Source organism: Mustela nivalis (genome assembly GCF_964662115.1).
Source record: "Mustela nivalis genome assembly, chromosome: 6".
Lineage (NCBI taxonomy): Eukaryota > Metazoa > Chordata > Mammalia > Carnivora > Mustelidae > Mustela > Mustela nivalis.
The window spans coordinates 155,239,135-155,371,794 of NC_139025.1; the positions used below are offsets into that span (position 1 = coordinate 155,239,135).

At 60.5% G+C, this 132,660-nt stretch overlaps 1 protein-coding gene and 3 long non-coding RNA genes across 8 annotated transcripts in view; 2 read left to right on the forward strand and 2 right to left on the reverse strand.

The window, feature by feature from the left end:
- Window positions 1-20,041: 20,041 nt before the first annotated feature.
- LOC309868193 lies at window positions 20,042-24,174 on the reverse strand. The gene is made up of 3 exons (XR_014313570.1): window positions 23,435-24,174; window positions 21,883-22,482; window positions 20,042-21,504 (listed from the first exon to the last, which is right to left on the reverse strand). It is a non-coding gene; the product is annotated as an uncharacterized lncRNA (long non-coding RNA).
- Window positions 24,175-30,960: 6,786 nt separating this feature from the next.
- Window positions 30,961-119,335, forward strand: RASGRF1 (Ras protein specific guanine nucleotide releasing factor 1). Of its 5 annotated transcripts, XM_082734327.1 has the most exons (30): window positions 30,962-31,658; window positions 49,548-49,654; window positions 55,160-55,307; window positions 62,261-62,353; window positions 64,553-64,806; window positions 71,908-71,987; window positions 73,668-73,861; window positions 74,292-74,401; window positions 77,150-77,268; window positions 78,953-79,113; window positions 82,004-82,067; window positions 83,711-83,847; window positions 85,752-85,834; window positions 91,879-92,127; window positions 92,783-92,839; window positions 94,525-94,617; window positions 94,760-95,133; window positions 96,156-96,281; window positions 97,536-97,706; window positions 97,946-98,052; window positions 98,460-98,572; window positions 99,952-100,012; window positions 102,822-102,925; window positions 104,456-104,540; window positions 107,450-107,647; window positions 111,222-111,301; window positions 116,000-116,117; window positions 116,507-116,575; window positions 118,003-118,813; window positions 118,846-119,335. In XM_082734327.1, the coding sequence occupies exons 1-29, from the start codon at window positions 31,383-31,385 to the stop codon at window positions 118,093-118,095; spliced, it is 3,924 nt and encodes a 1,307-aa protein (XP_082590453.1). In that variant the 5' UTR covers window positions 30,962-31,382; the 3' UTR covers window positions 118,096-118,813; window positions 118,846-119,335. The 5 variants fall into 5 exon arrangements, with proteins under 5 accessions (XP_082590456.1, XP_082590453.1, XP_082590455.1 ...); XM_082734329.1 differs by lacking the exon at window positions 94,525-94,617 and having other exon boundaries at window positions 30,963-31,658; XM_082734328.1 differs by lacking the exon at window positions 92,783-92,839 and having other exon boundaries at window positions 30,963-31,658.
- A 3,470-nt stretch (window positions 119,336-122,805) lies between these two features.
- LOC309866562 lies at window positions 122,806-126,609 on the reverse strand. Its single transcript, XR_014312747.1, has 3 exons — window positions 126,479-126,609; window positions 123,747-123,822; window positions 122,806-123,280 (listed from the first exon to the last, which is right to left on the reverse strand). It is a non-coding gene; the product is annotated as an uncharacterized lncRNA (long non-coding RNA).
- Window positions 126,610-128,316: 1,707 nt separating this feature from the next.
- The window catches only part of LOC309866561, a 5,834-nt gene continuing 1,490 nt past the window's right edge, over window positions 128,317-132,660 (forward strand). The window contains exons 1-3 of the long non-coding RNA XR_014312746.1: window positions 128,317-128,816; window positions 129,658-130,101; window positions 130,368-130,618. This is a non-coding gene — a long non-coding RNA (uncharacterized lncRNA). The remainder of the gene's footprint in view (window positions 128,817-129,657; window positions 130,102-130,367; window positions 130,619-132,660) is intronic.

Genomic DNA, 132,660 nt, shown 5'->3' on the forward strand with positions numbered 1-132,660 from the left:
TCTCGGTGTCTGCATACGCGAAAAGCTGCCTCATCCCGTCGGTGCCTAGACTAAAAAGATGAGGCGTCACAGCGTCTAGAACAGTGCCTGGTGCTTACTAGGTGCTCAGCAGACCGCAGCTGACGCAGCTGCGGGCCACGCTGTCCCGGGTGGCAGGCCGCGTGGCCACAGGCACCTGTGGGCTCACACCACCCACACCTCGCAGGACAGAGAGGGCCTTTGCCAGGAGCTGAAACACCTCGGCGAGGACTCTGTCGGCCCGATACGGGGCAGGCGCTCACCTCTGAAACAATCACGAGGTCGGGAACTTGCTCACTCGTCATGGTGCTGGCCTGGCCCACGCACCCCAGTTCTGCGGCCGGATAATACCAGCCACCACGGTTCGGAATAAGAAACTCATCAAAACAACGGCATTTGAGGCAGAGATGATTTCCCAAAGACAAAGAGGACTTACTCTCCCCAGAGGAAGGATCTGGAACCACGGTGGAGTCGGCTACATGCCAGCCCCGAACACCCACCGCGTGTACACACACGGGCACCCACTTCTTCCCACACACGTCACTTCTCAGTGCCCAACACCGTGGGACGGTCCTGCATGCACGAAATACACACACACACGTCTGTCGGCTCCGGGCGCGGCCCCTGAGAACCACACAACCCGGGGTTACGGGATACACTGAACCACCGCGAACACACGCCGTGTGCAGAGCCAGGGGCTGATGGTGCAGACACACGCGCGTGCACACCTGCTGGAAAAAGTGCACACGTGGAGATCAGCAAACGGTGTCCCTTGAGGAGTGTGAGCCAGCGCCGCTCCCTGAGGGTCATGGAGACTCCATTCTCCCGTCCGGGCGCCCCAACGTCTGCAAACTCCCCTTGTCCGTTATTCCCCACGGCCAGGTGCTCGGGGGGCTTGGGGGACGGCTCCCGTTCTGAAGCATGTGTTGCCCTAAAGCCTGCGTCCTGTTGGCATAACTAAGCGGTCCTTGAAGTTTCCTTCGGGTTTGAGCAAACACAGACATACTTTGCCAGTTCTAAAGTATTAGACCACATAAACTCATTGAAAATGCTGATATTCAGCCTGGAAAAAATATGTTCTGGCGTGTTCTTTGAGCAGGAAATCCCACAATAGAAACCCTGCCGAGTTATGGTCTTTGAACTCAAACCCCTCTCTTGTCATTTCTGTTAGTTAGAAAGAATCCCTCTAGAAATTCTGGACTCAATTCTGACTCAACTTTGGGTACATAGAGCTTTCCTGCATCCTCATACTGAATCCGAGTTTCTTTGGAAATTTTTACAGAACGACTTGATTTAAGAACACTTGAAAATGACACAGTGAAAACGTTTTCTGGGATCTCCAAACCTCAGTTCCTTCATAGCCACATGCGAGCTGAGAAACCCACCCATTCTCCAAAAGTTCAGTGGGGACTAGACACCTACTTTTTGTACCATACAAGGTGACCGAGGGGCACAATCATAATTACATTATCAGACACTCTTGCCTCCATAGTTCCGAGTCAACGTCAGCAAGCATTCTGCTTGAAAACCGAAGAAATGCCAGTGTACCGACGCCAGGGCTCTGTCCGAGACCGCAGCTGGGAATTGATTCACGCCTACAGACCAGTCTCCTCACCCATGCTTCTCGTGGGGGGGCCTGTATAGAACAAAGAAATGTGCTGCTTACGACGTAAATTCGCCATGCTTGCGTGGCATGGGTGCGCGCGGCTGGACGGAACAGGCTGGCAGTTACCCGGTTCTTCTGGTCAGCACGGACCACTGTGTGCATCAGGACTCCAGGCTGACGGCACAGCAAAGGGGTTCCTAGAGTCAGGGCGTCCTGCCCTCTGAGTGGTTGAGAAAGCCAAGACTTGAGTCTAAGGTTCTCAGATCGGGGACCAAAGCCACACCACAGAACTCTTCTTCTGCTGCCCCCACGTGCCGCCACCCCTGAGGCCCCCTCACGCCAACAGTCAGATGCCTGGACGGCACCTGCCTCCGCAGACGGGGTACACCAGAGGCTTCTCCCCAGCTTGCTCTCTCACATCAGAGCCTCAGGAGACATATCTGGTAGGTAGGTATGTGGTCATGTGCCCGTGTCCTACAGCCAAGCTAGCTGGAAAGTGGGTCCCCAAGGTCCTTCCTCAGGGAAGCATGGGACTTGGAAGTCTGAAATTTCTCTGAACTCACAGTGTTCTAAGCACCCATAGATGTGGCCAGTGTCTCCGAGAATCATCAGAGGACATTTTCCAGCCAAGAAATCCACATGTGGAAACTTACACTACGTAGGGCCCAAGTTCCAGATCTGCGGGAGGGACAGAGCTCGGCTCCCGCGTCCGGCAGACTGGCTGGTGGGTAAATGTGATTGGGACTAAGAACGTGCCTCAGCCTTCTTCCCCCACAAGTCTCATCAAGTCTTCCCCGAATGACCACTGTTGGATGGACGCCCTCGGCTCAGAAGGATGCTCTGCTCTCTACACGACGACAAGGAGACCCCTGCTCCCGGCAGGGAATGTGGGACTTTCCTTGGCATTCTGAGTGCCCTGTTTCCCCCTGGCACACCAGGTTGGTTGTTCTCAATGTGACCGGTTGCTGGACTTGGGATCTGCAGGTTCGGGTTAATGGGGCAATTCAGAGGCCCCTTTCTTTGGGCCCCTGCTTCCTGCAGTTCAGGAGGTGTGGGGCTACAGTAAAGCCTTGATCTGGATTCCCGGGCTTCATCGGATGAACTACATTGTCCTTAGGTCCCGGACCGCTCACCCCCGCACCCCCCAAGACGGCGGCAAAAGAGCGAGCAAGACTCTCCTGGGAGACTCTGGCCGTCCCGGGCACCGCGGAAGCCGCTGCGAGGGGGACGCCGTCTCTGCCCTGTCCCACCCGGCTACCAGCGCCCCCGCAGCCCTGCACCGAAAGTACGCGGAGCTGGGGTTGATAACAGGGAACATTTGCCAACCCTCCTACAGAGATCAGACTCAATAAGAAAGAAGGATGTTGTTTGAAAAAGAGTGGGTCTGCATTTGCATACCGAGATCCTGAAGGCTCCCCGAGAGCTTCTGATCCAAATCTGATACGGAGGTTGGAAGAGAACAGGCCAGATTCTGATTCCTCCCCCCACAGCGCGACACCATCGGGCAAGGCAAAATGACGCCGAGCCAGTCTGACGGCGGACGCCGGGGGCCTGGACCACACGATCCTGTTTTTCTCTGGGTCTCTGAAACTAACTTCAAAGCGCACGTTCAGTACAAGCCGCAACCTCCTGCCTTTCCTCGTCCGCTTCTGGGCCCCTCGGCACTCACCGCCCCGGCACGGAGCAGCCGGCTTCCAGCATCGTTTCTCGATGTATCCCTTTACGGCGGGTGGAATCCCGCGGCGCTGGGTGAAGAAGGGGCTGTCCGGAGCGCCTCCCCCTCCGCCCTTCCCCAGCGTCCTGCGATACTTCCTCCTTCCTCTGGGCTACGACCTGAGCCGGCCACTAGCACCCACGGCACCCCCTTCCTTCCTCCTCGGGCCTCGGAGATCAGAGATTGACAAACGCAGTCAGCTCCCGGCTTTTGCCGAGGGGGGCCTGGAGCGCTCCCCATCCCTCAGGGGGCACGGCGGAGCACGGCCCCAGCTTCCTCGTAGTGAGAAGAACCAAGCACTCGGGGGCTCCGGAGTGAGCTCCTGCCGTACGGTCTTGAAAACCAGTCGCTTCTCAGAAGAAAGACTAGTCGGGGGAGAAGGGAAGGTTTAAAATTCCCCCGCAGCATTACAGCTTCTCCGAGTTCCTTTCGTTCTAGTAAGAGCTTCAGACTACTTACTTCTCCTGCTTGGTGATGAATTCGATCCTTTATGCTCAAAACATCCCGCGCCCCCTCTGGTCCGTGGGCAGGCGGGTACCTCGGGGTCTGGCCAGGAGGATGCCAGCCCAGACGCTCCCTGCTGCCCTGAGGGCCCGGGGCCGGGCTAGAGCGGCTTTTTTAAGCTTCATTTTGACCGTAACTCTCACTTCTAGTGGGACTTAAATCCCAGCAGCATGGACTAGTGTCCCTGTTTCTGGAACCTTCTCTGTCTTCCTTCTGAATGCCTGTGACAGGGCAGCTTGGGTCTCGATGGCCCCTTGGTAAGGACCGCACTGGTCAGCACTGGTTTGAGTTTCTGGAGCCATCGTGTTTCCCACAGGCTGGGAAAATGTACTTCCACCAGGGGACATTCAGAAAGTGGGAAGTGGGACTCCGAGATTAGGTTTCGTTTCAAAGATTCAAAATGACTTTGTTCCGTGTGTATAGAGTCAGAATGGGCCGGCATCGCCTTCCAGAAGGGCTCCTTCCGCAGATTCTGAGTCACAGTCCAGGCAGGGGAAGGCAACGGGGCTTGGAGATCCGTCAGGAAGAATTCCTGGGAGACTCGGGGGGTTCTGTCTGGACCCGTCTCCCAGGTTCTCTCAGGCCGTAGACGGTTCCAGGCCACCTGCACACGGGTTTTCTGGAAGAGACTCTGCCAGGGACACAGACCCACGGCTGCGACGCACGGAGGCACGGACCGCACACTCCTGGGGCGTCGTCCACACAGGACCTCCCCCGACTTGCGGCAGGCCCCCGTGCCCTAACCTGTGGGAAGTGTTGTTCAATTGGGTCTAAGCGGAGTCTGGAAAATCGAGTGATTTTTGGTTTTTCTGAAATGGCAAAAAAAAAAAAAAAAAAAAAGCAAACGAACAAACAAACAAACAAAAAAACCCTACAACATTATCCGGTCAGAAACTCCTGCGTCCCTCAGGGCGGACGTCAGAAGACCCCTTCCAGGGCTGATCCCAAACGGGAGCCTCGTCTCCTCGGGCAGACAGCAAGCGACGGGAGAACGCCACACGCTCTCCTTCTCCGGCTCTGACCCCGCGCCCCTTCCTCTGGGCGCTGAACAAAGTCTCCTCCCGACACCCTCCGCGAGCGCTGCCGTCAAACGTGGGCTTCGGGGGGCGCTGGGGAAGCGCTGTAAACCAGGAAACCGCCCCACCGAGGTGGAAGAGAAAGAACATCTTATTATCGGGTAAGCATTAAAGCAGACTGTGGTACGCATCTCGGGCAACCCGCCCAGGGTTGCAGACCCAGGAAGGAGCTGCACGCTGCACGAGCCCCGACGGCGTCCCTGTCCTCGAGAAAAACGCGAGCCAGGCCTCCGGAACAAAGGACAGAGACTGGGACGCGGGCCACCAACTGTACCAGCCAACGGGCTTCACCCGAAGGGAAGACGAACGGTTCGCGTCCTAGGGCCCGGGATGGTTTTACAACGTGGAGGCTCCTGCTGTTCCCCAGAAACCGGGACCGGAGAGCACCGCCTGCCCAGACCATGACCTCTCAGAGACCATGACCTCCGGGTTCTCCACCAAGACAGGCCTGGACCCTGAAGCTAGCAAGTAGGCGTATCTCGCTTCCAGAAAAGTTCTGCAAACACGTCAAAGAGGCAGAGAAGCAACCTACAAGTCTTCCGAAGCGAAAGCTCCCAGAAACGGGAAGGGGAGAGATTCTCCTCCTGTGTTGAGAACCGAGTCTCCTGGTTTCGGTGTGTACTGACGGACCCCTCCATGGGCACGAGGAAACAACAGGCAACACTTTCTTTTTAAATAAGTAGATTCTGAGGTGCTGCTAGGTGGGGAGGGCAGGGATAAGTCCTTAAAGCGGCAGCCGAGGGGCGTGGAAGCCCCCACTGCTGGCGACGTCCGGCGTTTCATGCGGACGGTTCGCCGATGTTCGAGTAGCTTCAAAAGTCAGCGACTGCGTCACCACCGGCAGTTGCCATGGAAGCCGAATTGGTGTTGCCTGATGCGGTGGGTGACGGACGGTCGGGAGCTCGGGTGCGGGAAGCGCGTCTCTGTGGGAGCGGCTCGCTGCCAGGCCATGTGCGGGCAGAGCTCGGCCGAGCCGACCGTGTGGAAACGGGGTGTGAAAGTCAGGTGGACGCAACCCAGCTCTGGTGGAGCTCTGACCAGCCGAGAGCCGGAAAACAGAGAAACGTTGAAAATTAGGGGGGCTTGGGCATCTCCTCGCTCACGAGTCCTTACGGAGGGCCGGGCTGGGGTCAGCCCAGGCTGGCACAGAGAGGAGTGGTCACCGTGCACTGCGCAGTTTCGGTGACTGCGCCCACACCACCTGCCCCAAGCCTTCCCTGCGCCGGGGCGCCATTTTGTGCGAGAGCATGGAGGTTGTGGGGTCAGAGGAGGACATCCGAGGTCATGCCAGAGCAGGATCTAGGCTCTCAGCAACCCTGTGGGAGACGCTGTCAGATCCAAACACACTGGCTTCCCTGGAGGAGCGGGTGGTGGGTGTCCAGCGAGAGGAGGGACTGGAAGAAGCGTTACTGGTAAGTTTGGGTCCACCTTATCTGGTGAGATCCCAAGCAGGGGGAAGGCTGGCGGGTGAGGACCGAGTCCGTTTCACTTACACTCTCCCTCCAGGCCCTGGAACAGGGCTGTCCCTGAGACCCCACGTCCGTGTGCTGCACCGCCCACAGCGTCCCCGCTCAGCCTCACGTTGCAAGAATTCATTCAACAACCACTCAACAACTTTTCTCTGGAGGGACCTTCTGAGCGTCCGGCGCTTACGTCTGGGGAGACCGGGATCTGGAGGCGTGCTGCCCTGTCTCCCACTGCCCGCGCTGGGCGGCCTGTGGTCACGAACACACGCACTGGACGGGCCCCCTGATCTGTCCAGCTTTCTTCCCGGAATCCCGCCGAGTTCACTATTCACCTTCAAAGTCTGATCTCCCAGCTTTGCAGGGACCCCAATGAGGACATTTCATCACAGAGGGGCCCTGGGAGGCAGCCGCGCCGGCCGGCGTTCTGAGATCGGATCGCTCGCTGGCCGGGGGCGTCAGGGATCCGAAGGCCGTGGTAGGTGCCGTGGTGGGAGTCCCTGCCGCAGCGTCTCGGAGCAACACAGAGGAAATAGGACGCACGCTTCAGCGCTGGCTCTGGGGCCCAGAAATGATACTGCTAGTAGCGTCCGCAGAAGCCGTGAGCAAAACAACAGCTTCTGACCAGCCTGGAATCAGCCCAGGGCATGGGGTTAAAGCCAGAGGCGTCCCTGAGACACTAGAAAGGCCATAGCTCCAAAAGCAAGAGCGCCCGGTGTGCTGAGAATCACGCACCAGCACAGAGCCGAGCGTGCCGCCCGTTGGGGACCCTGCGGCTCCTACTTCCAACCCCAGCGCTCCCTGCCCGGGGGCTCCCTCCGGCCCCACGAGCCTGCTCAGTGCCCTCTCTAGGCACAGATGGAGCAGAAGCCCCTGGGCCCTTGCCCCCCTCCATAGGCAGCTCCGAGGGTGGCCCACGTGCCCCCAGAGGTCCCCTGGAGCCGCCCCCTTTCTATAACACCCTGTGTTGGCTTCCTCCCTCCGTCTGCCTCACTTCCCCATCCCCCACAGTACATCCCGGAGTCATCTCCCAGACAAGCCATCTGCACCCGAATCCCAGGCCAGGGCCAGCTCCTAGGACAAGCCCCTCGAAGACACCGGTAGGACACGTTTCTCTGCCTCCTGGTCCGTGGGCGTGAGGAGGGTGGCAGCCCAAGTGCCATTCTGTGTCCCCGACGGAGGCGTTCTGCACCTGGGAAGCAGCCTCCCACGGGGTGGGAGCTTACAACCAAGGAAGCCCAGCTTTCGTAAGGGCGTCCCTGGGAGCCACGGTGACAGGGACTGAGCCGGCTTCCCAGACCCTTGTCTTGTAGGTCCCGGCAGCACTGTCCACCGACGGCTCGTGGGCTCGGGGTGCAGATAGCATCCTGGAGTCTGGCCCCCAGTTTTGGGGGTGGGTCCCAGAGCCCGCACCTTAGCTGAGACTTCCCAGGTCGTTGCGCTGTTTCCTGAGGCCGGCTCCTTCCGGCTGATGGGTACGCAGGAAGCCCCCTGTCGTGTGCCGCCGTCAGCCATCTTCTTCCACGCACGGGGTCCCTCGCCTCAAGGCCGCGGTAGTGATAGGAGCAGTGCAGACGGAGCGCGGGCAGCCAAGGCAAGCAGCCTTTGCAGGAGCCAGGAATGCAACAGAACAGACTGCTGCCTCATTAGGAGGGAAGAGGGTCTCCCTTAATCAGCTGTGACCGCCTGGCGGGCAGCTGCCCTCACGCAGGGGTGCCTTACCGGGGGCTCCCTCAGCCCTGCCTCTATCCTCACTGATCTGTGGCAACTCTCGAAGCACTGACGACACTCACGAGTCACCACCTGTGTCCTAAATATGTTCCCCAGCTTTACTTCACTTTTAAGCTCATTTTTGATGGGTTTGCAGATACGGAAGTACCTAACTTCTGGTTTCGGTGAAATCCATCCATACTTTCCTTTACGGTCTTTGCCCCTGTGCTTCTAAAACGTTTCTCCATCTGAGGTTAAACGCAAGCTTCCCCAGTGGTCTCCAGTCTGCTGGTGACTCTCTCGCTCTGTAAAACTTTCAGGCCGTTCGTGTATTTGGTGTGAGGGAGGGATCTGGCCCCCCCGGCAATGAGGGAGCTGTCCTGCCGGCCTGGGGTGCTGCCTTCCCGATCCTGCGTCGCTGGTTTGAGACGCCGCTGCCTCTAGCACTCGGCTCTCTGGGCTCCTGGTCCGTGTTGACATTTTCTCTTCCGTCCCAGTCCTCCATCAACTCCAGCGCCGGAACTAAACTCTTTCAGTTGTCATAGCATAACGCACGTTAGTACCTGCTTGGGAACGCTCCCTTCTTTGCTAACCATCCCTAAAATGTTCCTGTTTTCCTACATCCTTCGACGGGAGGCTTCCTTGGGAGTCAGAGGGAGCTGTCCTGCAGCATCACAGAGGACAGAGGACAGAGGACAGGCTTCCAGGTTCCAGGACCAGCGGGAAGAATCTGAGGGTTAAGACCCGAGGGGACTGTGGTCCAAGCACACACGGCTTGTCTTGGTCTAGGACCGGAGATGATCTCGTTGCCGCGGGGGCGGGGGTGGTCTGCCAGCCATCAGACAAACAGACTCTGACCCAGAGGGAGGGTCTCCGCGTGCACACTGAGAAGCACCGACAAAACCACGCCTGAGGTTCCTCAGTCTGCCAGCAACACGGAGGGCTCGGGAGGCCCTGGACAGCGGGGTCTGCCTACGTCTGTACGGCCGGCTCACTGAGGTGACCAGGGAACGTCCACAGGCTCCCGTGCAGGCCAGGCTCCCGGTGCGGAGCTGCCAGATCCGAACAGGCTCGTGGACCATGAACATCGGGGTCTGGAAAAAGAAGGCAAGACGACCCTGGAAAGCCCGTCCTCCAGAGCTGTCGGCCGTGTGGACAGGGAAGGGAATTTGGGCTGTCCGAGGTACAGCTTCCCACGGGGACGGCAAGCAGGAGAGAGCCAGTGTCCATAGACACATCCAACCTCCTCCCTCTCAAGCAGGAGTTACAGCTGAGAAGAGCAGCAGTGACTGCCGATCGGCGGGTGTGAACAGGGCCGGGCAGCCGCAGACAACGACCCATGGATCTCTGGGCCCCACGACTCAGCCCCTCCCCCCCCCCACAAATCGTAACCCTGCTCGGCTGCAGCAGCACACCGTACAAACCTCGGGGGCGTTTCCCAGATGTGTGTGTTTAAGTGGGTCCAACAGATTCACTTCACTTTTTTTTTTTTAAGATTTTATTTATTTGACAGAGAAAGAGAGAGAACAAGCAGGGGGAGCAGCCGAGGGAGAAGCAGGCTCCCCCCAATGCGGGGCTCAATCCCAGGACCCTGAGATCATGATCTGACCTGAAGACAGAGGCTTCACCCACTGAGCCCCCCAGGCACCCCCAGATTCTATTTTTTTTTAATGTGCTTTTTCATTTATGGGGTATGTTCTGATCAGAAAATAATTTGTTTCTGGGGCACCTGGGTGGCTCAGTGGGTTGAGCCTCTGCCTTCAGCTCAGGTCATGATCCCAGGGTCCTGGGATCGAGCCCCACATCGGGCTCTCTGCGCTGCAGGGAGCCTGCTTCCTCCTCTCTCTCTGCCTGCCTCTCTGCCTACTTGTGATCTCTGTCAGATAAATAAAGAAAAAATATTAAAAAAAAAAAAAAGAAAGAAAAGAAAAGAATTTGTTTCTGAAATTATCCCGTGTTTTCAAAGGTTCCGGGTTGACTGTTTGAGCTCTTAGAGCATTTTCATCATTAGAACAAAGAATTTAAGAATCTAAATTCAGCTTCATAAATCTTATTCACTGGACTTTTTTTTTTTTTTTTTTTTTTTTTTTTTTTTTTGCATGAAACTGAAAGGCCTGTGTGGACATATACCGTGGTTTGTGAACAAAATGACCAGACATTTTTCTCGTCGGGTCTGCAAGAGGTCAGGAGCAAGGACGTGCAGTATGGCATTGGGGACATCGGCCTGGGGTTGGAGGGCAACCAGGGGTCCGTCCCTGGCAGAGCTGACAGCAGTGGGAGAAGCCCACCCAGAATGTTCTACAGCAGTTACCATCAATAGGTTAAATAATGGTCTTCGAGGTATAAAGATCGATCTTGAAACAGAGGGCCACGTGGAGAACCAGCAAGGAACGGTAGGACTTACGCCAACACCAATAACACCGATGACAAAATACACATCCACAAGATAGCCGCGTCCGTGGACCAGCCGACACAGAGGACAACGCTCAGGATACGCACGGGACGCTCTCCCCTGGGGAGGATGGTAACCAGCTCAGGGAACCCGGATCAAAAGGAAATAGAAGAATAAAAGACTATTTTAAAACACGTTTCCCGTTTTTCTTTTATGAGGACTTCGTATTTAAATTGTGGTTTTTTTCCTCTTCTAAATCAGGAAGAAAGCCTTACACCCACAGTACTCTGGAGAGAGATGAATATTCACCATCTAACTTCTGAAATTGACATTTATTTTGTGATTCAAGAAGAAAAGTTGGTGGGAACAAGTCCATAACTAGGGAATTCAGCCCAGGAAACTGGGAGAACAAATTAGGTTTTATTAATCGAATGTGAACGGGGTCTACTCGCCTGCTTGGGAGATTCCGTACCTGGCGATCTTAACTCGGAGGGGGAGAAATTTTAATTAGTGACTTTGCTTATTTTTATGGGTATTCGTCTTGTGCCCTGCAGCTGGGCTGCGCATTCACCACTGGACAGAAAAGCCTGTCGCCCAGACCTGACATTTCCACCGGCGATGACTTTCGCCCGCAGACGGCCATGGGACCCACCGAGAAACCCCGCGGGACGGCCAGTCTCCGGCAGCGCACGCTGCTTCTGCTGGTACGAGGCGTGGGGACTTGCACGCAGGGACTTGCACGCGGCCGTGTTTTCTGAGCCGCTTCTTCGCCGCGGAGACGAGAAGGTTGGCAGCACCCGTTGGCCTCCGACGAGGCCTCCCGGCTCCGAGCGGCTGGGGAGCGACCCTGAGCGGCCCACGGATTACTCGGCGTTCCCTGCGGCCTCCTGGGCCCGTCCACGGAGCTGGGCTCACCCTTCTTGCCCTTGGGGGAGGAGTCAGAAGTCCACAGCCCAGCGGGGAGCCAGCCACACTCGTTGCTGAGGCGTCCGGCGGCTCTGGTGGGGCACGGACCTCTCCGCCGCTCCCCGTCAAGCCCCGAAACAGAGGCGGCATGCCTTGCCCCGACTCCCCACTTCCTCCAGCTGGGTGTGGGGGTCTGGGACAGACACTTGAGGAGGCAAGGCCCGGGGCGCTGGCCGGGCCATCCAGGGCTGCGTCACACCCCAAACAGCGGCTTCAGGCAAGAACCATTTTCCTTGGCTGCCATCGCCGAGGGTCAAGAGCGCAGACAGGTGGCAGGTGGGGTCGTCCCTGTGTCCGGGCGCTGCCCCTGCCTCCCGCTGGGGACGGGGCTCCCGGGGAGGTCTGGGTAGGCCACGGTCACCCATCCACTGGCTCGGTGCCCCCCCAGTGTGGTCGGCCTCTCCCGCATGTGTCCCTCCAGCAGGTCGCCGTGGGGTTCTTTGCGGTCCGGTGACCGTGTCCTGAGAGCAGAAACCAAGGCACTTCACAAACCTCTGCTCTCAGCTCACTGGCTCAGGTCCCCTTGGCCAAAGCGAATCACAGGGCCGAGCTCAGAGTCGCTGTGGCAGTGACAGCAGGGGGACGTCCATCCTGAGAGGCACAGTTCCTTGGCAGCCACCAAAGGGACAGGCTAGCATGAGACGCAGTCACGGCTCTCACCGCCAGAGGACGCCACTGGGTTGTGGGGGGGAGGTTGTGGGCAGCCCGGGGACCCAGGCAGGGGGAGCCAGGGTGGCCCTGAGAAAGTCCGTGGCTGGATCGGCTCCAGGGGGCCCGGGACCACCGGCAGTGTGGCCGCTGCAGCCGAGAGACCGCGGTGACGAGAGGCCGCCAGAAGTGGGAGTGGATTAGGGTGTCCCGGACAAGCCCCTTAAAACCCTCCCATGAGCTCCCAAGGGGGGATGGCCCCCAGCCCCCCAGCCCCTTGAGTGGGGGGTTCGTGCCACGTCCGAAGCCTCCAGCAAGGCTGGCTGCTCACGTCGTGGTTCCCACCCCCCTCGGTCCAGCCTCCCTCCCGGAGAGCCGCAGACACCCAAACAGGACCTCCAGGTCTGCTTCCGAGGAAAACCAGGTTAGACGCTGCGGGGTCGGGGCCCTCGGAGGATGGCAAGTGTCCATCCCAGGACCTGACCCATGGTGCCCTGATCCTGGGTGCAAGCCCTGTCTCCCGGGGTGGCCGCCAGCCGTCCCTGTTCCCTGGGGCCAGCGTGCCATTCCTGTCCTGGGAGATGAAGCTGCTCTCTCCTGTCCTTGACGCCACGCTGGCCCCAGGGCTGGCTTGGGCCGGGAGAAACGTCCTGTTCTGACTCAAGTCCAGCCCTGAGCGAGCTCGTAGCTTCCCCTCCTCTACTTCTTGGAAACCAGTCTGGCTGGGGAGACCCAGCCAGTCCCCGAGGTCCTGCCAGCCCCGGGGGCCCCGGAGACGTCCAGGCGCAGATGCTCAGAGGGCAGTGACATCCAGACAGCTCCCTGAGTCTCTCCGGATAAGAACCAGGCCCTCCTCCAGCCCCTGGGCCAAGAGCTGTGTGCTGCTGTCCGAGGAGGTGCCCGCGTCAATGGTACGCGTGTGCGGCGTGGGGGCCGAGGGCTTGGAACAGGCTGTGCAGGCTCCGTGCCCCCTGGCCTCCCACCCACAGAGCAGGCCTCAGCCACGCCGGCCCAGGCTGCTGAGTCACCCGCCTCCATTCAGCTGACCTCCCTCCTGCCCCCGCCGTGCCACATCCAGCACCACCACCGGCCGCAGGGGAAGCCACTGCGTGGGGTTCGGCTCAGCGGCCTCGCTGGCTCCGGAGGGCGCCTGCATCCCCCGACACACAGACGCCGCCCCAAGGGCTGGAAGCCTGGCCACCCTCCCTCTGTCCCCAAGAGCTGTGGAGAGGGCGACCTGCCCTGCTCTGGATGCTGGGTGCAGTCAGAGCCATTGGGGGGCTTCTGGAGTCTGGCCAGCGGCTGGGAGGAGCCCGCCCGCCCTCTGTGGGATCCCGGGGTCTGGGAAGGGGGCAGTGGGAAGAACAGGGCTCACCGCCACCGGGCTGGTGGGCTGGGGGGACCCTGGGACGCCACCACCATCCCGCCGTCCCGGGGGCCACGCGCTCAGAAGAGGCTCGGGCAGACACATGGACGGACCGTGGTGATATTTGATGGGGCTCTGCTGACCTGAAGGTTCTAGCTCGGAGCGTCCTATCCCTGAGAGCCTTCTGCCGGCCGGTCAAACTCTGTCCGTCCTCTGTAGTCACCGTAGTCTGATTGTCGGCCGAGGCGGGCCTGGGCTCCTCCCGGCTCCCGAGGCCTCTCCCCGGAACCCTCCCTCCCCTGTGCACCCCGGCAGCAACCCTGGGGAGCCCCTGGCTCTCCCTCTGGAAGTCCCAGAACCGGCGGCTGAGGTCTGAGACTCCTGCCCCAGCCCCGTCCCCGCCCTCTCAGTGGACTCGGATTTGACAGCACGCTCCAAGCGTCCCCTTGACGTCAGCACCAGAATGGAAGTCCGTCTCCTGCTCCCTGGGTACAGCTCGGCCCGGCCTCCAGAACGCAGCCTCGGAGAGGCTCGCTGAGCATCGCTTCTAGTAACAGCAGCAGTCACAGGGGCCGGACGGCCAGCCCCTGCCTGCCTCCAGGTGAGCGGCAGACGGAGGCGTTTCGACACCCGGACGACAGGCGGGGCGACCCCTGGGTCCAGGCAGAAAGCAGTCGCCGCCCCGCCGGTGCCGCACTCCGGTGTATCACCTCAGACTCACAGACACTGTCCCTTACAGACGTTTACTGAGCGGGCCCCGTGCTCGCAGCCACTGTGCAGAGCGGAGATCACTGTGTCTGCTCTAGGAGAGGGAACAGAGCCTGGGCCGGATCCGAGGCACCCGAGCTCCCGGGCCTAGGGCTGGGGCGAACCCAGGTGTCCAGCTGCCCTGCCCCAGCTCTGCAGGCAGCACCACGTTGTCTCTGCTTTGGTCACAGGCACTTCCCGTCCCCGCCCCGCTTCTAGGCCTCCTTGGGTCCTAGCAGGCCCAGCGGGTGCCTGACCCCTTTGAGACCCAGGAAAGGCTGTGCCACGTGTCCCCAGGGCCCCTGCACTCTGTCTTCTGCATCCATGCCAACCCGGTCCCTTCTGTAATGCCTCCTTCTTGGTCTGGCCTTTTCCCTGGTGAGACATCAGCTGTCTGGAACCCTCAAGCTGGAGTCTGCCTGGGGCCTCAGGCAGACCTCTGTGTTCCCATCACCACGCCTCCAGTGTCCTGTCCTTCCGCCTCCCTGCTCCCAGAACGGTCTCCCGCATTGGGCACGACCTGCCCCGCCCTTGGAACGCAGGGGCTTAGACCACCCTTCTCTCCTGATTAGAATCAGAATGCCCCCTTTAGAATATCACCCCTTTCCCAAATATCCAGCCTGCAGGAGTAAAGGCAGGACTCATCACCGCGAGGGTGCTTGGCAAGAAATCACGGTCACCTAGACAGGTTCAAGAAGGGTTACCCCCACGCTGCAGAGGGGAGTCTGAGGCCCAGAGATGGAGGAAGCACAGGTCTGCCAGCCATTGGTGATTAGTACCTGAGATGGTTTATGGGAGATGATGCGATAAAAATGCGGGGCTACAGTCCTGTGGCTATAGCAGAGCTCACCTGTATTTTTCACCACTAGAAAAGGTATCCCTTCCTTGGACAGACCCCACTCTTCACCAGGGCAAAGGCTTGGCCAGCAGACTAGAGGCTAGATTTCAGGTCCCACTTGCCTCTTCAGCTAAGCACTTTTGTGCAGTGAAGCACCTGAGCAACTGTACATGGCAGCCCCGCACATAGAACTCTGAAATTATTTGCTTAAGTCTCTGCTTCTTCAACCAGACTTAAGGCTCCTTGAGAGCGGGAGTCCTGCTTTATTAATTTTTGTACCTCTCCCAGTTCTGGCAAAAAGCCTGGCAACAAAGGGGCTCACAGAAGCCTATTGAATTAGTGAACGCATCAATGCGTGAATGAGCGATTCTTTCTTCCCACTTCACTACTTTCCTGACATCTATTTGCTTCAGTGGCCCTACCTGGATACTGCTTAATTTTCTTGAAGCTGTAACGACTGCTGTGCCTCAGTTGTCCCCATCTGTGACCTGACAGCACTGACTTCTACGCACTATCCTCCTCACAGGGCCGCTGAAGCAGCCGCGTGCTCTTACCTCCCTGGAGAAAGGTACAAGCTTTGGCTGGGCTTTGTGGACGAGATCCCCACGGTCCCCGTAAATCCGCGTCTGCGCTCCTCTCTCCCGCACGCCCCGCTGGCTGGCTGGAGTTATTCTGGGCTTTTCCTCAGGTGTTGCGGGTAACGCAGACCTCACCGGTGACAAGCTGGCAGATCCACTTACAGAAAGCTGCTCCTGAAAGCTCCTAATGATGCCATGAAGAGACAGGAGGCAGGAACCGGCAGTATCTGGTCTTCGGTTTAAGGCATAAATATCTGAAAATGAGTGATTCCTTGGAGTCAGCCTCCCAGACGGAACACTTAGTGCCTGGTTACATAAAGAGCTCCCGGAGGCGGGAGGTCGGGGCGGCGCGGCAGCCAGGGGAGCGAGGCCCCGTGGGGGTGTGCGTGGGGGCAGGCATGGGGGTGCCCGGGGGACCGGAGTGGGCATGCCAACTTCCGCTCACTCCGCTGGGCACCTCCCTTGTGGCAGCACATCCCCAGGAGCTGCAGACACGGCTGGAAGGGAAAGTTGCAGAACCCAGAAGGAGAGGGACCTCCCTCCTCTCTCCGGAGAGCCAGCCAGCCGCGGCAGAGCTACCCCAGGGCAATGAGGACAGGCGCGGGTTTTCTCAAGTCTGGGCTCAGGACCCAAAGAGCTTGTTGTGCATGGAAAGGGGGCCTGGGAGGCCGGGCAGAGGCTCAGCGCCCCACTCCACCCCAGAGACAGGGAGCAGGGGCAGCAGGAGGGGCGCTGGGAACAGCTAGCCGCCTGCTCTCAGCCGCGGGGCGGGTCCTGACTTGCTGGGTGGACCGGTTTCTGTGCTGGGAAGATGCACCGTGCACGGTTTCAGGCACCAAGTAGAAGTTGGGAACGGGGTGCCAACAGCCGGCTCTCACAAGCCGGTACAACACAGCACAGCAGGGACACAGAAGCGTGCATCCCCTCTGTGCAGCACGTGGGGCGGAGAGGAGCGGGACCTTCCACTGGGCACCAGGACCGAAACCCAGCCTGCCGCAAATGGTCTCCGAGCCTGGCTTGGCGTGGAGGCAGAGAAGCCGCCCCCCACGCCGGGCATCAACCACTTGGGCTGCGGCATAAGGCTGCGGGAGTGACCATATGGGACAGAAGAAGACAATTTCTGCTGACGTTTCTGGCCGGTGCAAACCGTCCTTCTCACCCTAACCAGGGCTGCTCCAGGCAGTGACTCAGCCACAGTGACTGGGAGCTCATACCCATTTTTAATTTGGTTTACAAAAATAAAATCCTGGTTGTTCTTACACAAGCCTGCTGGGATGTGAATTCACAGCGCTGCAAAGAATGGGCGAGCCTCCTGATTTCCGGGGTGGGGGCGGGGGGGTCCTACCTGCAGGTTTCTCAGTCCACGAGAGACAATGACACGAGCATTCACATGCGCCCCACGGAGCATGATGCGGACCACGGGAAGGAGAGCGAGCACAGCACACGTTTCCGTGGCATCAGATCTGCAAAGAGTTCTCAGGCAGGAGAGCTGTCCCTGTCCTCGGGACCTCGCCAGGGTGGCCGCTGTCCCATTTCACAGATTTGGATGCGGAGGGTCAGAGAGGCCCAAGGCCATATGGTCCTTCCGTGCATTCTCCTGCGGCTCTTCTGTCTGCCACGCTCCGTGTTCTTGGCTTTACTGCCAAGAACTCTTCAAAAATAATTTCCGGGACGCCTGGGCGGTTCAGTCATTGAGCGTCTGCCTTCAGCTCAGGTCATGATCCCGGGGTCCTGGGATCAAGTCCCACGTCAGGCTGCCTGCTCAGGGCAGATCTGCTTGTCCCTCTCTCTGGGCCCTTCCTCTCTCCAACCCCGCTTGTGCTTGCTCTCTCAAATAAATAAATATAATTTTTTTAAAAAAGAAAATCATTTGCAACCAAGAAGTCTATTCCCAGCCAAATTATCAACAGAGGAATGGCAGATTAAAGGCACTTTCAGACATCCTGAACCTCAAATTTCTTATTTCCTTCACACCGTTTCTTTGGGTATCGAATGTAAAACAAGAAAGAAAAACGCAGGATCCGGAAAGTAGAAGTTCCACCCCAAACGGCATCCCTGCCGCGCACAAACACGGCCACACCCTCTGTCTCCCACCGCGTCGTTCTGTCACCGTGAGGATGCTCTGCTCACTCTCTATGGGGACCTTCCGGGACACGACTAAGCCCCGAACTGTTCTCATCCCAGCAGAGCGCCCGCGACGTCCGTCCGGGTCATCGGGTGAATGAACAGCCTGTTGCTCTCACCGGGACAGACCGCCACGGCGGGACCAGAGCACCGCTGGCGGGGTCACAGTCGCCGAGGGGCGTTCCGGTCGTTTCCTGTTTGGACTATGGCAAGAAAGCGGCTGTCAGCGTTTCTGGGCAGAGGTTTATGTGGACTAAGGTTTTCATTTCTCCGGGATGAATGTGCAGAAGTGTGCGTCTGGGTGGCGTGGCGAGCACACGCAGAATCTTGTAAGAAGCCGCCACCCTCTCCTCCCCAGGACCCGCACCACTCCCTGTTCCCACCCACAAGGCAGGAGCGAGCCTGGCTTTCCCCGTCCCAGACTCCATTTGGTCTTGTCACTGTTTGTTGTGGGAGCCGTGCTAATGCTGCAGGAGGGGAACTCTGCGGGAATCCACACCCCCCACATGCCCTCTTCAGCTCAATGTCCCCTCACAGTCCTTGTCCACTTCCCACTTGTGCTGTCCCTTGTCTCCTGTCGTAGACGTGAGTCCCTTCTCAGACACGTGATCTGCAGTTCTTCCCCACCCCGTTCGGGATTTGTCCTTTTCTCCTCTTGACAGAGTCATCTGTGACTTTGATGCCGTCCAAAGTATTGATTTTTCTGTAATAGATGGTCTTTTGGTTGCCAAACCTGAGAACTGTACGTCAAACCTGTGTCCTGTTTTCTCCTGAAAGTTTAACCCTTCTAGGGTGATTTTTTTCTACCTATGATCCATTCTTTTGAGTTCATCTTTTTGCACACGACATGAGGTTTAACTCAAAATCAGCATTTTTGCCTACGGCTACCGACGGCCCAGCACCTCGGCCAAAAGTGTCACCTGCTTCTGCTGTGTTGCTTCTGCACTTTTCTCAGAAGTCAGTCGACTGAACTCGTTTGGGTCCATTTCTAGATTCTTCTGTTCCGCTCGTCTATGTGGCTCTCCCTCCGCCAACATCACACACCCATACAATGTCTTAAAATGGGGGGGGGACTGGCTTCCCCACTTTCTTCTTCTTTGTAAAATCGTTTCGGGGATTCTGGGCCCCTCACGTTTCTGTGTGAATTTTACGGTGACCTTGTCTGCGCTGCAGAAAGCCTTGCTGGAATGCTGATAGGGACTGCACGACACCGGCCCATGCCAGGCCGCGCGCCCCACCCCACGGCCGCTGCTCTGAGAGTCTAGATCCCCATCTGCGGCCTCTGCTGTGCTAAGTGTACAATCCTTTGCGGATCTTGCGAGACTTGTAATGAACGGACGGTTACCCAAAGCTAACTTTCTAGGCTTATAGGCTTAGAGTTTGTTTTGGGGGACACCCAGACAGCAGGTAAAGCATTATTTCTGGGTGTATCTGCCCTGGTGTTTCTGGAAAAGAAGAGCACTTGAGTCAGTGGCCCAAGTGAAGGTGATCACGCTGACCAGCGGGGGTGGGGCACCTCCGGCCCACGGAGGGTCTAAGTGGGACACGAAGGTGGAGGAAGGGTGACTTTGTTCTCTGCCCAGGCCTGGCCCTCTACCTCCTCCTGCCTCGGACACCGATGCTCCTTCCTGGTCCTCGGGCCTTCGGATGCAGACCGGGACTTACACCACCCTCTGCCTGGTTCTCCAAACGAATATGCTCTACCCTCCCCCTCCTCTGGCCAGTGTAAATGGTACCATATTTTCAATTTTGTTCTCCACGTATTTAATGCTATTTTATAGAACTATAATTACTTCTTACAGGTTCGTCTTGGATCCTGGAATCTTCACGAACTTACTTCTTGCTTCTAGGATTATTTTTTCTTTATAGGTTCCTTGGGAATTTCTATGCAGACCCCCACGTTGTCTGCAAACGGGTGTGGTTTTCTGCCTCCCTTTCTGATCTGTGTGACTTTCACCTCCTTTTCTGGCCTTCCTGGGCTCTCCAGAACTTCCAGCACTATGTTGATTTGCTAAGAATTAACATCAGGGCTACACAATCTGTTCCAGAAAATAAGAGAGGACGCTATATGAGACCAATATTATCCTGATAACAAAATCAGACAATTACAAGTCAGAACAGGAAAACGACAGGTCAGTCTCCTTCGCGAATGTAGACGCGAAAATCGTTAATAAAATATGAACAGCTAGGGACCAGAAGTGTATAAAGAGAATGACACACCAGGACGAAATGGGGTGCCCCCAAGGACACAGGTCAGATCAATACGTGAAAGCCCATCATCGGTATTAGCAACCTACCGTGTTAATAATGCACCCTAGTGACAGACTCGGAGAAAAATCACATTTTATTGTCAGCCCATATGGAAAACTATTTGAAGACATTCTCGGCACTTCGGCACAGCATGACCGAATCCCTCTTAACCCAGGAACCAAGAGGAGCTTCCTCAACCGAATAAAGAACATCCGTGTAAACAACAAACCCACGGCTAACACTAGACTCCAACGGTGAAAGCCTGACTGCTTCCCCTGAGTTCAAGAACATGGCGAGAGCAGCTGTTATTGAAGCTCATGTACATTTGGGAATATTTTTTCCCGGTATGTAATCCCTGGGCTGGACCACCGGGAGAATCCAGAGGCAAACAGGAGAGTCAAAAGAAGGGAGTGGGTCCCTGAGACAGTGGACATGCGTCCCCCCCACCCCACTCCTGGCCCGTGAGCCCTCAAAGATGACACAACGGGAGTCCTGGGTCTGTCTAAGGGAAAGGCTGCCACCCCAGGAGCACTAGGCCTCTCTTCCAGGTGGGCTTTGGGAAGAGGCCTGCCTCCCGGAGTTGCACCCCGCCCAGCGTGAGGCCAGGGCAGCAGCACGGGGCTGACTCCATAGGGTCTCTGGGCAACCATCCAAGGAAGCTCAGGGCTCCCCACTCCGCCAAAGCAAAGCAGGGAGGGGTAAGCCAGACCAGCGTCTCCTGCCCGCGGTGGTACAGAGCTGCTGGGAGAAAGATCTGAAAACCCCAGGTACCGGGGATCGTGGTGTAAACCCGGCCAACAGCATCTCACCGCCGATGACCTCCCACCCTCGGGGTCCCCCACCGCCCAGCACTCACGCACGGCCCTGAAGAAAAGGGAAGTGGGTCTCCACGAACTGAAAAGGCCGAACCCCCTGGGCGTCCTGTCTGCCTCCCATCAGAATCAGGCTCAAACTAGACACGAAGTTTAGTTCCCGGAAAACACCTGCTTGTCGGTGAGCGTGGGCGGCCCGAGCGCCGGACAGCTGTGCGCACGGGAATGCCGGTCGGCCGCCACCTCTTGGCAGCCTGGTGGAGGGTGACCCAGAAGGAAACCTAGAAAGCTCGATTTTGAGATGTCAGATTCCTCCGATCCACTCAGGGGACCCTGGGAACGGAGGGAGGAGGAGGAGGAGGGCAGGGCAAAAACCCTCGGGCTGAAGGAAAGCTGTGGCGACGGGAAGACACATTCGAGGCTTCACAAGAACCCAGCGGCGTTCAGGGGCGGACCCCAGGGGCCCACAGACCTGGGACGACAGTGTTGGCCGCGCGAGGAGCACGAGGCTTCCCACCTCCTGCTCTCACACATCAGCACCCAGAAATGTGGGGTCCAGTCCTTCCCTTTAAATCAGAAAGTCCACACTTACGGTTAAAAGGCCGTGCTCCAGAACTCTTATCCACAAACGTCACGAGGATTCAGAGGGTTGGAAGAAGCAGAAACCAATGCTTCTTGCCTCCTGTCTGGACCTGTGACAGACTGAGTATGTGGTTAAGAACCTTCAGGCCCCAGGCGCCAGCGAATGTCCCCTCACTCCAGCAAATTAGAACCCCCTGGCAGATTCGACCTTCTTCCTCAACAGAGAGCAGCTGGCAGCTGGCGACCCAAGCTCCGTCTGTTTCCGCCCGGCTCTGGGCTCTGCCCTCAGCTCCCTGCACACCCAGTTCCCTCACTCAGGGCCTCGTGTCTGTCATCAGATGCTAGACAGAGCGTCCCACTGCCGGGCTCTGAAATCCTTCCCCAGGAGCTGAGGGCATTTTTCCCACCATATGCCACACCAACCAGGTTGGGGGCAGGGACGCAGCCGGGCAGCCACCGGCACCCGGCACCAGACCCTGAGCACATACCGAAGTGGCTGTGCATGGACACGTGAGCCATTCTGAGTTTGTCCCCCTTCCCAGACTCCGCTGGGCTCAGCAAGGAGAAGGGGCTCCCAGAGGGGACTAGACTTCGGCACTTGCTGTCTCCAGATCGGGCCGCACACGGCAGACCCAGAAGGCAGAGCCGTTCTGTGCACTTGCTTTCAGCTCTGCTAACGATGGTTCTTCTGGAGGCGAGTGCCAGAAAATCCAACTGGTCTAGAGGGAAAAAAAGGGAGGGGGGAGTTTGCTGGCTAATTTAACTGAAGAACAGATTCGGCTCCAGCTGGATGCATGTGGTTAAACAACACCATGCAAACCCAGTCTCTTCCCTTCCATCCACCATCTCTGCTTTTCTCACGTGGGCTTCAGTCTCACTCATGGTGGCAAGACAGCTGCCGCTGCGCCGGGGCTCACATCACATGGTCTCAGCCTTCCGGGTACCTGGCTCAGGTCATATGACTATCCCTCGTCCACTCACAAAGGCCAGAGGGATGAAGCCTTCGGATTGGTCAGGCCTGGAGCTGGGGGTGAAGTCACTCTTCCTCCGAACCAGGTGGACCCAGACGTGGGGAAGTGTTGCTGCTGCTGTTACCAGAGGAGGAGATGCGCGGTAGGGGGCAAAGAGACGTCCCTTCGTCCACTCCGTTGGCCTTTGCTCAGCAGGAGGATGAAGCCCAGACCTGGAGCCCTGCCCTCTTAGTCTGCTGAAGCCGGCAGTGAATGTACCTGCTCTGCATGTGTCCCAGGCACAGCGTCCAGGATGCTGAGCCCTGCGTCCCCACGAGCAAACAGGGCAAGAGTTGCCGGTGGCCGCCCCCACCCCCCGTGAGCGGCCAGTGAAGACCCGACTGCCTGCCTCCCCACCACATCAGCACCAGAGCAAGGCCAGAGAGGCTGAGGACCCGCGGGCTGGACCAAGGGCAGCGTTGGAGGGAAAGGGTGCCCAGGACCCGTTTGAGCCCCTCAGAGGCTTCACCCCTGAGCCCTGGCCCCTTCAGCTCTGGCCAGGGACGCATCACCACTGTGGGACTCCAAAACGGTGGCCTTCCCTGGGCTCCCTGTTCCCCCCGACCTCGGAGTCTGAGCTCCCCGTGCAGGCGTGCTCTCACTGGAGGGCCGGCACGTGCGGCGGCTGCTGGACCACCTGCCCCTGCTCCCCCACACCCTCTCCCGCCGCCTTTCCCCACCTGCCTCTGCGTCCCCAAAGCTGACTTTAGGGACCTCACTGGCAGGCTCCCAGCCCTCGGCCTCCTGGCTGGGTTCACCCAATAGGAAGTAAAGCCGCAGATCCCGAGGGAGGGAGAAATGGGGTGTTGATTGCCCCGTTCTCACTCTGCCCCATCTCGGAGGCTGTCTGTGTCCCTGTACGGAAGGCTGTAGCCCCTGCCACCCGGCCCTGTCTCTGGCTCCAGCCCCGGCCCCTTCCCGCCAGTGTGGAAACAGCATCCCACTCACCGCTACTGGGCCCAGGACCTTGCCCCACCCCTTGTGGCTTCCCCGCACCCCGACCCCGCTGTGTAAATGGTATCTCACTGACCTCTCCTGCTACCCTGAACGCGCCATCTGCTTCCCCCCAGCATCCTGTCCGAGGGGCCGGAGGCGAATGAAGCCCAGGCGGCACCCTGAGCCTCAGAGAGAATCATGGCCCTAGGTGTCCCTGGAGGAGCGGGAGCAGCCCATGGCCCCGGGACGGGGGGAGGCAGGCACGGTCAGGGCCACGTGCGAAGTCGAGCAGGGAACCACTCAGGGCCAGCGTTTGGCTGAATGGGAAGCAGCTCAACGTCCGGCCTTCACCATAGCCCGCATGCTGGCTCCATGACCTTGGACTTCCGGCCTCCGGAACCACGAGGAGTGAGTGTTTGCTGTTGGTGACCAGCACCCAGTTGCTAGAAGAACAGCCTGAAGCCAGAGAGCCACCCTGGGCTGTTGGACAAGCGCAAACCAAGCCACTTCCCGAACCAGAGCCGCCGTCTTCAGGGTTCGCTTGTTCCGGAGTCGGTCTACACCAGCCAAGACCCTCAGCTGACCCGGGGGTTTGCGCAGCGCATCTGGGCTCCTTCCCAATGTGCTCGAGGAGCCGGGCCCAGCGTAAGCTCCGGAGGGCGCGCACACGCTGAGAAGTTGTTCACTAAGCCGCTGCCCACTGCAGGCACCTCAATCATGAGAAAAAACTCCTTCATTGATTTTCCTTTCTGACTGAAAAGAGCAAATCAGCCTGATGAGAATAGATTCATCTTAAAATCCCTCTGAATCCACTTTCTTCAAAGCCTCTCTCATTTCAGCCTCCACGAGAAGCCCGCCCCCGGAGAATCGATACCGGGCCTGGGAACGGTTCCTCACCTAGCGACTCAGGAAGCCCTCTCCCCCAGAACGTTCTGGAACTCTCTGTAACCGTGCCACGGGCGGGGGGCAGGGGGAGCTCTGGTAACAGCCGAAGGTCTGCCTTCTCCTGTAAACACCAGAGACTTTGACTGTGAGCGTCTCAGAAGTCTGCACGCGCCCCTGTCCGATCTGTTCACTGTAGTAACTTTTTGTTACGAAAAGTAAAAAAATATATAAGGATGGGGGAAAAAAGAAAAATATTGAGTTAAAATGAGATGCAGAGCACATATGCCTACTCCCTCCTACTCCCCTAAAATGACTCAAAAGATCAGATTAGCTGGGCCTGATTCCAGGGAAGGGGTGGTAAATCTTTGACTGATTTTTCATATTCTTGCCTGCTTATAAGTCAATTCTAGCTGTACAAATGTAACAAAATTGGATCCAGAGAGAATGGAGTGGCGAGAAAGGCGAGCCAAGACCCCAGAGACCTGAATTCTGCCTCTGGCTGGCCGTGACCCTCCTGGGGGACTCTGAGTGTGGCACTTCCCGGCGGCAAGATGAGGAGGTTGGACTGACGTCTTCCCGTTTCCGACCCGCTCTGCATCTGTTAGGGTCCAGGAAGCAGAGAGAACATTCAAATTGGATCCTTTGAGAGAGACGTATCATAAAGGGACGATTTCCAAGTGCCTGGGCTGGGAGTACGGAAGTCAGCAGTCCTGAGGCGCAAGGGAGGGCGTCCGGCCCCTGGGACCTAGAGACCCAGCCGGGCAGGGGAGAGGCGACAGCCCCCTCACTCGCTCTCCCTCCAGGGAAAGGTGTCTCTAGGGCCAAACGCAGGCAGAAGCCCTTGATGGAGCTGGGAGCAGGGACGGCGACGTCTGCCCCCAGCCCCCACCCCAGGGCATGGAGCTGGCAGAGAGGGTCTGGGACATGGCCGGCTCAGACTCCTACACAGGTGGCTGGGCTGTGGTCCTCTGTGCTCTGCTTCTGGTCACTCGCTGTCAACCCTATACTTAGCTCACTCACCCGTGAACCTTTCCCCTCTCAATTCTCCATGGGCCAGGAAGCCCAATACCCAAGTGCACTAGAAGGTGCAGGGCGGTGCTCACGCACACGCCGGTGTTGGAATGGGGATGGGAGGTGCAGCACCGGCCACCGGCGGCCCTTCTGGCCACTCAGAGGCCCTTCATGTTCGCTGCTGCTAGTTTAGCCCAGGGGACTAGACCGCACGGAAACACTGCAAATACTGGCTTCCTCAGCCCTGGTACTCATGACTGCAGGTCGCAGCTTCCATGCACGGCGGCCAGCAACCCCGAACACAGACGACCGGAATTAGGGATTCGTCCCTGCGGAATACGATCGAGTGAGCCGACCTGCTACACAGTCATCAGACTGAGCGTGCGCCCTCTTTCCTGGGACCCGTGCTAGTGACAAGACTGACCACATACAGGACACGAGAAAAACCGCAATGCATCTCAAATGTAGGAAGAGTACAAACCATGTATAATTATATGTCATATTTAACATATTTAAAACTTATGTATTTTATACAGTATATATATTATGTATAATATGTAGAAAAAATATATTCTATATATGTAACTATATAGCAATGCCATTGAATCTGGAAAACATCTGCACTTAAAGGAAAGGGCATAGTCTTAAATACTAACCAGAAGTAGTAAAAATGAATAAATTAAGCATTCAAGAAGTTGAAGGAAACAACAAACAGATCGAAAAAAAGCGGGAGAAAGAGTTTAGTAAAGACACAGGTGTGTGCGTTAACCAACTACAAAAATAGAGTTAACAAATAAATTTAAAGCTTTCACAACAAGAATCATGAAATTAAAACCCTTGCAAAGAAAGACAGATCATTTAAAAGAGAAAATCAGTACCTAAGAAAGGAAAACCACAGATGGAGATAAATCAGAAAACTTGGTAAGTCAGTGTTCAGTCTATATAACAAATTGGAAAATGTAAACAAATGATCTTGGAAATTATAAGTCACCAGGATTGACTCCAGAAGAGATAAACAAACAAAATAAAACAACGATAATGTAAAAAAAAAAAAAACAGGGTTAGATGGGAGGGGAGTTATCTACTGGGAAATGTATTCCAACTGTCCAACTGGCAAGCCCAGCACATAAATTAAAATTTTAAAAGCAGGAAGAATTACGGATAGTAGTGGCTTACAAAATACGTACAGGAGTGGTAATAGTTTTCTTATATACTAATCATGTCCAGCCTTTTAAAAATAGAAAATGATCATATTTTTATTGGAAACAACAAAATGTAATACCCAGAAATAAACTAAACAGGAAATGTATAAGAGAAATGTAAAGAAATGTATATAATTCTGTCAGAAAAATTTAAAGGACAAAATTTGGAGTGATGCACTCTTTTCTTGAATAAGAAGGCAAAATATCATAAGGTATTAATTATTCCTAAATTAATAAATATTTTCAATGTCATTCCAGTAAAAATCTCAATGAGACTTTTCTGGAACTAGATAAAATTAGTAATGAATTAGCCTCTTTCAGTCAGATATAATTGACATGTAATGAATTAATCTTGAAAAATGAATGCAAGCGTTATTTAGGAACATTTACAAATGTAAAGCCACAGGAATGGTCCTGTTCTACCAGGACTCAAAGTGGTTAGTAAAGCAGTAAGAAATAAAACCAGGTGTCACTGGTATAAGACAGACAAAACAACAGGACAAAAAAATAGCCTCTGAAATTGTCCCAAATATAGTTAAGTACACAGTGAGCGTACAACTTCACATCAGTGGTGGAATTTGGATTATGCAAATGAGTGCTTTGGGGACAACTTACCAGACATTTGGGAAATTAGGAAAAATTAATAAGGAACCAGATCCCAGCCTCACTCTCAAAAATAAACTCCAGGGCGCCTGGGTGGCTCAGTGGGTTAAAGCCTCTGCCTTCGCTCGGGTCATGAATAAAATCGTTTAAAATAAATAAATAAATAAACTCTAAAGTAAAATTATGTGTGGAATAGTGAAATATAAAAACCAAGACATTTTCTCTCTTTTTTTAAGATTTTATTTATTTACTTGACAGTCAGAGATTACAAGTAGGCAGAGAGGCAGGCAGAGAGTGAGAGAGAGGAGGAAGCAGGCTCCCCGCGGAGCAGAGAGCCCGACGCGGGGCTCGATCCCAGGACCCTGGGATCATGACCTGAGCCGAAGGCAGAGGCTCAACCCACTGAACCACCCAGGCACCCCCAAACCAAGAAATTTTCTTGAAGGAGCTGGGACACGGTTGGTTGGTGGGAAGGTGCAAGGAGAGTTCAAAGTCAGAAGCCATAAGGAAAAAGATTTATCTACAATCTGAACCATGATTGAAAGCAAGCAACAGACTGTGGAGATTATCTGCCACGTGCACGGTGGCGATCGCAAGTATCCCTCGTGTATGGAGCACGGTGACAATTCTACAAGAAAAATACTAACACGTCTGAAGAGAGGCGTTAACAAGAAACTCACGAGAGAAGGAATGCAAATGATCATAAACATTTAAAAAGTGTCTAACCTCTCAAGCAATCAAAGAAGTACAACTTAATACAAGAAGGGGATGTCATTTTGCCCTTTCCAAAGGGGGAATTCTCAAGAGGCAGAGACTGTGGAGCTCCAAGAGGGACAGGTGGCTGAAGTGGGGCAGCTCGTGCCCCCGCGACAGCCACGCAGAGTAAAACACCTCTCTGGAAATCCAGTATCCCCCGTACCCATGTTTCCCGCGCACACTCCTTAACCTAGAAACGCCCCTTTCAGGAATCCGGCCCGAGGGAGCAAAGTGCGTACATGAAGACGTTAAGCACAGTGTTATTCCCGAAAACCGTCACTGGGGAAACAGCCTAAATGCCCAACCATGAGAGAGTGACTCCTCAAATTCGTGGTCATACAAAGACACGGCCCCACACACCGCTAAGTGAAGGGAGCTGGGGGAGATTTCAAATAGCCTGCGCCACAAGAAGCCCATTGGGTAAACAGATGAGCGTTGAACTAGGGTTAGCATTGAACTAGATTAGACAGCAAAAATAGAGGGGGAGAGAGAGAGGAGCTACGCTTTTATTGTCTAGATTATGTTACTTTTTACAAAGAGCCTCATTACACTCACCCTCAGAATAATAGGGCTGTTTCCACTGGCTGGGAGGTCACGGTGCAAAGCCCTAGCGTCTGCCTGAGGAGGCAGGGTGGGCGGCGGCTGACGGAGCTGGCCCAGAAACCTCCGTTTCCAAAAACGCTTCTGACTCCACACTCTTAATTCTTCATTTTTTTAGGTGGTGAGAAGGGTATATATATTTTTAGTATAGTGTCCAAAGAGCAAATTCCCTGTAACACCTGCCGCCCCCCAGCACACACGGGCTTCCCGTATCCACAGTGCACGGCTGAGCAGCCCCCGCACACATGCCGTGTCCCCACCAGGACTTGCTACTTCTAAGGTGATCAAACCCACCAAAATACTCCTTAATTCTCCTCCTTGTCTCCTTATTTACAGACACCTGCTCCCCAAACTCAGGGGAAGACGGTCTTCCTCCGGCAGGAAAGGCACCTTGTGCTGGCCTGCGTTCCACACAGCAGAGACTGTGTTCTGTTCCTCACGGGGGCCCCGGGGGCCCAGCCCAAGGCCCCGCACAGACGAGAGGCCCAATGAACCCCAGGGGGACAGCTGCGTGTGAACGAATGAAGGAATGAACACATCCCATCTCTTCCCACCTCCCCAGCGCTCTAAATCCCACAAAGCCGGTCCGCAGAGGTGCAAGGCCACATCACAGGCATTTATGCCAAAGTGCCCTCAGACCCCGCTGGCAAGGAGAATCTGCTCCCGACCAACAAGACCCCAGGTGATACGCGGGTATGGACAGAGTCACGGGTTCTGTGGCACGCTCCGCATTCCCCAACTTTGCTGCACATGAAAATGGACATCCCACTCCAGCACTGCTGTGGGTGCTTGTCAAACGTCCCTGGATGATTCCCAGATGCAGTCCAGGTTCAAAAGGCAGGTACCATCATTGGTTTCTCTGTCATAGCAGCTGCCACCCGCCCAGCCTGGGCTCCTGCACATTGGAGAGGTCCTGCCACTGCTCCACCCCCCAAAAACCCAAGGACCACCCACTCAGCTGTACACATACCCTGGGGACACACCACCCAGCTCAAAACCCACCTCTGCCACTTCTGGGGAAGCCCCAACCCCTGCGCGCCTCCTCTTCCGCCACCTGCACAGTGGAGCTGCGGGGGTGGGGCTAGCTAGCCTCAGGCAGGGGTCTAGACAAGAGAGCCCCTGCCCCAGAGCGTTCTCTGCCTCTGTATCCGTCCCACGAAGAACCTCACTCCTGGAAACTGCTTCCATAAGGAGGGCCAAAGAGAAGGAAAGGTGGTCGCAGTGTAGGGTCCCCCTGGGGACAACCCCGGCCGAATGTAGAGGCTTAGCCATCTCGCCACTTTGTTTTCATTATACCCGAAGAACAATCAGCCTCGCTGGTTCTTTGCACTGAGGTGCCCCCCCCACCCCGCCCGGAGCCTGGGCACCGAGAGGACAGGCTAAGGTTAACACCGTTTCTCTCCAGCGCGCTCCCCGGGGAGGGACACAGGCCCACGCCACTGCGCCCGGACAGGGGCCGCTGCGAGCCCTCCCCCACCGCAGGGTGTCTTCTCCTCGTGGATTCCGCGGGCCTACCCAGGACTACGTGATTCCCTTCCCTTGCGCCACACCAGGGTGTGTGTGTGAGTGTGTGTGCGCGCGCGCGCGTGTGAGCGTGTGTGTGTGTGAGTGTGTGCGCGCGCGCGCCGGGGGAGGGAGCCTGCGGCTTCGCCGCTGAAACATGGTGTCGTTGCTTCCTTCCTCTCCCGGGCCGCGCGGCCGCCCTTCGCCGCTGCGCACAGGCTGGGCCAGGCTGGGCGCCACGCGGGGTCCCAGCGAGGCCGCTGCCCTCTGCGGCAGCCGGCGGTGCGCGCTCCCCGCTCCGGCGCCCAGGCTCGCGCGGAGGCCCGCGCGCCCTCCCGGTGCAGCATGCGGGCGCTGTGACGTTCTCGGATAAATGCCGCGCAACTGTGTAGGCGAATGGGAGCTAAAAATAAGAACGGAAAATCTATCATTAAGGTATCATTGCGCCAGAGCAGCTATTTGAAGGCTCCCGCGGTCCCTGGCGCCTGCGTTTGAAGCCCGCCTTTAGGCTTCGGGGGTATTTGCAGAAAACTCCCGGCAGCGGCTCGCCAGCCAGACCGCAGGGTGCAGGGGGTGGCGCGCGCAATTATGGCAACACTCGAAATAAAATAGAATGAAATAAAATAAGCGCTCACCTAACCCCTCCCCCATCTCACCCCCGGGGCGTCCTCGGGTCGCTGGGGAAGCCGCGGGGAGTGCGGCTGGACGCTGAAATGAATGTGACCCGGCGATTACGCAAAGAATAGGACCGAAAGCTGTTCCGGATCCATTTCGCCAACCGCCCTGCTCGGATTAGAAAAATAAAGTACCGGGAGGCCGCCTTTGGGAGAGCAAACGCCAACCGGGACTTCACCCCCGGTCTACAGTGCGCCGCGGTGGGGCGCAAAGACGCAGAGTCCCAGGGTGGCAAGCCTCCGGGGTGCCCCGGGGTTAAACGAACATTGATCTGATTTAGTTTTTAACACCCGAAGGGGAACATTGGACACCGGGGTAGAGGGGCAGGTCTCGTGTGTGTGCGTGTGCGCGTGTGTGCGTCCGGGGCGGGGGAGGGGGCGCCAAGGTGCAGCCTGCGCGCGGCTCTGCGCGGCGGCGGGCTGCGTGCGTGTCTCTGTCCGCGCTGCTGAAACCGGCTCTTCGAGGGATCGGCGTCACATGACTCCGCCTGCCCCTCGCCCGCGCGCAGCTCGCCAGTCCCTCAGTTTGCCCCGCGCCGGGGGAGGGTCGGCCGGTATCTCCTGAGCCCCGGGGCGCTGAGGAGCGGAGAAGAGGTTCCGGCGGGGAATGGTACATCTCGCTTCCAGAAGCCCCGGCTCCGCGCCAGATCCCGGAGTGTAGATATTTGGGGGGAGGGGAGAGCGACCAGGAGCGAGCGAGCGAGCGAGCGCCAGAGAGAGGCAGCGCGCCGCGCGCACGGAAGGGGGGCTGCCGGGTGCCGCGCGGAGAAGATGTAAGCGCGTGGGGTCTAGCTGGCCTCCGAGCACCATGCAGAAGGGGATCCGGCTGAACGATGGCCACGTCGCGTCCCTGGGACTGCTGGCGCGCAAGGACGGCACGCGCAAAGGCTACCTGAGCAAGCGGAGTTCGGACAACACAAAATGGCAAACCAAGTGGTTCGCGCTGCTGCAGAACCTGCTCTTCTACTTCGAGAGCGACTCGAGCTCGCGGCCCTCTGGGCTCTACCTGCTGGAGGGCTGCGTCTGCGACCGCGCGCCCTCCCCCAAGCCTGCGCTCTCCGGCAAGGAGCCGCTGGAGAAACAGGTGAGGCCAGCGCCGCGTCTGACCTCCCAGCTCCCCGGCCGCGGCCCCAGGCACCCCGAGCCCTCCGCCGGCAGATGCTGCCCGAACTTTGGTCCCTCCACTCTGGGCTCCCTCGGCGCGAGAGGAGGCTGGGCTCAAGCGGGCGGGTGACCCCGCCATGGGCAGAGGGGGCAGGGACTGCGGGCAGGAAGTAGGCGCCGGCTGCGGCTGCCCTTCACCGGGCGAGCTCCGTGGGAGGCAGGGACGCAGGGGCCGAGACGCGGAGGTGCCGAGAGCGACCCGGTGCGGGAAGAAAAGGGGCTCTGGGAGACCAGTCATGGGCTGGGAATGTGGACCCACATCCGGCCAAGCATGGTGCCTCCCACCCCGCGACCCTCTCGGCCTCAGACAGCCCTGATCGTCTGCGCCCGGCCGGGGCAGGGCGAGACGGAGGCGTCGGAGCGCGGGGCCCCCTGCCCCGCGGCGGCGGGGAGCGAGGAGAGGCTGCGCTAGGGCCGCAGGGGCCGGCGGGGTGCGGTGGAGCAGCGGCGGGCCCCCGGCGGGCCCCCATCCCCAGCACCAGACCGAAGCGTTCCAAGGACCCCTCTGGCGCGCGGAGGCCAGGGCCCGGGGCTGCTGCGGAGGCCGCGGGACAGACGGGCGCTGCTCTCCTCCCCCTCCCCCTGCGCCGCCGCCGCCGCCGCAGTCGCGGCCAACGCGCTGCCCTCGCGTTTCTGGAGCTGCAGGGCTCAGGGGCGGGCCTGGATCTGCCCCGGGGGCGCAGGCGGGGTTGGGGGGGGTGCCTCTGGCGTGGAGGGAAGGAGGAGCGACGGAGAGGGAGAGCGATGTTTAAGCTCGATGCGCTCCCCTAAGGCATCTGGTCAGTCCCCTTGCCTCCAGGAAAGGAAAGTCAAAGATAGTAGGTCCTAAAATGTCATGGCTGGAAGGGACCTGAGATCCATGGTGGTGGTGGAGGGGGCGAGCTGCAACTAGCTGGTTATTGTCTGAAGAAGGACGCTGAGACCCACAGAGATGGTACTGTCCAGTGTCATACCAGGCGGCCCCTTCGGATTTCCAAAAGACAGCTGAGATCTCAAAGCCCCTGCTGCATGCAGACTGGCGGGGTTGGAACTGGCCAGACTGGAAGCCCCGCTTGAAGTTGGCTACCTTGTTGTCAAGACCGGCCTGAGCCCAGCCTCTGCAGTCCACCTTTGCCTTTCCTGCTCTTGTCTGGTGGGTGCTGAGGGATGATTTCTGGGGACTGGCATATTTGGGGGTGGATCTCTGGGGATGCCAGGACACAGGGCAGGGAGAGGCTCCTTGCCGGCAAAGCCGAGCAAAGAGCAGGCAGGTCCTTCGGCTCAATCGGGAGAAGGACTGACCCGAGAGAGCCAGACCCCAACCAGGCCAGAGTTCTGCTTTCAGCCCCTGCCAAACCACCCTCGCCAGCCTTCCAGAACCTCGCCGACCTTTGCCAACCCAAGTCCACCTGCACCTCCTGGTGGCCCCAGCCCCAGCCCTCTTGGAGCCCCTCTACCCTCAGTCCCCAGCTCGAGCCCAGAGCTGAGTGCCCAGGGAAGGCAGGGAGAGAGGGAGGCAGGAAGCCAGGTTGCCGCGGGCTCACGGCACCTGTTCTCAGCCCTTCAGAAGCCAGAGCCGGGCCTGAGACTCCATCTCAGCCCCACGACCATTGGTCTCTCTCTGGGACCTTAGTAAACGCCCTCAACTTTTCTGAGCCTCTGTGTTGTCATCTACAGAATGGGGATAAAAACGCCCCCGAGATTTCCAGATCACAGTTAGATAACGTACGTGAAAGTGTGCCCAGGACGCACTCGAGTTGGGTCTCGGGAAGCTGTGGCTGATCTGAAGAGCCGGGAACAGAGGCCCCACAGAGAGCGTTTCAGCTGAAGGGAAGCTCGGGGAGACCCTACCGCCCATCCTCCCCAGTGCGCAGACAGACAGACAGAAGGCCAGAGAGGGGAAGTTTGCTGCCTGTGAGCAAAGTAAGTCAGGAGCAGCCTCAGACCAGGAATTCACCCGGAGTCTAAGAATTCCTGAAAAGGGGATCCTACGCTCATCTCAAATCAGTCCTGGCCCGAGTATCAAACCGCACCAGCAGCAGATTTTGGAAGGGACAGGACTGCAGAGCCCACCGGTGGTGTGCACACGTTCTCCCTGCCGACTCCCCAGAACTCCGGCGAGCCCCAGAGGAGAGCAGGGCAGGGCGGAAAGGAGCAGCGGCCGGCCGGATGCTGCCTGGCTCACGTGCCGATTTCATGAGAGACATCTGCTCTGTCTCGTGCCCGGACATAGACCTTCCTTCCATTTGAGTCCAGAGCCAGGGTCTGGCTAACGTGAAGTATGTCCTGCTTCCTCGGCCCATGCACATCTATAAGAATCTGTAACATGTCCCTTCTGTATCTTAGAGGAAAACTTGTTGTCCCGCAGCTGCTCAATATGTCTCATGGGGTTGGGTGCCCCCTGGCAGCCAGGCAGCCCAGACGTTAGAGCCATCCTGTCCCTGGGTCTGCCCTGCGTCTGGGCCCACAGGAAGCCTAAACTGGAGACGTGCTGGCCATGTGCCCTCGCTAGGAGGCCTTGAAGATGCTGGCAGGTCAGCTGCACAGGCCCGGATCTGGTGAAGACCTGCTTGGAGCCGGACGTCATTTTGTCCAGGTCTAAGCAGGCAGCTTCCCGGTGGAAAGGCCAGGGCCAGGAAACCCCGTCCAGCAGCAGGAGCATGTCAGGGACCGAGCACACAGTAGGTGCGCAGAGTGTGCTTGTAAGATGTTCGTTCCTCCCTTGGCGTGCTGAGGGTTGACAGGGCGCCAGCCCAGGACCCTGAGCCCCAGGCACGTGTTCACATGGCATCCTGATGCCCTCTCTCTGTGGGCCTCTGGTGAGTCTGACGGCACCTGGCACAGCCCCCTTCCTGGAGCCCCGAGCTGGGATCCCACGTTTCACGCAGGCAGACTGACCCAGCCTGCTCCTGTGCCCAGTGGCCGAAACCTTCTCGGGGCCGCCTCGGGCAGTGGCTGTCGTGAGACTCCTTCCTTCCTGGGCTCTCTCAGTCCGCAGCCGCCCTGCCTTCATCACAAAGCACGCCCTCCCGTTGCTCCAGCACATTCCACCCCTCAGCCAATCAGAGAAAGGCAAACCTGAACGGAGGGGGATAAGGTTTTGCTAAAACAGCACCCCTCCGACCGGAGCTGGGGACCCGGACTGCTGCACTTGTACCTCCCGGAGAGGCTCTGCCTGCCCGACGTGGCCCCCGCAGCAGCGAGGCCCCCAGGATTAACCGTTCCCTCCCCCAAACATTTCTAGAGCTGAAAGGAGGTTGAAGAGACGCAGTAATTATACCTTAATTGGGACAAGGAAATACCAGGTCACCGCCGGTCTGCTCGGTGACGGTGCTGGGAAGGCGGTTCCGGACCGCGCAGGCGCGAGGCCACGCTGAGATCTCACTGCCTTTTTCTGTGCGGTGAACATCGGGCTCTGGGGACCCGGGCTCTGCTAGGTCCTGTGGCTGCGGGGGGAAACAGAGCGATGTCCTCAGGGAGCTGCCAGGGGCTGGGTGGGGAGCCCTCCCCAGGGGTGCCCCTGCAGCTATGGCCAGTCACTGGGGAGTCTCCCTCCCCGCCCCTGCCTGGGCTCCCCACAGGGCTTGCCCAACACTTTCACGGGGTCCCACCTCCTGCACTCCCGTGCCCCCCTGTACAGCCCCCACTCAAAGGACCTTCCTCGGGCGGGCACACATCCAATCACCACAGCAAGCGTCTCAGAGTGACCATGGCTCCCACTGCCTTCAAGGAAAGAGGGGATCTGTCCTGGGGGACCCCCAGGAGCCATGTTCTGCCCTTCCGTGAGTCCTGACCCACTTTCCCATCCTGCTCTTCCTCGCCCTACACAGGCCTCTTTTTCCCTACCCCAGGGCCTTAGCACCTGCTCCCTCTCCCTGGAAGGACCTCCCACCCCATGCATGTCAGTGACCTTGTCCTCCCCACCCCCGAGGTCCCAGCCTTGGCCTCCCGCCCATGGACCTCAGGCTTTTTTTCCTCCACACTGTGGTCACAGTCTGTGATGACCATAAATTTCCAGGAGCAGGAGAGCAGTGAGGGGCACCAGCTGAGGTGGAGATATGGGGCAGTTGTAGCTGACCGTCGATGAGAGGGGTCGGAGCCCCGACGGGGTGAAGGAACCGGGTCTTTACGGCACAGACTTAGGTATCACCACAGGACCCGCCATCTGGCTGGGCAGGAGGGACTTCCACGTCCCTAGACCCATAAATACGGAGGAACAAAAAATGCGGTTTACCGAGCACCTACTGTGTGCCAAGCACCTGCTATGGGCCGGGCACCAGAGTGCCTGCTCTGCGTGAGCTCTCTCTTCAGTCCCCCCAGCAGCCCTGGGAGCTTGTCCCTGCTCACCCATTTTCGAGACCGCAACACTGAGGCTCAGCGCTGTCAGGTAACTTGCTCGAAGCTCCGGAGCGTGTGGGGACCGGCGGGCAGGTGACTGCAGAACCTGAGCCGTCCTCCACCGACCACTGGGCAGTTTGCGTGTGCCGTCCCCCGCCAAGAAAACAGAGCATCACAGCACCTCAAAGTCTGTCACTACAGCTCCAGCGACTTGTGTGAAGGAGCTCTGGTTTCTGCTTGGGTCGGAGCCTGGCAAGTCCGATCCCATGAACATAAAGGGAAGACCTAAAATACAGGCTTCTGTATTTTAGCATACTGTATCTGTACAGTCCGGTTTCCCCAAGATCCAGGGGCGAGCGCCTGTGTGCACGTGGCCAGGAACGGGACTCAGCCCCCCGCGTGTGTGCAGGAGCACTGGTGACGTCTGCACCCAAGGGGGCTGGACCGCTGCCTGCGCCCAGAGACCTCTGTGAGGGCACCTGTCGTGCCCTTGGACACCTCCACTGCCCACCCCCTCCCACGGAGGAGCTCACAGCCCTTCCAATGCGAAGCCCACTCGCCGAGGGGTGAGTTGCCCACCTCTAGCAGCAAGGGTTTCTGGCCACGCGGACAGGCTTTGGACCCCGGCCCTTCTTAGGTGGGGAAGGTTGTCAGGCTCCCCAAGCCTCAGCTGGCACGTCTGTGAGAGTGTAACAGAGCCTCCCCCGCATCCAAAGGGAGGCCCTTCTGACCCCAGCTTTCCCGTCTGTGCCTGGACTCCTGCTCGGCGGAGCTGTGGCACGGGTCCCGGGGGCCCTTGGCGGGTTCAGAGCTAGCCGACACCAGGCCCTGGCCCTGGACACTGGGATGGGGTGGTGACTCCTACTTCTGTTTCTGCGGGCTTTGGAAACGTCTTGACCCCAGCGTGCCTCTCTAGTCACTGGCGGCCACACCAGCCCCCAAATCTCTCAGGCCCACTCGCCGGTGTCCTCTCTCCCTGTGGCTACAGCGCAGGTGGCCGTCACCCCTCAGCGGGACTTAGGGGGTGGTCCCCTGCCATGCGTTTGTCAGGATAGGCTGGATTAAGCAGCAGCGACAACCAGGACCAGCATTAACACAGCGAGCGTGTTTCTTGTTCGTGTTCGACTAGCTGTGCGGGGGCGTGGGGATCGCTGGAGAGCCAGGCTGATGCAGATTCGTCCTGACACTGGCCTCCACGGTCACCCCAGCTGAGGGGAGGGGTGAGCACAACTCCCCGGTGACCCTGAGGCTCCCCCAGAAGTGGCCCACTCTGGCCACAGTCCAGTGGACAAGGCACGTCATGTGGCTGGCGTGCAGATGCCACGGGCGAGCACTGACCCTCTGATGCCCGGGGGCCCCGCCATCTCCCTGCATCCTCTGTGTCCTGCAGCCGCATGGCTGTGTGCCGTGAGACCTGTGTTAGAAGCCCGCCTGCCCGCCCAGCTCGAACACGCACAGAGCAACGGGGATACAGCAGGGCTCCTGCACGGGGGCCGTGGGGAGCCACGTGTGCCCACACGGGAAGGGGCAGGTCCAAGCCAGGCCTCCCGTTTCCTCGCACTCAGTGACTCTGTCATCCCTGGCCAGTGTCAGGACCAGCCGTCGGCCACCCGGTTTCCCCCAGAGCAGTGAGGACAAGTCCATCGAGGAGACAGCCTGGCTGGGAACAGACAGTGACTGCCCCAGGCGGCCCGCGCCACTGCCGAGGAAAGTCCAGGGTTCAAGGGAGTCCAGCAAGCGCAGCCCCGCCGGCCGCGGGGGCATCACGGAAGCTCCACCAGGGGGACACGCAGGACGGGGTATGGGAGTTGCAGGGGCCCCTGAAGCCTGTGGCCCCGCTGCAGGGCCTGGCCTTCCCCCGGAGCAGCATCTAGGCGGGTGTGTGACGGAAGCCAAAGGGCACCTGGGGCTGGCCTGGAGCTCGCTCCGCATTCAGCGAGCCTCTCGAGCGGTGAGGCCGGGTCGGAAGAGGTTCCCTCAGGAGCAGCCACGCGGGACCTCTGTGGCCGTGGACCCACGGGCTGGAGTAACTTACCCAAGACAGAGCCATGAGCCATGAGCCGTCATGTTATCTGTTTCAAACAATCTGTGCGGCGGACGCTACCCTCCCACTTTGTGAAGGAGAGAGCAGACGCTCAGGGGAGACGTCTCGAAGACCCCGAGGCCAGGTAATAAGTGACCCGTGTGAACCGAGGTCAGCGGTCTCCAGACCGAGGGGCGCCAGGTGAACTCCCCAGAACACAGGTTTTGTGGAATGTGGGTCGATCTTCCAGAAGCTGAAAACAGAAGGACTCTGTGGCAGAAAAAGCCCCGGGAAGGTTCCTGCATCGCAGGAAGGCTCAGAGCCTCCAGGTCTCCCTGAAGAGTCCGGGACAGGATGGTGGGAAGCCAGGCTCCGCCCCCCAGCTCCACGGCCTGAGCCTGAGAAGCAAAGTGTCACCTGTTCGTGGTTTTGCTACCGCCAGTGAATAAGCCAGGCCCTGTGACGCGGCGACAGACGTGTCCAGTCACCCGTCCAGCAAGCGGAGGCTGCCCTGTGCCCGGGCCAAGGCACAGTGCCAAGCCCCGGGGGCATTTCTCAGTTGGAGATCCCTGGGTCGAAAGGAAGGAGCTCGCTCAGAGCAGCTTAGCCACGGGGAGGACCGCCTCGGGACACCTGCAGCAGGAATGAAGGGAACACGTGCCGAACCCGTGTGCCCGGCCTCCGCGGCCAGGACCAGGAACCCGCTCTCTGCCCGCCCTCCTAGTCCGACGGTCCCCCGGCCCCGCCTCTCTCGGAGCCACGTCTGCGTCCTTCTCGGTCTTCTTTCTTGGTCTTAGCCTCCGCCACACCCAGCCCATGGCTCGCGCCTGTCCGTGTCACCGCTCCAAACACCTGGGGACCTGGGGCGTGACCCGGGGCACATGCCCACCGCTGCTGGGGCCGCTCTCTGGGAGAAGTACTTCTGCCGCGGGCACCGCTGGAGCATCAGAACCCGCTGGGGGCTCTTAAAAATCCTGGTGCCCGAAATCCATGCCTCGCCCCATTCCTCAGCCCCCGCGTTCTGCTCTCAGGGGTCTGAGGAGGGACGCGAGCACCGCAGCCGGGACTGAGCCTGCCGAGCTCCTGGGAAAGAGCGCAGAAGGTCACCAGAGAGCAAGCCCGTCATGGCTTTGCCCGGGAAGGGGCGGGGCCGTGGGAACACGTGGCCTCATGCCTAGGAGCGCAGGGGGAGCACGCAGGAGGTGAGCTAAGCTCCGGCTAGGAGGGGCGCCCAGCCTTCCTGGAGGCCCTGTGTTTGTCACTGAGCCGTAAGGGGGCCAGTGTCCAGCTCCGTGGGGACACAGGCCGGAGTCATGCAGAAGTCACTCGGGCAGAGAGTGAAGCGGGAAGAACATCACTTTCCATGACCGATACCAGCTGTGTGCTCCTGGTCCTGGCACCACCCCAGGGGCAGGGCGTGGTCCTGCTTGGGAGGCCGGTGCTCACAGGTCTCCTTTCTGGGTCCGTCCCCCGTAACCTGCTGGGGGCAGGTGAAGGTCGACATGAGCCGTTCTCGGGCTTGGCTGCCCCTCCGAGTCCCCAGGAGATGCATGGGTGCACCCAGACCGAGCCCATGAGAACGCGGGGTCCAGCCGTCGGTGAGACCCACGGGGACAGGGACACAGTGACCAGTGCTCTGTGGGAGCGGTCTGGCCTGGCCGCCCCGTGTGTGCTCCCGGACCCGTCCCGGGACTCCTGAGAGGCCCTCAAGTCAAGGCACACGGCCCGACCTCACGCGGGGGTAGGCACTGCTCTGTGCCGGGTGTCCGTCGCACCTCGGGGTCGATGCACGAGCCTTGCTCCCGTACCAAAGTCAGGTGTGGTCCACCGGTGGATTCTGCAGCTGCCGCTGCCATCCAGGGTCATTCCAGCAGCTCAGGGGGCCTCTTGGGATTCAGACAGAAACGGACTCCCAGAGGCAGCCCCAGATCTGTTTCTGAGTTCATCCTGCATCCCTGACATATCCTGTAGGATGTGAGTCCTGATCCCGCCCAGGACGCTGGGGGGCCACGGGTGTGGCTCTGTGTTGTCCCAGAGAGTTCCCAGGGGTCCCCATGGTGAATTTCGGAATCGAGCTGCTCTTCCGCCCAGGGAGCCATCCTGCACAACCACGTGGAGGCCCTGGTCATGTAGTCGTGGCAAGTGTGACTCAGGCCCTGTCCCGCAGTCCTGCGTGTTGTTCTGGTCCTGCGGACTCTGAGAAGCCTCGAGGGCATCCTCCATGGTTGGGCATCTTTCCGGGCGCACCCGAGATGTGGTCCAAATGTCATCATGTGACCCCAGGACATCCACTGTCCCGTCTGCAGCCGTGCCAGGGCCGTCACTTGCCCCTGCACAACCTGGTCATTCTGGGGAGGCCCAGGGGTGACTCAGCTTCCGAGGTGACCTGGGGTCTGTCTGACACTGTCTGAGGCTTTGGGACCATCTTGAGCTCTGGTGGGACCCAGAGTCACTATTCCGTCTGATGCTGGCTGTGGGTTTTTCGTATATGGCCTTTATTAGCTGGAGGTATGGTCCCTGGAGCCCTCCTTTCTTAAGAGTTTTATCATAAATGGATGTTGAATTTTGTCGAGGGCTTTTCTGCGTCTGTGGAGATGGTCATCTGATCTATATCCTCATTCTGTTGACATGACGTATGACATTGATGGGTCTGTGGATGTCGAACCATCCTTGCATGCCTGGAACAGATCCCACTCGGTCACGGTATATGATCCTTTCAACGCGTTCTTGACTTAGTTTGCTAATATTTTGTCGAGGATTTTTGTATGTAGGTTCATGGGAACATTGGCCTGAAATTTTCTCTCTTCTGGGCAAGAAAAGGCCCTGGGCCTTGGAGAGCAGGGCGGTCTGCAGGGCTGCCCAATGCCGTCCAATTCTCACGAGCATTCAGCGCAAACCGATCACGGTTTGGGCAGAACGCTCGTGAGAATTGGCCGGAAAACGCCCTGTGTAGTAACCTCGGGCGCCCCACTTCTGCAGGGCCGTCCCCCCGGGGAATGGCTGGGCATTGTGAGTGCCCGCTCCCGCACCCTGCCAAGAGGCACTCTGTGAGATGGAGTGTGGTGAGGACAAAGCTTGGGGATCCTCGGCCTGCGGGGTCCGGTTCCTGGCACTATACCATGGGTCCGGGCACATCACGAAGCCCGGGCTCGAACGCTCGCTCACATCCCCAGCCTTCTGCTTCCGGGGTCCTGTTCCTCGTGGCCTCCATATCGGGAACCGGGAGACTTGCCGCCACGCATCTCCCAACCACGCAGGCACCAACGGCGCCTCCCGGCACTTCGGACAACCCTCGGAATGAGTTAAACCTATGTGCCCAAAATAAGGTCATCCCCATCCTTGGGCGCCCCATCGTCCCAAAAGACAGAGGCCCACACCGGGCCGCCATCCATCCTTCAACTCTGCTCCTGGAACGCTCCACTGTGGGGGCGCCCCCGTGTGGGCCGCGTCGTTTCCGTGCGATTTTCGGGCGGCCGCAACATGCCGAGGTATGTTTTTGGTATCAGGGTAATGCTGGCCTGGGAAACTGAGTTTGGATTCACCCCTCTTCAGTGTTTTGCTCAGAGTTTGAGATGGACCGGTCTGAAATCTCTCTGTGTCCCGGAGCACCCACCAGGGAAGCGAGCTTGCCCTGGACATTTTGTGTCGGGAGGTTTGATTACTGAATCAATATCCTTACTGTGACTGGCCCGTTCAGATTTTCTATCTCTTCATGACTCGGTCTTGGAAGACTGCGTGTTTCTCGGCATTTATCCGGCGTTTCTAAGTCATCCTATTCGCCGGCGTATAATTGCACGCCGTGGTCTCTCGTGATCGCTTGTACTTCTTCGGTACCAGTTGTGACTTCTCTCTCATTCCTAGTTTTCTTGATTTGAGCCTCTCTCTTTTTTCTTACTGAGTCTAGTTAACGGTTTATCAATTTTATTTATCTTTTCAAACAACCATTTTCATGGATTTTTTTTCTGTTGCCTTTTTAGTCTGAATTTCCACTTACTTCTGCCGTGACCTTTACGGACTCCTTCCTTCCGCGGATGTTGGGCTGTGCTCATTGCTCTTTTTCTAGCTCTTTAGGTGCCAAGTTTCATTGTTTACTTGAGTTTGTCTTGTTTCTGGTCTCATTACGAATTTCCCTCCTGCGACTGCTTTTGCCGCACCCTCCAGATTTTGACATGTTGTATCTTCACTTTCATTCATCTCAGGGGTTTTTGTCCTCTTGGGTTTCCTCGTAGATCCACTTGTTCAGTAGTGTTTCATCTCGACGAATTTGTGGTTTTTTTCCTCCAGTTTTCTTTTGCAGCTGATTCCCAGCTTTGCCCCATTGTGGTGTCTGGAAAGATGCTCCGTGTGCGTTCAGTCTTCTTAAATTCACTGAGACGTGTCTCATGGCCTCACATATGTTCTCCCCCGGAGAATGTTCCGTGCGCACTTGACAAGAATGTGTTTTCCACTGGTTTGGGGCGGAATGTTCTGTGCAGAGCTGTCAAGTGCATTTGGTCTAACGTGTCCTTTATGGTCACTGTTGCCTTGTCGGTTTTCTGTCCAGAGGCGCTGCCTGCCAGTGCAGGTGGGGTGCTAGTGTCCCCTGAGCTCTTGTGTTGCTACAGGTTTCTCTTTCTAGGTCTTTAGTATTTACTTTCTATGTCTCGGTGCACTTCTGTTGGGGACATAAATATTTACAAACCTCCCTGCTGGATGAACCCCTTTGTCATCAGTAACGCCCACCTGTGTCTGCTATTGTGGACTTTATTTTGAAGACTTCGGTCTGATGTAAGTGCAGCTACGCCAGCTTTCTCTGGGTTTCCACCTGCACGAAGCATCTCTTCCCATCCCTTCACTTGCAGTCCGCGTGTTCTTATGCCTGTGTGTCCTGACCTCTTGCAGGCAGCATACAGACGGGTCTTGTTTTCTGCGTGAATCCATTCAGCCACTCTGTGTCTTCTGGATGGAGAATCTAGTCCGTTTACACTTAAAGGACTTATTGCCATTTTCTTCAGTGTTTTCCAGGTGTTTTGTATTTCCTCTGCTGCTTTTCTTGCTCTCTTCCCTTGTGCTTCGATGCCTTTCTTCAGTGTTACGTTTAGATTTCTATCTCACTTACACTTGTGTATCAGCTACAGGTTTTGATTTGTGGTTACCTTATGGCTCACACGCATCAGCCTACAGGCGCACCTCACGGCTGTCGGGGGGTCGGTCCTAGATCCCTACGATAGAGCGAATATCACAATAAAGCAAGTCAAATAAATGTTTTGGTTTCCCACGCATATTAAAGTCATATTTGCCCTATGGTGTTGTCTATTCAGTGTGTGATAGTATGATGTATACAAAAGCAGTGTACCTTCCAGATACTAAAAATACTTTATTGCTAAAAAATGCTAAGCACCATCTGAACCTGCAGCAAGTCAGAATTACTGATCACAGATCACCGTAACAAGTATAACAATAGTGAAAAGCTTGAAATATTGCAGGAATTACCAAAAGGTGACACAGAGACATGGGTGAGCAAATGCTATTGGAAAAATGGTTGATGTGGGGTTGTCACAAACCTTTACTTTGGAAAAATGCAATAGCTGTGTGCAGCAAAGCAATGCACAATAAAATGAGGTGTCTCTGTGTGTGTGTGTCTGTGTCTGTGTGTGTCTGTGTCTGCGTGTGTCTGTGTGTCTGTGTCTGTGTGTGTGTGTCTGTGTGTGTGCCGTAATCTGTTTGAAGTCAATAGCAAGTTAAGTTGGAACACATTCTGAAACTTTGCATTTCTTCTCGCTCTCCCCAGATCTTACGCTTTGATATCACATTTTACATCTTCTTATTTTGTGTATCCCTTAACTAATTGTTGTAGTCATAGTCATTTTTTTTTAAGATTTTATTTATTTATTTGAGAGAGAGAGACAGTGAGAGAGAGCATGAGCGAGGAGAAGGTCAGAGGGAGAAGCAGACTCCCCATGCAGCTGGGAGCCCGATGCGGGACTCGATCCTGGGACTCCGGGATCATGACCTGAGCCAAAGGCCGTCGTCCAACCAACTGAGCCACCCAGGCGTCCCGTCATAGTCATTTTTATTGCTTCTACCTTTAACTTTCCATCTGGCTTCATGAGGAATGAACCCCTTGCCTTTACAACATGTTTACCTTCACCAGTGAGATTCGTGTTGTCATTTGTACTCTTTCTTTTTTTTTTTTAAGATTTTATTTATTTATTTGACAGAGATCACAAGTAGGCAGAGAGGCAGGCAGAAAGGGAGGAGGAAGCAGGCTCCCCGCCAAGCAGAGAGCCCGATGCGGGACTCGATCCCAAGACCCTGGGATCATGACCTGAGCCAAAGGCAGAGGCTTAACCCACTGAGCCACCCAGGTGCCCCTCATCTGTGCTCTTGTTCCCAGTTAATGCCCTTTCTTTTCAGCTTCAGGAAGTCCCTTTAGTGGCTCTCATAGTCCTGCTCCATGGTGATGAACTCCCTTAGCTCCTGCTTGTCTGGAAAACTTTCTCTCCCCCTCCGTTCTGAACAATGACCCTCCCAGGTGGAGTAGTCTTGGTTGGAAGTTTTTTTTCCCCTTCAACACTTGAATATATCCTGCTGCTCCCTCTGGCCCACATAGTTTCTGCTGAAAACTCTTCGGATAGTTTTATGAGGATCCCTTGTACCTAAGCAGTTGTTTTCTCTGGATGCCTTGAAGGTCCCCCTTATCTTTAACTTTTGATGTTTCTAGTATGATGTGTCACGGTGTGGGTCTCCCTGAGTTTGTGTTATTTGGGACTCTCTAGGCTTCCCAGGCCTGGGTGTGTGTTCCCTTCCCCAGGTCAGGGCCATTCTCAGCCATTATTTCTTTAAATACATTTTCTGTGGCTTTCCGGGGGACAGAAGTTTTCTTCTCTTTCTGGCACCTTTATTATGCAAATGTTGTTTCCCTTAATGTTTTTCCATAGGCCTCTTGAGCGGTCTTTGGTTTTTTATTTTTTTTTTTATTTTTTTATTTTATTTATTTATTTGTAAGAAAGAGAGCGAGAGAGCGAGCACAGGCAGACAGAGTGGAAGGCAGAGTCAGAGGGAGAAGCAGGCTCCCTGTGGGGCAAGGAGCCCGATGTGGGACTCGATCCCAGGACGCTGGGATCATGACCTGAGCTGAAGGCAGCTGCCCAACCAACTGAGCCACCCAGGCGTCCCAGTCTTTGGTTTTTTAAATTCTTTATTCTTTTCACTGCTCTGTTTTAGAGTGTGCTCCCCTGCCCTGTCTTCAGCTGACCGACCCTTTCTTCCACTTCGTCAGCTCTGCTGTGGAAGCCCTTTATGCACTTTTTTTTTTTTTTCCAGTTCAGTTTTGTATTTTTCACTCTGTGATTTCTGTTTGGTACCTTCTCGTGTTTTCTCTCTGTCCATCTGTTCTTCTCCTGAGATCATTGAGCTGCTCTGTGACCTTGACTTTGAACTCTATATCAGGTAAATTACCTGTCTCGGTTTCATGAAGGTATTTTTCTAGAGTTTTATCTTGTTCTTTCATTGGGAGCATAAGCCTCTGTTTCCTTATTTTGCTTGGCTGTATTGGCTTCCATGTATCAGGTGAAACAGTTCTCTCCCCTCATCCTAACCCAGTGGCCACAGGAAGCCTGGGGGTGGCTTTCAGTATGCTGTCTGGGCAGCGCCCCGGGGAGGTTGTCTGCCATGAACTGTCTCTCCAACTGCTTCAGTACCTGTGGGACCCAGAACCACAAGCCCCTGACCACCAGAGCCAGATGTCCAAGGGATGTCCCTTGTGTGGACTGTGCACAGCTGACAGGGGCTGGGCCAGAGGATACCCAGAGCCTCCTGAAGGCTGTCGGGAGAGACGAGGAACCATCCCGAGCCTATCCAGAGCCCCGGGGAAAGACACAGAGCACACATTCTCTTCCTGACGGTGTCTCTCCCTCCCAGTGGGCAGGTGTAGAGGTGGGTAGATGGGTGGAGCCATGGATGGACAGGCAGGGGGATGGAGCTGTGGATGGACACACTGATTGTGCAGGTGCAGAGAGAGAGCGCATGGAACTCAGAAAGACCAAGAGCCCGGTGTGTCCGCCCACTACCCACTTCAAGGAGAAGGGGCCAAGCATCCCAGAGGAAGGGCCCCAACGACCCCAACGACCCCAGGCCGCACTGCTCAGACTCCACGTCCAGTGCCCTTTCTCTGACCAGGAGGCCACTTGCCCCTCTTAACAATGTGGCCCATTGCTGTGAAAAGAACCCTGGGTGACTGGGGAGCCCAGGCACAGCCCCTGCGGGGCCCACCTCACCTCTCCCACCACAGGCCCTCCGTGAGAGGGCAGTCACCCACTGTACAGGTGCCTGCACCCACACGGAACACTGGGCCACACCCACAGGGGACTGGCCGCCTTCCTGGGCCTGCCCTGCCGGTGGCTGACTGGGTCTTTCTGCGCGTGGGCCTGAGGACCCAACGTTTTCCTTCCATTTTCCTCAGGTCAAACTGCCTTTTCCTTAGCGTCTTCCAGGAGCCTGGAATTCACTCCTTTTCTCTGCATGTGGGGACTTCGTTCTTTCCCAGCGGATTTTACTTCCTCTCTCTGTTTCTGTGTCTCTGCTGCTCTCCTCTGTCTCCGTCTCTGTCTCCGTCTCTGTCTCTGTCTCTGTGTCTCTCCGTCCCCGTCTCTGTCTCTATCTCCGTGTCTCCCTTCCCTCACCCCCAGCCCCACACAGAGCAAAGCTTTGTGCATGTGGCCACCGTGGTCAGGATTCGCGTGACTCAGGAGGACAGGGAGGAAGTTTACTCTCCCTTCGGGGGCACTAGTCACTTGGCCCCGGGCTTAGGGAGACCAGGTGTTGGGGGAAGCGCACACACAGAGGAAGCCCGCTGTCCCCACGCCCTCTGAGGCCCCCACAGGGCAGTCTGGGCCATGGTTGGCCACAGAAGTCCTGCTGGGCCACGAGCCACCCACTGTTTCCTGGAGGGGACCTTGTGCACTGCTGAGCATCTGGCCTCTGCGTCCCTGTGGAAGGGAGGGAATCCGTGTGACTCCTGGGCAGGGAGGGGAGGCGGCATGCTCCCAGCAAGGCCAGGTGTGCGAAGAGCCCAGGCCCGAGCCTGGGACACACCCCCCAGTGTCCCCTCTAGTAGAAGCTCCCAAGTGGCCTTCCCAGCACACCCCTTGTCCTCTGCCCCGAGGATGCCCCGGCTTTCTTCCTCAGAGCTCCCTCCAGCACCACCAGTCTGCTTGCCAGGAGCCGCAGTGACATTTCCAGGTCATGCCCGCCCCCAGACCCCCACACCCACCCCACCACTAGCCTGTGTTCCTGGACTTCCAGACACCCATCACCGGCTGGGTGCTGTCTCCAAGAACAAGAGATGCAGGACACTCGTGAGGAGCCTGACCACGGCCACGGCCGCAGGCTCAGCCTGGAGCAGGGGTGTCGGAATAGGACACAGGCTGGGTAGAGGGACAGGTGGGCCAGCCTCGCGCTGGGGAGGTGGCTGGGCGGGAGCAGGGAGGGAGCCTCTGGGAGCCGATCCTGCCCTGAGGTGACCGAGGTCTCTGCTGGCGGAGGTCCCTGCGGGCGAGCTTCAAACCTGGAGGCTTCTAAGCCAGCTGCCTGTTGTTCCATTTCCTGCTGAGGTGGGATTGCAGTGGGGTTTCAGGGGGCCTGGGGGCCAGCAGCCTCGGGCTTCTCCACTATGCTGGCCTGGCCGACTGCGAAGCCCCTCACTCCCCACAGCTCAGAAGGGCCAGGCTCAGGGACCCGTGCCCACCCTGCCCCTCCGGGCATGGGCCGCTCTGCCCCCTGCCCCGCCCCTGGCAGCTTGGCAGGGAAGGAGATCCCTCGGCGGGCCCATCCAGCACCAGGACATCCTCCCTGGGGACCCCAGGCAACCCCCGGTGCAGCTGAGTGTCCCTGCTTCGGAGTTAGAACCCAGAGTCCCACCCGTCTGTAGGCTCCGTGGGCTTTCTTCCCACCCCAGTGCCAAGCCCTGGCTGGAGTGGACGGCAGGTGCCTGGGGAAGGTCTGCTTTGCAGCTGTGTGACCCTGGGCAAGTGGCACAACCTCTGTGCAAAACAGATCACACCTGCTCCACCTGCGGAAGGCGGGAACCAGTGAGCTCGTGGGAGATGAGTGCAGGAGTGTCCTTCATCTCTCGAGAGGTGGAACGTACTGGGGTACCTGCTGCGTCCAGGGCGGGGCGGCGGGCGCCCACCTGAGCCTTCTGAATTCAGTTATTTGAGGCTGTAGCTGACATTTCGTTCCACAGCCCCAGTTATCTGTTTCCTAGGAAACAAGTGAGAGACGCTGACTCTCCAACCGCACACACACACACACACACACACACACACACCCCGCACCCCGTGGCCGCCACCAAGACTAACAATTAACAGAAATACAGTAAATGTCAGCAGACGCTAAAAATAGTCTACGCGCCGCACCTCGGGGGCTGCTCCCTGCCGCCCGGCGCCGCGGGGGCAGGGACAGGGACAGCACCCCTCCACAATACACCGCCACACCGCGGCCCGGACACACCTCTGAGTGGCGGGCCTGCGGGTCTGTCTCTGCACCCCACCGCCTGCCTCTCTCCCACCTCCAGCAGGATGAGACCAGAGGTGTGCACGGACGCAGTCCTCCCAGCCCGTCCCCCTGGACACCACCACTGGGACCCTGCCCACCTCGTGTCTGGCACTTGTGTTCCCGCCGTCCAGTCCCTCACAGCCCGAACACACGGGGCACTCCGGACACCTGTGCTGCCCCCACTTTCCCTGTCCAGCGCACCTCAAACCTGGATGGACCCGCTCTGCGTCGGCGGGGCAGCCATCCTGCACTCCCGGGCTGACCCGACGGGCTTTCTCCGCCCCCACCGCCCTCTGCTCTCACCTCCCTCCCAGCGATGACCGCAGCAAACAGGTGTGCTCGCTGGGCTGCGGGCACCGTGCGGGGAGCTGAGCTGCCTTAACAGGGAGACTATAACAGATGCGTGTGTGCTGTCGGCTGCTCTGCTTCCCGGGAGCCAGCGGGGGTGGCGGGGGTGCTGGCCCCTGGCCCTGGGCTTGAGGCGGGTCCAAGTCACCTGCACCCCACGGCGGGGCTTCCGGGGGTGCTCCTCGGGGCCCTGTCTGTTCATGCTTTCACCCCAGGACCGGAGGAGGGCTTGGTACCTTTCTGGGAGCGGAACACAGGCACACGGCCCTCAGCGGGAACCCACGTCCCAGAGGCGGTCCCCCGTGGTGCTTTTGCCTTCCTCCCAGCACACCTGATGGTTTAAAACTGGCTTTGTTGCAATTTGTTGACAAATCAGGTTTTGCTTCCTTCCTATCCTAAGTATAGGCTCTGTTCCATGTACAAAGCCTGCCTTAGTCGAGTTTGAAAATGTTTACTGGAATGGCCTTCCCGGGCCCCAGAACGAGTCTGCACCTGGCTGGTGTGGCCGCGAGCGTCCGGCCCGAGAGCCGGACGGAGGGCCGCGCGGACACCCTGGTGACCAGAGCTGTCTTCTTCCCGGTGCAGCATTACTTCACCGTTAACTTCAGCCACGAGAACCAGAAAGCCCTGGAGCTGAGGACGGAGGATGCCAAGGATTGTGACGAGTGGGTGGCGGCCATCGCTCACGCCAGGTACGTCCTGCCCACCCCGCCGTCGCCTCCAAAGAGGCGGGACACAAGGGCCCTGCCCGGAGCAAACCGCGGCCCCGAGGGGGAGGGCGGGGACGGGAGGGAGGGAGGGAGAAGGCGAGTTGTAAGGACGGCTCTTGGCAGGGGTCCCCTCGGATCCCAGAGCTCTGGGTCTGTGCCACCCTCGGTGCCCCCGGGAGCAGGGAGACCGGAGGAGCAGCCTCCCGCCAGCTTCAGTGCACCGGCTCCTTCCTCTCCAGTAGGGGAGCTGAGCCCTCTTTGGTTGGGGTCAAGGATCTTATGGCTACCAAAGCCTAAGCCCGGGCTCCAAGCCAGCTGCAGCCACGGATCTGCTGCGTGACCATGAACAGCTCCTGCCTCTCCTCGGAGCCTGTTTCCTGTTCTACAGAAGGAAATCTCTCAACCTCCCTGAGCTCGGGGGTTCCACAGCTCCTCCTCATCCCCCGCAGGGCATGCCCTTCCCTGGAGGGGCCAGACAGAGAGAAAAACACAGGCCTCTCCACGTACGCTGCGGAGAAAACAGGGCCCCACCGTGGTTCAAGTCTTCCGGGTCGTGGGCTGGGGTGTGGCTCCCCAGCTGAAAACCCTTGACAGAATCAAGTCTCATCCAAGGGCAGGGACCCCCAGAGGCACCCCCTCTCAGCGGGTGATCTCTCCGGGTTAGTGCAGACTGCTGTGTCTCTGCGTCTCTCTGCTTGTTAAGTGTAAGGTCCTGAGAGCAGAGACCAAGTCCGATTCTTCGGGTCCCCGGGGCTTACAGGGGCATGAGCAGGTGGACCGGGAGAAATCAAGGGTGAACGACCGGACGAGGGTGGAGGCAAGGTTGGACGCCGAGCGGAAGGTGAAAGATGAATGTGTGGAGGGTAGATGGACGATAAGTGGACGGGTCTCGAGTACGTGTGATGGTGGATGGACAGTGATGACGCGTGGATGGTGTGTGTGTGAGTGGATGGATGGATGGATGGATGGACGGATGGACAGACGGACGGATGGGTGGGTGGATGGATACCAGGGCCCTTCTTTGAGCCCTGGAACAAACCAGCCGACCACAAGCCCTTTACAATGGCCATAGCACTAACTATGACCTCGAGGTCAGGCCATGTCCTTCCCTGTTCTCAGGGAGTATCCAGTCCAGCCGGTACTCACACGTGCACTTATAGAGTCAGGCTCTGACTGTGGTTCTGGGCAGAGAGGGGTGGATGCAGGTGTCCCCCAGGGACATCGTGTCCACTTAGGAAGACATTAGACGTGGTCGCAGCTAGCTCTTGCACACAAAGGCCCTGGTGGGTACAGGGCACCATGGGGGAGAGACACTACTTCCATCTGCAGGGAGATGAGGGAAGCTGGATATAGGGTGACGTCTGACCTGAGCCAGAGGACCAAGGGCGTAATGGGCTTAACTATGAGCGCTTTGGCCCCCAGCCCCAGTCCCACCCCCAAGGCGCCGATGTACGAGAGAGACCTGCAGGATTAATGAACAGACACAGTGTGGGTTTCGGAAGGTGAAGTGTAATCGGGTCATAATGGGTCTCGAACACCCAGCTGGGGAGTTGGACCTTTACTCTGTGAACAGCGGGAGCCATCAAAGCTTTTACACCAGGGGAGTAACGCCGTCAGAGCTACAGTTTTGCGTGGAAATTGTCAGCGTTGTGCAGGATCGGTTCACGGCGGAAGGACCCAGCCTCAAGAAGAGCCGGTGGGCCTCCGTCCCCCCACCAGGAGCCAAGAGCTGGGCTGTTCTGAGAACCACATGAGTCTGCTGACGGGGAGGGGCTTTCTACGTGTTGAAGCGATGCAGAATGCAGAGTTCTCATCGGTTGTACCTTCTGAGGACCAGGACTGCGCTGGTTTAGAACATATATTGATACCAAAATGTCTCAGAGACCGTGTGAGACCCTGGAGCCTCGCCTGGCGGAGGTGACGGAGACCCAGCGGAGGCCGGGCTGGGGTGGGGCCCCGTAAGGCACACACGCAGGCAGGCGCGGAAAGTGGCTCAACCACTTCAGAAAATTGTTAGACAGTTGCTTAAAAAACAGCCATTTAAAGATTGCTAGGCCGGCTCCATGACCAGCAATGTCAACCTTTCGGTGTTTATCTGAGAGAAGCAAAAACATCCACAACCGGTCCTGTGCACACAGCTCCGTGTATAGTAGTCCCCAGACTAGAAAGAGCCGAGGTGTCTGTCCGCAGACAGACAGACGTGCAGACAAGCCCCGGTACGTCCAGGCGACAATACCGCCCAGCACCGGAAAGGCGCCCGCCCGAAACATGTGTCACAAAATGCTGAACAGCAAAGTCAGCGTGCCGAGGAGGAAAAGCCACATGCAAGCTAAGGCACGCCATCTGAGTCCAGTGACGCGAAGTTTTGTCACAGGCACAGCTCACTTGTGGCGAAGGACTCTGAGCTGGAGTCGCCTGTGGGGTCGGGCTGGCTGGGGGTGTGAGGGGGCTTGCCGGGGGGACAGAAGGTTCTTTCTCCCAGGTGCGGTACGCGCAGATCAAAACCCGCCACCATCAACCATACGCTTTTCTCACCTGCACCTTCCAGTCTACGCACATTAAACCTCGAATTTTAACGCGGGGTTCTGCAGCCCCAAACCTCGGACCTCCCCCTTCTGTGACCGGCAGAGAAAAGAGCATCTCAGGTGCTTCGAGTGATTAGGTCAGGCCCACCAAGATCGTCTCCCCATCTTCAGGCCCGCTGTGTCCTGTAGCACCACGGAGGAGCAGGGGCAGAAGCACATCAGATCTGTGGTCCCAGGGATTCGGAGCGCTTACACCCCCACGCGGGAGAGGCCGTCCTGGGGCTGACTTACACGCATTGTGTCGCTAGGGGGAAAGCGCAGACTGTGAACCCTATGTAGCCTCAAGCCCAGTCCATCGTGAGTGTGCGTGAGTGTGAGGTATGTGTGTGGGTCAGGAGGGAGCCTGGCTCTGTTCCACAGCTCTGCTGAGCAGTGAGCAGTGTTGCCCGAACCTTATTTGGTTTCTGTATGCATTTACGTACTAGATACATTGTACGTACCGAGGTAGGCGCCGTGGGGTCCACAGCGTGCTCTCCCTGCCCGTGCGTGCACCGTCCACACTTCAGGGAGGGCGCGGGGTGTGAGCCGAGCAGCTCCCGCTGTCGGGGACTGGAGCCCTGTTCTAGCTCCAGCTGCCGTGCTCCCAGACTGTCATTTAGGGGAAGGCACGTCCCCTCTCGGGCCTCGGCTTCTTCACGTATAAAATGAGGCTGTGGGTCTTCCGTGGCTCCCAAGTTCCTGTCCAGCTCTGAGTCTGAGTCTCCAAAGGCAGTGCTGCCCAGAGAGGTGCTCCGTACCTCGTTACTGGAGGAGAGGGCGGGGGAGGCGGGGCAGCCCAGATCGGCTGCCCAAGAGATCCTGCTCCACACCGGGCGCCAGCATCCGTGACAAACCACCCGAGTCCCGGATTCCCACAGCCCTGGAGTGTGGAGAAATGCGGCAGTGTGAAGACATACCCCACCGTCTCTCCGCTGAGCTCCCTTTGCAAGCTAAGAGAACGGAGCCTCTTGGGAAGTGGGAGAAACTTTGAAACCTAATATTCTCGTTCACACTCATTCTGGTAGGGGAGCCGAGTCCTCGTCTTTGGTGAATGGTCCTGCTAAGCAGAGTCCACTCTCGCAGCCTCACTGACCTTTAGACGGGGGAAGGCTGGGACGGAGCGTTGATATCGGGGTCAGGACCCCCCCCCCAGGGATACGCTCCGGGTCCACCCGCCCCCCCCCCCCGGCCACCGTCAGGCCAGCAGGAGCCAGCCTCCTCCGACCCCGTCAGGGGACCGGGCTTTCTCAGCCTCCGAAGGGCCCCCACCCCTGCCTCCGTGCGAGGCTGTTCCCACGCACGACCGCCTGGGCTCTCATCATTGAGGCTGAGAGCACGTGTGTGTGGCTCCCGGGCCGGTGACGAAAGCCAGCATTGCTAGCCTGGCGCCCATTGACCAGCCGCGTCCAGGGCCACCAGAAAGCCATGTAAGAAGATGCCAGACGGGAAAGTGCCCCTCAACTGAGCACATGGGGAGCCCAAGGATGACCCCAACAGTGACCCCAGTGCTGTGGGTGTGCTGCCGCCCCTGGCTGCCCCAGCCTAGGAGCAAGTGGGGGGACAGATGTGGGGACGAGTGAGGACAGGCTACTCTCTGAACAGCCTTGCTGCACGGGTGGGAGGGAGCTGGGTGTGTCCCTCACGTGGAGGGACTCAAGGCTCCCTATGTGCCGAAGAGAGACAGCCCGTGGGACAGGGACCGCCGCTGACACTGAAGGGACAGGCATTCAGGGGTTCAGGATGGAGTGAGCAGGGCCTCCGCGGTCTGACGGGAGGGGACCATGGTAGTCCCAGCGCGAATGCGTCACGTGTGCTGAACTGTCCCTCACTGGCACAGACCCAGGTCACAGATAAGCAAACTGCGGCATGACTCTGAGGTCCCCGGGCTCCTGGGTATGCGAGGGAGCGAGCGAGGCCGGACCCAGCGAGCGGACTGGGTCTGAGGACCGGGCTTCCACCAGAACCCACACCCGCAGGGCAGTGGCAGCCGCGAGGGGGCGGGGGGCTCTGGCCGCTGAGGTTGGCGGCCAGAAACTGTGAAGCCCCGGGTGGGAGGAGGTTGGGGACACGGGACACGGGCGGGGGAGGGGAGGCTTCCGAGGGCACCAGGGAGGGGAGGGGAGGACGGGGTGGGTGAATGGACGGGTGAGTGGGGGGCAGGGTGGGCTTTCCCTCTGAGTCCCTGCCTGGCTTCCCCGATGGGCCCCGCTGAGAGCTTCCCTTGCGAAGCCCGTGGGCCCTCCTTTACGGAACGGTGTTTCCCCAGCTCTGACGCCACCAGTGGCCCTGCCTGTGCGGTGGGGTGTCGGGGAGAACCCTGGCCCAGAACACAGCTGACCCGGCTCCCCCCTCAGAGGCCTGGAACCTGGCTGGTCTTCCAGGTTGCCCCCAGCCGTGATGCCCTGCAAGTCTGAGGCCTGTGAACGTACACAATGCTGGGCTATCTCTTCTGCCCTTTGCTTATCCTCTGGGGAGGCCCTCTGACCTGGCTCCCCCAACCCTCCAGTCTTGTTGCCAGTCTCCCCCAACACAAGCCTCCTGGCCAAGGCCACCCTTGGGTGGGTGTGTGCCCAGAGCCCTGGGTGTGGCGTCAGAGACCTGGGCTGTGGGACATCCCCATGGTCTGGGTCGGAGAAGACAGCATGGCAGCTGGAGCCAGAGCCAGGCCAGGAAAGAGGCAGGGGGAATGGGCTTCCGACAGAAGAGCCGCCTGTGCAAAGGCCCAGGGGCCTCGGTGGGTGGGAAGGGCCCCCCACGGGACCCACAGGTCTGAATGCAAGACGAGATCTGGCAGGGAGGCCTCAGGCGCTGTGTGCGGCAGTGGGACCTTCTCCAGAGTCCCGCCGCTGGGGGTCCCACCTGGGGCTGGACCTGCGGATCTCAGGCCCGCGGCGTGGTAACCTGCGTGTCCACCTGCCCGCAGCTACCGGACCCTGGCCACGGAGCACGAGGCGCTGATGCAGAAGTACCTGCACCTGCTGCAGATCGTAGAGACGGAGAAGACAGTGGCCAAGCAGCTGCGGCGGCAGATCGAGGACGGCGAGACCGAGATCGAGCGGCTGAAGGCGGAGGTGACCACCAGCTGGGCCCCGGCCCCCACCACGGGCTCCTGGAGGGGCGGGGCGTGGGGACACGTGATGGGCAGAGAGGGATGGTGCACGGTCCGATGGGCATTCAAATCCCACCTCTGCCCCCAAGCCCCGTGCCTCAGTTCGTCTGTCGGTGAGATGGGTTTTTATCCTCACGCGGCAAGGCTGTGAGGCTGGTGCGGGCTGATGGGCGAGCTGCGGAGCGCCTGCCTGGGGCCACGCTGACACAGCAGGGGTGCGGGGCCCCGGAGGGTCGGGGTCCAGGCAGGGGCTCCAGGCAGCTGTCTAGGGGCCGCGCTGTCGTCAGGCTGAGCCCGCTAGGACCATGATACCGAGCATGTCCGTGAAGCCGCATCTCCCGGACCTCGGCGCCGACCTCCAGAGTTGGAACCGCGCTGTCCCGGCCTCCCGAGCAGTTCCCTCGGCAGGAAAGCGGGCAGTGCTCTCCACCCCATAGGCACCCCTGCCAGCTGTGTGCCCAGCACAGAAGGACCTGACTCCTCGCCCCACGGCGCACGTGGCACCATCTGGCCATGTCGCCCCAGAGCCATGGGCTCGGCGCTGAGGAGGGGAAGGGGAAGCATGGGCTTGGCTGGCAGACTCAGCCGAGTAATTTCCAGGGCCCACCGCAAGGGAAAACGCAAGGCTGCGGCCCAGGCTGGGGAAGTCACCCCCATCCTCACAGCCCATCACCCCAACCCGTGGCGGGCAGGTGACCCGCAACTTCAACCCCCACAACCTGTGCACTGGGATGAGGGTCACCCACCGAGTGCACCCTGCTGTCTCGCGCCCTTCCCTGAGACCCCACGGATGCGCCCTGGACCCCCCTCATACCCACACTGGGGCTCCCGCACGTGAAGTCCAGTGCCCCCGCCTATGCCAGCCTGTAGCCGGACAGAGGGCAGCTGTGGGGGTGGGGAGCGGGCAGCGGGAGCCCATCCCGGGGCTGGAGAGGGAGAGGGAGAACACACAAGCTAGGGCCCCGGGACCCTGCAGTGTCCCACCAGACGTCACTTACAAAACAGAAAATTCTAAGAGAAAAGCACTAAGAATTTCAGGGTGGAACCCTCGGAGGGGGGAGCCCCAAACGTGGGTCCCGTCTGGTGCTCGGAGGCCAGCTCTGCCCAGAAGGGTCAGACCGGAAGTCACCAGTCCCGCCGTGTTGCTCCGTCGCAAAGCTGCAATGTCCTCTCGGGAGCTCCGGTTGAAGCAGACGCCAGAACTCCGCATGCCTCCTCCGGTCCTGCACTGGGCACCTCAGACGGGCCTCCCCAGTCCACCCTCGACCACCCCGAGAAGATCCAGGCTCAGCAGGCCGCCCGCCAGAGCTCCCACAGCTGGGCGGGGGCCGGGGGGCGTGCTGGGATGGGGGCCGGGGCTGTCAGTCTTTCCCCTCCGCGCGCAGCTGCGGGACGGGAGCTTGTCCCGCCTGTCAGCACCTGCTTCCTTCGGTGTCTCACCCAGCCCAGCACACATCCTGGAGTCCGGGCTGCACCCGTGAGGAACCGGGGCCCCGGCCCTGACCCCACGTTATTGGCATTATGAGCCAGGCTGCCCCGGGGGCCTCTGACACCGTCACTCCGCCTACAGCCCCCTGAGCAGGGCCCACAGCCTCATCCTCCTCCCCGGACCTCCTCCTGTCCCCCGCGCTCCAGCCAGAGCTGGGAGCCCTGCGCCCCACACCCCACGCCCGGCCGTCCCGCCTTCCTGCCTCGTGGAATCCTAGCAGGTCCCGCGCCCCCTCCCAGGCCCCCGCCCCAGCTGGGGGTGCTCACTGCCCCGGCTCCCACCACGTCCCCACCCCCGCCTGCCTCATCGGAGCCGCTCCGCGCGGTCCGCCACCCTACCGGCCTGGTGGGGGCCCCTGAGGGGCCAGACCACCCTCACGCTCCCTCCTTACGCCTGGCACGAGGTACTTGGTCAGTGAATATGTGGCCTCAGGCTCCGAGCTGGCCCAGAGGGACAGCCGTGCCTACCGCCGGGGTCTGGGTGCGAGGCCATCGTGCTGGAGCTCAAGGCGCCAACCCGGACAGGAACGAGCTCTTCTACTGCGGGGGAGGCCGTGGGGTCACCTGGCATCCGGCCTGGGAGGTTTCAGGGACGAGTGTGCGAGAGAAGATGGGGGCTGCGGGGTGCCCTGTGTCGCTGGGGAGCAGAAGGCGGGTCCGTTGTGTGTGAGTGTGTCGGGGGCAGGAGAGGCCGAGTCGGTGGGAATTTGGAGCAGGCGTTGGCCTGAATGGGTTACATCAGGGCAAGAGAGCCTTTAAAGAAGACCGAGAAAGAAGACCGTCTCCGTGGAGCTCTCGGGCTGTAGTCTCTGTGTCGCACACACACACACACCCCTGCGGGGCGGGTGGACACAGCCTGCTCCAGGAAGTAGGCCGCGTGGGTGTCAGCAGGCCTTGGAACGTGACCGCTGGAGGGATCTGAAGACACTGAGGGCCACCGCAAAGGGAGGGACTTATGCAAGGTTGCTCCAAGGTCACCTGAGGGATGGAGTCCCTCACGGACTTGGGTCTCCTGGCTCCAGACCCTCGGCCCCGCGCCTACCCCTGGGAGCCAGGTCTGAGGAAAGGGGGTGTAGTTGCCCACGGTGTCGCCTGGATGCCCCGAGCCCCTACAGTCCCCCTGCCCTCCGCTAGCCAGACGCAGCTGCTCGAGCCTGTCCCGCACGTCCCCGAGGACACGCAAGGGCTCGCCTTCTGCCCTCCCCCTGCACTGCTTGGTGCCCACGGGAGGCCACCTCATGCGTCCGTCAGGGTGACGGGGTCCTCGCCACAGGGGCTTCAAGCAGCAAGGGTTGCTTCTGGCCTCACGTGGGGTGTCCACTGGGGGCCTGCTCCCGAACGCTCGCTCGGAGTCAGGGACACAGCCGGCGGGCCCCCCAGGCTCACACGCAGGGAAGGGAACTGCGAGCGAGGCCCACTGCGGCTCACGCGACCGTGGACTCAGCGCATCCCAGAACCAGGCCCACGCTCCAGGGACTGAGAAGCACAGTCCTGCCTCGTCTGTCTGAGCAGGAGAACCAGAGTCCACAGAAGCCATAACAGCTGCCTGACTGGACCTCCCGCTTCCATCCCCCGACACGGGCTCTCGTGCACAACGTGGAACAGACGTCCCGAAAGGTGTGGACGCAGCAGGGGGCTTCCAGAGCTGAGTCGGAAACCAGCTTACACACAGGACACACCCCCGCCTCCACGTCCCCAGCCCTTCCTACCGCAGGAGTATCTCCCCGGGACCCCACACGGCGGGGTGCACGGGCGCTGGCTCCTCCTGGCCTGCAGCAACCACCGGCTGACCTTCAGGAGTTCCGCGGGCTGCGCGCTGGACTTGGGGCAACCGGCCGTGGGCCCGGTGCGACTGCTCACCGTGAACTTGGCAGGTGCTCTCGGCAGGGTCTTTCCTTCAGAGAGCCGGCCGTTAGCATTTCACGGTCTCCTTCTCTTCAGGCCTCACTGCATAATCGGCCGGGCAGGGCACGAGGAAGAGCCCGGGGCCCTCAGAACATCCGGGTGGCTGCGGCCGAGCCCTCGGCCACACCTGGGCCCACGCGGGTCACGCTCCCAGTCACCAGCCCCGAGGCTGCGGCCTGTGTGCCTCGCGGCTGCCTCTCCCTGTGAACACACGAGATCACTCCCGAAGGAGGTCTGCCCTGTACGGTGCGCCCCCCGCTCTCTGGCTTGCCCGACAGCACCCCCTCGGGCCCCGTGTCTCGTCACCACGCCGCTGGAGACCTACAGCAAAGGGGCGTCCACCTCTGAGAAGACGCGTCCGCTCTGGGTGCGCCGCTCGGCAGCATCTTACGGTTTCAGCAGCGACCCTGCTCTGGTTGGGGCTTGGAGGTGAGCGTGCAGGGGTGAGGCAGGCCCGGCAGGAGAGAGTGGGAGCATAGACGCAGCGCTGATACGTCGTTGGCTTGGAGCGCGCGGAGTCCTAGGCCTGGCTCTGGAAGGGAGCAGCGAGAACCTCAGTGCAGGGTTGAGATCAGTCCTACAAACCAAGTTTGCCGCGATCCCGGCACGGAAGGCAGAGCCGCGAGGAAACCGCTCCGGAGGGCGCGGGAGAGTGCAGCGGGCCTGCTGTCCGCACCAGGCTGCACCGGCACGCCGGAGGCTCGCCTCTCGTGTACCTTGGGGCCGTGTCCTGCCCCTGCTTCCCTGGCACACCGTGTCCTGTGTGCCCCGTGGCTCTGTCCGCAGCATCCCCTCCGCTGGAAGTCCTCCGTCCCGTAGCCCACCTGTCGGACTCCTGTTCACCCTTCGCAACCTCTTGTGGACGGCCCTTGCTGCTTCCCTGGCGAGGCCCTCCCAACGCTTGGCTGCACGTCTGCTCTGCCTTGTCCTGTTGGGCTGTCTGAACCCCCTGTTAGTCCGGGAGTGCATCCAGGGAGGGGTCTGGCACCTCCACCTCCAGCTGCGTCTCGCCGGAGCCCGGCACAGAGACGTCACCAGGATATGCGGACCAGGTTGGCCCAGGAGGATGGAGATGGGCACATGGATGGCTTGGAAGAGGCCAGAGGGGATCAAACGGGGAGGAGAGGAGGCTGGGCCGTGTGCCGGCTGCTTGGATGCAAGGAATACAAAGGTCTTCAGCCAAACCTGGGCTGTTCACAAGAAGGAACACCCGAATAAATCCCCCACCAGCCGCTGCGTGAACTGGGTTCAGGATTAAAGACGGCGTCTTGGGGATGGTGGGCAGCAGCCGGGGCTCTGCCCCAAAGCAGGGTGGCAGCGAAGGTTTGCCTGTGACGAGCCGAGAAAGACTGACCGTGGGTGGCAGGTGGGCAGGGGCCCGCCGAAACACCAGGCGCGGAGCCAGGATGGGCAGCCAGTGTCGGATGCCAGCCCGGGGGTCCGGCAGGAGCCAGAGTGCCTGCTCCATCATTGACAAGGGTCTGCTGAGCCGGCCCTGGGTGCCATCCGGGCAAGCCAGGTGCAAAGCCAGTCCCCGCCCCCCCCACAGAGGGCACCTGCCAGGTTTCGAGAAAGGTGGCTGGTGGGAGCTCTGTGGGGCTGGGGCTCCAGCCACCTCCCGATGCCCGCTCCTGGCAGGAGGGAGCCATGGCCCAAGACCCCAGCACCCTGGAGTCTGCCCACCCAGTAAGCTCCTTAAGTGCGGCCTCCAGAGCTTGCGGCACTGCCCGCGCACGGCGCCTCGCACCTGACCTAGTTGCATCTATTTTTCGCCCCAGTCCCTGCTGAGGACTTGTGCCGGAACGCCTCTCTCTGAGAAGGTCGCCGTCAGATCTAAACTCCGGCTGCACACACACACACACACACACACACACACACACACTCACGCGCACACATACCACCATTGCGAAGAGAAGAGGGTTTCGGTGTGCAAAGCTGGGGGAATGTTGACTGTGCACCTCCGCATTCCTCAGCAAAGAGTCTGCCTGTGCATGTGTGCGTGTGTGTGTGCACGCGTGTGTGCACGTGTGCCCCTCGTCCCTCTGGAGCACAAAGAGTCAACCTTTATGTCAACCTGCGGATGTTCTCAGAATTAAAAAAACCCAGGGTGGGGGAAGGGGGGCGACATGAGAAAGGAGAAAGCTCCGCGGCCCAGCGCTGCTCAGATGTTTTCCGCCACTCTGCGAGCATCGCGGGGGTAATTTTAGCAAGCAGGGGAGTGGAGAGCGGGGAACGGTTCCATTTTGCTTTCAAAGTGCTTGATTGTGAGAGCCCATTCATCCTGCGGTTCGGCGAGTGGCCTTGAGGGGCCGGAGCCGCGTTCTGCAGTGCCAGCCGGCTAGGCGGTGGCGTCTGGAGGCTCCCGAGCTGCTATCTTTAGCCGCGCGAGGCCCGGCGGGGGCAGAGCGCTCCTGGGGGCCAGCTCTGTGGTGCTGCCGTCGCCCGGGTTCTCCTGGAATCCGCGTCTGTGCCGAGCACCAGGCCCCGGCGAGGCTCCGGGAGCAGGTGGACACGAGCCGCAGCTGGGACGGAGCAGGGAGCAGGCGGCACCTGCTCGGAGTGGCAGGGAGAGCACGACCTGGCCGTCCACTCAGGGAGGCCCAGGGGACCCACCGCTGTGTCGCCCGGGGCACCCCTTCTCCTGGGCACCGCCCCTCTGTTCTGTCCCTGAGGCTGTGCTGCACTCTGATGCCCACGTCAGACGACGGGAGGCTTTCTAGGGCGGCGCAAGTGTTCCTCCCCACGGCTGGCCCGTGTTTCTAGGCCAGCAGTGTCCACAGCGGGCTCCGGGGCAGAGAAGGGTTTCCGGGCAGCCCAGGGGGCAGGGGAGGCCAGGCTAGCAGAGAAACACCGCATTTCTCTGATTCCAGCAGTTTCGTCTGAAAAAAATAAGGGACTGCCAAGTATCTATTTACAGATGAAGGGATTGCAAAATGGTATGTAAATACCATGAAAAATTCCCCGGGCCTAACAAGGAAGGCCTGGTGACCCCCGCGGCAGCGTGGGCAGAGCTGGAGGGCCACACCTGCACCGAGTGGGATTCCAGTCCTGGAGGAGGTCGGAGAGGAGTCAAGTTCATAGTCAGAAAGTCGATGGGGGCTGGGGCCGGGGAGGTGAGGGGGCAGGGAAACGTTATTTCATGGGGACTGAGAAACATTGTTTCTTGGGAAGAGATGGAAAGTTCTGGAGATGGATGGCAGGGACGGTGGGCACCTATTGTAATGACGGTGGGCACGTATTGTAATGCCACTCAGACGTGCACCAAATGGGTGAAAATGGTTAAGTTTGAGGTTAGCTTGCCAAAGTTAAAGGGGCTGATGGTTTGGGGCAAAGGGAGGAGAACCACAGACTGAGCTTCCTGGGGTGCCAGCCGCCCACAGCCCGGGCGCCGGGGCTCCCAGTCCAAGGCTCCCTCACTGCCTAGCTCTGCAGCCTCGCACAGAGCAGGGGACACACGCCGCGGGGCCCCTGGGGCGGGTGGCAGGGCGCTCACTCACCCCGCGACGCATGTCTCCGTTACAGATCGCATCCCTGCTCAAGGACAATGAACGCATCCAGTCCACCCAGACCACCACCCCCAACGACGAGGACAGTGACATCAAGAAGATCAAGAAGGTCTGTACCAGCCTTCCTAGAGAGCCTCCTGGCACTGTCACCCCTGTCCCCCTGCCCCCTTGGCAGGCCACCCCCCACCTCAGCCTGAACAGGTCCCCTGAGCAGCACAGTAGGGCAGGTTCTCCGAGCTGCCCCGGGGTCATGGCTCCACCCTGTTTTGGGGGTAGGACGGGCTCCAAAGCAGAAGGAACCCAGATTGCAGGCTGCAGCTGCGGGATTTCTCACATCACAGGACAGGCCCTGAGGACCCCCTGCCCCCACTCCACTGACACGCCCCCCTGCCCCCTCCCCCCTCCTCATGCAGACCCTTCCTCTCACAGCTGCCCCCTCTAGTCCCACACACACCTCGGCAGAGGAGCCTCTGGTCCCCCGAGCTGTCCCTGCTGGTTTGCTCCATGAGAGTCCAGAGGTCGTAGGAGGCCCAGGGGACCCGCCCGGTGGCTGGGGTACCAACCAGAACCTTGGACCAGCCAAGGGCAGCACAGGGAAGGGACACGTGTGCGTGTACAGGCTGCCAGGCTTGAAGCTGGGGAGCCTGAGTCACCGTAAGACAGACCGGTGAAACCTAACAACCCTGCACGTGGAGGGGGGCAGAACGCCTCCGGTGCCCCCCAGACCAGAAACCGCACACGGGCATCCCCCAGGCCGAGTTCAGCCTCCCGGCATGTTTGGGGTTTTGAGCCCACACAGTGTGTTTTTTGTTCTTTTTAATTTGTTGCCAGTGCTTTAAAAGCTAAACATTTCCCATGAAAATCTGGATTTTGTTTCTCAAAAATAGAAATAGCTAACATTCATTAAGCACTTTCTATGTGTCAGACGCTATTCTAGGAGCTGTACGCAGATTAATTCATTCCTAACTGAGAACCCTCTGGGGTTTCGTTATTATCTGCGTTTCACGTACGGGGAGACTGAGAGGCAGGGAGGCAAAGGGACGTGCCCAGGTCACACAGGTCGGCGTTGCACGTGACGCTAAGCCCCAGCCCCCCAGCTCCAGAGGCACGTCCTCGGGTCCCCAGACACAGGACCTCCTGGAAAACACGAGGAGGCACAGCCCAGGGCCCGCCTCCCACACAAGCCCCATTAGTCCCACCGGCCGGCCTCCTGCATCTGGAGGACCCGCCAGGTCCCCATGGCCCTTGGAGTTTGCCGCCAGGTCCCAGCCAGGCCCCACCCTGGCAGGGGCACCCGGGCTCTCCCTCTGCCCTCTGGCACCACTGGGCTTCCCAGCCACGACTGAAGCCCTTCTCACGGGAACATTGTAAGTACCAGCTGAAATCCACCCCCGTCCCCTCGATTCTCACCGTCCTGGGGCCTCGGGGCAAGTGCTCCCGCATAGAGAGAGCCTCCCTGTCTCGGAAGAGAGGAGTCTGGGCTCGGGGCTGGCCTCCTCCCCGGGGCGCACGGCCCCGGCCTCAGACCTGCAGCCTGACCCCTGAACTTGCAGCGGATGATCCCAGCACCCCCCGGGCGCCGCCCCCCAGCAGCAGGAGCCGCCTGAGCTCTGTGGGGCTAGGAGTCAAGGTCCCCCCCAATCCAGTTCTTGCCGACACACCGGCGGAGCTGAGCAGCCTGACTCCGAGCTCAAGTGTCCGTGTTCATTCCCCCGCCCCTCCCCGGAGGAGGAGAAATCTGGGCAGGCGCTGGAACCTCTCCGAAGGGCTAATGAGGCCCCAAGATCGAGATTAACTCATTCGCTGTGTTCTGCTCCCGGCTAATCGCCCTCTCTCCGGAGGAGTGTTCACTGAAACTTCTGGGCTTTCAGGCCAGTCCTTAGCCGAGAGGCAGGGGGGAGACTCCAGGCACAGCCGGCAGGCCTCGTCCTCCGGCCCCTCCCACGAGGCAGACTCGGGCCACCCTTTTCCTCCTTCAGAGGGGGCTTCTGCAGCCATCCCGGGGGCTTGTTAAGAGGCAGAGGGCGGGGCAGGGGCCTGGCACCTCCACTTCCGGCAAAAGCTCCCGGCAGATGCTGCCACCACCACCCCCAACCGCCCTGGGGTCTGGGACCCCCTCGTTAGCCCCGCCTACCGATGGGGAAACCCGCTCGGAGGGGCCGGTCAGGTCGCCCAGGACTTCGCAGGCGGCGGTGGCTGGCCAGGCTTCCCTCCCCGCACGCCCAGCCGGCAGAGGGGGCCGGGGTGACCAAGCCTCGGTCTCTGCCCCCCCACCCCCGTGACAGAGCGCGCCCCCGTCCTCCCGCAGGTGCAGAGCTTCCTGCGGGGCTGGCTGTGCCGGCGCAAGTGGAAGACCATCATCCAGGACTACATCCGCTCGCCGCACGCCGACAGCATGCGCCGGAGGAACCAGGTGGTGTTCAGCATGCTGGAGGCCGAGGCCGAGTACGTGCAGCAGCTGCACATCCTGGTCAACAACTTCCTGCGCCCGCTGCGGATGGCCGCCAGCTCCAAGAAGCCCCCCATCACGCACGATGACGTCAGCAGCATCTTCCTGAACAGGTGCGCTCCCCGAGGGGCGGGCCGCGGGGCATGAGACCGCGCACAGCAGAGCCTCTGCCAGTGGCGCCCGGCGCAGCGGAGCCAATGACACCCGCGGCGTGGAAGCCCATGAGCCACGCGGCTCCGAGCCACCCCCTCACAAGTGTGGGTGTGGGGCACACACAGGCCATGCAGCGGGGGGGAGGCATTCCATGCCCCGCGTGTTTGGAGATGCGTCTGATGGTCAGAACCAGCTGGGCTTAGGGGTGCCGTGGGCTGCGAGGGGCCCGAGGCCAGGGCTGCCGGAAACCCCTTGCGGGGCACCAGACTGGCCCCCAGCAGAGGACCGCGGCTCCCATGGCCTCGGTGCTGACACTGAGAAGCGGAGCGGATTGGTTTCGAGTTTTGAGCGGGCTCCAAAGGCTAGCAGTGCTCCATTCCTCATCTTGACGTGGCCATAATGACCTGGAGGCCGGGCTCTGGGCCGCGGGGTCCACCTGCCCTGCAAACGCACCTACTTTTCCCAAACAGCGACTGCAGGGTCCCTGTGGCTCGCGGGGCCCCAGGAGGCTGAGCGGGCGGCTGCTCTTCCTCGGTCAGCATCTTTCTAAAAGGAGTTTAAGAAATGGTTTAAATAATGAGCTTCTCGGTGGGCTCACCTTGGGTGGACTGGATGAAAAGCGGCAGACTTGAAACACAGAACCAGAGCACAATGTTCGAGCGACACCCCCCCCCCCCAGGAATTAGGGTGGGCCACCGTGTGCCCCGAGATGGCCCTTCAGCTGTGATCTCGCCAAGGTACGCCTCTCTCGGCTGCTTCACTCTGACCGGCCCTCACCCAGGCCCGCCCTGAGACAGGACCCAGGGGTTCCCGGGGCAGGAGGCCTGTGGGGCTGCCCGGAGGTAGGGGAGAGGTGCAGACGCCAGTCAGGGTTCCGGCTGGAGAGGCCCAGAGTCGCTGGGGTGGGCAGGCCTGAGGCCGTGGTGTGGACGCCGCTCCACGTTGGGCCAGGAAAGAGACAGGCTGACGGGGAGGGGAACAGCATGTGACCTCATGAGACTTTCTGCAAACAGAACCACGTGCATACATACAAGGTTTGCTTCTTAATATGTTGAAGACAATTTTTAAGCATTATGTAAATACCTTTATTTCCCAAAGAAAGAAAATCCTTTACATTTTTGTGAAATCAGGTAACGCTTACTCCAGACACGACAGTGGGGTCTTTCCGACACAGCGACAGGACGCGTCCCTTCCTGAGCACCCTGGGCAGTGCGCTGGGGTCCGCGGACGTGCACACGTGAGCGTGGACATGGGAACCCACCGTGTGCTTCTCTGTTGGGAAGCCTGGGGGAGAACCAGGGAACCGCATCTTCCACAAGTGCCAGGGCCACAGGTCCCGGACCACACCTGCAGGCAGCGCCCTGCCCTGGACAGCTCCAGGGAGAGGGGCGCACACTTGAAAATCCACGTGTAACTTTCGACTCCCAAACCTCAGCTCGGACAGCCTTCCTGGTAACATAGTCAACACGCTATCTGCTCGTTAAATGGTTTATAGACCATGTCCTACACTAGAGCAAGCTGGAGAGGAGAAAACGCTTCAAAACATCACAAGGAAAATACATTTTCGGTGCCATTCTGTGTTTATCAAGGAAATCTGCGGGTAGCAGCTGTGGGATTGGAACCCAAGCCGTGCGGGGGGCCCCCTGTGCTGTGGGAGGCCTTAGTAGCCTTCCGTGCTTGCATTTTAGGCCACGATTGCAAGCCTTTGCTGACCCTTCTTACGGCCTCTAAGAAAGCTGGGCTTTGTGTCTCTTGACTCTTTCTATGATTTTGTTAGCCTCTTCGTCCGTCTCTAACGGAGCTCTTTCTGCCTGGCGTCTGCGGTTACGAGTTTTCAGGCCAGCTCCCAGCCTTTGTTCAAAAGTTGTTTGAAAAAACAACCCATGGCTTTTATCTTTCAGCGAGTGCACGATCTGGTCGGAGGCCTTTACCTAAGAATAAACAGGAGGGAGGAAGCCCCCTCCTCTCCTGGCACCAACCGCCTGCAAGGGGCAGGGGGCCCACGGCGGACAGGCGCTCGCCGTCGCGGTCTCACTGACCCTGGTCCAGGCCGCGGCAGCCCAAGCGGTTCTCCCGGCCTCCAGGAGCGACACTGCCTCTTACAGGTGTTGGAGGATCCAAAAGGGGTTCACACGCAGCCTCTTGCCGGAGCTGTGCGTGCAGTCCTCCGTGGGAGCGCGACGCCAACGGAAGAGTCAAGCCCCGGAGATGCCCCGGGAGAAGGGAACCCACACCGAATGTGGAGGCCACGCTTCCCTCCTCCTCTGTGAGGCCAGCATCACTCCAGCGCCCGAAGCAAAGTCTGTCTCCTGTCAGATCTCAGAGACCCGGAACATCACCGGGTTGGATCCAGGAATACATCGCGACCCAATGGGACTTACCCCCAGAATGCAGGGATGGTTTGACAAGGAGAAGCCGTCCACGCCTTCCCGTTTTCTCTCTGATTCAAGTTAGAGAACACCGTGAGCCTATCTGGGGAAGCACATCCTGTGCGCGGCTGGCTCCCTCCCCGGGCTCTGATCTCCAGCAGGAGCAGGCGGAGGGCTTCCCCTCCCCGCGCCCAGGCTGCAGGAGGAACGGGCTGGGAGTGGTTGCCCTGCGGTCATCAGCAGGACCTTCACTGTCCCTCCTCTGTGCCCTCGGGTGCACAAGGAACAGAGGGCGGATGCTTCCCCTGCCGTCGTGACAACCCCAGCCAGCACATGGCCGGAGGGAACGTTCTGGACGGCGTTCACCTCGTCACGGTGGCGCCTCACGGAACCAGCTTTGCACCTGCGTGCTTTCCAGTCTCCAGAGACGCCCCACGAGGCTGGAGCTCAGAGAGGTTGCAGGGTATACTCACGGGCACACAGCCATCGTGTGGGCTGCAGCTTTAGCCCAGCTGTTTCCTTTTAAGCTCCGTGCTTCCCCACCACCCTGCTCAGTAGCAGGCTGGGACCCCATCCCCTGACCCCCAGCCTTCTCCCTCTGCTCATGGTCGCAAGGGTCTGGATGTGCACTCTGCCTCGCCCCTGCACGGCTGGAGAACCTTCCCTTGACCATGAGCCCCGCTGCGAAGCAGCCCCTGGGACATGGACTGCCTGGCACGCCTGCCTCCGACCTGAGAGGCCACTGTGCCACTTAGCAGAAGATATTCCCACACAAAGCTTTCCCTGGATTTGCTTCCAGGCTGAGTGGTCCGGCACCCTTGGAAACCTGGTGCTAACTTGGTAGTTGCTGGAGCTGCAGAAGGACCCTTTCCAGACTGGCGGATTCCTGGAGGTTGCTGCGGGGCAGGGAGGGGTTCACGGTGTGCCCACCCCCCCCCCCCCAGCAGGGGAAGAAAGATCTTCTGAGTAAACACGTGCGGGAGGTTTTGGTTCACGCCGACAGTAAGCTCGCAGACTGGGGCTGGTTCCTGCGGTGGGAACCACGCCCAGCGCCCACCCCGCTGGCACCACAGGCGTTGCCGGGGACCAGAGGCATCCCTCCGGGGGGCAGGTGGCTTGTACATCGATGCCGCTCTGACCGATGGGCAGGTGCGGCTTGCCGTCCTGGGTTGAGCGGGATGGTGAGACTGGGGGGGGGGGAAGCATGCCCCCATGAGTTAGTCATGTCTGCACCAGTGGGAAGGTGGGTAACAGGCCAGAGATGGACCAAGTGTGGGGCAGGAGTGCGGGGACCATGCTCTGTCCACCTACCCTGGACTGGTCTTGGGGGGTCACACTCCTTTCTGGGCTCAGGGAGCACCAGGCAGAATGAGCACATCCCAGGTGTGCTCTGCAGATAGGTCACCGCCTCTCCCTCCAACATTTTTCCCACCCTACCATCCTTGACAGGTGTCTCCCACTCTGTCTTCACATCTTCTCTTGGCTGTCACATCCCTGGTCACCGCATGCCCCACCATAGGCTTAAGTCCCTGCTTGTGTGTTCCCAGGGCCCCCTGCTGCCTTTGTGGGACCCGTCACACTTAAATAATGACTTACCCTGTGTCTGGGTCCTTCTTGCTGTGGGTGGGGTCAGGGTCGTCATGGACAGCTGCCCCAGCTCCACACTGCACAATTCAGGGATGCTCTTCGCATGGGCCAGGGATCAGCATGGTTTTTCTATAGAGTGCCAGACGGGAGGTACTTCAGATGTTGTGGGGCATGTGGTCTGTGCTGAAACAACGCAGTTACAGGCGACCCATGAACGAATGCAGGTGACCGGGCTCCGATGAAACGTCACTATGGATGCTAAAACATGAATGTCGCGTATGCTCACGTACGATGAAATGTTCTTTTGTCTTTTTCCAAAGTGTCTCAAGATGTAATAACGTCTCTGAGCTTGCAGACTGTACAAGAGCAGGGCACGGCCGCCACCTTGGAGGGAAGAGTTCAGTGTTAAGAGTTGCTAGCTTCACCCAAAATAGTCTATGAACGTAATATAGCTCCAGCCAAAGTGCTGCTCCGCTCGATGATCTTGAAGCTGAGCTGAAGGAACAAATACGTAGAAGTGGGTTACAGTGTTTCCAAGCAAGAACAATGAAAGAAACATGCCGCACTTTAATTAAATTGTTATAAAAGTTTATAAATATATTAAAAGGAATGAAAACAGCCTGAGGGTTGTGCGAGAAAGTAAGATGGAAAGTCTAGAAGCAGACCTAAGACCGTGTAAGAAGTCATAAGGGTGAGAAGCAGCGGAGAAAAGCAGCAGAAACGGCAGGCATGTGTGATGGATACGGTCGGCTGACCTCTCTGGGGAGGACCGCGAGTCTCGCTCCCACTGACCGCCGTTGAGCACTTTATGTAAAAATTAAGCAACAAAGTAAAACAGATGAGCGTGTGTGCAGAAGCAGAGGACAGAAAGAAAGGATATGCCTCGCAGGGCAAAATAAGAAAATTCCAAAAAATAAAAAGTTAGGACAGCCAACCCACGACCAGTGGTCCGATCGCTGAGCAAACGTGTCTACAACGTGTACGTTAGGTTGTGCACTTATTGTGCAGGGCTATCTAAAATTGAGAAGAGACAAAATAATGACTGGACATGGCTACAGAATTCCTAAAAGAAGGAATTTGGATGGACGCTACGTAGAGAAAATGTTTGGTGAACATAACCGTGATTTTTTTAAAAAAGCAAATCAAATCAAAATGAGATCATTTGATTTTCTTAGAAGATGGGCAATGATAGTAGCTTCTAGAGAGTCACAAGGTTACCAGTGAAATTCTCTCCGTTTGTACCTTAAAAAGGGAGGCTTCGTCAACTGTATTTTTATAGTCCCAGCTTACGATGTTCCTATCATGCTACTGCAGTCCTCCATGCAGTGTTGGAATTTAAGAAAGTTCATTTCCTCCCCGATGCGTCCTGAGAAGGTCTCGCCTGGAGGTGCCTGGGAACGACTCCCTGGGCGTTGCTGGGGCCGTGTTCAGGGTAGCCCAGAGCTGCCTGGCTCCCTCGAGAACCCCTGAAGCCCCCCGATGCCCAGTCTGCCATCCCAGATCCGATCCTCTTCCCCTGGTGCATTCCCACACACACCTGGGTCAGTCTCTTGCCTTTAAACTGTCCAAGTGGTCTTCACACGTGGCCGCCAACGCTCTTGGGATTGGTGTGTGTTTGTCAACTCGACAGACTAGTCGGCCACAGAGAGACAGAACCTAGCCCTGTCAGAAGTCACTCTATAGGGGACCTAAAATTGAAAAGGCCTCCAGCCATGTGGGGTGGCCCTGGTCAGGGAATCAGGTGTCTCCACGCTGGGGGGACCATTCTTACGGGACTTCAGGGAGAGGACCCAGGCTCAGAACGGAGCCCAGAACGGCTCCTCCCCTCGGAATCCTGTTCGTGTTCTCCCTGGCGCTGTTTTCCTTCCATCCTACATGTCTGGCTGACCTGACCGAGTTACAGGCTTTGCTGTTCAGCCTGGAGGTGTCGTCTGTGTGTGTCTCTCTCCCCGACTCTCCCCTGAGCTTTCCCCTCTTCTCCCCCTGGGGTCTCGGGGCCCCTCCGTGCACATAGGAGACCCCACGTTCGGCTGCCCACAGGCCCGTGACCCCCAGCACCTTCCACCCCTGTCCAAGTCTTGTGGTTTCGAGGGAGTGATGCTCCAGGGGACATATGGCACTGGGAGGGGGGACAGCGCGGGGGTTGGTGGGGGGTGTGAGAACAGAGGCTTAGAGGCTCAGGCTACCCCACCCCTTCCTTTTGGGGCTTCACTTTACCCATCTAAGAATAAGGTGCACGACCAGACTCCCTGGTCTGATTCAAGGCAAGCCCCAGACACACGGGGGACCCCCCCGCCAGGTCTCCAGGTGGCAGGGGCTGGGGTGGTGAGTGGCAGCAGAGAAGGACCAGCTGACAGGGACGGGGGTTGCCAGAGGAGACAGGAACCTCCTTTGTCCTCAGAGGGTGAGCTGTGGGACCAGACTGGGGCTGTTCTGGGGCCAGCTGCCCGGGGGAGCGCGCATTCCCCGGGCACTCTAGGTGGTGACAGAGCCGGTGCTGGGGGAACGCTAGGATTGCCACTTCCCTAATTGTCGCACAGAAGGTGGTGGGGAGCTAGTGTTTACGGAGCGCCCACTATGCCCCGGGCACGGACAGCGTCCCGTTGCTTGCAGGGGTTACCTCCCTTCCCCTTCCTATTTTGTGTAGAAAGATCTGCGGCTCAGAGAGGCACAGCAGCTCGCTCGAGGCCGCACTGCCGGGGTCAGGACATAGGCAGAGCACGGCTCTACATCGTGTGGGTCTGAGGCCGCGGCCCTCTATGCACGCGTCAGTGGCCTTTACTCCGTGCTCTCCAGAGCCCTGGGCTCCTCTGGGGTCCCCCGGGGTCGCTCCCAGATCCAAGAACTTGGGGAGCCCAGGGAGGCTGGTGACCCCTGACTACGGGCCATCTTGGAACTCTCCTTGTAACAGAAGGACCTGTGTACTCGTCCAGCCCTGGGCCCCCCAAGCAACACAGGCCATGCTGATGGGCTTTCCCTGGGGGCTCCATGGAGGAAGCGGCTTGCTACTGGCGTCCGGCCAGCCCCCGGCTGCCGGCTCGGGTGGGGGCCTCCTGCAGGGGCAGGAAATCCCCGGGGCACAGCTCACCCCGTGTTTCCCTGCAGCGAGACCATCATGTTCCTGCACCAGATCTTCTACCAAGGCCTGAAGGCCCGCATCTCGAGCTGGCCCACCCTGGTCCTGGGTGAGTAGCCCGCCCCCCAGCGTCCCTCTCTGGGGCCGCCCTCCAAGCCCGCGGCCCTCCCATCCTCCTGGAGCGCAGCGGTGGCCCCTTACCAGCCCCCCCAATCCCTCAGGGGGAGAAGGGGAAACACGCGTTGGCAAAAAACGTATTTCTAGGAGGAAGCAATATATTTTTACTTATCTACTTTTCCCTCTTAAAAATAATATCGTTTGAGAAAATTTGAGAATCCAGAAAAGTAGAAAAGGTTTAAAAATATCAATCATCATTCTTCCTCCAAAGAAAACTGCCATAAACATCTCAGTGTGTTTTCGTCCAATTTTTTTCTATGCATAGATCTTGGATTTTTTTCCCTGTTTTACATAATTCCAAACATACTGAATTTAGATTTTGAATCTTGCGGTGGGGTGTTGTTTTTTTGTTGTTTATTTCCTTTTTTTTTTTTTTTTAACTTACTTGACAGCACAACTGTTTTTGTTATCTTGGGCGCATGCTTTTTGATGACTGCGTAGTTCTCCACAGCCCGTCCCTGGCTCTTTGGAGTCGGTCCCAGTTCTTGGGGCTGGAAATAATTGTCTCTGTGTGTGACATTTCCTCCTGTTTACAGAGCATTTCCTTGGGAATGGTTTCCAGAAGTAGAATTTCTGGAACGAAGAGCTTCTTGGCCCTTAGGTTCTGGAGGCCTCGGGGTGGGAGGCACTTTTGTTTGTTTTTCTCACATCAGAGAACCCCACTTTCCCCGAAGTCAGAATACGAGCACCCCTGGGAGACAGGGCTGCCCCGTGGGGCGGTGGACAGCCCAGCCCAGGAGCTCTCCTTCCCAGTCTGCTTTTGTTTCTTAGTGGGGTGTGTAAGCCGTGGGGTCCGAGTTGAAGGGAGAGTCTGGGGAGATTGGTTGGGCTCTGGGGGACTGAAAGGGCAGGAGGACCCTGGGGCCGCAGAGCTGGGGAGGTCTGGAAGGACGGAGGGACAGATGGGTGAAGGGCCAGACTCAGGAGGGTGTGAGGTGTGGTGGGAAGCCTGGGACCGGGAGTCCGGAGACCTGGTTCCAGGCCCGCTGTGGACCCACCTTGTGACCTTATTCATCACCTCTGTCACAGGGGGGACACTCTGGGAAGGAGGCCTCTTGGGGGCCCACCATATGACCCGGTGAGGGAGCCAGAATGGGGCATTGGGGTCACCACACAGTTACAGTGGGGGTGTCATGGACCCGTCAGGAACTCTGGAGCTGGGCTGGCCCCTCCCAGGTGCTGTGCTTTGAAGCTGGGGGCCGCCTTTACACGCCCGCCTGGGCCAGTCACCCCGTGGGGTGTGACCTGGCCTGGAGGCAGCCTCCCTCCGCGGAGAGGGGTTCCCGGCAGGAAGGACCCAGATGGGGACCCCTCCAAGTATCTGCATCTTGGAGGGGCGGGGGCTGCCGCAGTGCCCTCTGCACCGGCTCTCCGCGGCCCTCTGAGACACGGGGCCAGACTGGTCGGGTGTCTCTACAAGTGTGATTCTGCTGGGACCCACTCTCTGGCCCTGGGGTGGGGGTGCAGGGGTGCCGGAGCCCTCCCCACCGCATCACGCACCGCAGGACCGGGCTCCCCAGGACAGGGACTCCCGCGGGGGGCGGGGCTCCCGCGGGGCGGAGCCGGGCCGGGGGGGCGGAGTCCGACCCCGCTGAGCCCCGCCCCCTTGCAGCGGACCTGTTCGACATCCTGCTGCCCATGCTGAACATCTACCAGGAGTTCGTGCGCAACCACCAGTACAGCCTGCAGATCCTGGCGCACTGCAAGCAGAACCGCGACTTCGACAAGCTGCTCAAGCACTACGAGGCCAAGCCCGACTGCGAGGAGCGCACCCTGGAGACCTTCCTCACCTACCCCATGTTCCAGGTGGGGGGCGGCCGGGGGAGCAGGAGCAGGGAGGGCCGGTCCCCTGCGCGGCGCGGTGCCCCTGGTCCTGAGCCCCCCCGCCCGCCCTGCCCCTGCGGCACCCAGCCTCCCGCTCCTGCGGGCTCCGGTCCCGGACGGGCCCCCCCGCCAGGCTCAGAGGGCAGCCTGTTTCCCTCCTGCGCCCAACTCCTGGGGTCCTCGCAGCTGACGATCGCTCTCGGCCTCCTCCTCTGTCTTCCTGTCCGTCTGTTCCTCCCTGCCCGCCCCCCCCCCCCGCGTCCCTCTGTCTCCACCCCTGCCTCTGTCCCTCTGTCGTCTCTAACCCTGCCTCTGCCCTTCTGTCCGTCTCTATCCCTGCCTCTGTCCCTCCCCATGCCCCACCCCTCTGTCTGTCCCCATCCCTGTCCCCTGCCCCCCTGCCCCGCCCCAGATTCCCAGGTACATCCTGACGCTGCATGAGCTCCTGGCCCACACGCCTCACGAACACGTGGAGCGCAACAGCCTGGACTATGCCAAGTCCAAACTGGAGGAGCTGTCCAGGTGAGCCCCTCCCCTCGCAAGCCCGACCCCCAGCCAACCGGGGAGCCTGACCCCTGGAGAGCCTGACCTCTGGACACTGCCCCCCTCCCCCCCGTAGCCAGGCCACGGCCAAGGATGCCCCACTGGGAGTTTCAGCCTCAGGTCATGAAAGCTGGTGTGTCCAGGGTAGGAACTGGAGGCAGGGCTCAGCCTACGGCAGCAGGAAGGGGAGACCCCGCAGGCAGGAGTTCATGGCCCGGGGCAGGTTCCTGTGGCTGGTGTGTCCCTGGCATGGAGCCTTCAGAGAAGTACACTCACGGAGGTTCCATTTCCTTGGTCCTCCAGTGCAGTCGTGTCCTCCCCACGGCTCTGCACGCCCAAGGCTGTGGTCAGCAGCCCGTGGTGTCAGTGAGGACACGAACTGGGGGCCTCCAGTCAGGGCCCCACACCTGCCCCTCCCAGTCTCCGGAGCCTGGAGGGGACAGGGGAGCCTTTTCTCTGCAGGCGCAGCAGCCAAGGGGTCCCAGGGGAAGAGCAGGCTGTGCTTCCAGGACCCTGTGGGACAGGGATCAGGTCTCGGGCCAAACGGCTGGGCACCTAGGGGCCGCCCAGCACCCCTGGCAATACCCTGAACAGGAGATGATGGTGGCCGGTGACAGACAATAGCTGTGGGGTGAGGGGGGAGCTCAGATTCCCGGGCATTTTGAAGGTGGAACCGGCAGGAGTCTCCGGCCTCTTAGCTGGAGGGACGTGGCTGGAGGGGGTGTGGCAGGTCCTGGGCTGAGCTGCCAGGAGGCTGGAGGAAGGTGCAGGAGGGGCGGCGTGCAGAGATGTCCTTCCTGTTTCGTGGACCAGAGACGGGCCGCGGTGGCAGAGACAACAGGAGCGGAGCAGGGCGTGAGAGTCCGGAGGTCAGGGGAGCGAGATGTCAGGGGTCATCACAAGCCCGGGGAGACCACCCGGGGGCTCCCCACTGCAGCGGCAGACGTGAGGAGAGGCCTTGTGCCCAGAGACTGGCTGCCGGAAGCTTCGAAGGAGGGTTGGCCCGCGGGGTGTGGAGCCCGGCACGGCCCTGCCCGGGGCCCTAAGAGGCTTCCTGGGGCCTGTGAGAGGCCGCGGGTCAGGCCACGGCTCCCCCAGGGCAGAGGTGGGATCCGGGACCAGGGCGGGCAGAAGGGGTTAGCAGGGGCGTGAGTGCAGATTCACAGAACCTCTGTCCTTCTGAGTCTCCGGCGGCTGAATCCTGCCCCCCTCCCCAGGGAGAAGTCCAGGCGCCCCTGTGAGGCAGTGACGCTCTCTTCCACCATGGGGTGCCCTGTTCTGGTGCACACAAGGGTGCAGGGAGGGGGGCACACGTGGGTCCAGGGCCTTGGTCTGAGACCCCGATCGCCATCCCCCAGGGTCCACCGACCCCATCACCTGGACCTGCCCCAGCTCAAGGCCCTGGTGCACAGCAGCCCTTCCCCCTCTCCCTGCCCAGAGGCCCCAGGAGAGTTTCAGGCCCGTGGCTGTGTTCACAAACACCCTACCTCCCGGGGACCGTCCTCCACCGGCCTCTGGGCCTGCCCCCGTCCTCCTCACCCCTACCCACCGGGCTCCCAGCTCCGGCATGTGCGTGAGCCCGCATCTGCGCACAGCCTGGGACCCCGAGGCAGACCCCAGCCCGGGACTCGCATGGTCTGAGCAGCCGCGGGGCCACGCGTGTGTCCCAGCAAATCCAGGCTCACTGCTTCCCGAACGACCACCCTCCTGGGGGGAGCCTCGCCCTCGGCAGGAGGGATGGGTCCCGTCCCCCGTGGCTGCTTCCCCGGTCCCACGTCCCTCCGAGAGACAGTCTGGGGCTAGGCTCTGAGGACAGACGGCGCCGCGGGGGGTGCCACAGCCGGAAGAAACAACTGATAAAAATACTCTCTAAGTTACGACCCGCCGATCGCTGTCTTTCACCGAACTGCCACGCGCCAGACACAGGCCAGTGCCTGAAGCCCATTATGTGCAAGGGCTCCGCGTGCTGACTCCACCACGCACGCCCAGCCTGAGCGGTGTCCTGGGGTTTGACGGGGTAACGTCCCTGCGGGAACCGCCAGCCCATAAGTCGCAGAAGCAGCCTCTCCTGAAGCAGGTGGGGCCCTTCTTCCAGTCGCTCCTCGCCCCTGGACATCCCCGGCCTTTCCCTGACGCCCGCCTGATGCTTCCTTAAAAGCAGGTCGATGGCGCCACCTGCTGGAGGTGAGGGGCGTTGCGGCGGTCTGGACAGGACAGAGTGGTCTTGTCTCAGATCAGTGACCTGCTGTGTCCTGCTTCCCTCCACATAAACAGAAGTTGGTCTCTCCCTGAGCCAGCTGCATTGCCAGCACCCCTAAATGTAGCCGTTCCATAAGGAAACAACCCTCTAAAGAGCATTCTAGGGAAACAAACGGCACGTGCAAAGACCCTGAGGCAGGGCCGACCAGGGTCTGGTCTATGGTTGGAAACTTGGAAACAAGGCCATGGTGGACTGAGAGGAAGAGTAATGGACAGAGGGCGTTGGCTGAGCTCCCCTCTTCCTCCCTGTTCTGTTGCACGCGGCTCGGACTCGGGTCAGACAGACCTGCTTCCTTGGGTTTCCAGAACACAGTGAGACCATGCCTGCCCATAGAGTGTGCGGCACGCAGGGGACCCTCGATTCACGACCGCAGGCTCCGAGAGGCCTGGGGCCAGGCGTTCTCTCTGGGGCTGGCCGGAGACTTGGCGTCCCCTCCTCCCGCCCCAATGGATTTCCCGTCCCCGCAGGATAATGCACGATGAAGTGAGTGAGACCGAGAACATCCGGAAAAACCTCGCCATCGAGCGCATGATCATCGAAGGCTGTGAGATCCTGCTCGACACCAGCCAGACTTTTGTGAGACAAGGTACGTCCCCACCCAGGCGCAGGTGGCCGTATGCCCCCCCCCCCCGGGGCGCAGGTGGCCGTGCAGCAGGGTGGGCTGCCCCCGGGACCCCTCCAGAGAGTGTGCCTGCAGGGTGTCCCGAGGCCACTGGAGGGCCGTGGGCGTTGCATCCACACATGGATACTGTGGGCCTCACCGCGTCCTTCCCTGCAGAGGTAGACACGCTTCTCCCTAGGTGTCTGGTGTGTCTGTCGTGTGTCCCAACAGACACTGACCCGTGCTTTTCGCAGGGGATGAGGCCAGATACAGACTATTGGGTCACAAGCCTTTCCAGCAGAGGCAGTGTGGCTCAGTCCCTCTGTCCTCTGCTCATCGTCCGTGGTCCCTTGCGGAGTCGCATCCGGAAGGCTCAGTCCCAAGGAGGGCCAGGGAGACGCTGGCTGCCCATGTGGGGACATTGGAGCTTCAATGTCCCCGAGGGTTCCACCATCCAGAGCCCACATTCCGTGGGCTGCAGCTTCTGCTTGCATTCCCGGGGGTCCTCTTTCCAGCCCTGGGACTCTCCGAGCAGAAGAGAGGCCCCACCCCAGCCTGGCCGGCGGGTTTGCATGCGTCCTCAGCTTGGAGTTTTGCTCTGAGCCACCGTGTGGCCCCTGTGCCCTTCCCCAGGCTCAGCCTGCCCCCCACCCTGAGCCGCACTGGGCCTGCGCTGGACACGCCCAGAGGATGACCCCTCCTGGCGCAGGCAGCGTCCCCGCAGGCTAGGAATCCACTCTGTTCCCCAAGCAGAGTGTTTCCTTCCCTCCCTCGGGGCTGTGCCGGACCTGGAACCAGGCAGGGGGATCCAGAAGCGCTTTCTCGCTTGTTCGACACGTGCTCGTTCATGCCGGGCCAGCGCCAGGCCGCAGGGACACCCCGGGTTGAGACCTGCCCCACCTTCCGGAAGCAGACTGCAGGGAGAGGAGGCCGTGAGGAGACAGACACAGGGCGGTGGTCCAGGCCCCGATGGGTGCGGGCAGGGGGCAGAGCAGGTGAGGGAGTCAGGGAGGGCTTCCCGGAGGGGAAGGACTAGTGGGAGTTCACGGGCCAGAGAGGAAGGGCTTTCCCATCGGGGAGCAGCTCTCGGAGCCACGGTCGTGAGCTAGAGCTAGGGTGGCCGAGGCAGGACACGGCACAGGGGAGGTGTGCGCGTGCCTGACCCGGAAGGCCTTGAGCAGGTGGGAACGGAGGCGTGTGGTGTGGGGGTCGGGTGGGGGTCTTCCTCCCTGGGGTCTGCTCCCAGCACAGGGTGTTCGGGATGGGCCCGTCTGGCTCTGCGGCCCGTGAACCACGTCTGATTGGTGATGTCTGCGTGGCATGGGCTGTGCATGGTGCTGATTCGTCTGGGCCAGCCCCAGCTCCCCACGTGGGCTGCCCCCCACGCCCCAGCCCAGCCCCACATGCCTGCCGCACGGCGCCTGCCCCGAAGGGCTCCTCCACCTGCCAGGGCTCTGGCCGGGGCACTAGCGGGTCCTGCCGGAAGCCCTGCTCCGCGTGCCTCCACCATCTGGCTGACAGGGCAGAGGGGACACTGCCCGGGGTGCACCCCTGCTGCCGGGAGCCGGGACTGCCCGGGCCTGGCGTTGGGACCCGCCGCAGCTGCCGAGCCGGCCAGAGGCGAGTGAGGCCCTGGGAGCAGGGCTCAGGGTGCGTCCTCCGCCCACAGGCTCCCTCATCCAGGTGCCCATGTCCGAAAAGGGCAAGATCACCCGGGGCCGCCTGGGCTCCCTGTCCCTGAAGAAGGAGGGTGAGCGGCAGTGCTTCCTGTTCTCCAAGCACCTCATCATCTGCACCAGAGGCTCAGGGGGGAAGCTGCACCTGACCAAGGTAAGGGCCGCTGGGCCCGGGCTCACAGGGGCTGACGCGGGGCCGGCCGGTGGGCCAGGGCGTCGGAGACACGGGCGTGCGCGTGCGTGCACCGGCTCCACGGCGGGCTGGAGTGAGCTGGCCGCAGACGGGTTTTCTAGGGAGATGGTGGGGAGTGGGAGGGTGAGTCGTGTCGGGACCCCCGCGGGAGCCCCCACACGGTACCAGCGCAGAGAAGCCAGGAGGTCTAGTGGAAGCCCTGAGGGGTGCCCCTGTGTGTGTACGTGTGGGCACGGCTGCGGGGGAGGGGCCGACAGACAGAGCGGCCCCAGACCTCTTCCCTCCCTCGGGAGGTGCTGACACAGCTGCTCCCAGGCCTGCGCCGGCATGGCGGTGTGGGCACAGGAGCACTGGGCCAGGCCAGGGCTCACACACGGGGCCGGCCCCGCACGAGCCCTGCACACTCAGCTGACTGGCCCATCTGGAAAGGGAAAGGAAACACTTACCCAGCAGGGGAGACGCTGTGAGGCCGAAGCTGGCTTTCCCGGGGCAAGGCCTCTCCGTGGCCCTCCGGGTGAGTGGAGCCCCGCGATTTCCCCAAACGCAGGAAGCTCCGCTGCGTCATTTGTGGTGGGAGGGAACGCATCCCACCTCCCCCGGACAGTGAGATGGTCAAAAGGAAAAAAACAAAGAGGGATCAGCACCTCAAACCCCTCCTGCTCCTTCACAGACCGCAGGGCCTTGGCTTGTGCTGTCCAGGTCTTTCTTTCCTGGAGGACTGCCTTCCTCTCCCGGTGCCTGCTCACATGCCACTGGCCGTGAGGTGCCCCCGGGCAGCGTGTCCGGCTCCCCAGCCCAGCACGCTGCTTACCTCACGGCTCCAAGCCCCGCGCTCCGTCTGCAGAGAAGGGCGCCTATCCTCGGCAGGGGCTCTGCGGGCACACGGGCGGCGGGCAGCCGGCGCCGAGTCGAGGCCAAGCACATGTGCCTGTGGGCACAGTCTCCGCTGCAGGCTTGCTCCGGCGGGTCCTCCGTCCCAACACACCGCAGCCTAGAAGGGGCGGTAACCTCCCGCGAGCTGCTACAGCTCCCAGCGCTGGCATCTGGGACGGTCCTACTCCTGGGGACGTGCGGCCCTGTCAGGGGTGGGCCATGCTGGCGAAAATCGTCCACAGTGAACACAGCAGTGTCCACCGAATTCAGACCAGGCCTTTCCTTACTTCTGAGCGCCAGGGCTTCCACGCGAGGCTCTGGCCGGGCGAGTGGGCGTCCCTCAGCAGGCGGCCAGCCGCGGGCAGGCAGCGCAGACGGAGCCTGAAAGCGCGTGGTTTCCTGTTCGTGGGTTTTCTCCTGTTTGGGTGGGGACGGGAGGCCGTGTGAGCCTCTCACATCCCTCGGCACGACAGACACGGGGCTGCTGCTCGGCCGCCCCCACGCCTCGGAGTACCCAGCGGCACAACAGGACTGGACACACCTGCTTCCGGGGCGTTGCGAGGGTCAGGGGAGCGGGTGCAGAGCAGGCGCGCAGCCCGGGATGCGGCAGGAGCTCGACGGGCACAGAGCATGGTCGTTCTGGTGACAGACTTACAGCGGCGACGGCCACGAGCGCTTGCAAGAGAACCACGGCGGGCAGGGTGCTCTCCGGCCTGCTCTGTGGGCCTCCCCCTCCTGGAACCACCCGTTGAAGCGGATCCTGGGACGCCCCCCATCTGACGGGCAGGGGAATCGGGGCGTCTCGAAGCCGCCCGTGGCAAAGCAGGGATTTGAACCCACGCCGGACGTCTGGCTCCGGGGCCGATGGTCTGAAACACAGGCGGAGAGACGGCTTTCCGACGCCTGGAGACACGTCCGCGAGAGTGAAGACCACGGCAAGGTCTACGGCAGGAAGAGACTGTCGAGCACCGTGGGGCGTGGCAGCTTGTCACGCCTTGGGGCTGGCCCGAGGGGTTGAGGTGCAGAGCCAGAATGCAGGGTTTGGGGCTCTGCATCCCAGGGACGGCCTTCTGCAAATGGCACAACCGGCTCTCTGCGGCCACCGGTCCTTGTTGAGGTGTCCATGCCCGGTGACAAGCTGCCCCCGACAGAGGGCTCACGGCGTGCGTGGTCTCACCTCGGCTGCTGGCAGGGGCGGGGGTCTCATGGGGTCACGTCCAGGCCGGGGGCCTGCACCAGTGTTCCCGGGGTGGCCTCCCCACCTGGTCCAAGGGACACCCGGAGAGCAGGCAGGAGGTGCACCCGAGAAGCTGCCGCCAGCCTGGCCCACACTCAAGAGAGAGGAAAGCCAACACCTTTCCGGGGTGGGTATCGACATCCTCCACCACAGCCCACGTTCATGGCCACTGTTGTCACAGCACCGGGCGTCTCACGCCCAGGAGAGGCTTCCACACTCGAGGAAGAGGGGCACTTTCCCAGGCGTCCCTCAGAACAGGCAGCCAGCAAGCGACCGGGCGAGCTCAGACCTTGAGTTTCTCCCTGACCCCAGCACTAGCCGCCAGGTGACTGGGGCACCTTGTGGGCAAGACCTCTCCCCCAGATCTCATCGCCCCTGTAAAATCAGAACGGGACCGTGACGCGTACGGACAACGGCCCCGTGTCCCTTCCGGCAGTGAGACGGTGTGGCCCAGACGCGGGGGTCCGCACTGTGCAGGCTCAGGGCCCCCCACGGCAGCCCTCCCTGACTCTCACTTGGAGGACCCCGATGAGACGGTGCCACCTGACCCACTCCATGGGACTTCTTACACGAGGACAACGTCCCTCAACACGCAAACCACCACAGCCACGGGGACCACGACACGGGCACACACGTGTGCGTACGCACGTGCACACCTGTAAGGCTGTGTCCCGCCACGGTCCACGGGGCTCTGCCCCCCGCGCGTCCCACTGACTCAGGCCAGCCCCTGCTGTCTTTCAGAACGGGGTCATCTCCCTGATCGACTGCACCCTGCTAGAGGACCCGGAGAACACGGAGGAAGACGGTAGGACACCCGCTCACCCGCCCCATCTGGCTGGGGGGACGGGAGGGTGCTGAGGGGTGGCCGGCAGGTGGGAACCGCCATCCACTGTCCTGTTTCCCTCCACGCTGCTCGGGCCCCTGGACATGGGTGCCCCATTCAGTTTGGGGTCCCAGCTCCTCCGTGGGCACCCCCATTCACATGTCCACGGGTCCCGCCCACAGTGGCTCCCCTGGGTCCTGTGGAAGGGGTCAGGAAGGCGCCGCTCTGTCCTCCAGTGGGGGCGTGGGGACACACAGGGTGGCCGCCTGGGCAGGGAGGGCGACTTGTGGCGAAAGCCGGGGGACAGGCCCGCTGGTGTGCAGGGCTTCTGTGGGGTTTCCCTGCCCAGGCGTCACCGGGGGATGGGCTCATTGTTTTAGGTTGGGGGTGGGGCCACTACTGTCGATTGGGCGGACGTTGATCCTCTCTGTCCCTTCTGCTCTGTCCCCCTGCCCTCTGTGGGGGGACCCCAGCGGGACTCTGCGTCTTCGCCCTTCCCCAGACCGGGGATCCTCAAAGCAGGGCTGTGTATGAGCCCTCTCAGATCAGGGGTTTTGCAGAGGGTGTGGGCCCTGTCCATCCACACTCACTCACATGGGCCCGGTCGGCCTTTCCGGCCCCCGCTCTGGGAGCCGGGTCGCACGGCCCCCAAGGGAAGGACAAACACATCGTGCGGTCACCCAGAGCGCTCCTGGTGCCTGACCTGCTCTAATCCCAGCCACGGCGGGGTCACGGGAAAGCCCCGACTCAAGCGGAACGGTCGGACCCCACAGCCCTCTTCCCTCCAGGGCCAAGGGAGATAGAGACCTGGCCCCACGGGACCCCCAGTCCACACGCTCACTCGCAAGCACCGCGCGTCCCAGAGCAGCCAGCCCCGTCCCATCCCTGAGCCACCACCCAGCCCAGCACGGAACCCTAAGACTCTAGAGGGTCAGAACTGGAAGGCTGGGGCCCCAGAGACGTCCCGTCCCCTCTGTACAGGAGGACGTTCGCAGCAGGGGTGGGAAGGGCACCCTCGGGGTCACGTAGCCAGCAATGGCAGAGCAGGGCCCTACCCCCTTCGGCCCCGCGCGGTACCTGAGCTAACGAGAGCGCCCTGGAAGACACCGTGAGCTGCTCTCGCTCAGCCTCCGAGAGTCTGTGAAGTTCTCGGGTTGGGAACAGCATCAAAATTACCCAGGACGTCGCTCTGGGGGCTCTGCCCCGCGCTGAATGTCCAGTCCAGCCTGTAAACGTTGACGATCGGAAATTCCCCTTCAGGCCCTGGGATCACCCGAGGGCAGCGGGCGGGCCCGGTGGGGAGGCCGGGTCTAGTCCTGGCTTCCCCGTGGTCTCCGGGTCTCCTGGACGTCCTTGCTCGGAACCTCAGCGGCCCATTGGCGGGATGACGGCAGAGGCCGACCCTCCACCCAGGCTCCCCGCTCTGCCGCTGGGACGGCCTCGTGGGTTTCGAGCTACTTCTCAGTCTTTGCTTGTGTCTGGAGGAGGCAGGGGACGTTCTCCCGGTAGCGAGGGGCCCAGTGCCTTCACCGTGGGTAAGACGGGGAGGGGGGCGTGGTGAAGAGGTTTCCCGGCTCAGGAACGGCCCCGCTCATTCTGCTGACTCTGTGTTTTGCCACTGGAAGCCAAAGGAGCCAACCAAGACATAGATCACTTGGATTTTAAGATTGGGGTGGAGCCCAAGGACTCCCCGCCTTTCACCGTCATCCTCGTAGCCTCGTCCAGGCAAGAGAAGGCGGCGTGGACCAGCGACATCAGCCAGGTAAACCAGGTCACCTGTCCCTGGAAGCATGTGGTCCCTTCGAGTCTGAGCTTGCAGAGCCCTGGGGGCAAGGTTCTAATGGAAAGGACACAAGTCCAGCCCTGGCCAAGGCTGAGGCCAGCTGTCCCCTCCCATGGGCAGAGTCTGGAAAACTGGGCAACGTCTGGGCAGTCTGGGAACCCCTTGCACTGGGATCATGCCTTACTGTGATTTTTAGAACTCCAGATTCTTGGGCCCCCCTGGGTTTCTTCCCCACAGCCCAATGGGGAAGTTTCAGGGACAAAGCCGGGGAATCCACCTTTTAGCACCTATGCCCCAGGACATTGGCACACACAGAAAAGTCTGAGCGCCGCCCCTGTGGGACGCTGGACATCACAGAGCTTCGGGACACAGGCAGGGCCCTCCAAGGCCTAGTGTCAGCTACGCCGAGAGAAGGCTTGGCCTCTCTCCTTGACTGCACGCCCGTCAGGGACCAGGGACCAGGAAGCACGGGGACCAGTGAGCAGCTCCGGAGGGCTGTGCGCTCATGCGGGACTGGGACAGACGGAGTCCGTAGAGGCTGTCCGTGGCCCCGGACAGGACCGGCCTCTCCCTGGGTTAGCGCAGCCCCGTCCCCGTAGCGGAGGAGCCCCCCCGGGCCGTCCCTGCAGCTGCCCCTGCAGACTGGGTGAGCCTCCTGGGGAGCAGCGGACAGCGGGAGGAGGGGGATGGCCAAGCTGGGGATTCCCGTCATTTGAGGCAGGAGGCCTGGGGCAGAGGCTCTGCTCTATCTAGTGGTGGGCCCCCCACCCCTGGTTCTTATGCCCCATTTCCAGGCTGCCCAGACGGCCCACTCCCCCCGCCTCTGGCCTGCCTGCCCGTCTGGAAACTCCAGGAGAGCAAGGCAGCTCAGGGGAGCATGCAGCGGGTATCTGCCCCTTCTGTGTGCAAACACCTGTTCTCAGAGCTCCCAGTGTGCCCTGGAGAAAACCCAAAACCCGAAAACTAGGAAAGAGTGCCGAGGCCAGTGGGGGCCCCCGGTCCTCCCCTGGGGCCCCGATGTCTCCAGGGAGCCCTGTCCCCAGGCAGACCCCCTGCCTTCCGCTGCTGCAGTAGAGCCAGGGCTGAAGGGAACCTCTGAGCCGTGGGCCGGAGACGCTGGGCTGGGAAGCGCGAGGAGCAGGAACCTCCCTCTGGGAGACCCCCTCCCAGAGAGCGGGGGGCCTAGCCCTGTCGGGACGCTGGTCCCGGCAGCCTGGGTGGGCCTCCCCCGCCCGGCCAGCTGCCCCGACACACGCGCCCTGGCAACCAGGAGATGCTGAGATGTGCCCGCGGCAGCGATGGGGGCAGGGCGGTGAGAGGGAAAGGGACCCCGTAGAGATGGACTTTCCCTTTGGGAGTACTTCTTACTCAAAGCGGAATGTGGATTTTGAGTTTCTCCGAGGCTGAAGGAAACGTGGGTTCCTGCTCCCCTAGTCCCAGCAGCCCGGCCTCTCCCAGACAGCCCCAGATCGTGGCCGTGAGGGGGCAGAGGACCCAGGGTGCGGGACCGCGGGCACGGGGTGTGGAGGCTGATGCTGGCCGTGGTGGCCTGACCTGGACCTTGACGCCAGATCCCAGAGGCCAGCCACCGAGCGGCCAGGTCGGGCGCCCCCGTTTGCCGACAACTCAGCAAGGTCGGCTTCATCCCTGCTTCGAGGTCAGGGATGGGAAGACCCAGGGAGGCGAGTCCCAAAAGGTCGCCGGGGTCGGAGTTGGGCTCCGATGGGAGTGAAGGGAGGCTGTGGCTGACCAGCCCTTGCCGGACGATGCTCCGGTGCGAGAACCCCGCATCCCACTGGGCCCATGAGCCGCTCCCTGGGCGCAGCTGCTGTGGGGCCTGGGGCCGTGGCCTCGGCTCTGACCCGCCCCACCCCCACTTCCAGTGTGTGGACAATATCCGGTGCAACGGGCTGATGATGAATGCGTTCGAGGAGAACTCCAAGGTCACCGTGCCGCAGATGATCAAGTAAGTGGTGGCCGACAGCCGGCGGGCTCCCGACCCAGGGGAGACCGTGGCCACAGCCAGAGCCCCGTGGGCTCACAACCTGGAGATGGCCACGGCCACAGCCTGGTGTGCGTGTGACCTGGGGACGGCCACAGCCTGGTGCGCGTGTGACCTGGAGACGGCCACAGCCCGGTGCGTGTGACCTGGGGACGGCCACGGCCACAGCCCGGTGTGCGTGTGACCTGGGGACGGCCACGGCCACAGCGCAGCAGGCTTGCGTCGGGACGGCTACAGCAGGGCACGGGAGCCTCCAGTCACGGGTCTCGCAGACATAACGGCTGCACCTTCAGGCCTTGGAGGCGTCTGTTTGTTTTACTAACGCGCATTCAGACGAGGGCTCCGGCTTCATTTTTGTCGTTTCCAAATGTGGATTTGGGGGGTCAGCTGTCGGCTGTTTAAGTGGGGATAGGAGTGAAACGTGATGCATTTATTTTAATGACTGTTTTTTTCCTCATCACAAAATGAGCGCATTTCAGAAACACGGGCTCAAGGACGGCCGCATCTGTCCAAGCGGCTGCAGGGGCGAGGCAGGGCGTCCGCTGAGCCCGTGGTCGGAGCTCCCCGGGACCCCCCAGGCCCGCTGCTGGCCCGCGGTGCGCTCTCCCCGCCTCACCCTCCTTCCTGCCCCCGCGCGCTCCGCATGTGATGGCGGACAGGTCCCTTGGTGTTTCCGAGCTCGGACCCCGCGCTGTGAGCGGAAGAGGGGGACGCCTCCCCACCAGGAGGACATGCAGGAGGTCGCGTGTGTGGTTTTTGTTTCCCGCACAAAGAGCCAGCGTCCTGTGCCGTCCGGGGCGATGCCTCCCACGACCCCCTCGGGAAGGCGCGGGGCAATGTCCGGCATCACCCGGCGCGTCCAGACCTGCGTCCCCGAGGCGACCATGCCGGGCTGAGCCCGGGCGGCGGGAGCGGGAACCCGGCTGAATTCTCTCAGCGGTCCCAGTGCCACCTCGGGCGCCCGTGTCTCTTGGATGCAGCGAGGCCCAGGACCGATTTGTTCGAGCGGGAAAACGACAACCACGTGTGGGATCACGGTTGAGTGTGAGCCGGGCGCCCCTCGTAGTCCGTCAGGACGCGTCATCCACGCGGCGAAAGGGAGCCAGGCATCCCCTGCAAAGGAAAAACCGCGTTTTAAGCTATGACAGCGGCAGAGGGAAGGGAGTGTCACAGCACAGGGACCGCGCGAGGACCCGCCAGCCGCGGGCTCAGGCAGCAGCGGCGGAGCGCAGCGTCCTGGTCCCAGGAGCGCCGGGGGAGCAGAAGCCGTCAGGCGTGGTCTCCGTCCTCCCTGACCCTTTAGTGAGAGAAACGCTGTGGGTCTGAGTGGGTCCGGAGGTGAGAGGTGACGGCCCCTGGCACGGTGGGACGGACGCCGCAGAGAGGACGCCAGAGCCGACCGTGAGGATAATGGCGGGGAAAGGCGCTCTGGGAGGAGGGAACAGCGTGAACGGAGGTGCAGAGGCAGAAAAGCCCAAGTGTTGGGAATGATAATTAGCCCCGTGGGGCAGCAGGACGGGCAGAGCGGACTGTCGCAGGGGGAGGTGACCGGTCTCCATGTCCACCGCCAGACCCGCCCGCCCAGATGAAGGTCCCGGAACAGGAAGGCTCAGGGACCCCGGGAAGGAGCTGAGCCCCAGCCCAGCGTGTCTGTTCTGAACACGTGTGAGGAGCCGGGGCTGGAGCGGGCGTCACGCTTGGTCACTCGGCATCCCTGGCCCCGGCAGCCTTCCCCACCCGTGCGTGGCCTGCAGGACCGGCAGGAGGCCTGACGGGGAGCAAAGCCCCTGGGCCGGCCGCACCCCTGCTGCCCCACTGAGCTGTCCCGGCAGGTGTGTGGTCCCGGGACGGGTGTCGCAGGCCTGAGCACGGAGTGTCCCCGTGCCTCGGACACATTGCGTCCTGAGTGGTGCCCGCCGGGTCCTCCCGTCCGTGGGTTCGGCACTCGTACGCCCGCTGAGTTCGTGTGTCTGCGTGTCCCACACGCTGCCCCCTCGTCTGTCCTGCTCAGAGCTTCCTCTCACTTTTCACAGCGCGCTTGGGATTTCTTACAGGATCCGCATCGTGAACGATGGGGCGGCGGGGCTGGGAGTCAGACGAGGGGAACGCGACGGCGAAGGGTTAGGGTCTCCGCCCGGTGCCACCCTGACGGAGCACATGGGCACCGAGGGCTTGGCTGGACGGCCAGTGGGCGGGGACCGTCCCTGCATCTGTGCCCACAAGCCTCTGCGTCCCCGGTGCAGCCCCCACATCAGACAGACTCGGGAGTGGCCCAATATGGGGTGCGAAGCCCCACGGTGCCTCCAGGCACAGCGCGTCCGGCGCTCTGGCATGTGGACACGGGTGGACACAGGCAAGAGGAGCGTCCAGCCACGCAGAGAGCTGAGGACCCTCGCTGCGCCCGCCTTGGGCCCCAGGGCACTACAGTGGCCCCAGCATGTGGCCTTGGGGACGGTGGTCCCGGGGTCAGTGGGGGAGCGCCCCCCTGGAATCACGGCAGCTCAGCCACGCCCAGAGGCATCTCGCAACAGACGCCCCTGCAGCACGAGCCCCCGTCTTCCTGACGAGAGCCGCAGTCCAGCGTGGGTTCCCACAGAGGACAGAGGCCCTGCGACCAACAGTGGCGGCTGGTTCAGAACGGAGGCGACGGGTAACGGGAGATGTTTCCAGCCTTCTCTGTCCAGACGCAGAAGGGCCCGGAGAGAAGGTGCTGGGAACAAACAGCACCAGAGGGGCCCGACGTGAGCCACGCCATCCGGCACGGTCCCCGTGAGCATGCCGGGCCCGGACTGGACATGCTGGGGCCCAGGTGCAGAAGGTGTCCCCACTCCGGGGACAGACCGGACCGCCACGTGGCAGCCCCTGGGCCGCGGGCTGGACGCCACCGACCGGGAGGGCCCCCTCCTGCAGACACGTCTCCTGCCTGGTTTTCTCTCTCGTCCCTTCCTCTGGAGACTCCCGGCACGGAGCCGGTCCCTCTCTGCGTCCCCCTCGCCGGCCTCACCCCGTTGCCGCTGCCTGTTGGAGCCGGGACACTTTCTCGGGCATGTGTGGGGCGACCCTCCGCTGGCGTCCGAGCGCCCAGGCCTCTGGCTCCTTTGACACCACGATCTCGTCTCCGGCGTCCAGGAAACCTCTGTGATCTCAGATGGTCCCGTGCTTTCCTGAGTCACAGCGGACCCAGAAGCCGAGGTCTTGTAAAGCGTCTGTGTCTTACGGCAGTTTCCCTGGAAGGGGTCGTCCCGCCTGTTTCTTCAGGAAGGGCCGTCTGGACGACAGTGTCTGCCCAGGCTCTGTGGCCCTTTCCTCGTCCTGAGAAGGCGTCTCTGCTCGCTGATGGTTTCCTTGCCCAGGAATGTTTTGAATCCCAGGGATGTGTCCAGAGAGAGCCCTGGGGAGACAGCGCCGGCGCTCCTGGACGGGAGACCCCCCAAGAGAACGCATGACCCCATTTACCACCCATGCCTGGTCCAGAGGCCACTCACTTCGTGCAGTGTTGGCTAAAGCCTTGGGAGGTAGACCTTCCTTCCTGTTTCCACGTCACAGACCAGGGAAGGGAGGTAAGTCTGGTATCCGATGACACACAGGACACGGGGGACAGGTGTCCTTCCAAACCATATATTCTGACTCCAAGCCTCAGGTCCTTCAGCAGACCACGGGTAGGACACCCGTTCTTGCCGTGACAGCCTGTAGGAGCTGAATTCCTATGTTTTCGGGGCCTTTTCCCCGGAAGCTCATTTTGATAAGATTTCCAGGCTTGTCCTTTATTTGTTCCTTCTGTGTCCGAGTCGCGTCCCAGCGGCACACAGGGGAGACGTCAGGCAGCCGCTGCCTGCGTAGGGAAGCACGGTGGCCCGTGTGCACAGAGGCAGGGCAAAGGCGGCTCGAGGAAGGAGACCTGAGGCCCCAGGGGTGCAGAGCCCTCGCCGGGCGCCCACTGGGAGTGGGCACCGTGTCCGACGCCGGGCTGCTCGCGGCCGCTGCGCCAACACGGAGACCACGATTCCGAGATTCACGACGTCCAGAAGCGAGAGCCCACAGCTACCAAGACAGGACAGGACCGCCCTGTGAGACCGACAGAACGCCCCTCCCGGGGTCTCCCCACGGGCCGGGGGGGCGCTGCGAGCGGGACAGCGGTCGGAACTGCCGGCCATCGCCACGCCGGGAGAGGCCCCTGACCTCAGGCTCCCTGCTGAGAGGCGTGTGGCCGTGCAAGCCCCGCCATGGGGTCATCAGACCTGTGAGGCAGGGGCGGCCGCCCCAGCACCTGTCCCAGAGGACGGAAGCGTCCTGCCACCAGCTCCAACACGGAAGGTCCCAGAAGAGCCAGGCTGCTCTGCTGGGATCCCACGCCATCGGGAAATCACTCTGGCCCAGGATGCAGGACTCAGGAAGGTCCAGGACCCCTGCCCAGCCCTGAGCGTCTTACTGTAGTCCCGTACCTGAGGTCCGGCGATATTCTGCTGGCTGAAGACTGACTTCCGTACTTTAATAGGCAGCTGGGGGGCGTCAAGGTGGGCATGACCTCTGCGGAGGCCGGCAGGGTAAAGGGACAGAGCTGCTAGACAGTCCCCTCCTGCCCCCTGCCCAGCCTGGGAGCCCCTCACCAACGGCCGTGGCCGTCGGCTTTGTCCGGAGCTGAAGGGAGGACAGCCGTGGGTGGCTGCGGGTGGAGAAATCACAGGGAAAGAAGGCAGTACGTACGGTTGTCAGGAAACGTGAGAGCCCTGGGGACCTAACACAGCGATGTCCCTGTGTCGCGCTCGCTCATGCAGGCCTGATTCCTTGTATGGTGCTTTGTTTTGATTCGTGAGCTCATTTTTCGGAGGGATTTATCCGTGAAGGTCTTGCAGAGCCCGGCGGGGCCGTGCTCTGGCGGGCCCACAGCCTGGGACCACTCTTCATACCGGTTGGGGGTCCCTGATAACGACGTGGTACGTGGTCGTGTGCCCAAGCCATGGAGAGACAAAGGGCATGTTCTCAGGAGCGTCTGTGCCCCGTCCTCCCTTCCCTGGAGCCCGGGCTAACCCAGGACACTCCCCCTTCCCTCCCCCAGTGGGTCGAGTTTTCAGGGCCCCCGCCCAGCGCCTCAGCCGTCTGTAAGGTTCTCACCCCAACAAGACCCAGGCCTGGCCCTTCCCAGTGGAAACCCAAGGACTCCGTATGCCTAAGCGGCCGCTGTCCCAAGGACGCATGAAGCATCCTCTGGTTTTCAGATTCCTCCAGGAATCTCCTTAGACCTTTCTGTTCCCACTTAGTTTTCCTGAGATGGAACTCATGCAGCATAAAACTCGGTGTTGTTAAGTGTGCGGTTTGGGATTTTAGCGCATCACTGTGTTGTGCGAACCTCACCACCGCCTGATTGCAGAAAGTCTCCGTCACCCCCCAAACCCCCCTCTGCCCTCCCCCAACCCTCCGGCGGCCGGCCGCCTGCTCTCCGTGTCGGTGGACAGGGCTGTTGGGGACGCGTCGTAGAAATGAAGTCCTAGGATTTGCGGGCTTGGCTCCTGGATTCCCTCGCTCGGCGTGTCCTGCAAACCCACGATGTGGGGCCCTTCCCTGCACACGGCACCCGCTCCCGGCTGAGCCGCCCTCTGCGCATGGACGCACCCCACCAGGCTGCTCCGTGAGCCGCACGCGGACCCTGGGGTTGCCTCTCCCGTGCGGCGTTAGGAATAGCGGTGCTGTGAACGCTTGAGGTCGGGTCGCCCTCCTCTTAGCCCAGCAACACGCCGTCTGTGAGTCTGATAGGTTTTGTCCAGAATTTCTAGGCGGATACGGGGCTGTTGCTGGGAGCCAGACCCAGCGTCCCGGCATCCCGTTCCTGCCTAGGGCCACCCTCCCACCTTCCCCAGGTGCCCGAGCAGGCCGGCCGGCCTCTAGCAGGTGTCCGTGCGTCCGTCTGTCCGCCCGCCCGCGGCGGCCGTGCGTCGGGGAGGCAGCGGCGGCCGGAGCGTGGGCTCGCGGGCGCGGACCGCCGTCTCCCCGGGGCCCTGCCTCCCCCGCAGGTCGGACGCCTCCCTCTACTGCGACGACGTGGACATCCGCTTCAGCAAGACCATGAACTCCTGCAAAGTGCTGCAGATCCGCTACGCCAGCGTGGGGCGGCTCCTGGAGAGGCTGACGGACCTGCGCTTCCTGAGCATCGACTTCCTCAACACCTTCCTGCACTCCTACCGCGTCTTCACCACGGCCGTCGTGGTGCTCGACAAGCTCATCACCATCTACCGGAAGCCCATCAGCGCCATCCCCGCCAGGTGGGCAGGCCCCTCCCGCCGCCGGGCCCCGGGCCGTCCGGGCTGGGGGGGAAGCCGAGCGCGGGGCTCAGGCTGAGGCTGCGACCTGAGTTGGTGGGGGGGGGGGATGCGGGCTCCCCGGAACCGGCCCACCCTCTGTGCAGGGGCAGGGAGGGCTGAGCGGCCCAGGCCCCACTGTCTTCCCCTCTGCCCGGGAGCTCTTGGGGGGGGCGTCTCAAGGGTGCACGAGGCTCTCCCCACAGCACAGGGCTTCCCCGCCTTCTCATTTCAGAAAGAAGGGGATGGGGGATGGGTGGGAGGTCACAACGAGAGGCCGAGACCCTCAGCCCTTCCCTGCTGGGACCCCACCCTGCTATGGAGAGAGGGGGAACCCCCTCGGGTGCACGTGGGCCGGTGCGGCCTCTGGGAGGCAGTCCGCCTTGACCTTGCGTCAAGACCCCCCGTCCAGCCCCAGCGCCACCGCGCGGCCCTGCCATCGGGCCAGCCGGGACCCGGAGAGGCCGGGAGACTCGTCCCCAGGCCCCCAGGCGTCCGGGGCTGCGTGGGGGCCCGTCCATGAGTTGGTGGAGCGGGCAGCGGCGGTGGCCCTCACTCTCCTTTTCCTCCTGTCCTCCTGCTGCCCTGCTCCGTCCGCTGTTCATCCGCCCGCCCCCAGCTCTGGCCAAGCCTCGAGGGGCCCGGCGGGTCACCGCGAGCCCTGGGTCCCTGCCAGGTGAGAACTCGGACAGGCGCAGCCCACGTCACGGGGTCCGGGCTAGCCTGGCAGAGGCCTGGGGCAGCCCAGAGAGCCGGCCTGGGAGCCGCACGGTCCGTCCAGCTGCAGGGCACCCAGCCTCGGAGCCCAGCAGGGGCCTCCAGCCCCGCCCCACCAACGAGTGACGCGGGCGAGAGCAGCACGGCGCGAGGCCGGGCAGGGAGTGACCACACGTGGGCCTGCAGCCCACAGAGACGCATGGGGAAGGGAGTTAGCCTGGGGACGGCGAGGCCACGTCGTGAGGGTTGCTCTGTGGTCGTCCGAGTTCAGAGACCGGATCCATCCCCCGAGGGAGGTCGCTGCTCTGGGAGTGGGAGGGACCAGCAGGTGACTTCCTTTTCTGCCCAGGCCTGCGCGGTGGCCAGGCCAGCCCAGCCCATCCCGAGCCTCAGAGCCCCATTGAATGCCCTCCACCCCCGGGGTGAAACTGGGGACAGAGCTGCTGTGCCCCACCAGCTTCCCAGGTCCCTGGGAAGCCAAGCTGGTCTCAAATGAGAGCCCAGGACGTGAGGAGGGGTCAGGAGGCCTGGAGGCTCTAACCACCCTTCTTCCTTACCCCCATCTCTGCAGCCAAGCAGTCAGCCACCCATGCCCCGATGCCCCAGCCCCCACCTGCCCACACTGGCTCCCCGTCCACCTGCTCTGACTGTATCCAGGCGGGGCCGATCTCATTTCTCTGCTCTGAACTTCTGGAACCTTCCCAACCCGAGAAAGCTGGACAGACCCCCCCCCCCCCCGTGCAGGCTGGGTTCCCACGCGCAAACTAAGGAAACCCTTCCTGGGGGCGCAGGGGTCTGTCCCACGCAGAACACAGCACAGACACGTTGCACACATGTGAGTGATTGCATGTGTAACGACATGTGTGACGTATCTGCTTCCAGCCTGGCCCTGAGAGGTGGGCCCCTGCGTGCACAGGGAGGGGCCTGACCAGGACGGCCTGGACACCCACTTTCCACTCCCTGCCCCCACGCCCATCTCGGAGCCTCGGCCTCCCCATCCGTAAACACGGTCAGGACCTGGGTAAGGGTGAGGTCAGAGCACGGGGACATCCATCAGGTCCCTGTGGACGGAGAGCCGGCGTCCCTGCCCAGACCCAAGAGGGGACACTGGCAGGTGCAGACCTCTGGCCACGGGCCGTGTCATCACACTGTCCCCTGCCCCATGCCCCTCAAATGTACCTGGTCAGAGGACCGGCCCAGCTGCCAGGGTCCCAAGAGCGTCATTTAAACTGGCTTCGCTTTTGGGGGCATGGAGCCAAAGGACAGAAGCAGCCAGCATGGGAAAGAGAAGGCTTTCCCTTGCAACAAGTAGCAAAAACACCAGGGACGTTTCCCAGAACTGCATCCCCCCAGAAACAATCTTGGGGAGTTTTAGGTTAAGGCCGCTTGCATGTAGAGGGAGGGGCTTGTGCGATCCAGAATTCAGCACGGAATTGGGGCAAAGCCGCCCTGAGCGGGCAGAGCGCAGGTCCCAGCTGAGCAAGGTCGCGAGGCTGGCGGGCCGGTGTCCGGTGCCCACGCCTCCCTTGATCCTGGGTGTGGGTGCTCAGCGGGCTTCACTCAGGAATGTGTCGGGTCAGTCTGCACTTCTGAAGGGGCGCTGGCGTATTGCCCCTGAAATAACCGGGCTGTTCGCACCTTCAGTTCCCTCGAGATCCCTCCGCCCTCGGGTCTGTCCTGCAATTTCAGCATCTCCCCGGCGGCTCTGCAAGGACGGGCTCAGGCGAGCGGTGCCGGGTGGGTGCAGACGCCCGACGTGGCAGGGGCCCCTGTGTCCTGCTCCCCCTGGAGCCACCCCCGGAGACAGGGGGACCCCAGGCCTGAGAAGGCCACCAGACCCACGCTGACCCTTGGTCGCCGTCCCCCGTCCGCCCCGCAGGTCACTGGAGCTCCTGTTCGCCAGTGGCCAGAGCAACAAGCTGCTGTACGGCGACCCCCCCAAGTCCCCGCGCGCCACACGCAAGTTCTCGTCGCCACCGCCCCTGTCCATCACCAAGACGTCGTCGCCGAGCCGCCGGCGGAAGCTGTCCCTGAACATCCCCATCATCACGGGCGGCAAGGCCCTGGACCTGGCCGCCCTCAGCTGCAGCTCCAACGGCTACACCAGCCTGTACTCGGCCGTGTCGCCCTTCAGCAAGGCCACGCTGGACACCAGCAAGCTCTACGTGTCCAGCAGCCTTGCCAACAAGATCCCGGACGAGGGCGACACAGCCGCTGAGAAGCCGGAAGAGCCCGTAGCTCTCAGCAAGCAGAGTGAGTGGATGCCGGGGGAGCGGCCCCCAGGCCCCCGCCCTGCCCCCTCGTCCCCGGCCCCGCCTCCCAGCCCTCGCCCTACCCCCATGGCCCTGCCCCTGCGAAGTGATCTCACAAGGGGCTTCTCAGCCAGCAATAGAGGAGCCCCTGAACCCGACTGATTGTGCACAGATCGTGCGTGTGCATGTGCGTGCAGACGCTCGTTTCTAAAGAGAAGACCTGCCTGGGTCTCCAAACGGTCGTGTGTAATTTCATTCACTTTCCAGATGGGGAAGCTGAGGACCGGATAGGTTAAGAGTCTTTGACCAAGATCTCACTTTTAACACAGTTCATCACTTTTCTCCAAAACATGTAAACCACGAGTGTGCTAAGCTTGGGGAGACTGTAAGTTGTTGCCGAAACCAGAACACGTGATCATGACAAGAAGTGCGGGAGCGCGGGCGCGGAGAGGACTCCCTGGGCCGCAGGGCCGATGGTCACCTGAGACGCTTCACACCCATGCACACACGCACAGGTGCACATACGGACACGTGCACACACGCTCATCCCCAGACACGCGCTCACAGGCACACGCGCTGAGCAGACACGCAATACACACACGCGTGTGCACACAGGTACACACTCAGACACATGCGGGCACACCGCCACACTCATGCACACATGTGGGGGCACAGGGCATGGCCCCTTGCCGCTCAGAGGGTGGTCTGTGACCGGCCTTGTGGGCTTCCCCCGGGGGCGTGTCAGCGCTGTGCAGCCCCTCCAGACCCCCGAGTCCGCACTCGCATCCCAGCGAGTCCCCATCAGAGCCTGTGAGAGGCCGACCAGCTTGGGGAGAAAAGTGCCATCTTGGAGACTCCCCACCCCTGCGGGCGCAGGAGGAACCCCACAGCCTCCACCCCAGAGCCATCCCGCCTCCACCGGGGTGCAGATCCCGAACCGCTCTGTTCCGCTTCCACCGGTTAGAGGCCTGGACTTCCCGACGAGGGACTGGCCACACGTGACATCATTCCTTCTCTCTCCAGCCTCGGAAGTCTCAGTGAGGGAAGAGTCCGACAACGACCAAAACCAGAGTGACGATGGGGACCCCGAGGCGTCACCGACGAAATCGCCCACGACGCCAAAGTCAGTGAAAAGCAAAAATTCCTCAGGTACAGCTCAGCCCCGGGACGTTACAGACAGATTCCGGGAGGACGTGGGGGGGGTGGGCGGCCAGGGGGAGGGGGCGGTCTCGCTAGTGCAGATGAGGGGCAAGGGACCCCGCGTGCAGGACCGCTGCCGAGCGTCACAGCCCACAGGGCGACGGCGGGGCTCGGGCCACTCCGCCCAGCACGGTCACCCAGACTCCACACCAGGCGGCGTGGCCGACACCGGAAGGGCCAGCGGGGTGGGTGGGCTCATCCACGGGGTTCAGGTTCAGGGGCCAGGGGGTCCCAGTTACCGACCGAGGTCCCCACGTGAGCCCTTGCTCGCCTCACATCTCAGGACGGCCCCTCCCGCCCCGGCCCACGGACCCCCCGCCGTCCAGGTTGCCCAGGGAGACCCCGCAGGTCCCACGGCCACCCGGCCCTGGGCCCACAGCCATGGCTTCTCAGACTGACCACACTGCAGACATCAGAACGGAGTCTGGAGTGTTTGAAGGAAGCCACTCGCTCCCTGCAGCACCCATACCATGAGCTCGTCCTGACTGTGGCTTGCTGTCCAGGCTCCCTGCAGCACCCATACCATGAGCTCGTCCTGACTGTGGCTTGCTGTCCAGAGACCCGAAGAGCACGGGCTGAGTTTCCAGAACCAGGGGCTGTGACTGCTGCCGCTGAATACTAAGCGTTATTTGGCCCGAGCGTTTCACGGTGTGAGGCTGTGGACTTGCGGCCACACCCTCTCCTCTAATGGGACATCCACTGCTCAGAGTGGGGGTTTCTGTCCCTACTGCGCACAGACGAGGGACTCAGGGTATCTGACACATGCGAGGCCACACAGCGAGCCAGGCCTCACTCCGCCCCATCGTGCCCGTGAGCCTGTCAGCCACTGGACAGGTTATGTGTTCATCCCAAATAGCCCAAGAGCGTAAGGAAGCTCATGAGGCTGTCCCCAAGCAGCACGGGCCAGCCGGGCCCCAGGGGGTAAAGCAGAGCCGTGGACAGGGCATGAGCTGGGGGCTTCCACAGACTGGCACGGCTCCGTGGAGAAGGCAGGGGGAGGGGGGGGGCTTTCCCTACCCCAAGACCGCCCTGGGGGGGTCGCTTGTCTCCCACGGGATGTGAGCAGGGGAATGCCCCCCCCCGCCTGCTAAGCCCTGGGACCTGTGAGGACGGGTTGGCTGTCTTGGGGCTGCTCCGGTATGGGGACCCCCGGTTCTCTGGCAGCCGAGGGAAGGCTGAGGGTTGGTTCCGTCCCCTCCACAGAGTTCCCCCTCTTCTCCTACAACAATGGGGTCGTCGTGACCTCGTGTCGGGAACTGGACAGTACGCGCAGCGCCCTGTCGGCGGCTTCTGCCTTTGCCATCGCCACGGCAGGAGCCAACGAGGGAGCCCCGAACAAGGAAAAGTACCGCAGGATGTCCCTGGCCAGCGCAGGTACGTGGGAGGGGTCTGCTCCCTCTGCGGGCACAGCCCGGCCGCAGCCCCGGACACCGCCCCCCCTCCGGGTGTTCAGGGCTTGCTGCCCCCGGCCTTGGCCAGCACTGACCCCCAACCCGAAGGCCCCAGGTGCTGGCACCGCAGTGGCCTGGCTGACCCCGGCCCAGAGCTTGGATCCCGACGAGCACGGAGCCCCATTTCTTGTTCTCCTGTACCCTGTGTCCCCTGTGCCGCAGGGTTTCCCCCTGACCAGAGGAACGGGGACAAGGAGTTCGTGATCCGGCGAGCGGCCACCAACCGCGTCCTGAACGTGCTCCGCCACTGGGTCTCCAAACACTCTCAGGTGGGTGGGCACCCCCGTGCTGGCCCCCGGGAGCCCCTGCCAGGACCGCGAGCAAGATGGCCTCGGGGCAGCGGGAGGGGGCCTAGGGGCTGCTCCGGTGCCTCCCCTGGGAGGGCACCAAGGACATTCCAGGGCCCTGAGGCCTGTGTCCGTCCACCTCTCTGCAGAGGGAACCAGTACATTTGCACCCCCAGGGTCCTGGCCTTGGGGCACAGCCAGCCAGGAGCTGACCCCTGGTCTTGCCCAGAGTTTTACACCTGAGGGTCTCTAGGCTCCCCTGGTGCCTGCCCACGCAGCCAGGGCAAAGGAAGACAAGGCAGGCGGCCCCCCGCATGTGGCGGGACCGGGGGGCCAGCTCCGGGCAGCCCAAGCAATTGCCAGAGCCGCCGCCATGTCTCCCCCCACAGGACTTCGAGACCAATGACGAGCTCAGATGCAAGGTGGTCAGCTTCCTGGAGGAGGTCATGCACGACCCCGAGCTGCTGACGCAGGAGAGGAAGGCCGCAGCCAACATCATCAGGTCTGGGCAGCCCCGGCCCCCTGGGCACGGCTACTGCGTGGGGCCCAGCCCTGTCCCCACACTACTGGCCAGGGGCAGGGAGCCAGGGGCTTCCCTCCAGGTGGGCTGGCCTCAAGCAGGTGTTCGGGTGTTGGGGGGGCCCTGAGCCACCGGAGGGCCGTGCGCCCCGTTTCTGCGGACGGGTCCTTCCTCAGCTCGGACCTGGACCTCCCTGAGGCAGGAGCTGTGCCTGCCCCCACCGCACAGCCCCCAGCTCCTGTCTGGTCCCGGCGCCCTTGGTGCAGCCGCCAGCCACCCAGGGCCGTTAAATCTTAATGGATTGAGAGTCCAGCTCCTCAGTCACAGAGGCCACGTGGCACCCCCAGCTGCATGTGACGCCCAGAGAGGAGCGTGGGCGCCCCTGCCCAGAGCCGAGCGGCCGGTACCGGCTGGCTCTGTCTACAGGCGTCGGGGGCGAGTGCGGGACTTAAACAGCTACACCGTCCACTTTGCCTGCCCCGGGGCCAAGTGTCTCTCCCTCAGGAGGGCGCAGAGCTCCTGAGCCCACGGACGGAGGCTCGTCAGCTCAGGAGCTTGTCCCGGACGCTGCCTCCGCTGCCACGAAGAGAGCAGGCTGGCGTCGGGGGGGCTGGCGTCGGGGGCCCGCGTGGAATGGCGCCCTCACCACGGCCGGCAGTGGCACCCCGGGCCAGGCGCTCTGTACACCGTCACCTGGCTGTCAGGTTCTCTGATAATGCCTTCTGCGGGGCGGACTCCTGTTTATCCAAGCGCCCACGGCCGCCTCATCCCCCAGAGGTCACCATGCTGTCACAGGGTGGGCCACGCACTGTGGTCTGACTCCGGGTCCATCCTCACGCCCCACCATGGCCCGCTGCCCACTCTGCACTCACCCGTCACCTCCTGCCCCCGCACACAGGCCACCTCTGGGCCTCCCACTGGCTCTGTTCCTCTGTCTGGGAGGCTCTCCTGCCCACACCGCCCCCAGGCCTGGCGCCAATTCCCCTTGTTCCTCCTGTCGTCCCACGGGCACTGGCCACAGGCCCAAGCCACGGGGGCTGACAGATCAGACATCAGCCCGCTCTTGGGCTCCTGGCCCTGGGGTGACAGGGGCCAAGCGTGCACACAGCCTTCCTGACACCAGGACACTGGGGCTGAGGGGGCCCCAGGAGAGGCCTCACCCAGGCCGGAGGGGCAGGGAGCTGAATCCTGAAGGTCAGGCCATCAGGGAGACGTCCGTGACCAATGGGCAGTGGGCTCCGGCTTGGGAAAGTGCAGAGCAGAGCCAGGCAGCCCGCAGGGACCTGCATTGGGGAAGGGTGACACCGAGGGGAGGCAGGGGAACCTGCTCACGGGGCTCCCCGTGCTGTCTCGTGCTTTAGGACTCTGACCCAGGAGGACCCGGGTGACAACCAGATCACGCTGGAGGAGATCACGCAGCTGGTGAGCCGCGCCCCACGCACCTCACAGCCCCTCCAGCACGGGTCCCCGGGTGCGGCCAGAAGACAGTGCCGCTGACGCAGAGCAGCAGAAACGTGTCCTCTGCCCATTCTGCAGGCCGGGGGTTGAAGTCAGGTGTCCGCAGAAGACGCTCCCGGGGTGGTGGGGGGGCTTCCTGCCTCTTCCAGCTTCCTGGAGCCCTGGGTGGCCCTCGGCGTGTGCCCCTGAACCTCTGCTCTCTGCCTCCTTGTTCCGGGCTATCCTCACCCCTGCGTCACCCTCCCTAAGCATGTCTCTCCCTGTGTCCAAGCTCCCCCATCCCGGGGAGACACCGGGTCTGTTGGACTGGGACCCACCCCAATGACCTCCTCTTAACCAGGGCACACGTGCAAAGACCCTATTTCCAGATCAGGTGACGTTCCCAGACACCAGGGAGCAGGAATCAGCACCACTTTTTGGAGGGAGGGAACTCACCTCCACCCCTCCCCTTTCATCTACTGCTCACAGCCCCCCTCCCCGGCCCGAGCCCCGCCCCCACCGGCTGGTCTCTGCTCCGAGGTCCCTGGAGGAGGCTAGGGGGTTCCGGCGTGGGGGGAGGGGGCTCCTGAGCGCTGACCCCCGGCCAGGCTCTCTTCAAGGGCAGCCCGTCTACACCTGCAGTCCCGCGCGGGATGAAGCAGCAGGGTCAGGGGCGGTGACGGGCCCCACCCAGGGCCTCAGGGTCCAAGCCTGAGTCCTCACCTGGCTCGGTTCCAACTCAAGAGCAAGAGCTCGTCCCGCACTCATGGTGCCTCATCCCCAAGAGTCGGAGCCGCCGTCCACCTATGAGGGGGCCCCCGGGGAGCGCTAGCTTGCTGCGAGCACAGGGGGCCCCGGCATGCCGCCACAAGCCACCCCAGAGACCAGGGCCCCTGCCACCGTGGTGGCAAGGAAGCTGGAGGCCGACGGCCTCTGCCCGCCCCACAGCCCCATGCTGGCTCACTTCCCGCACTGGCGGCCCGAGCTCTGGGCGCTGCCGTACCCAGGGTGAGAACAGAGGACTTCGGGTTCTGGGCACACCGCTCCCCTCCCCTCTCCTCCCAGCTATCCGAGGCCTGGGACCCCATGGGGAGCACCGGGGGCACCTCCGGCCTGCAGCGGCCGACACCCTGCCCCCGCCCGCCGCTGGCATGGAGGCTGGGTCCCCGGGCAGGAAAGGTGTTGGTGCAAAGACGCCACATGGACCCTTGGGGCAGGAGGTTGGCTGAGCCCTGGGAGTCCGGGCTCCTTCCCTGAGCGGTTCCCGGCAGGGACCAACCACAGTGCTGAGCCCTTGAGAGCATGAGAGCCCCTTGTTTCCGGGCAAACATCCTGAGGCTCTTGCGGAACAAAGCACCGCTGAGCATAGCCGCCCTCCGGCCCGGACTTGTTCCCGGAGCCCTGAGAGTGCGTGGGGGGCACACCCTGTGTGCACAGGCCCCAGCGGCCTCGCCAAAGAGCCTGAGGGCTGCTCACAGGGACACTCAGACGGGCCCCAAGGCAGGCGGGCCGGCTCTGCTTCCGCCTCTCCTCCGGGGTCACCTTGTCTCCCAGGTGACCCAGAGGGAGCAGGGCAAGCTCCTTACTTCTCTGCCTTAGCCTTCTTGTGGCTCACCCCCACGGGCCCTCAGGCCTGGCAGCTGTCCTGGGCCCCCCTTGGTGGCACCTGCTGTTCTTGTCCCCAAGTCACCACTTGTCACTCCCTGATGGTATCATGCCCCCTGCCGTCACATCCAGACCTCTGGTGTGGGGACACTACGCCCAGGACTGTGTGGGAGCTCTTCTTCTGCTTCCCTGCGTGCTGTCCCTGCCCCATCCTGTGGCTGGAGCTCTCTGATGGCCAGGACTGTTTTCTGGTCCTTCTGCGCCCAGTGTCTAGCAGGGACCCTCAGTGGCTGTTTGCTGAGGGAGCGGGGGAGGGACGGAGGGAGGCAAACGGTCTAGGAGAGGGCTTGCCCCCTTGATAGGAGGTGGACCTGTTCCCTTGTGAGCAGTGCAGGCTTGCGGGGGTTCAGCCCAGCCCCTGAGACCTTGGGCAGGGTGGCTTGCCCTCTGTCCCGTGTGGCCTAGCTAGAGGTCGGGGTGATTCGTGTTCCTGACCCCTCGCTCTTGGATACAGCCCCCCACCCCAGGGCCAGCCCTGAGGCTCCTTCGGCTCTCTCCTCCAGCCCCGTCTCGCCCCTCCCAGACACTACAGGGGGCCTCTGTGTCAAGGACACCGGCATTTCCACGTCCACCTTTGATCAAATCCCTGCCACCAGGATCTTGGTCCCCTGACAAGTGTTTCCCAAGGCTTTTCCCTGGCCGGGGATGCCAGGCGGTGGATTGCCATAAAGGTTGGGCCCACGGTGGTCCTGGGGGCCAGAAACACGGGAACCCCACGACGACGGCCAGCCAGCCACCTTCTGGGTGCCCCGGGAGGTCGTCACCCCCGTGAGCCCACACTGCTAATGGGGCTCCAAATGAGACATTCTGGAGCCAGCTATGGGTCCAGACAGAACATGAGGGGAGGGACAGGTCATGGGGAGCCCGAATTCACAGCCGGGCTCCAGGCCCAGGCAGCCCGTGTCCTGCCGACTGACGTGGGCCAGTCACAGTCCTCCCGACGCCTCTGTGGTCTCAGTCCCATCCGGGACAGGGTAGCCTCCTTGCGGCAGGAGTGCTGACTCACGGAGCACGGGCCCGCACACGCTCCCGCCGTGCCCTTCCCGCCCCCACCCAGGACAAGGCCGAGATCGCGCCAGAGAGGCAGCGGGGAAGCAGGAGGTCCTGACTCAGGACTTGTTCCCCTCAGGCGGAAGGCGTCAAGGCAGAGCCCTTTGAAAACCACTCGGCCCTGGAGATCGCGGAGCAGCTCACCCTGCTGGATCACCTCGTCTTCAAGAAGATCCCCTATGAGTGAGTGGCCATGGGTGCGGGCCCCCCCTCCCAGCAGCTGGCTGCATGGCCTCCCTGGGACCCACGCCCGGACATCCGGAGCCACGTGCACCCACCGCGGGGAATCAGAAGCGTGTGTGTCCACAGGGATGTGGGACAGGACTGTGCTCTCTTCCCTGGCCCCACGCTCTGCACACACGTGCGCATGCACACTCAAGCTTTCCCAGAAGCTCCCCTCTTCCAGAGCTCTAAGAGAGGAGCATGTGCGCATGTTAGTGTGCACACGCACGCATGTGTGTGGGTGTGCGTGAACATGTGAGTGCGTGCACGCGTGAGAGTGTGTGAGTGTGCGCATGTGTGTGACGGCGTGGGTGTGCACGGCACGAGTGCGGTTGTGCACTGTGTACGCATGTGCGTGGGTGAGTGTGTGCACACCTACTTGTGATTGTGCACACGTGTGTATGGGTGTGACTATGTGGGTGTGTGAGCACAAACACGTGAGTTGTGCGCTGTGTACATGTGCGGGCATGCAAGGGTACACACGTGTGTGTTGGTGTGTGAATGTGCATACATGAGTGTGCACACCTGTGCTTGGCTGCATGTGAGTGTGCACACACACGTGCCCCCAGAGCAGGGGGCGGGGCCAGCTCTGGATGTCCCAGGAGCCCAGAGGCCTGGCGTCCCCGCCGGGACTGTAGCTCCTCGCCCCGAGTGCCGCTGGTAACTGCACCACTTAGTGAACTCATGCCAGCCTCCCTCCGCGAGGCGTGAAGTCGCTACAGTTTTCACGTTTTCATCTAAAGCTGACGTAAACCGCCTTGTAAGGAAGCATGTCTCGGATTTTCTGACAAGTGTCCGGGAATAGTCTCCCCACATTGGAACCTCGGGATCTGAGGCTCTGACACACTCTAGGGTATTTGGTCTCTGCTTCCGGAAACTTCCGCCGGCAGTCAGTGGGGAGAGGGTGGCTGCATCTCGGGCAGTGGCGGGGTCCGCCGGCGAAGCCCAGTGGCTCTGGGGGGCTCCTCTGGGAGCAGAAGCAGAGAATTGCTCCCGTCCTGTCTACAGCATGCGACTGGGGCCCCTCACCATCCCTACCAAATGCAGAGCTACCCCACGAGGCCCGGACTGTCTGTGGCCTTCCCACAGGGTCCTCCCAGGACTCACACTGGCCTGCAGGCTCCTTGCCCCGCCGCCCCTAGGCTGCAGACCGGCCTCTCTGCACAGTGAGTCTGAGGCAGGAGTGCTCCCCGTTGGGCCCGAGCTCCCAGACAGGGCCCCCTGGACTCTGCCTCCATGGTAGATGCTGAGCCTTCCCACACGGGGCTCTGGCCTTGTCCTGCCAGCAGCCCCGGGGGGAAATCGGCTGCGTTCCCATTTCACAGATGAGGCTACTGAGGCCTTGAGCCAGTCCAAACCAAGCTAGACGCCAGCGCAGCTTCCCTTCCTGTCTGGGGCTCTGCGGGAGGTTCCACCCCAAGGGTCAGAGCCCTCACAGCAAAGGGCTGAGTGGGACAGAGCTCATGGCGCGGGTGTCCTCGCTTCCCACAGGGAGTTCTTCGGACAGGGCTGGATGAAACTGGAGAAGAACGAAAGGACCCCCTATATCATGAAGACCACCAAGCATTTCAATGACGTGAGTACGGGGGCCAGGGGCAGTGCCTGTGTCTCCCGGTTCTTCTTCACCAGGACCCGGGGAGCTGGGTGCACAGCGGACTCCCCACAAGGCATGGGACACCCAGGGTTTGTAGGCGTCATCATCTCACACCAACCCTTAGCCCGTGTGGTGGACACAAGCAGACCTAGGCTCTGAGGACGGATGCCTGCGGTCTCCTGCCGAGCGTCTGACTGGAGGCAGACGTGTCCCGGCGACTCCTCCACGGCCGCCCCGGCTCCAGCCCCACCCACACAGGGCCCCCTCCGTGCTGCCCCGTACCAGCCCCGAGGGCACTCTGAGCAGTGTCGCGGCACCAGTGAAGGCCCCTGATGGCTGGAGGCAGGAGCGTGCACTCTGCTTGTCCTGACAGCTTGGCCGGGGCTCCCTGGCCAATGCCCGCACCGGGGAGGCTCCGTGGCCCCAGGAGGAAAGGTGGGCGACCCCCCCACACCACAGCTCGGGAGGGGAGCCCTGTAGGGAACCCAGCCGCGGAGCAGGGGGCCCGTGTCCAAGAGGAAAGAGTAAGTGGAGCAGGTGGGCGGGTCCGCCACAGCTGTGCCCGGGACCCAGGGGAGCCAAGGGCCGGGACACGACGTCCGCGCTGGCTGCCTTTCTGGCTCATGCCGGCCGCGGTGCCACAGGCCCCATCATCACCGGCTTGTTTAAACCTGTCTCGCTCGCTTTATGATGGAGTGACCGAGGCCTGAGGGGGTTAAGTTCCATCCCCGACATTACGCGGCCGGATAGCCTGCTCTGGAACCACGAGGTCCACCTCTGAGGGCTGCCCGGGTCGCCACCTGGCATCTGGCCATGTCTCTTAAAATCCGTCCTTTCTGCCGACACGGACTGTGTGCCTCCCTGAGGAGACCATCACCACCTGCCGCTCTTTCTAGACCTTTCTCTGACCTTTGGCCTGTGATCTCTTTGCCTGGTTGAGCGTACCGACTGGGCTCTCCAGCATCAGGGCTAGAATGAGGGCAAGGGATGGAGGTGCCCGGGTGCACCCGCCCCCATGCCTGCGTCGCCCCTGCAGCCCACGTCACCCCCGCGGCCTCTTGGGACGGGCTGGGGTGCGGATGTTGTACTGGTCTGGGTGGTGCTTCCAGATCGCCTCTCTGGCTTCCCTGCTTTGGTGACGGTGGTTTGTCGGCTGAAAGAAATGATTTTCCTGGTTTGCTAATGGTGTTTACCGCAGATAAACGATGAATTTTATCAGCGATTCTTTCCGCATCTATTGAGTTGGGCGAACAGTCTACGCCCTTCAGTCTGCGGAGGCAGGAAGGCAGGTTTCTCTCTGGCAGTCACTAACAGTCGACCACCCCCGCGTTCCAGGGACAAAGTAACACGGCCGTGGTGTGTTAAACGAACAGTGTGTGATTCTCCTTCTCGTGTTGTGCATCTCTGGTTTTGGTGTCGAGACTATACTGGGCTCATGGCATAAGTTAGAAGATCTTTTTTCTCTATGTTCTGGAAGATTTCACTGAGCTACTCCTTCAAAAAAAAATTGTATAACGTATACGTAAAACTGGTTTTGGGTTCAGTGTCTGTGATTGGAGAGAAAAAAACCTTTATCTCTTCAACATACTTAAGAGTTATAATATACAGGGGCGCCTGGCTGGCTCAGTCATTAAGCCTCTGCCTTCAGCTCAGGTCATGATCCCAGGGTCCTGGGATCGAGCCCCGCATTGGGCTCCCTGCTTAGCAGGAAGCCTGCTTCCCCCTCTCCCACTCCCCCCTGCTTGTGTTCCGTCTCTCTCTCTGTCTCTCTCTGTCAAATAAACAAAATCTTTAAAAAGAAGAAGAAGAAGAAGCGTTCTAACATATGTACTATTTTGCATTATCATTCCTTCCTGATTCTCTTCAGCGGTTTCCGTTCTTAAATAGTTTTACAATCCATCCTTCTGATGTACATCCTTCAGAAATTACTTTTCTTGAGATTTTATTTATTATTTGAGAGAGGGAAAGAGAGCACGAGATGGAGAAGCTCAGAGGGAGAAGCAGACTCCTCGCTGAGCAGAGAGCCCAATGCAGGACTCGATCCCAGGACCCTGGGATCATGACCTGAGCCGAAGGCAGACACTTCTCCAACTGAGCCACCCAGGTGCCCAGAAATTATTTTTGAGAAGAGTTCTTGGCAGTAAGGCCCTACAGTTTTTCTTCATCTGTAAACGTCCTTTTATTGCCTTAATTCTTTTAATAAACAGTAGTCTTTTTCTTACCTTTTTTAAGTAATTAGAGATTCATAGGAAATTGCAAAGAATGCTTTGGACCAATGCTTCGGTCCCACGCCCCGGCTCCCTGACCGCCCCCAGCCCCACCCGCATTGGATTTGTGCCCGTGTGCTGGGGAATTTATATGTGAGACCAGGATGCCACAGAGTGCGGGTCCTCGCTGAGCCCCAGTTGTATGATGGAGACTCTCGCAGAGCTGGGCTCTCCTGTCTTTTTCCAGGGGAACCGTGAACTTGCTTTGTAGGGTTCTCAGGAAATACTCGTTGCTCATTTACTGGAGTGCATTAAAGTCACGTGTTAGTATGGAGTGTTTATATTCCCATTTGGGAACTGGATCTTTTCCTTCATACTTCAAACCTTTAAAACCTTCAATAGTTTTTTCGTGTAGGATCTTCCAAGGTTCGCATCAGTTTAGGTTCCGAGGTAATTCACACGCTCCCATTGGGATTGTGAAGGTCTTGGTCATGGTGTTTTCTAGTTGGCACGGCCAATACATAGAAAAACCTCCCATTTTGGTGTGTTGAGTCTTGAAGCAGCCGCCCTAGCGAGTTCCTGTTAATTGTTCTGGTAATAACGTTTCAGCGCACTCTCAGGATTTGTCAGCCTTGCAATACTTATGCCTCTTGTTTTTTCTTGTCTTATTGCATGGGCTTAAAGATCAGTAACTTGATTGCTTCAGAAATCATCCGCAATGAGGACATCAACGCAAGAGTGAGCGCCATCGAGAAGTGGGTGGCCGTGGCCGACATCTGTCGCTGCTTGCACAACTACAATGCCGTGCTGGAGATCACCTCGTCCATGAACCGCAGCGCGATCTTCCGGCTGAAAAAGACGTGGCTCAAAGTCTCCAAGCAGGTGCGGGCGGGAGGCAGGCACCGTGGCCGGCCTGGGGCTGGGCTGGGCTGGGGCACTGGAGTGCTGACCTCTGGACATCCGTAGGTGGGCACAGGACAGGGTGAGGGCCAACACTCCCAGCAGAACCTCTTCTCCTGTATCACCAGGACCAGGTGTCTGGCCCACAAATGTGGCCCTGGGACCCACGGGACTTTACTGCCATTTAAACAATTAACACTGCAAAGCGGGACATGTAAGACAGTGGCGACTGGTCCCCATGCTCTTCTTGAGCTGGGACAAGAGTGGTGGCTTCATGTGGATGCTAGTCCAGATCTACAGGGCTGCCGAGACGGTGGCCAGGTGGTCCTGTAGGTTCCTTCCCGGGACTCGAGACTCACCAGCCCTTCTGGCCACCAGGGAGTCGGTGATCTTAAATGTGGGCTTGATCTTGATCCGTTCAGAGCACAATTCTGAAATGTGGCTTCTTCCTCGGGAATAAAGTTCCCTACACTGAGGTCTGGAGGGGGCAGCTCTCCTAAGAGGATCACACGGAGGCCACCTCCTTGGTGCACATGGTGGGCTCCGGGCCCCAGCCCACACATGTGCAGGAGGCGGACAGGCTCTGCTGACGCACGGAACAAGCCTCTTCAGGCATGGATACCTTGGCAGTGGTGTCTGTTGCCCTGCCACTGGCTGGGCTCTGGAGGCCACGGGGTCTCCAAGGGGCCTGTCTCATCTGGGCGGCTCTAGATTTGCACACCGAGTGCCTCTCATGTTCTCTTCATTACCTGCCCCCGTATCCTCATGCCAACAGCAGGGCACGATCCTGTGCCCCCCAGGCAGCCATCAGGTCCCTCCGTTCCTCCTCCTTATCTAAGCAGCCCAACCCACAAGCCTGGGGCTCTTGTCTCCCCAAACACAGACACGCCAGGGCCAGGACAAGAACAGGGGCTCCTGGAGAGCAGAGGCTGGAGCTCAGGAGCTCAGGCGTGCAGGCCCATCTGGCCATGCGTGGCCCCGCGGCGCTGTGAACTCCTGTAGCAGGGGACCAAGCAGGCTGCTGTCGGACCCCGGAGTCATCCAAGCTGGCTTGGCCTGTCAGGGTTCAGGCAGGGCTGTCGGTGGAGGCGGACGGCCCAGTCTGGCTCTGTGGTTCTCTTCTCCTGCCCTCAGACCAGCCCCGCTTTCCCTCCACACGGGGGGGCTCCGAGCCTCTCTCCGCCTCGTTTTCGAGCATCACCCTTGGTCTGGAGTTGGGAGGGAGCCACTTTGACCATCCCAGAGCCTTCTGTTCTCTTAGGGGAATGCAAATGTCCTGCATTCTTGGATGCCATTCAGGACCTGGGTCCGAACGTCACAGGTGCATCGGAAAGCGCATGCAGGCCTGCACACTCTGTGGCCAGCAGGCCCTGCTGGCTTTTCCCAGTCCTTCCGTGGGCCCCGTGTATCTACACAGCACCTGGCCAGCCCCAGCCAGGAATGGTCGCTGTCCCTCTGCCGGTGTCCTCTCGATGCTTGAGACCAGAAGGGCCTGAAACGCAGGCCCAGCGGCAGGCTTCTGTCATCCGCTTGAAGGTGCTGGCCCAAAGCCAGACAGCATTCTGCCCAAGCCCAGGCCAGCCCACACCAGAGCCAAGCAGCCAGGCTGAGGTGGGGACCTCTGGCTCGGTTCACCATCTTCTCCCATCCTCCGCCCCATCCTCATGAAAGCCCCCCCCCCCAAGTGCAGTTGAGCATCGGATGTGTGTGTCCCCTCCGGAGGATGGTCACACTCTCGCAGGGATGGACGTCTCTTTGGCCAACGATAGATACCTTGGGCCTCCTTGGGAGGGAGCAGCCTTAGCCATCCTGAAGCGTTCGGATGGTAGACGGGAAGGGATGACTTTCCGGGGGCACCGTGTCCATCTTTGTCCTCAACACCACGTCCAAGGCAGGCCCCTCGCTTGGCCTCTGGCTTTAGTGACCTACTCCAGGGGCCCCTCTTTTCTGCTCACAGGCAGAGATGCCCCAGATCCCAGGGCCCTGTGTCCCCTTGAGCTCCTGGCCCCGCCAGGAGGTGCAGGAGCTGCTTCAAGTCAGAACTCACTCTTTTAAGCAGTGACTTGGGAATCCTTCCTGGACAGAACAACGCCCCGGAAAAACACGGATGTGGGAGGAATCAAAGTGCCCATGTCAGAGCCACAGATTGGCCCCAAGTGTATACCCCAAAGCCCCAGAATATCCTCCCTGGGTTCTCACGACCACTGGCGGGGGATTCTTCCCCTGGAGCTCCGTGGCCCCCAGGGCCTCCGGAGCTCGATTCTGTGGGGCCCACAGTCCCAGGATATCTTACTGTTGTTGCCCTTAGGGAATACCCGGGCCTCCCCTCCCATTCTCCAGATGTGAGCGTGGACACCCAGCGCTCTGCGGGTGCTGTCTGGCCCGTGGGCTCGCTGAGGGGGTCACAGCGCCCAGCCAGGCTCCCGTCCAGGACTCTCAGCCCCACATCTGGCCCCACACCTCAGGTCCTTCCTCCAGAGGCGAGTGGGGCAGTAGAAAATTCTGGAAAAGCGCAGGGAGGACACTGCGAGGCCAGAACGGAGGTGGCCTGGGCATCCGGGCTCCAGGACAGATAGGTGAGGGCAGCCATCCCGGGAGAAAGCGGAGACCTGTGCCCTTGGCTGCATGTGTCGCTTTCACCAGATCCAGAACACACTTCTGCTTTGAGCGGGGTTGGTGTAAACCGATGATTGACTCTGCCCGTCAGTCTGAACGGGGTGCCCTGCCCGCTGCGCCTCTAGGGGAGCACATATGGGTCTCTTCACCCATCAGAAGGAACATGCTGTCGTTTTCTGTGGGCAGATTGCTCAGAAAATTCTGGCCCAAAGCTTATGGGTGCGGCCAGTGTGCCCTCGGCCACGGTCTGGACTGGGGGGACGGGAGCTGGAAAGAGGGCTCTCTAGTCCACCGCCTGCCGTGTAAATGAGGGAGCTGGAGGCTGCCAAGGCACGGGCTCCCCAGCCCCACAGGGAAGGGAGTGCCAAGGCAGACCCAGGCCGGACATGCTTCAACCAATGCCGGTGTCCGGCTGGATGAGCAGCGGACAGGACCCTTGGCCGGCAGAGGGGAAGGGGGTCTTCCCCTGGAAGTCCTGTTTTTCTAGAGGATCAGCCCATCTGTCATTGACTTTCTTGATTCTTACACTGGCGTGAGGTCCTGAGAGCTACAGGTGAAGGGGAACCCCTTGTCCGCAGCCCTGGGCCTCCGTGCACGAGAGAGGCTGTGCTCTGGAGGGGGTATCCTTGTAGTGGCCGCATCCCACCCCCACCCCCCAGGCTCGGGGTGCCCAGGGTTCCCGCCAGGTCCCCCACGCCCCAATTCTGTGTTTCTGAAGGGTACGTGGACGCTGACAGATGCGTAGGATGTGGGTCTGTGTCTGAGTCTTCAGGAGGTGGGGGGTGAGCTTCCAGACTCCAGGGGTCCCCGGAGATGCCCCGTCCCATGACGGGCAGAGTGGCTGGGGTCCTGGAGCCCCGAGGGCAGCCCGTGGAGCTCGGGCTGGCACGTGGGCCTCGGGGCATGTTGTGTGTTAGTAAATGCTTCTAATTCTTTCTAGACGAAAGCTTTGATTGATAAGCTCCAAAAGCTTGTGTCATCAGAGGGCAGATTTAAGAATCTGAGAGAAGCTCTGAAAAAGTAAGTGTGTGTCATTGTGTCGCCGTTACCGTCTAAATCGCAGAACCGCATGGCAAACACATTCACCGGCCACAGTGGCTGGAGCAGATCTGTCTGTCTGTCTGTCCGTCCATCTACCCATAAGACCCCCAGGCAGCCCAGACTGCCAGGGTGGGTCAGCTCTGGCCTCCACAGTCTGCGGAGAAATCCCGGAGTCGTGGTGGCATTTCCTGGGAGAGAGAGGAGGGGGCCCTGGAAGGGGTTGCTGTCCCCAGGAGCCACAGCCGTGAACCCAGACGCCTCCAGGCCGACACGCCCCCTGGCCCCACAGTTCAGTATTTCTGACATCAGGATGTGCCCTGAAGTCAATGTGTTTGTTTCATGGGATTGTGCCTCCTTTTTTTAACTGAGAATTAGTCCTCAAAACCAGAGAGCGTTGTACAAAAAATGGCACCTTGGAATCAAAGAAAGGCCGTTTTCCCAACACCTGCTGCTCACTGTTGGCAGAGCTCCCCCCCAGCCGCCTACCGTTTGCAGAGCCTCCCCACCTCGGCCCTTAGACAGGATCGTCCTGCGTGGATGGCTATCTCATGCCCGCAGGGTGTCAACCGCAGCCCCGGCCTCCGTCCACGAGATGCCAGGGCCCCTCCCCACGTTCTGACCCCCAGAACTCCCGCACTTATTGCCACTGTCCCCGCGGGGTGGTACCACCCCCCGGAGATCACCGCGGTATGGAGAGTCTCCGGTCCTGCTCCTCTGGATGCGGACATGGAGGCCCTGGGGCCATGGCACGGAGTGGCCTGCGAGGCCTGCACTCCATGGTTTGCCCATGGCCACTTCCAGGCGAACTCTCCCAGCACAGGAGAGCCCCAGCCCCTGGTGCCCACTTGGCCACACACTCCCGTGAGACAGGCTTACCGTCACCCCCATAGCTGTGCGCTTTGGGCCACCGGGCTGGCCTCACCCCTTCTTCCCTGAACACCGTGGAGAGACCCCGGGCCACCCCTAGGGTCCTGGCTGCTTACAGAGCCCACGAGCGCTGTCCTGCCGTCATGCCAGATCGCATGGTCACTGCCCCCCAGCCTGGGGACGGAGCAAACCCTCCTCCCCGGCAGGTCCGCACACCAAGCTGCCAGCCCCAGCCCCCTCCCCACCGGTCGACCCCGGCCCTGGCCCGCCCTCCGCCAGCTCCGTGTCCCACCCACATGTGCCGTCTCTCTGGTGCCCCCGGGCTGTGCTTGTGGGGGTCGCCCCACTGTGCATTCCCTAGCCTGTCTGCCCACCCGGGCACCCCTGCATCCACCTCCCTCCCATGGCTTCCTCATCCGTCTGCCGCCTCCATGGCTCCACGGCTCCTGTCCTGTCTCAGTGACCCTGTGCTGTCTTCCCTCGTCCACATGGGCCTGTGTCAGTGCCTGGCCCAGGTGCCTCTGCTCCCATCATGCAGGGCAGCGGGGACATGGGGTCCCCGGGCATCCTGGGGACTGACGCCTTCGTGCAAACCAGGTTCTTGTTTCATGGGTGCGGGGGCCAAGCACTGCAAGGGAAAGAGGTTGGGGAAACCTGGGGCAGAGGTGCCCTGCATCCCTTCTCTGGAGGCACTGTGGTTTCCCCATAGAGCTGTGCCGTGTGAAACCCTGGGGTCCGTCTCACCAGGCAGGGGGCAGTGGCGGCACGAGGAGCCATGCGGAGCCTTACCGAGTCCGTCCCAGCCCGCGGGCACTATTTAACGGATGGCCTTATTACCCGTACCAGCCAAGGCTTCACCCCTGCCTCCGACGCCTCTTCGCCTCACCCACCTTTTCATAACCCCCCGAGTGCACCCGCAGCACTTGCCCTGGGCACCTGTCAGTCCCCGCCCAGACACCCTGAGCACAGCCGCAGCCGCCCTGTTCACTCCCCAAACCCACACCCTAGCGGGTCCCGTGAGGCTGGCCCCTCCTGTCAGCCCTCAGGGCCTCCCAAAGCTCCAGGCCGCAGCGTTTGGCTGAGATCTAAATTTGTCAGGAAAACTTTGTCCCCAGCCCTTTTGGGGGTCACTTCTGGTTGACCCAGTCTTAACCCAGCCTGCATTTGTCTTTCCGCACGTCGGCTGTAATTTGAACAGGCAGCCGTCCGTTAGAGGAGCCGGGGCCGGGCTTCCCCTGTGGGCGGCTGCCCGTGCGCGGACAGGAACAGCCATGGGGGCACCAGGCGGCTAGCTGGCCCAGCCCCTCCCCAGACCCCCTTCACGGGGGTGGAAATCCATCTGTCTGCGGGCCTATGCAGCGTCCAAGGGCTCCAACATACCAAATACCTCTTCCCACTTTGATTTTCTGCCCGTGACCACCCAGCAAACCCTGGTCTCCTGCTAATGAGACAGAGCAGTTTGTGTCCAGGTGGCAAAAAACAGGACTGGACTCTGAGCCCCACCCCCACTCCTGCCCCACGGCAGTATTTTCCCCCAAATCTGAGTACCTAATTCACTTGATCTGCATGCCGGAGGCTTGGACCCTGGCCCCAGGGGCTCGGGAACAAACAGCCCAGCCCGAATGGCCCTCACACCCTCCCTGGGGAGGAGCGGAGACCCTCAGCTGGAGGCAGCGGAGCGTGTGGGAGAGAGGCCCGCCCCCCTGCGGGGGCAGGGCAGAGGAGGGAGAAGGGACAGGTGACCCCACAGTGGCAAGCCCACCAGGCTGACACATCTGACCTTCAGTTGCTGGTACCCTGGGGTCAGAGGAACCCCCGATCTTTTCCACTGGTCTGAGGCCTCCAGGAACACTGTGGCCACTTGCTTCCCCTCCCTACCCCCAACCCAGACAAGAGGTGCTTCCCCGCCTCGGGTTACCGAGTTCCTGGGTCAAGTGTGGACCCAGCAGGGCGAGCTGGGAAGCCCCATCAGAGACTGCCGGCCCGCAAGCTGCCAGCCCCCGGTGGCCCCAGATTTCCTTCTCTATCTTTGAACTCTGTCCCTGTCCGCCCCCGAGCCTGGGCCTCAGGCTCACAGCGTGACAGGTGGGGTGTGGAAAGCCTGGCCTCCAACAGTCCCAGACCGTGTGTCCGATGGGACCCAGAGATGCCTGCCGGTGACCTGCTCAGGTCTGGGTTTGTTTTTTTTTTTTTTTTTTCCCCGCAACCCACAGTAAAAACATACATACATATATGTTTAGAAATGTGTGTGCACATAACAGGAACAAAACTTCACAAAACAACGTATACTTTTGGTCCAGGCAATGAACTCAGATTTTTTTTTATTCTACTTCTGATTTTTTTTTCATTTAAAAAAAAATCTGATCAACACTTGCTAAATTAATTTCAATGCCCAAGAAAGAGTCAAGACCTACATCTCAAAAACCATTTGTCCTGTGCCCGCTCTCCGCATCTCCAAGGGCATGCCTCCCACCTGCGTGCCAGCTGCACCCACATTCACCGAGCGGGTTTCCCTCTAAGTAATTCCATTTTCCCCAAAATAAATGTGAAGAACAAGAAAAGGTAGCAAGGCAGTAAATGGAAAATCACCCTTCTGGTGGTGATACAAAGTTACCGCCAGAAATAGATACAATGTTGCTGAGCTCTGGCGGGATTGTGGTGTTTGCCCACACTCACCCTGAGACCAGCTGCTACTTGTTTAAAAAAGAAAGAAGTGGGGGAGGAAATGGACCATTTACGAAAGCGTACTACCCCAGATGAAAATCGGGTGTTTCTTACCACAGGAATCAATGTGATTTGATAGTGTCCAGGCATCCCCTAAACTCAACTTCTGAGCTCCTAAAACTGCTTTCCCGACCCGCTCCACGGTGTGAGGGGAGCCCCGGGACCCAGACACCCGGCTGGCTGGGCTTCCACAACCAGTAGGCTCAGGGGAGGCTGGGTTTCTGTTCTTGCCCCACCTCCACCGTTCTGCCTGCCACCCCTGGTTCTAGAGGAACTAGAGCGATGGGTGTCCCGTGGCCTCAAGAAGACCAAGGTCAGAGGGTCTAGAGAGGGGGGTCAGTTGTCCCTGCAGGTACATGCAGAGAGCCCCAGCATCTGTGTGCTGAGCTGAGAGGCGCTGCGGGACACAGTGAGGGTCCCCTGAGGGCATTCCCTGGGGCTCTGCCAGAAGATGGGGGCCCCAGGACCCACCCCAAAATCAGCCCCACCCAGGGGCACCACCATACGGCCGCACCCAAAGCCACGGATCAGAGTGGTGTGGTCCATCATCCAAAAATGTCCCCCCAGAATCACCTTTCATGGACACTGTCCCCCAATCCCCTGCCCATAAGCCACGTGCAAGAGGGTGACCTCAGAGGACCAGGGTTTCTTGCTCGGGTGCCCCAGGGCTTGGGCAGCAGGACATCCTGCAGGGCCTGATGTGGAGGCAGAGAAGTCTCAAGGAGCAGAAGGATGCTGGGGGCTGGGTCCATGGCTGACGGAATGGGGTGACAGCTGCAGGGCTCTCGGGGAGGTGATCCCAGAGCAGGATCGGTTGGAGAGTTTCACTGGAGAGATGGGGAGGGGGCTCTTCCAGGACAGGACAGAGAGGTAGAGGAGGCCGTGCTGGCTCAGGGAGGGAGGGGACTGTTGGTGGAGAGGCTCCAGGCCCCGCTGGGACCATGTCACCCATCACCCCAATGGACTGAGCCTCGCAGCCAGCTGACCCTATAGGCCTGAGAGTTCCTAGGATTCTCGGTGAAGAGAAACCACTTAGCCTTGTGTTTCTAAATGAAAAACTTCTGTTTAATGCTGTTCGCTTCGAAGTTGTGACCCTCCCTGTGTCCCTTACCTGGGGATGTACCTCACCGACCTGGCCTTCATCGAAGAGGGGACGCCCAATTACACGGAGGACGGCCTGGTCAACTTCTCCAAGATGAGAATGGTGAGTTTCGCAGGGCAGTCCAGGGGCCTCCGAGCCCAGACCCGAGTCCCGGACCACCAGGCCTGCTCCGTTGGGCATGTGCTCCCTGGAGAGCCAGGGGCTCTCCCCGAGGCGCAGGCCACATCCGGCAGGCCCTCAGATGAGGCCGACAGGCTGAGGGCTAGGCACCCATGGCAGGGTACATCCCACAAGCCAGAGGAGAAGCCCGAGGCTCGGGGTTGGGGGGCGGTCAGTGACCCAGCACGGTCACCCCGTGGGGGAAGGGCAGGGCTGGGTCTAGAACCATGGCTGTTGGTGCCCCTTCTGTGCTGTGAAGTGGAGGGGCTTGGGGGGGGGCGGGGGGCACGGAGACAGCAAACTGTCTTCTTAAACTGCCCACCTTCCCACAGATATCTCATATTATCCGAGAGATTCGCCAGTTTCAACAAACCGCATATAAAATAGAGCACCAGGTGAAGGTAAGCACCCGCCCGGCCTTCGGCGCTCACTCAGGGGCTCCGTCTGGACCACCCTCGTCGCTCCCGGGCTCCCCTGGGCTTCACGCCTCACCTCTGGTACAGCTCTGGGCTGATTTGGGCCTCCCCACCCCCGTTGATGGTCTGGTCCAATAGCCACCCCCACCTCGCAGGCAAGGGAGGCGGCGTTTACAACATCTCTGTGGAAAGGAATACGTCCCCTAGTCACACAGCTCACGGTTGGGAAGGATGGGCATTGAAAAGTCCCCCGCGGGGGCCGCGGGATCCCCATCTCTGGGCAAAAGTGAGCAGAGCCGAGACTTTTCCCTGTGACGTCACGGCCTAGCATATGCTCCAAGCCTCCCTTCCTTCCTCAACAGCACATCTCTGAGAGCGTTCTGTCGGGCAGCGGCAGAGAGACCTGTCTACACAGCTCTCCGCCGTGACGGGCGCGTGGGTCGGTCTGCCTTGGCCGGAACCGCCAGGCTGAGAGGGAGCACACGCAGGTCCCGGCAGGACGGCGCTGCCCCTGCGGGCAAGACTGGCTCCAGGGGGCGGTGGGGGGGGACCTGCCGGGGGGTGGCTGCAGCAGGCGGGCCTGAACCATGCGAGCCCGGGCTCCTGGAAGGATCCGGAACCTGGTCCTAAGGACTGTGGGGAGCCAGGAAACAAGCTTATGGAACTAGTCAAATGTGCACGTGGAGCCCGAGCTTCCCTGCCCCGGGGAGGTCTGGGCTCTGGTCGCTCGGGCAGCTCTGACTGTAGGAGCCCAGCCGCTCGTGCGGGGAGCGAGGAGGGAAGAGGCGTGGGTCCTCTGACTGTGCACAAGGAGGCTTTGCCCCAGAGTGAGCTGCGCGAGGCCAGACAGGGAGGCCCGGTCCCCACACAGCGCGTTTCCACTTTCCTCTCTCGGGGTGAACGCGGCATGGTGCTTTGTCAGCCGTGTTCAGACCTGTCTGCAACATGTGAACCCCCAGACACCCACTATTAGATTCTACACTTGACATGGCCAATTTTTTTTTCAAAATTGGGGCGCCGAAAACCGTGGCACCTGGGTGGCTCCGTTGGTAAAGCGTCTGCCTCAGCTCAGGTCATGATCCCAGGGTCCTGGGTTCAAGCCCCACGTCGGGCTCCCCACTTTGCATGGAGTCTGTTTCTCTCTCTACCTCTCCCTCCCCCTGTTCATGTTTTCCTCTCTCAAATAAATATATGGAATCTTAAAAAAAAGTTTAAAAGCCCCAAGTGTCCGCCAGGGCAACGGCAGTCAAGGGTCATGCTGACCGCTGTGACTTTGCCTTACCGTCAGGACGCTGTCAAACGACACCACCGAGACACCGGTGTAAGGCCCAGGAGCCGGCCGGCCGCCCCTTGGAGGACCTGCTTCCCGGGGTCCTGCGGCCGCTTCTCCTTCTGTGTCCTCCTGCCCTCAGGTGACCCAGTACCTGCTGGACCGGTCCTTCGTGATGGATGAGGACAGCCTGTACGAGTCGTCCCTGCGCATGGAGCCGAAGCTGCCCACCTGAGGCCACGGCCGCGCCACGGACACGCGCTGCAGGCCACGGGCGCGCCACGGACACGCGCTGTGTGCCGCTGTACATAGTCGCCTGGTTCCTGGACTTTCCTCTTTAGTATGTGCTTCTCCAAGAACACCAGTCCGTTCTCCTTCTTAGATTCCCGTAGACCGGAATAGGCGTCTCGGCTCCGTTTCCGACGTCGGTCCTCCCCGCGTCCCGCAGCACCTGGCTCCTTCCGGCGACGGCGTCCGAGTCTTCCCGGCCCCTCGGTCTCTCGGAAGGGGGCACAGACTGCGTGCGGACGCGAGCCCGGGCGCCACCCTGCTTCCGGCCCCCCCCCCCGGGCCGCCGCGCCCCCCGCCCCCCGCCCCGGGCGCCCTCCCAGCATGTTTCATGTCGTTGTTCTAACTGGGGGGTGGGGGGAGGCGGGAGGGCCGCACCCTGAAGTCCAGTCGTTCACAGATCTTCCCGCTGACGGTGATGCCAATTTCCAAAGCAGCTTTTTCAGCCGAAATCCCAGGGGTCCGAGCTCCCCCGTGTCCCAGTCACCCGGACAGAGGGGCGTCCTCGGCACCGAGAACCACGCCCCGCGACACCAGCGCCGCCACCTCGTGCCGGCACCGCGCGCTCCTCGCTCTAGGACTCTCAGCAGGTACCATGAGTAGCGTCTCCGTGACCCCGGCCAAGGCCCCGACACGTCCCCGGGGACACGGAGTCACCACACGAGGTCGCGCCCGCCGGCGCGAGTCACCACACGAGGTCGCGCCCGCCGGCGCAGAACGCGGCCCAGCCTCCACGGCAAGTCGGGAACACAGAACACGTCGCTCCTCCTCTCTTAGCTGCCTAACGGTCTCTACAAGCTTACGTTGAGATGCCCTGAGTCCGTCTGCTTCGTGAAGCTCGTACACCGTAGAGCCAGGGGGCCGGTAACCGAGTATTCTCCTCGCGCCCCCCGTGGTCCTGAGCACCCTCCCGCGGGTGCGGTGCCATCATGCTCACTCTGTAAACGCCACCACCGACTTCCTGCACCGCGCAGCGGCCAGAACGCGGGCTCACCCGAGCGGCAGGCAGGCTCACGACGACAGTTTTGCTGTAAGCAATACCTAGTGGTGTGAGAATTCTATTTCAAGTCCTACAATATTTCAACTTATGGCTTGTTTGGAAAAAAAAAAAAGATATTTCCATTTTTGTAAAAATATATGTTTCCTGATTACCTCTTGCTAATAAATCTCTTCTATCTCAGGGTGAACAGTGTGTTTTGATGGGTTTCATTCATTCACTCACAGGGTATCTGAGGAGCCCCCTGCTCCTTACCAGACCCCTGGTGGGGGCCGGAGATCTGGACAAGGACACGGACCTGCCCTTAGGGACTCGCGGTCTGATGAGGGAGACCGTTTCGGTGATCTGCTGTCCCTGGGACAAATCACCCCAACGTGTGAACAGCTTGGGACAGTTTCTGCGAGCTTTCTGAGTCCTGGGGGTTGAGGACGGGGCTCTCCTGAAGTCACAGCCACAGCAGCTTGGGTTACCCAAAGGCTCAACTGGGCGGGGCGTCCAGGAGTGGACGCTGGCTGGGGGCTGAGCTGGGGCTGTCCACCCAGCACCCTCACCCGGCCTCTCCCTGCGGCTTGGGCTCCCCGGGGCAGTCACTGGGTCCCAAGAGCCACCTTCCAAGAGACTTGGGCAAAAGCTACAAGGCTGCTTACAAGCTGCCCTCAGACTTCCCGCAACATCCCAGGGACCCGGCATGTCACCAAGGCCAGCTGGGTCGCAGGGGGAAGGGGACCGAGCTCTCCTCCTAATGGGAAGAGGAGCAAAGGGTCGGCATCATCTTTTGGTCCGTGGAGACAGACGGCTTCAGTGTCTGTCAGATGGGGCCGGGAGGGCCTTGGGGACCCCGAGGAGGAGAGGGCACATGGTGGGGGGTTGGAGAAAGCCGCACAGGGTTTCGAGGAGGTGGGATAGGCGAGGATGACTTCCCAGGCAGTGCTGGTGGGAGGGCGCCCCAGGCCAAGACTAGCAGAAGCGCAGAAGCGTGAGAGAGTGTGCTTGCTCCAGAACGGCAAGCGTGAGCGTGCAACACAGGGGTAGAGGTGAGATGCGGTCGTCGGGCCACGGGAAGCCCTGGGAATGAGAATTCTCAGAGGGGAGGACAGCTCCTGGCTGGGGCCAGCGGAGCCCATGGGGTGCGGCTATGGCCCAGCTACCACCCAAAGGAGGGCGAGCCGGAATGGGCCAAGGAAGAGGGGTCTGAGCCCCAGGAGAGCAGCTGGGAGCACCCCCGACTGTCTCCCATGGGGGTTGGGGCCAGCACGCTGCCCTCCGTTATAGGCACGAAGCCCGGAGTCAGGCAAGACCCACTTGCAGACCCTCCCAGGGCCGCCTGCCCTGGGACCCGCAGCCCGCGGGCGCCCCTGCCCTTCCCGCCTCGGCCCGCACTCTTTATCCCACTTCTGCAGTGACCCGAGAAGGACAGCTCCACGGGGACCCGGCTCCTGTGGCTGCCCGCCGCACCACTCACCTGCTGGTGAGCCCAGCCAAGTCCCTCAACCTCTCTGAGCCTCGATGTCTTTCTCTGAAGAAGGGGGTGAGAATACTTCCTCCTAGAACAGGATGAACGAGCGCACACAGGGAACGCGCTTAGCATGGGATGCATCGCTAACTGGGGGAAGAGCGAGCACCTCTGGGCCCACAGGAGGATGGGTGGGAAACGGACTTCTTTAAATCCGAGCCGGCAGCCGTTACTCCTTCTGCCGTCAGAGGCCGCACTGGGCTCCATGGGCCTTGTCCACAGGGGCGTCCCTGAGGTCCAGGCTGTTGCCTTCCTCTGTGTCCTGCAAAGGAAGGCAAAAGCACAACTGGGTGTCCTCGGCCTCCGGGCTTCAGACGGGGACCTTACCCTTCTCCCGCTGAGAGCAGACCCTGAGACGGCGGCTGCTCCGGACCGGGGCTCGGAGTGGGTCCGTCCCTGTGGGGAAGGCGGCTTGCTGCAGGAGTGCTGCCCCCAGGGATGTCACTGTGGGTCCCGGGCATGGGTCGAGAGGGGGGCAGCAGCTCTCATGGCACGGTGCTCTGCTCCCCACAGTTACCCGGAATGCCCCATGCACTGGTAGACTGCCCAGGTTCAATCACCCCCACACCCGGCCCCTCACCAGCCGCAGGACTTGGGTTATATAGCGCTCTGTGCACTGGTTTCCCCTTCTGTAAAACGGGTCAACGCTACCGTCTGCCTTGCAGTGTTGCTGGGAAGACTCAGCGAGATGGCGAGCACAAGGCCAGCCCGTGCCCCACAGCCCCGGCCGTCGGCCCTTCCTGAAATAGTCACAGAACACTCGGACTCCGCGAGCTTGGGGAGGAGCCATGCAGCGGGGTCCCCAACCCCCACCAGGCACATGTTCTGCTGGGCGGGGGCAGTGGACAAGTCCTGGAAATGCCCAGGCACGGTGGTAAGAGCCAAGGCAGGGGGTGGTGAGGAGGCCGAGACGCCTGACCTGACCTGGATGACACAAGGGGTGACTCGCCACTCGTCACCACTCCCATGAAGACAGGCGCTGGGGGAGTCGGGCACTGGGCAGCCCTCAGAGCGGTTTCAGGGCAGGACTAAAGAGCGGCCAGAGGAGCACCTCCCCCACCAGGTGTCAGATTTAAGGGGCTGCCAAAAACCTCTGCAGGAAAGGTAATATTTGAATGCTTTTAAAACGTCCAAAGCAATGTGAACATCCGTGATTGACAGCACGTGGGCATCTGCCATGCAGACCAGGTCAGTGTCACGGATCCCTCCAGTGGCCCCGAGCTCCCGAGGGCCGGGAGCGGCAGCCCCAAGGGCGGCGGGGGCGGCAGCCTGAAGAGACCGGCTGTCATCACAGGACACCACGGTGCCGCCCAGACCCACGCACCCTCCAGGCATTCATCACAGCTCCTCAAGCGCATACCTGGGGAGCAGCCCCCCACCCTGTCCCCGACCTCCTGGAGCTCCTGACCCCGCTGGGACAGGACGCCCACAGCCGATAACCCGCAGGTCTCCAGCGACAGCCTCGCCCTCCTGCTTCAGACCCTGCGGCTGACCACCTGGAAGCCGACACCCTGGGGGTCACCCACTGCCACCTGGGACTCAACTGGACCAAACCGACCTCAGCAGCTTCCCGCCCCACCCCGGCCTCCTCAGCACCCCACCCGTTTTGCAAGCCGGAAACCCAGAGGTCACCCCTGACTCCCACTTACACAGGGTTACAGTCCCGTCCTGGTTAACCTCCTAATTACCTTCCAGGCGGTGGGAGCTCGTCCCCTTCCCTGCCAGCCTCCTGAGCCAGCGTTCTCCAACCACGGGACCCCCCATGCTCTTCAAAACTGCTGAGAACTCTGGGGCACCTCAGGGGCTCAGTCTGTGAAGCGTCTGCCTTCAGCTCAGGTCCTGATCTCAGCGTCCCGGGATCGAGCCCCGCATCGGGCTCTCTGCTCGGCGGGGAGCCTGCTTCTCCCTCTGTCTGCTGCTCCTCCACTTGTGCTCTCCCCCGCTCTCTCGCAAATAAATAAATACCTTATTTTTTAAAACTCCTTTGAGAATTTCCCCCCAAAACCCACGTAAGTTGTTTCTATCAGGCGCTATAATTTTAGTTACTGATTAGTGCATTCAAGACTAAAACTTCAGGGAAGTCTTTCAACATGATTTGTTAAATCCCTTTAAAAATACCAACACCACAGCCATCCCACGCCCGGGCGGGAGTGCAGAGAGCAGTAAGCAGGCTCTCGAAGATAAACCACACCCGCGTTCCCAGCAGCCGGTAGGAGTCGGCGGCCGCGCGCCCGTTGGAGGATGTACACACGCGTGCTCTATGTGCAAGACAGCCTCGAAAGGCAAGCGTGGCCAGGGCGCTGGGGTGGGGTCCCCGACGGACCAGGTCAGCCACGCGCCGCTGGCAGCATCAAAGGCAGGGAGACGGCGGGGGTGAGACAGGACAGGCGTTCGTTGCGCGGAGCCAGGCCCGGGAAGCCCGCGGACCAGCGCCTCACAGACCGTCCCCCAAGGGTGGAAAACAGCTCCAGGCCTACAGGAGGAGGACGTGGGCAGGTAGGCGGTGAAGGTCAGGTCCGTCACTGTCCCGGGGTCAACCACGGGGTCTCAAGGGCCCGGGGCCGTCCTGGCTGCTCGAGGGGGCGGTTTCTGTTCCCACCACAGGATGCTCTGGTCTTTTCCCTGAGTTAAGAGATAAGCCAGAAAGAGGAACATAACCGGCAAACACAGACCAAGCTCAGAATGGAGGCGGCTGAGGTCCTCGCTCAGAAGGACCCCGGACACCTGCTGCGACAGGGTTGCCCGTGAAATGAGCCGGTCACAGAAGGACAGATGCTGTTGGATGTCTCTCGTGAGGCACCGGGGTCCCAGGCTCACAGAGACAGAGAGTCCATGGTGGGGCCGGGGGGCCAGGGGCTGGGGGCTGGGGGCCTGCTGTGTGGTGGGGACAGAGCCTCGACTTCCCAGGGTGAGGAGAGTCCAGGGGTCGGGGACGGTGGCACTCGGTCTGCATGTGTCTCCTACCGCTGGGCTCCCGGGGGTCAGGACGGTAAGGTCGGTGTTGTGTGTGTTTTACCGCAATCTGTAGGATTCCACTAAATAACAAGAAACCGTGATGGATTTACACGTTAAAGCAGAAACAGCGCACCCAAAAGACAGTCACTCATCTGTAGGACTTGACCCAGTTTCATCCCTTCCCAAGAACGTCACCTTCTGTTTTTGCCCTGAAACAACAGAAATGTGTTTGCCCACAGTTACGGGGACATCAAGTCCCACCCAAAGTCTCGGTGTCTGTCCGCAGGGTCGCTGCGCCCCGGGGGCTCGGGGGACGGTCCGCTCTCGCCCCCCGGCGGCTGCCCGCACCCTCTCCCCTCGGCCCCGTGCTGCCCCGTGTTCACGGCTGCGGCTCAGACACACGGACCAGGTGCCTCCCTCGGCGTCCCCTCTCAGAGGAGTTCGGCTAAGTGAGCTCCGGCTGCTGGGCCGAGCCAGACCGTCTCCCGAAACCAAGACCCTTAGCTGAACCCCATCTACAAAGAACCTCTTCCCGACCAAGACCATATGCCCTCGCTCACACGTGGAGTTGAAGACAAGAGACACACGACCATACGGGCAGGGGGGGGAAGAGGAGAGAAGGAGGCAAACCAAGCGACGGCGAACTGCAGAGAACCGCTGACGGATGGTGGAGGGAGGCGGCGGGGGATGGGCTGGGGGGGGGGATGGGCATCCACGAGGGCACCTGCTGTCACGGGCCCTGGGCTTTGCAGGCAGGTGACGAACCACTGAGTTCCGCTCCAGAAAACAGTACTGCACGGTACGTCCACCAAGGAAGATGCAAACCAAACTTCATTTATTTTTTTTTTTAAAGGTCTTATTTATTTATTTGACAGAGAGAGATCACAAGCAGGCAGAGAGGCAGGCAGAGAGAGGAGGAAGCAGGCTCCCCGCTGAGCAGAGAGCCCGATGCGGGACTCGATCCCAGGACCCTGGGATCATGACCTGAGCCGAAGGCAGAGGCTTTAACCCACTGAGCCACCCAGGCGCCCCTCATTTATTTATTTACTTGAAAAGATTTGCATTTGGTCGTTTGAGAGAGAGAGAGCGAGAGCAGGGGAGGGGGCGAGACAGGTTCTCTGCTGAGCGGGGAGCCCAACCCGGGGCTCGATCCCCGGATCCCCGGGATGGGGACCTGAGCCGAAGGCGGACGCTTGCTCCGCAGAGCCCCCAGGCATCCTAAATAAAGACTTAAAGAAAAACAAACACAAAGGAATTTCCCTGCAAGTGACACTGACAGGCTCTAGGGACCAGGGCCTGACATCTTTTGGGGACTCTCATCCCGCACCCCTCCATTTCTGTCTCTAACTTCCGGAACAATCAAGTGGCTTTGATGGGACAGTCCTCTTAGTCAATGGAGACACGATTCAGCGGGATCACATTTTATGAGCTCCAGGCCGAGCAAAGGTCTGAACTACGTTGTGTAAAGTTGGTGCTCAGGGGTTTGCGTCACCGAGCGTGTCTGTTTTGCTAACCCAGGGGCGTCATGATAGCCTAAATCACACGATTCCACTATGTGTAACTTGGAGTTGAAGCTGCGACATCGCTGAGACACGAGCCTGATCTTCGCATCCCCATCACCGTTTCTGTCAGACGACAGGACACTCGGGAAGGTTTAACAGAAGCTCACATTTTCAACCAGCTCAACGGACCACAAGCGACAGACAGAGCCGGTTCTGACCCCCGCTTTGCCACTGGCCGGCTGCGTCCCCGGGGAGGACAGATTCAGGGGCTCTGGGACCCATAGCCCACCCCACCCTGGAGTTCCCGAGAGGGCCAGGGTGAGGGTGAACCAGCGCGGAATGGGCACCTGTGAGCGGGCAGTGGGTTTTCAATCTGACGACTCCACAAGCCCACACATGCAACACGTACACACGTAGCCCGGCATGAAGCACCAACCCGAGGGGTGTGAGCCCCGCTTCCTTCTGTCCCTGACTCTGTGTCCTGAAAATCACCCCAACTGCGTCCTGGGATTTGACGCCTGAGGCCCCTCGGGGTCAGGAAAGAGGCACCAGCCGGACTGTGATGGAAACCTTGGCAGAGAGTGGGCCCTCCGTCGGGCACCTGCTGGTCAGCAGAGCTCTGTGCCGTGTTCAGGGCGTGCAGGCTGGCCGGGGGGCAGGGGAAGGTGTCCTCGAACTGCACCGGGGACAGACTGCACGTGGACGACCAGGCTTCCCTCAAGGGGAACAGACCGCCTGTGGGGTGAGGGTGTGGGGACACGGCTTCCTCACCACTCTCTCCCGTGGGCTCGCCATCTAGTCCCTAGACAAGAACGTCACCCATGAACAGGCTGAAAGTTCCAGACCAGCAGGACGGGGGGCGTCTGTGGGATGAACAGGCCGCCGGTCCCTTGTCCAGAGAAACGGGTGCCAGCCCTAAACCGCACGTCCTTCCCTGCTGCTGACTTCCTGGCCCTCCCTCCTGCCACAGCCCCCATCCTGCTGGAGAGTGGGGCCATGTGCCCCACGCAGGAGTCTCCGCAGAAACCCTAAATGTTCACATTTGCTCAGTTGACTTCTGTGTTTCAACAGATGTAAAAACCCTGTGTTTTAATGAAAAAAAATCACTGGATTTAAAAGAAAAATTCAGTGAGAGGAAAAATGGCATCCCTTTACGTGTTTGCAATTCTCTTTCATGTCTGGCTGAAACAGAAACATCGCTTTTCCGAATCTGCCTCTGCATTCAATCTGCCGCATGTGATGTGGACGCCGGGGGCACCCTGCAGTGCACACGTAAGACGTCACAGTGGAAAGGCACGCGGGATGTTAGTGCTACCGATGTGGGAACAGAGGCAGAAGGAACATGATGAAATCTGCTGCCTACCTACAGCCCATCGACAAGTCCTTGAAACGGGCAGAGTGACATTCCTCTAGGGACTCTGCTGCCTCGATGTTGACACTTGGCTGAGGGCCACAGGCAAGCCTAGCTCCACCCCTGGGATCCCGTAAGTCTCCGTGAACATAGAAGATTCCTTTGGAAACTTCCTTTATGTCTACCCCTCCCCGATACATGTTGGCAATCATCCCCCAAGCATATGACCCCCGATACGCATCTGAGAGGTCTCATGACTTTTGGGGGGTTTTTTTGTTTTGTTTTTTAAGATTTTATTTACTTATTTGATCACAAGAGATCACAAGCGGGCAGAGAGGCAGGCAGAGGGGGTGGGGGAGGAGCAGGCTCCCCGCTGAGCAGAGAGCCTGATGCAGGGCTCCATTCCAGGACCCTGAGATCATGACCCGAGCTGAAAGCAGAGGCTTTAACCCACTGAGCCCCCCAGGCGCCCCATGACTGAGTTTTTACTGAACAGTAATATACGACCTTTTCCCAACAACAGCTAGCCCCTCAAGGCCCTGGAAACCTTGCTTCCAAAATCCCTTAGAGACCTACACTCTCTCTAACCCCAACTTGAAAGTACGTAACAGCCCAGTCCTTTCTGCCCCCGGGTCCTGCCCCTGTGCTTTATTTTTTTATTTTATTTTTTTATTTTTTGCCCCTGTGCTTTCATAAAACCACCTTTTTGCACCAAAGACATCTCAAGAATTCTTTCTCGGCCGTGGGCTTGGAACGTGTAGGTTCTTTCCTACAGCATCACTAGGAAGACTGTTTCTGCTCCCATCACCCAGTTGTTGGTACGTCCCTGTCCTCCCCACTGACCTGGGAACTGCGCAAGGCTGAACACAGTCATCGCCACCCGCCAGCGCCCGGCCCAGTGGAGCAGCTGGAGAAGTGAACTAGACGTATGCCACTGAGAATGGGGCCCCCAGGCCAGCAGCTTCGGTACTGCCAGGGACTCGGTCACAAACGCAGGATCCCAGGCCCTCCCCCAGGCCTCCCGGCTCAGAATCTGCATTTTAACAACAGCCCCGGGATGTGTGTGTACCCCCAGCTGAGATCAGGGCACTGTCTCGGGGGCACTGGACCAGAGAGTAACACCGAAGCCTCGCCAAGCAAATGTCGTTCCTGCCCCAGCTACAACCTCGTCACCCCCGATCCCACACGTGCCCCCCAGGACCGCACAGCCGGCTGGCATCAGTCACAGTTCCCGCGTCGGGAACACGGATCCTGCTCCAAAGAAGACGGACAGCAGCCAACAGGCACGTGAGAACACATTTGACAACATTAGTCACAAAGGAAAAGCAAACATCACAGGCACAACGAGACTGCGCTTCGCACCATGGAGACCGTCCAGAAATCCCGGGGCCCCGCAAGAGAAAGGGGGTCCCGCGCCCTCTGCCAGGCACTGAGACGGGACGCAGCCTCCAGGGGAAACAGTCCAGCAGACGCTCAGGGAGTTAACACAGGGTTCCCACGGGATCTGGGGGTGCCCTAGCCAGGGGTCTCCCCCGACGTTCACAGCAGCTGCGTCCATAACCACCAGAAGGCAGAAACAGCCTGAGTGTCCACCAGCAGAGGAATGAGCACACATGATGGGGTCCACCCATACTGCGACTGCTACTCAGCCTCTAACAGGAAATAGGGCGCCCTGCGGGCTCAGGTGGCAGAGTGTGGGGCTCTGGGTTTCAGCTCAGGGCAGGATCTCAGGGTGGCGAGGTCGAGGCTCACATCGGGCTCCTGGCTCAGCGGGGAGCCTGCTTCTCCTTCTCCCTCTGCACCCCATCCCCTGCACCACTTGTGAACGCACTCGCTCTCTCTCTCTCTCTCTCTCTCTCTCGGAAGAATCAAATTAAACATAGGGATACATGCTATAATTTGGATGAACTTCAAAAATATGAAACTAAGAAGACACAAAACGTCCCCTGGTATACGATTCCCTTTATGTAAAGTGTCCAGAACAGGCAAATCCCCAGAGACGGGGAGCAGCTCAGTGGCCACGGGGGAGGAACGAGCAGTGGTTCCCTCACCGGGATGAGGACGTTCTGAAGCCAGACGGAGCCGGGGTTGCGCAACGCCGTGAACGGGCCAAGTGCCCCTGAACTACACACCTCAAATGCTTCGTTTCATTTTATTTGAATTTCGGCTCAAAAAAATGAGAGTGAGACAAGGGCACCTGCCCGGCTCGGTCAGGAGAGCAGCCGGCTCTCGGGGTCACGAGTTCAAGCCCCACGCTGGGCGTGCAGCCTATTAACAAATAGAGAGAGTGAGACCGAACGCCCGAGTTTGTCGGGAAGCCCCCCCGCTGCGATCGGAACGCTTCAGGCCGGTTAGCGGTGGGCCGCCGAGGGGACACGGAGCCGGGGGTCGTGGGCTCCCTGGGTGGAGGGGGGAAGACACTAGAGAGGGGGTCTAGTCAGAGAGCTTCTCGCGGGAAGTATCTCCAACGGGGCCTTCCAGGGGAGGGAACTCAAGGGGTCTGGCTGGGGGGGGGTGTCAGAGGAGGAAGGGTCCGAGTGATGGCTGGAGGGCCCCGGGGACCGGGCAGGTGCTGGGGGGGTGGGTGCCGGGGGTCACGCGGACGCAACAAGCAGGGCCGCGGTCTCGCCCGGCGGGTCCCCTCCCTCGGCAGCCCTGTGTGTGCCCTCGCGCACCTGCAAGCCCGCGCTTCCTGTGCAGTCGTGGCCCACACTCGGGCCCAGTGACTCATGCCAGAAGCAGGCAAGGCCGCCTCTCGCTGCCGGGAAGGGAGGGCAGGAATGTTCTGCTCACACGGCCGGGGCCCGGCCGACCCGTGGGTCCTCTTCTGGGCCTGCGGTCTCTGCCAGCCCCACCTGCCGCTTCCTCTCCCTCTGTCCACTGAGCCTCAAGCCCAACCACAAACCCATACGCCCATTCTCATTCCTCCTGTGGGGACTGCAAGCCCCCAGGGGGTGAGCCCAGCACCTCCAGCCTCCCTCATCTGGGACCAACGGCCCTTTTAGTGTCACCTTTAATGCCCCAGCCTGTCACCGCCAGACTCAGGATATGATGTCAGGTCTAGCTGCTGTGGCTGCATTTACATTGTGCTTGCTGTATGCCGGGCCCTGAGCTCAGGCTCTGGGACCTGACATTTTTACCACAGAGGGCAAGATACAGGAAACCTGACTTTCAAAATCTTTAACCACCAGTACAGCATGGGCACTGACCCCTCGGACCAACAGCCTCGGGGACAAGCTGCCCGAAAATCAACCAGCTCTGCAAGATGCTCTCCAGAACAGTAAGGGAGAAAGCAGAACCGTGTGTGGTGCAGACTATTAATTCAGGGGTCCTGGAAAAGAACACTTCTGTACAGGAGGAAGGACAACACAGGAGCACAGAGAGGGAGCTGGGGGTTGTGTCCTCTGACAAGGAGCTCACCTATGGTGTGCAGTGGTGGAGACATTACAAACAGAATAGGGACGTATCACAAGAGGTCTTAAGTGATAGGCAAAGGAGTGTACACAGTGAGAGTATGTGGACAAGAGACTGAAGGAGGCTCTGTAGGAGAAACGGCTGGAGGCAGACACACTCCGGGCTCCAGCTGCTGAGCTCCTGCCTCCCCCAGATGCAAGAGGAAAGCCAACCGAGCAGAGGTAAGCTCTCACTCCACGTAAGTGTGGGAGATTGTAGAAAAGTCCAGAAACTGCTGCTCCCTTCCAGGGCAGGACTAGGGTGAACAAAGTGAGACATACCCCTTGGGTACAAAATGGAAGGGAGTGCCAAAAAAACAGAGTAGTCAAGATAAATTCTACTTGAGTGCAATATTTTTAAAAATAAAAAATGAATGCAGAAAATCTATGGCAAATGAAGTATCACTAATAACTAAAACAACGATGAGATCTAACCCTTCCTTCCACAGCGTAACCCACTGCTTCACCCCTGTCCTGGCCTTGATGAGACGCGGCTTCTGGAGTTTTCTGCAAGCCTGCACACTTCTCCTGGCTGTGGCTGCGGCATCTCCGGGGCCTAGCCAAGAGTGCGCGCTGACGTCTCAGCACAGAAACAGTGACTTCTCTTACAGTCCGAGGACATTTCCCGGACCCATAGCACAGGAAATAACCAAGAGGACTAAGCAGAGTGTCTCCTGATGGAGAATGGAACACGCAAGAGGTCTGAGCTCCTGGTGAATCTCCTGATGCGGACGTACACTCCTCCTATATCCTTTTCCTTTCGCACTCAGCAGGCCTTTGGGTCACTCACCTGGGTATCTACCCATCCATCCATCCAACCACCATCCATCCACCATCCAACCATGCAACCACCATCCATCCACCATCCATCCATCCAACCACCATCCATCCACCATCCAACCATCCAACCACCATCCATCCACCATCCAACCATGCAACCACCATCCATCCACCATCCAACCATCCAACCACCATCCATCCACCATCCATCCATCCAACCACCATCCATCCACCATCCAACCATCCAACCACCATCCATCCACCATCCAACCATGCAACCACCATCCATCCACCATCCAACCATCCAACCACCATCCATCCACCATCCAACCATCCAACCACCATCCATCCACCATCCATCCATCCAACCACCATCCATCCACCATCCAACCATCCAACCACCATCCATCCACCATCCAACCATGCAACCACCCACCCCTTCGTTACCGTCCAGCCATGCATCCTTCCATGCATCCGTCCATCCACATGTCCGTCCATCCATGCATCTTTCCGCCCATCCAGCCAGCCAGCCGTGCATCCGTCCATCTGTCCACCCGTCCATCTTCCTTCCTTCCATCCAGGCATCCATGAATCCTTCCATCCAGCCAGCAGTGGCCCCTTCTACGCACTCAGCCGTCATACACGCACCTCTACAGTCACCCACCCAAGCACTCAGCCAACCAGCCCTCTGTCTTTCTACTGCACAAAATCAGCACATGGCTGTGGGGGGAGCTCCAGCCCTGCCAGCGCACCTCCTGAACTCCACGCCTCACCTTCTTTATCTGGGAAGTGGGTACATGTACATCCGACAAACGTCACGGGGTTGCCGTGAGTGTGGGACAACAGGACCCGTGTCAGCGGCAGCTGTGGGATCATATTGTTAACACAGTTTCTACTCTTACAAGGTGCCCGAGGCGGGGCACAGAGATTTATCTGGCGAGGGCCCCACATATCTGCTAAGAGGTTGACTTGGACAGGTGATCTGGAAAACCAGTTAAACCTGTAGCTAACAGCTGGGGCTGAGCAGCAGATTCGAGCTAAAGAAAAGGAATAAACAGAGGTGGGGCCCGCAGGCAGCAATCCCACGAACAGGAGGTGGGAGGCTTGAGGCAGCCGGTGGTCACCCCAGAATGGGGAAGTTGTGGTTTGGTTGGGCGCCTGGCCCTGCTGGCGCCTGCGAGGAGTGCAGACCTGGACGGTCAGGAAAGCAGGCCTGGGGTTCTCTGTCGCCCACCTGCCCCCGCGGGGCCCCATGCCTACCTCTGAGGAGCAGGACTCTGGATTCAGCTGGCCAGGAGTTCAAACCCCAGCTCCGTCCTTAGTTGTGTGGCCTTAGGCAAGTTGCCTATGTGCCTCAGTCATTTCATCTGTAGAATGGGGACACATAGTGAGCACTGAGAAAAGTCTGCTCACCTCGAGCAGCTGGCACTGGGTCTGCCACGTCCACGAAGGCAGTAATGACTCCTGAGTGCGGAGGGTGCAAGCTGCTCCCCTTCTCCTAGCCTCCCAGGCCCCAGAAGTGCGAACACGTCCCAGCCTCCTCGCCCGTCACCCGCGGCGTTGGTGTCGCCCTGCTGTGCACCAATTACCTCAACCTTAGGGGCTTAACACGACACGAATACACGACCTCACAGCTCGGACGGTCAGAAGTCCTCGAGGCTTCGGCGGGCTCCTCCACTCCCGCCTCACACGGCCAGGTTCACGGGGTCAGCCACGCTGTCCGCTTCGGGGGGTTGTGGGAACGAGTCGGCTCCCCAGCTGACTCTGGTTGTGGCAGAGGAGTCGGCAGGTGGGACTGAGGTCCCGGCTTCCCCGCGGGCCGCCGGCTGGGGCCGTTCTGTTTCTGGAGGGCCGCCCATGTGCCTTGGCCCTTGACCCCTTCGAAGCCAGCGATGGCAGGCAAAGCCCTTCTCGGGATTCAGGCTCCTGGCCCTCCTCTGGCTCATCTCGCTGACTCTCCCG

What these genes read in the sequence shown, in the direction of transcription:
- RASGRF1 (XM_082734327.1), top strand. Translation starts at nt 31,383, where the DNA reads ATGCAGAAGGGGATCCGGCTGAACGATGGCCACGTCGCGTCCCTGGGA. An exon ending in TCGAGCGGCTGAAGGCGGAG is followed by an intron (nt 55,308 to 62,260) that starts GTGACCACCAGC and finishes TCTCCGTTACAG; the next exon opens with ATCGCATCCCTGCTCAAGGA. An exon ending in GATGTCCCTGGCCAGCGCAG is followed by an intron (nt 97,707 to 97,945) that starts GTACGTGGGAGG and finishes CCTGTGCCGCAG; the next exon opens with GGTTTCCCCCTGACCAGAGG.